The sequence below is a fragment of the Gossypium arboreum genome, chromosome 12 (assembly GCF_025698485.1).
Source record: "Gossypium arboreum isolate Shixiya-1 chromosome 12, ASM2569848v2, whole genome shotgun sequence".
NCBI lineage: Eukaryota > Viridiplantae > Streptophyta > Magnoliopsida > Malvales > Malvaceae > Gossypium > Gossypium arboreum.
In genome coordinates, this window is record NC_069081.1 from 55,057,120 (window position 1) to 55,201,298 (window position 144,179).

Genomic DNA, 144,179 nt, shown 5'->3' on the forward strand with positions numbered 1-144,179 from the left:
TCTTGCCTCTCCGGATGTCATTACGGTGCTTTCACTCTTTTCAATACTAATGTGATTGCTTTGATTGACCCCGGTTCTACTCAATCTTATATATGTGAAACCTTAGCATCCAAAGAAGACTTTGCCTATTGAGTCTCTCGAGTTTGTAATTCGGTGTCAAACCCTTGGGTCATTACGTGCTTGTCAACAAAGTGTGCAAGTGTTCGAGGTTCTTGTTTCCGTGGACTTGATGCTTTTGCCGTTCGATGAATTGACGTTATTCTTGGTTTGGATGGGTTGACCATGCACGATGCGGTCGTAAATTGCAAAAGCAAGACTATAGATTTGAGGTGCTTGTGAATAATGAGATAATTCGGGTTAAGTCTACGGACTTAAAGGGGTTGCCGGTATAATATCAGCAATGTTGGCCCGAAAATATGTAAGAAAAGAGTGCGAAGCGTACCTTGCGACGTGCTTTCGATGACAAGGAATCGAAAGAAACCCGAATCTGTGCGTGGTTTGTGAATACCGGATGTTTTCCACGAAGAATTGCGGGTTTACCACTGTTCGGAAATAGAATTTGGCATCGAATTGGTACCTGGTACCACTCAATTTCGATAGCTCCGTATCGTATGGCACCAACGGAATTAAAGGAGTTGGAAGCTCGATTGCAAGAATTGGTGGATAGAGGTTTTGCTCGCCTTGAGTTTTTCGCCTTAGGGTGCGCCGGTGTTGTTAGTGAAAAGAAGGATGGAACCATGCGGTTGTGCATCGATTATCGTCGACAATAAAGCGACAATAAAGAACAAATATCCGTTGCCACGTATCGATGACTTGTTCGATCAACTAAAGGAGCCTCGGTGTTCTCGAAAATAGATTTGAGATCGGGCTATTATCAATTGCGAATCCGAGATTTGGACGTACCCAAGAGCGCCTTGAGCGAGATATGGTCACTATGAGTTCCTAGTGATGCCGTTTGGGCTCACTAATGCCCTCGCGGTATTTATGGATTTAATGAATCGGATCTTTAGACCATATTTGGATCGATTCGTAGTCGTGTTCATTGATGACATCTTGGTCTATTCAAGAAATGAGACCGAACATCTTTGAACACTGCGGTTAGTGCTGCAAATTTTACGGGATAAGCAATTATATGCTAAGTTCAAGCAAGTGTGAGTTACGTTAAGAGAGGTTAGCTTCTTGGGTCATGTGGTATCTGCAGATCGGTATTCGAGTCGACCGAATAAAATTTCAGCCATACTTAATTGGAAGCCTCGAGAAATATTCTTGAGGTTCGAGCTTTTGGGGCTTTAGGTTATTACCGACGATTTGTAAAGGCTTCTCAACGATAGCCACGCCGATGACGGCTTACTCCAAAAGGATGTTAAGTTCGAATGGACGGAGAAATGCCAAAAAGTTTCGATCAATGAAAACTTATTTGGTGAAGCCCCAATTCTAGTGCAACCCGAGTCCGCAAAGAGTTTGTCATCTATAGCGACGCTCTCTACTTGGGTTAGGTTGCGTATTAATGCAAGGAGGTCGAGTTGTGGCCTATCGTCGAGGCAATTAAAGCCACATGAGAAAAATTATCCGACTCATGATCTCGAATTGGCCGCCATCGTATTCGCCTTAAAGATTTGGCGACATTACTTATTTGGTGAAAGGTGCCATGTATACTCGGATCACAAAAGTCTCAAATATTTGATGATCCAAAGAGACTTAAATCTGCGACAAAGACGTTGGCTCGAATGTTAAAGGATTACGAGCTGGTCATTAACTATCACGGGAAAGGCGAATGTGGTTGCGGATGCCTTGAGTCGTAAATCATTATTCGCTTACGAGCGATGAGCGTGCACTTGTCATTTGATCCGATAGTGTGTTAGTAGCTGATTTGAAAGCCAAACCACTATTGATACATCAAATTCGAGAAGCTCGGAAAGTCGACGACGAGTTGGTACGCAAAAGCGGGCTGAGTGTGTTCGAACAAGGATTCGAGTTTCAAATCGATGATAACGATTGTTTGAGGTTCAAAAGTCGTCTGTGTGTTCCAAAGAATTGAACTCATTTCGATAATTGAATGAAGCCCATTGTAGCCGAATGGCAATCCACCCGGAGTACGAAGATGTACAATGATTTGAAACATTGGTTTTGGTGGCATGGTATGAAGCGAGACATCTCCGACTTTGTTTGAGATGTTTAATATGTCAACAAGTGAAAGCGGAACATCGGTGCCTTTAGGATTACTTGACCAATCACGATACCCGAGTGGAAATGGGATCGAGTCACAATGGACTTTGTATCCGGACCGCCATTGTCGACAAGTAAGAAGGATGTGGTTTGGGTCGTGGTAGATCGATTGACTAAGTCGGCCCACTTTGTCCCCATACGTCTGAATTTTCAATGGACAAATTAATTTGAATTGTGCGTTTCTCAGATTGTGAGATTACACGGGTGCCTATTTCCATCGTGTCGGATAGAGATCCGAGATTTACCTTGCGATTTTGGAAAAAGTTGCAAGAAGCTTTGGGTACCAAGTTGCATTTCAAAGACCGCCTTTCACCCCAAACCGATGGTCAATCCGAGCGGATAATTCGGATACTTGAAGATATGTTAAGATGTTGCGTCCTCGAGTTTAGTGGTTCATGGGAGCGGTATTTGCCGTTGATTGAATTCGCTTACAACAACGACTTTCAATCAAGTATTAAGATGGCACCCCACGAGGCCTTGTACGGTCGTAAATGCCGTACACCATTGTTTTGACCGAGCTCGGTGAAAGCAAGATTTTCGAGGTGGATTTGATTAGGGATGCTGAAGCAGAAAGTGAAAGTAATCCGTGAAAGTCGAAGATAGCCTCCGATCGTCGGAAGTCGTCACGCGGACTTGAAGCGTAAGGATATCGAGTATCGTGGGTGATAAAGTGTTTCTCAAGGTATCGCCTTGGAAAAAGATACTCGATTCTACCGTAAGGGCAAGTTGAGCCCGAGGTTCGTTGGGCCATATGAGATATCCGGCGAAGTCGATCCGATGGCATATCGTTTGATTTTGCCCCCGAACTCGAAAAGGTTCACGATGTCTTTCACGTTTGATGCTTGACGCTATAGATCCGATCCATCGCACGTGATTAGTCCATCGAAATTGAAATTCAAGCTAATATGAGTTATGAGGAAGAAACGATTCGTATCCTATCACGAGAAGTGAAAGAGTTGTGAAACAAGCGGGTTCCGCTAGTAAAAGTGTTATGGCTCAAGCACGGGATAGAAGAAGCTACTTGGGAGATGGAGAACTCTATGAAAGAGCGATATCCAAACCTATTTACGGTAAGATTTTCGGGACGAAAATTTCTTAAGTGGGGAGAGTTGTGACAGCCCAAAATTGACCCTAGTCGGAAGGTGGTCTCGGGACCACAAAACCGAGGCATAAAAATAATTAAAATTTATTTTGATGCCTATAATATGTGTGTGCTCATGTATGACATTTTATGATGATTGATTTAGTGTTATAAGGGTGAATTCCACAAGAAAGGACTTAGTAATGAACTTTGAAAGTATGATAGGGAAATGTGTGATGACTAATTAAAGCATGCATGCAAAATAATGGACTTGCATGTCAAATTCCCCCTTTATAGGTGGTGGCGGCCATGACAAGGGAGGATGGGCTAAACATGTCATGAAACATGTTTTGTTGGTGCATTAGGGTGAAATAATAAACAAAGGTGTATGGGTGATAAAAAATGAAAAAAAATGTGTGTGAGTGTGGTAATCCCCCCATTGCCGTGAGTTGTAGAGAAGGAAAGAAAAAATTTTGTTCATCCTTTCTTTGAGCCAAAACTAAGGAAGAAGGAGGATTTTGCTTCATGCTTGGTTTGGAAGAGATCTAGAAGGAGATTTGGCTAAGTTTGCATCAAGATTAAGGTATGTATGAGGTTGTGTTAGGAGTTTCATGCATGTTTTGGTTGCTAACTTGATGTGCATGTTAGCCATGGCTCAAATCTTTGTTAAGCCATGGAAATGGTATTTGGCCAAAGTTGTTATGGTGATAAAGCCATTGCATGCTAAGTGTGAAGCTTGATGATGATGCATGCAATGATGGATTGTCTACTCTTGAGTAAGATTTTGAGCTTTCTTTTGTTTTATCATGATTGAAGTTGAAAAGGAGCATGATTGTCATATTCGGCCATGATGCATTCATGAGCATGGTTCATGCTTCTTGCATGTTAGTTAAAATTTGTGTTTTGGATGGCTATGGACACCTTGAAATTCGCCATGCTCATATATGTATATATATGTTTGCACATGATGTTTTGGTTATGAAGGAAGTGATGAATAAGTTTGTTTAAAGAAGAAGATGTTGAAGAATAATTGTGAAATTGTAAGCACATTGACCTAGCACACATATGAGTGCTTGATGCTATATTGTAAGTTTTGAGCTACAATATGCAAAGCATTAACTAGTAAAATGCATGCTGTTTTTGTGTGGTATTAAGTGCATAATTGGCCTCAACATGGACAAGTATATTCGGCCTTGGGTAGCCTATTGAAGGCCTTAGCTTTTCCTTGATGCTCGAATAAATTGTATTGAATTGCTTGATGTAGTATAAAATGTGCATGACCATTGTGTATTCAAGCTAAAGGGTGGCCATATGACCATTTAAATTCCTTGTCATATTCGCCATAAGCTAGCACAATGAGGTTTTGATAAATTGAATTTGTTTGAATTAGCTCAAGAGCTAAGAGGGCCACAATTGGACAAGGGAAGGAAAAGTGATCGAATAGCCGTAAAAGCCGTTCGACAACATCCGAGGTAAGTCCTCAAGAAGTGACCTTACTTGAATTATGTGGAATGAAATATGGATGTATTGATTATTGATTTATGTGTGTATGAGTATTGAATGATACCGGGCTAAGTCCCGAAGGCGATTATGTTAGTGATTATAATTGTGTTTGAGCCTTAGTAACGAAAATAAATATGTATGTCCAATGATTATTGATGTATGTGTGCATGAGAAATTGATTGATATCCGGGCTAAGCCCGAAGACAATTATGCTGGAAATTATAACCGGGTTAAGACCAAGGCAATTGTGCTAGTGGCTACATCCGGGCTAAGACCGAAGGCATTCGTGCGAGTCATTCTATCCGGGCTAAGACCGAAGGCATTTGTGCAAATCGTGATATCCGGGTTAAGTCCGTGAGGCCTTGGTGCGGGTTACCATAACCGGGCTATGTCCCGGCGATTGATCGAGTAGCGACATCCGGTTAAACTCGAAGGTATGTGATTTGAAAATTATAAGCTTGCTGGAAAATTTCAGCTAATGCACTTGTGAAATTTCCCAATGACAAGGTAAGTGCGGTGTGTGCTTTGCTGCGCTAGGAGTAAGCGTGTGAATATCCGCTCCTATGATGGAACGAGTTATCGGCCTTAATGAAGCCGTTATTTGTGTATGAACATAAGAGTTGGGATGGTGAAGTAAGTATGATTATGTGAATGTGCATTAATGAAGTGATGCATTTAACTATGTGAATGTATTGCTGTAATTAGAGTTGATTATATTCCTTGAGACTTACTAAGCATAAAAATGCTTACTCCGCTGCTTTGGCTCTCAGTTTTCTAGATTTCGCTCGATAGCAATCGGATTCGGGATCGTTGAAGTCGAAGTCATCCACACTATCAAGCCCCCATTTTGGTATAAATTCTTGGTTGAACTTGAAATGGCATGTATAGGACTACCCCTTGTTGGTTTAAATATGTTATGATGTATATGTATGCGGCCATGCGAAAATGGCTCGTAATAGTGAAGTATCAACTTAAACTATTTGCGGTTTGTATATATATATATGGTGTCATGATGTGACTATGAATTGGAAATGGGAATGTTGGTCACATGATCAGCCATTGGCATGGTTAAAATGATCATATGTGGACCTATGTAAGGCAAGACTAGTTGGTTCATGGAGACTACAAAATAGGTAAGACCTACCTTAAAACAGATGCTGCCAGCTGCAGTAACGTGAATGTGAAAAATCACCAAAATTTGTAAGAATGGTATTAAATAGTGAATCAGCTATGTAAATGAACATTGATGAGTCTATTTTCATATGGAAGAAACGAAATGGTCATAGGAGTTACATGTTAAGAGATATTAAAGCTATTGTGAGACAGGGCCAGAACGGTTTCTGGGTTCCCTGTCGCAACTTTAAAAATTTACTATAAATTATCCAGAAATAATTAGGAGACATACCTTATATGTACAGATTCCATTTTGAGTCTAGTTTCATTAGAAACAAACGGCACCAAGCATTAAAGCCCTGTACAGAGAGATATTCAAGTTATACCGCGCGAAGGTCAGAGCAGTCGATCCCTGTAACATGGGTGACTTTAACTAATAAACTGTACCAATTGGCCCGACCAAAATTCTAGAAATAAATCCATGGATGGATATATGAGTCTAAATTCAGGAAAATTTACGAAACCAGTTTCCGAGTTTTGAAACTCGAGATATGATTTTAAGGCGACAGTGACGCAGTTTTTCCAGCCTGACTGGAAATGTCCAATGAATGGGCAAAACAAGTGAACTTGGCTTGCTAACCTCGTGTCCGACACGGCGATGGTCTCGGGTTCGGGTGTTACAATTTTATTGGTATCGAGCCACGGTTTAGTCAATTCTAGGACTACCGTGAGGTGTTTGGGGTCTAGCTATACATGCCATTAAATGATGAATCGATAGTGTGGTGATTTCGACAATTTGACTTTGAGTTTATTTATAGCAATGGATCCCGATCCCAACCGAGCAATAGCTGATGATGTGGAGAGTGTGGCGCTGCTCCGCACAAGGGACAGCGCGGCGGACTCTCAACCTATGGCCAGCAATCCGAATGATGAGGCTAGGCAAGCCTTTTATAGTGTGATGAGCGAATGGTTTAATCAATACATTCGAACTAACACGGCTGTCCCACAACCTCCATTCCCGACAAATGCAACCCTGCACCTACAATACCTCGATAACCGACCAAATAAGGTCAAGTAAGCCCCATCGATAGGATTGAAAACATGGGGCCACTGAATTTAAAGCTACGGATGATGATGATGCGAACGAGCTGAATTTTGGTTGGACAACACTATCAAGGTGCTCGATGAGCTATCTTGTACACCGATGAGTGCTTAAAGTGTACCATCTCCTTGCTACGTGATTCCACCTACTATTGGTGGAGTACTCGACTTCTGTGGTACCTAGAGAGCAAGTGACTTGGGAATTCTTTCAAACCAAGTTCAGAAAAAAAAAAAAAGTATATCGATCGAGATTCATCGACCAAAAGCGAAGGAATTTCTTGATCTTAAGCAAGGTTCTATGTCGGTTACCGACTATGAGCGAAAATTTGTGAGGCTTAGTCGATACAGCGAGAATGCATTTCGTCCGAAGCTATTATGTGTAAACGCCGAGGATGGGCTGAATGATGATATAAGGATGTTCGTTGGCATTCTCGAAATCGAGAGATCGTAGTACTTGTTGAGCGAGCTTGTAAAGTCGAAGAGCTTAGAAAGGAGAAACAAAAACTGATGTGGGAACTGAAGAATTCGAAGAGGTCCTCGGAAAGTCTCTTCAACAGCAGAAGAGATTTCGAGATGATGTGAACCGGTCTAGAGGCGCTTTGGGCTTTTCTAGACGAGGACGCGATCGACCCCTGTGACCACACGAGTCACTTCGATCGCCATGATGGTGGAAATGATCGCCGAGAGAGGCGAGTGTCAACATTGTGGCAAATGGCATTCGGGAGCTGTTGGTTTCGTGATCGCTCCTGCTATAAGTGTGGATCGGCCGACCACTTTAGGAAGGATTGCCGAGGATGCTTGAGCAGAATGTGAGTCGAGTGGAAACTCGGGTGCTACCTTCGCCGAGGTAGGCCACCTAGAAATATGGGCAATGTCGATGGCGGTCGAGAGGATCTAGAGATGCTACCATCGGATCCGAGGCTCGTGCTCCTGCGAGGACTTATGCCATATCGCACTGTGAGGATCTTGCCTCTCCGGATGTCATTACGGTGCTTTCACTCTTTTCAATACTAATGTGATTGCTTTGATTGACCACGGTTCTACTCAATCTTATATATGTGAAACCTTAGCATCCAGTAAGACTTTGCCTATTGAGTCTCTTGAGTTTGTAATTCGGTGTCAAACCCTTGGGTCATTCGTGCTTGTCAACAAAGTGTGCAAGTGTTCCGAGGTTCTTGTTTCCCGGCGGACTTGATGCTTTTGCCGTTCGATGAATTCGACGTTATTCTTGGTTTGGATGGGTTGACCATGCACGATGCGGTCGTAAATTGCAAAAGCAAGACTATAGATTTGAGGTCTTGTGAATAATGAGATAATTCGGGTTAAGTCTACGGACTTAAAGGGGTTGCCATTGTAATATCGCAATGTTGGCCGAAAATATGTAAGAAAAGAGTGCGAAGCGTACCTTGCGTCGTGCTTTCGATGACAAGGAATCGAAAAGAAACCGAATCTGTGCCCGTGGTTTGTGAATACCGGATGTTTTCCTGAAGAATTGCGGGTTTACCACTGTTCGGAAATAGAATTTGGCATCGAATTGGTACCGGTACCACTCAATTTCGATAGCTCCGTATCGTATGGCACCAACGAATTAAAGGAGTTGGAAGCTCGGTTGCAAGAATTGGTGGATAGAGGTTTTGCTCGCTTGAGTTTTTCGCCTTAGGGTGCGCCGGTGTTGTTAGTGAAAAGAAGGATGGAACCATGCGGTGTGCATCGATTATCGTCGACTTAATAAAGCGACAATAAAGAACAAATATCCGTTGCCACGTATCGATGACTTGTTCGATCAACTAAAGGGAGCCTCGGTGTTCTCGAAAATAGATTTGAGATCGGGCTATTATCAATTGCGAATCCGAGATTGGACGTACCCAAGGCGCCTTGAGCGAGATATGGTCACTATGAGTTCCTAGTGATGCCGTTTGGGCTCACTAATGCCCTACGGTATTTATGGATTTAATGAATCGGATCTTTAGACCATATTTGGATCGATTAGTAGTCGTGTTCATTGATGACATCTTGGTCTATTCAAGAAATGAGACCGAACATCTTTGAACACTGCGGTTAGTTTGCAAATTTTACGGGATAAGCAATTATATGCTAAGTTCAAAGCAAGTGTGAGTTCGGTTAAGAGAGGTTAGCTTCTTGGGTCATGTGGTATTTGCATCGGGTATTCGAGTCGACCGAATAAAATTTCAGCCATACTTAATTGGAAGCCTCGAGAAATATTATCGAGGTTCGGAGCTTTTTGGGGCTTGCTTAGGTTATTACCGACGATTTGTAAAAGGCTTCTCAACGATAGCCACGCCGATGACGGCTTACTCCAAAAGGATGTTAAGTTGAATGGACGGAGAAATGCCAAAAAGTTTCGATCAATGAAAACTTATTTGGTGAAGCCCCAATTCTAGTGCAACCCGAGTCCAAGCAAAGAGTTTGTCATCTATAGCGACGCTCTCTACTTGGGTTAGGTTGCGTATTAATGCAAGGAGGTCGAGTTGTGGCCTATGCGTCGAGGCAATTAAAGCCACATGAGAAAAATTATCCGACTCATGATCTCGAATTGGCCGCCATCGTATTCGCCTTAAAGATTTGGCGACATTACTTATTTGGTGAAAGGTGCCATGTATACTCGGATCACAAAAGTCTCAAATATTTGATGATCCAAAGAGACTTAAATCTGCGACAAAGACGTTGGCTCGAGTACATTAAAGGATTACGAGCTGGTCATTAACTATCACCGGGAAAGGCGAATGTGGTTGCGGATGCCTTGAGTCGTAAATCATTATTCGCTTCTGAGCGATGAGCGTGCACTTGTCTGCTTGATCCGATAGTGTGTTAGTAGCTGATTTGAAAGCCAAACCACTATTGATACATCAAATTCGAGAAGCTCGTAAAGTCGACGACGAGTTGGCTATAAAACGGGCTGAGTGTGTTCCGAACAAGGATTCGAGTTTCAAATCGATGATAACGATTGTTTGAGGTTCAAAAGTCGTCTGTGTGTTCCAAAGAATTGAACTCATTTCGATAATTCGAATGAAGCCCATTGTAGCGAATGGCAATCCACCGGGAGTACGAAGATGTACAATGATTTGAAACATTGGTTTTGGTGGCATGGTATGAAGCGAGACATCTCCGACTTTGTTTGAGATGTTTAATATGTCAACAAGTGAAAGCGGAACATCAGGTGCCTTTAGGATTACTTGACCAATCACGATACCCGAGTGGAAATGGGATCGAGTCACAATGGACTTTGTATCCGGACTGCCATTGTCAGCAAGTAAGAAGGATGTGGTTTGGGTCGTGGTAGATCGATTGACTAAGTCGGCCCACTTTGTCCCCATACGTCTGAATTTTTCAATGGACAAATTATTTGAATTGTACGTTTCTCAGTTGTGAGATTACACGGGTGCCTATTTCCATCGTGTCGGATAGAGATCCGAGATTTACCTTGCGATTTTGGAAAAAGTTGCAAGAAGCTTTGGGTACCAAGTTGCATTTCAAAGACCGCCTTTCACCCCCAAACCGATGGTCAATCCGAGCGGATAATTGAGATACTTGAAGATATGTTAAGATGTTGCGTCCTCGAGTTTAGTGGTTCATGGGAGCGGTATTTGCCGTTGATTGAATTCGCTTACAACAACAAACTTTCAATCAAGTATTAAGATGGCACCCTACACGAGGCCTTGTACGATTCGTAAATGCCGTACACCATTGTTTTGGACCGAGCTCGGTGAAAGCAAGATTTTCGAGGTGGATTTGATTAGGGATGCTTTGAGCGAAAGTGAAAGTAATCCGTGAAAGTCGAAGATAGCCTCCGATCGTCGAAGTCGTGACGCGGACTTGAAGCGTAAGGATATCGAGTATCGTGGGTGATAAAGTGTTTCTCAAGGTATCGCCTTGGAAAAGATACTCGATTCGGCCGTAAGGGCAAGTTGAGCCCGAGGTTCGTTGGGCCATATGAGATATCCGGCGAGTCGATCCGGTGGCATATCGTTTGATTTTGCCCCGAACTCGAAAAGGTTCACGATGTCTTTCACGTTTCGATGCTTGACGCTATAGATCCGATCCATCGCACGTGATTAGTCCATCGAAATTGAAATTCAAGCTAATATGAGTTATGAGGAAGAAACGATTAGTATCCTATCACGAAGTGAAAGAGTTGTGAAACAAGCGGGTTCCGCTAGTAAAAGTGTTATGGCTCAAGCACGGGATAGAAGAAGCTACTTGGGAGATGGAGAACTCTATGAAAGAGCGATATCCAAACCTATTTACGGTAAGATTTTCGGGACGAAAATTTCTTAAGTGGGGAGAGTTGTGACACCCAAAATTGACCCTAGTCGGAAGGTGGTCTCGGGACCACAAAACCGAGGCATAAAAATAATTAAAAATTTATTTTGATGCCTATAATATGTGTGTGCTCATGTATGACATTTTATGATGATTGATTTAGTGTTATAAGGGTGAATTCCACAAGAAAGGACTTAGTAATGAACTTTGAAAGTATGATAGGAAATGTGTGATGACTAATTAAAGCATGCATGCAAAATAATGGACTTGCATGTCAAATTCCCCCTTTATAGGTGGTGGCCGGCCATGACAAGGGAGGATGGGCTAAACATGTCATGAAACATGTTTTGTTGGTGCATTAGGGTGAAATAATAAACAAAGGTGTATGGGTGATAAAAAATGAAAAAAATGTGTGTGAGTGTGGTAATCCCCCCATTGCCGTGAGTTGTAGAGAAGGAAAGAAAAAATTTTGTTCATCCTTTCTTTGAGCCAAAACTAAGGAAGAAGGAGGATTTTTGCTTCATGCTTGGTTTGGAAGAGATCTAGAAGGAGATTTGGCTAAGTTTGCATCAAGATTAAGGTATGTATGAGGTTGTGTTAGGAGTTTCATGCATGTTTTGGTTGCTAACTTGATGTGCATGTTAGCCATGGCTCAAATCTTTGTTAAGCCATGGAAATGGTATTTGGCCAAAGTTGTTATGGTGATAAAGCCATTGCATGCTAAGTGTGAAGCTTGATGATGATGCATGCAATGATGGATTGTCTACTCTTGAGTAAGATTTTGAGCTTTCTTTTGTTTTATCATGATTGAAGTTGAAAAGGAGCATGATTGTCATATTCGCCATGATGCATTCATGAGCATGGTTCATGCTTCTTGCATGTTAGTTAAAATTTGTGTTTTGGATGGCTATGGACACCTTGAAATTGGCCATGCTCATATATGTATATATATGTTTGCACATGATGTTTTGGTTATGAAGGAAGTGATGAATAAGTTTGTTTAAAGAAGAAGATGTTGAAGAATAATTGTGAAATTGTAAGCACATTCGCCTAGCACACATATGAGTGCTTGATGCTATATTGTAAGTTTTGAGCTACAATATGCAAAGCATTAACTAGTAAAATGCATGCTGTTTTTGTGTGGTATTAAGTGCATAATTGGCCTCAACATGGACAAGTATATTCGGCCTTGGGTAGCCTATTGAAGGCCTTAGCTTTTCCTTGATGCTCGAATAAATTGTATTGAATTGCTTGATGTAGTATAAAATGTGCATGACCATTGTGTATTCAAGCTAAAGGGTGGCCATATGACCATTTAAATTCCTTGTCATATTCGCCATAAGCTAGCACAATGAGGTTTTGATAAATTGAATTTGTTTGAATTAGCTCAAGAGCTAAGAGGGCCACAATTGGACAAGGGAAGGAAAAAGTGATCGAATAGCCGTAAAAGCCGTTCGACAACATCCGAGGTAAGTCCTCAAGAAGTGACCTTACTTGAATTATGTGGAATGAAATATGGATGTATTGATTATTGATTTATGTGTGTATGAGTATTGAATGATACCGGGCTAAGTCCCGAAGGCGATTATGTTAGTGATTATAATTGTGTTTGAGCCTTAGTAACGAAAATAAATATGTATGTCCAATGATTATTGATGTATGTGTGCATGAGAAATTGATTGATATCCGGCTAAGCCCGAAGACAATTATGCTGGAAATTATAACCGGGTTAAGACCAAGGCAATTGTGCTAGTGGCTACATCCGGGCTAAGACCGAAGGCATTCGTGCGAGTCATTCTATCCGGGCTAAGACCGAAGGCATTTGTGCAAATCGTGATATCCGGTTTAAGTCCCGTAGGCCTTGGTGCGGGTTACCATAACCGGGCTATGTCCCGGCGATTGATCGAGTAGCGACATCCGGTTAAACTCGAAGGTATGTGATTTGAAAATTATAAGCTTGCTGGAAAATTTCAGCTAATGCACTTGTGAAATTTCCCAATGACAAGGTAAGTGCGGTGTGTGCTTGCTGGCGCTAGGAGTAAGGCGTGTGAATATCCGCTCCTATGATGGAACGAGTTATCGGCCTTAATGAAGCCGTTATTTGTGTATGAACATAAGAGTTGGGATGGTGAAGTAAGTATGATTATGTGAATGTGCATTAATGAAGTGATGCATTTAACTATGTGAATGTATTGCTGTAATTAGAGTTGATTATATTCCTTGAGACTTACTAAGCATAAAAATGCTTACTCCGCTGCTTTGGCTCTCAGTTTTCTAGATTTCGCTCGATAGCAATCGGATTCAGGATCGTTGAAGTCGAAGTCATCCACACTATCAAGCCCCCATTTTGGTATAAATTCTTGGTTGAACTTGAAATGGCATGTATAGGACTACCCCTTGTTGGTTTAAATATGTTATGATGTATATGTGTACGGCCATGCGAAAGTGGCTCGTAATAGTGAAGTATCAACTTAAACTATTTGCGGTTTGTATATATATATATGTGACTATGAATTGGAAATGGGAATGTTGGTCACATGATCAGCCATTGGCATGGTTAAAATGATCATATGTGGACCTATGTAAGGCAAGACTAGTTGGTTCATGGAGACTACAAAATAGGTAAGACCTACCTTAAAAACAGATGCTGCCAGCTGCAGTAACGTGAATGTGAAAAATCACCAAAATTTGTAGGAATGGTATTAAATAGTGAATCAGCTATGTAAATGAACATTGATGAGTCTATTTTCATATGGAAGAAACGAAATGGTCATAGGAGTTACATGTTAAGAGATATTAAAGCTATTGTGAGACAGGGCCAGAACGGTTTCTGGGTTCCCTATCGCAACTTTAAAAATTTACTATAAATTATCCAGAAATAATTAGGAGACATACCTTATATGTACAGATTCCATTTTGAGTCTAGTTTCATTAGAAACAAACGGTACCAGCATTAAAGCCCTGTACAGAGAGATATTCAAGTTATACCGCACGAAGGTCAGAGCAGTCGATCCCTGTAACATGGGTGACTTTAACTAATAAACTGTACCAATTGGCCCGACCAAAAATTCTAGAAATAAATCCATGGATGGATATATGAGTCTAAATTCAGGGAAAATTTACGAAACCAGTTTCCGAATTTTGAAACTCGAGATATGATTTTTAAGGCGACAGTGACGCAGTTTTTCCAGCCTGACTGGAAATGTCCAATGAATGGGCAAAACAAGTGAACTTGGCTTGCTAACCCCTCGTGTCCGACACCGGCGATGGTCTCGGGTTCGGGGTGTTACATTATATATGTGGAGTATGAAGGGAAAGCCAATGAAGAGGTAGATGGAGTAGGTTTTCATGTATAGAGGAATGGGCGAATGGATAGAGAAATTGAATTTCAATTAGATTAATCAATCTGGTGTTGTTGGTTGCAAATTTGATGTGCGAAACTCCGGGCCATGCGGAAGGGGCACTACGGTGTTTGAGTATCAAGGTTAAAGGTGAGGCAGAATGATATCGAATAGCTCATTAAAATGAAACTGTGACTACGGTTTATAGGTTCCATAAAGCAACATCGTGACGACAGTCTGTAGGCTCTATCGGGCGACACTGTGACGATAGTATACAGGCTCTATGGAGCAACACCTCGAAGAGGTTTAAAGACTCTCGGAGTAAATAAACACGGGTTAGTCCGCCGGGATGATAAACATGAGAAAGTCCGCCAAGACAATAAACATAGGGTATAATGTGTAAGACCATAGCTCGACTATGGTAACACGAGAAGTCTCCCAGGACGTAAAACATGGAATACACTATTTGAGGTCATAGTTGGGCTATAGCATTAGATGAAGATCTCTAGGATGATAGACCAAGAAGCTCTCTGAGCAAGGAAAGAGGGAGATCATGGTAAGACTCATGCAAAGAGTAGTATGGTTGGACGAGTTAGGTGCGTCTGGGAACATGACTAATCGAGAGGGTAACAGAATCTGCCAAACTATGAATGGGAGGATAGCTGGTAAAAGTATCCAAAAATATGAGAAAGATTGCTAATAAGGGAATCACCAAATGGTGACGAAGAGAGAGTGATTTGGGTATATAAGTGATCTTATCGAAGTAGAGGGAATGGTACCTTAATCTAAGTAAGGGGGTATTATTCATATTAAGTTGGTGGTTAAGCGAGGAATGTAATATTGGTATAAAAGGTGAGTTAACAAGTAGTACCAAAGCTATACGAATGGTGCAGCGAGAGCACCAAGTAAGAGAGGGTGTTGATTCATTCAGCCAAATATCTTAATTCGTCCACAGATGAGGGAAACAGAAATAGACCCTATCCTAAAAAGGGGGATCAAGCATAATTCATATCAAGAGCTAACTTCTGTTGAAGCAGGGTAACAAACTGATATAGAAAACGGGATGAACCAAAGGTGTAACAGCCCGTTTTTAGTGAAATCAGAATAGTGGTTTCAAGACCAAAAATTTGACGAGTAAATTATTTTTTTATTATTATTTTAATGTCTATGGAATTTTATTAAGGTCGTATAAAAATTTCGTTAAGAAATTTCGACGTTTGTATGCTTAATTAAGTGAAAAGGATTAAATAGTAAAAGGTAAAAAAAACTAAATCGTAAAAGGTAAAAAAGTAGAGTTCTATTATTTAAAGGTATCAATTGGCTATGAAAATTAAATGTGAATGGATTTAAATGGTAATTAGACCATTTACAATGTTAGTGGACAAAGATGGACACAAGATTAAGTGATTTTAATGTTAATAGCCAAGGTTAATTTGGTAAATTAATAAATAATTTTACATAAAATAATACAAACAAAGATTTCATATTCTTTAGTTGATTTCTTCCACCAAAAATTGAATGAAAGAAAGCCATAGCTAGGGCTAGACATTCGGCCAAGCTCTTCCATTGCATGTGAGTGTAATTTTGTTTCGTTTTTAATGATTTCTATGTTTTGAAGTCGTTGTAGCTTAATCTAGCTAGCACGGGGTCAATTTGCAAAACTGTTAAAGATTTAGGGTTTTTCCATGAATGTTCTTTGCATGAATCTTGATGATTTATGAAAGATTATGAGTCCTTATTGACAAATAAACAGGTTTTGTAAAGAGATTTTTTATGAAAATATCATTTAGGGGCTTATTTGTAAAAATGATAAAAGCTCATGGTGAAATTGTGAAATAATGGTTTGTATGAATTGATATAGATCCCTAGAAAATTCAGCTAGCATGAAATGAGGATTAAAATGCTTAAATTTCAATTTACGAGTTTAAGGACTAAATTGTAAAAAGTTAAAATGTTAGGGGCAAAACTATAATTTTTCAAAAATATGAAATATGGACTGAATTGAATAATAAAAGTATTAAATGAATTGAATTTATCTATTTAGATCAACGTAGACCTTGTACGAATTTAGATCGAGAAAAAGAGAAAGCCTTAGATTAATCGACTACGTTTTTACACTTCGTTTGTCGAGGTAAGTTCGTATGATTAAATAACATTTTAATGTTATATTGATCTATATGTTAATGTGTTATTTTCCATGTAACCAAAAGATGTATTTCCAACAATGTCACAACGATTATCGAGCCCTTTTTGAACCTTAGGAATTTATAGGATACAATTGACATGTCATTAGGGTTTTCATGTTTCGAGTGCTGGTCTTGAATGTCCTACCGATGGCTGAGGTCATGTACTTTTTATGGATACTCCACAGTTCATGTCAGTAGCATCGTGTAGCTACATTCGGACCCACAGCTTATGTGAGCAATGATGTAAAAGAAAATGAAAGGTTACGGTTATATGTTTAGCACACTTTGTATGAGCTTTCCCGCGTATCCAATGTTATTCTAAATGGTTCAACGGGCATGAAAAAGAAAGGAATAGTAAGAGTTCAAATAAACTATATATTGAAATTATGAAAAGGATTGAAATGGAAAGTTTCAATGAAAGTATGTTATGTTTATGAAAATGATGCATTTAAAGGAAGCATGTTCATGTTCAAATAGCTTACCTTATGTTAATTCAAGTGAATTATATTTGAATGATCTAACATGTGATGTTGAAGATGCTTAGGCTTGTGTCACGCTTATGGTTGGATTATACTATACTTAATCTTATTGTTAAATAATGAGATGGTAAGTTATGTTTCATATTTTATGAATTTACTAAGCATTATATGCTTACATGGTTTTCTTTCTTATGTTTTATAGATAATTGGAAGCTTGATTGATTTGAAAGCTCGTCGGAGATCTATCACACTATCCAGTGATTATATTGGTAGTTTTTTATGTTTTGGCTGAGGTTATAATGGCATGTATAGGTTAACTTGTGTTTGAATATTAGTTGATAAGTTTGGCATGTATATATTATTTTGGATTGATGTACTTTTGGTTTCTTATTGGTATGTGTTAATATGGCTAAGTTTTGATACATGTTTTTAATGGCCAATATGGTATGCGATGGAATAGTTTCAAAATTGTCAAGATAGGTGATGTTTTAGAAAGGTATTAGATTTGATGTGCATGATTGAAATATGGTATGTATACATGTTTAGGTAAAATATGAATGAATGCATTTGAGGTGCCTTGTATGGCATATTGGTTGAATGGAATTAGCCTATGAATTGGTCATTTTATGCATGTTTTGATATGTTTTTAATGATTTGATCATGGGTGCAATTTGCTTTTAGGTACATGCTTGTTATGATGATGGAAATGGCTTGTTTTAGGCCAATTTCATATCCACACGACCTAAGACATTGGCATGTAAATCAGTCATGTGTAACACACGGCCATGCGACACAACCGTATGTCTCCTGTAGGTTTTAAGGTTTACAAGTCAGGCTGTTACACGGCCTAGCACATGGCCAACTTAGAGAGTTACATGTGCACGGACACGAGCTGGGACACGACTGTGTCTCCCTATTTCAATTGTTACACGACCTGAGACACGGGTGTGTGTCTCAGTCGTGTGAACCCTGCAGTTCAATTTTTCTAACTTTTTCTTAAATGTTCTAAATGTTTTCAATTTAGTCCCGAATTATTTTAAAGTGTTTTTAAGGCCTCGAACGAGTAATTTATCATAGTCATTTGTTGACAATAATCATATTAATCATTAAGAAAACACAATGGTGACAATGAGATAAAATAAGATTATTTGAGTGAACGGATTTAACTCAAAGGAATCAATGATATCATATGTGGGTAACACACACATAACGAGGTCATTGAACAAAACAGTTGGATGAATTATTTTTGTAAAGAATATACAATTAGGAGTTTTCAATCATGGTACTTCTTGTGAACTAACTTCATGATTAAGTAATTGTAAATTATCAGAACAATGCTTCTGGACATAATTGTAATTACTAGAGCTTAACTGTACATGTCTGATTGGTCCCTCTGCTAGCTCAACAAAAACTCGATCGAATTTCATCTAAATCAAAAGAAAATTCTACAACTTTGGAAATAATTTAATTGTGTTGATTTATTTGATGTGGAATTAAATTAGGTGGTCGTGAGAATTGTTTAACTAGAGAATTTGATTAAAGAATTTTCTTGGAAAACCTAAGTGATTTTTGGAAAAATTAATTTTGATCAAATAATATTAAATTAATGAAATTAATTAAAATTAATATGATATTTTTGGAAATTAATTTTCAAGTTATAAAATTAACCCAATGGGTAATTGAACTTGAAAATTAGACCTGAGATCGTAAATTGGGCCCGGGAGTCCAAAACTAAGACTAAGACCCAAAAACTGATCGAATCAAGCCAGGTATGTGAAACCGAGCGAACAGTCCAACCAGTGGGTAGACCGGACCGGTTGGGTCATCACTAACCTAGACCGAACCAACTCGGGATGCTGTAAAGGTGTCGCACCTACATCACCAAACACGACGGTGCTGGCAGATATGACGGCGACATTCTGGTGGCCGGCAGTTGTTGGTCTTCGATGGTTGAGCAGTGGAAGAGTTACACTCCTATTCCAAAATGAATATTATTTTAATAGGTCAATATTAAATTTAATATAATACTTATTTTAATAGTATTTTATTAATTTAATATTAAAGTGATTATCTTAATATTAAATTTAATTTAATGTTTATCTTGTAGATGGTCATTCTATCATTTTAATAAGATTTAATATTAAATTTAATCTAAGTGATTAAGTTTAATCACAGTTGAACTCTCTAAACTCTCCCTATATAAAGAGAGCCTTGGGTCATTATTTTACACACACTTGAATTCAAGAGAAAGTTGTAGAGAGAAAATTCTCTAAAGAGATTATTTCAGAAAATTTCTAGATATATTTTTTACAACTTGACCTAAAAGTTTAGAGAAATTACAAAATTACCCCATTGGTAATTTTTACAAAAACTTTTCTGATTTGAAGCGAGCCCACACTAGGCAGACGTGAGCTTGAGGATAGCGGAGAAGACTACTCAGTCGAAGTGCTCATCCTAGACAAATAAAAAATGTACAATTTTGATTATGTGTTTATTACTTTAGATATCACAACCAAGATCTTGTTTTGGAAAAAAAATTAAAATTCTATTTTCCCTAAATTTATTTTCCGCTACGTTTTCTAAACTCATTTTTTCCAATAGAATGTATGTCATGTGACTTGTTAGAATTGAGAAATAAGCCTGAATGCACAAAATGGTATGCTTGGTATTGAGCCAAAGTTGAAAATTGCAGGATAATAGGTTGTTTATGTAGAAACTGCAGGCGATGTTGCAATGATGTTCGAGCAACATTGCGATGAGGGATCAACGTTGGGACACCCTTTGTCACATCATCGTGACAAGAGGCCTCCTTTAGGGCACATCACGACGTGGTAAGTTGGATGGTTGCGACATGGCACAATGATCATTCATTAGTTATTTAGAAATCTTTGCAATTTAGTTCAACATATCATAAATGAAATTGGAATCCGAAAATACTATAAAATGCTTCAAAATTTTGCATATAAATATACAAATATTTTTTCCAAATGATTATTTTTTATATTATGTGATTGTTACAATTTAGTCCCTGAATCTTTTGTTTTAAAATTAGATAAGAAATGCTAGTCGAGTTAAACTAACTCTTTCAACAATATTTTTAATATAATTCTAGAATTAAAATGTATTTCTAAATTATTTTTTTAGTGTTTTTGTATGTTGAATGTAAAATGACAAATTTTCCCTTAGATATCGTTTGAATGTTTTTGTTAGTTAAATCATGCAATTAGGGTTTATTCATTTATCTTAATTGTTTGATTGTTTATTTTGCATGAATATGTTGTGATTTGTAGTGTAGTCACGTAAGTGACTAATGTGACTGTAAAGCTCGTTTTCAATGAAATTGGAACAGTGATTTTGGGACCACAAATCCGAGTCCGTAAGAAAAATTATTTTAATATTATTTCATGATCTGTACTATGATAGAAATATCTTATGAAAAATTCGTAAATAAATTTTACCAATTACACGTTTAATTTAATAGAAATGACCAAATTGCAGAAAATGCAAAAGTTGAGTTCTAGTAGCTATAAGAATCAAATAGCTATGGAATTCAAAATTTGAGGTCCTTATGTGGAAAATGGACCATTAAGAGGAGTTAGTATATAAGTGTAATGATTCATCAATGGAAATTTAAATAAAGAAAAGGACTAAATTGGAAAGATGAAATAATAAAAGATGATATTTTAATTAAATAAGAAATATCATCATATTTCCCAAATAAAAAGATGGAAACCCTAGCCATGATATTTGGGTTTTGAGCAAACTTATTTAGCTCAATTAAGTATGTTTTCTTGTCTCGTTTTTAATAATTTTCATATTTCCAATATCATATAGCTTAATCTAGCTATCTCGAGGATTAATTTGTAAAGTTATCAAAGTGTTAGGATTTTTCCATGGATGAATATAGTTGAATTATGAAACTTTATGGTAGAAAATGAAAGGTTGTTAATAAATAAACAACTTTTGTAAAGTGAATTTTGATAAAATTGTGATTTAGGGACTAAATTGTAAATATGTAAAATTCATAGAAAAATTCTAAAATTTATGAAATACTTGGGCTATTAATGTTACATGTAAAAATTGGCTAGGCTTGGAATAAGGATTAAATTGTATGAATTTCATTTTCCAAGCCTAGGGGCTAAATTGTAATTAATCAAAAGTATAAGGGCAAAATAGTAATTTTTCCTAAGATGTGAATTGGATTGAATTGAATATGAATTGTATTAAATTAAGCTAAATTTACTCGTATAGATCTGGATAGACCAAATACGGAATTGGATCGAGGAAAAGAAAAAGTATCGGATTAGTAGATTACAATTTGTGAACACTTGTCAAGGTAAATTCATGTAACTAAATTGTATAATTATATGTTTGAATTGAATATTATGTACGTGTGTTGTGTAATTGACATGTATGAGATTCAGTCACATATCTGAAAATGTCAGATAAATATTAAGTCCCGTTTGGATAAAAGAAATTCGATGGATACAGGTTTTCGAATTGGTTGTGGTCTAGTATATGTTGCAAACGCATCACAGCTCGAAAGAGCGTCCCGATATTAGCTCTCATGAGCATCCCAATATATGGCCCTCTCCAGCTTCCCGTTATATGGTTCTTGCAAGCTTCCTGTTAATAGCTCTTCGGAGCATCTTTATTGGTTGTGATTCTGCATGTGTTGTAAACACACCATAGCTCTTATGAGTGTCTCGATATATGGCTTTTTGTGAGCTTCCAAATTAAAGGTTCTTTGTGAGCTTTCTGATTAATGGATCTTCGGAGCTTCCCGATATGGCTCGCTATGGCTATCCGGAGCTTCCCAATTAATGGCTTTTGAGAGCTACCTGCTATTGGCTCACATGAGCTTCCTGATTATGGCTCTTATGAGTTGCCCGTTATATAGCCCGAATAAGCATCCCGTTACATGGCTCATATGAGTTTCCTGTTATATGGCTCGAGAGAGAGAGCTTTCTAATTATGTGCTCTAATGAGCATTCCTGTATATGAATTGATGAATGATACATGAATTGACGGATTACAATTTTGTACACTTATGTGTACTACCTGTGTATCTATCAAATAATGAATGGTTCAATTGGCAAAGTTCTGACATGGAATAATATGAATCTGAGATGAATTGTTACGAGTACATATACTTGAAATATAAGGATATGATTTGTATATGTTTCATGAATACTTGATGTGAAAAGTATAAGTATATGGAAATTGATTATTGATGAGCTCATATATGTTTCTTGATATTCATGTGAATTACATAACAACATGCTTAATGAGGATATGTGCATAGGCAATTGATCAATTGCTTTGGATGTATTTTATATGCTTATTTTAAATGTAAATAAATGGTAAGTTAATGTCCCATTATACGAACTTACTAAGCTTTAAAGCTTACTCTATTTTATTTCCTCTATTTTCTAGTAACTCAGAAGCTCATTAAGGTTGGAAGCTGGTCGAGACACATCACACTATCCATTGGCCCAATTCGGTATAAATAGTAAATTACTTTTAGTTATAATGGCATGTATAAGTTAACTAGCCAATGTTAATATGAAAATGATTTTGGCTGTAAATAGCCATTGGAATGGCTTGTGATGATCATATTTTGATATGTATGTAAATGGTCTTATCATGTTTAATGTGTGCTAGTATGGTTAAATGATAGATAATTTATAACCATGTTGATGATTGGTTTGAAATTGGTAAATTGGTAAGTAAAGATTCTTGAATGGATGTGGTAAGATGTTAAGTATAAAGTTTGATTTTGGCTGGATTTGAATGTCTCGTATTGGCTTGAGAACATATTTAAATGTTTATGTAGGTGGAAGGAAAAATTTGGGTGAGATATATGGCTTGGAAATGACCATATTTGTGACATATGGCCTAACACATGGGCATGTGTTTCGGCCGTGTGTCCTCTGCATCTTTAAAATTCAAAACAAAATGCTCAGGATTTTTCACACGGCCTAGCATTCGAGCGTGTGGCTTGGCTGTGTGACTCCTGCACCTAGTTAATGCAATTTTTTATGTTCACATAGCTTAGCACACGGGGGTGTGACTTGGCCGTAAGTGTAATATCCCAAATTAGGGCCTAATCAGAATAGTGGTTTCGTGATCACAAATCTGAGATAGAAATAATTATTTTATAATTATTTTGATGTTTATGATATGGTTGCATGATTGTGTGAAAATTTCGTGATGAAATCCTATGCCTAAAGTGCTTAAATTGAAATTAGGGACTAAATCAAATAATTTGCAAAACTTGCATTCTAGGAGTTTTTAGTATGAAATTGTTTTGGAATATTAATGAGGAGGTCTTAAATAGAAATTTGACCAATTTCTAATCTATGGACAAAAATTGGACATGGATGGAATTTTTGGAAAGTTTAGTAGTAAGGGCATTTTGGTCATTTAGTTATTAAAATGAATTAAAAACAAAATTAAAAGCCAATTTTTGTCCATCTTCTTCATTAGGCCGAAATTTCAAGGGTTCTCCATAGTTAGGGTTTGTTTCAAGCTTCCAAGCTCCATAGTAAGTGATTCCAAGCCCCGTTTTTAATGTTCTTTACGTTTTTGGAATCTCAGTAGCTCAATTAAACTTATGCTAGCAATAATTCAACCTAGGGTTCATATTTGGAAAAATACCCATAGGTGAAATTTGTGTATTTTGGTGTTTTATGATAGAATATGAGGTTTTAAATTATTTTAGACAACTTGTACTACTCGGTTTTAAGCGAAAACGAGTAAAAGGGCTTAATCGGTAAAAATACCTAATAGTCATAAGTACATGTTAGAGTGTGAATTTGATGTTGCCATAGAAGGGAAAAATGATCAGCACGTCCTAAAACATAAGAATAAGAGATGAAGTTTAATTTCCGAGCCTAGGGGAAAAAGTGTAATTATGCAAAAGTTTAGGGGCAAAAATGTAATTTTGCCAAAGTTCGTATTAAATGCTGTTTTGATGAATGTATGTATTAAATAAGATTAATTTGGCATTATAGATCAAGAGAAACGAGATTCAAGTCGCGATCGAGGGAAAAACAAAGTTTACGAAGAATAGGCTCGATTGCTAATAATTTTCTACCGAGGTAAGTTCATGTGTAAATGTAGTAACATAATTGTCATTTTAAGTAACTTAATTATATTTGTATGATATGATGATTATTATTATGAAATATTATGCTTTGTGGTTATTGTTGAGTAATATGCAAATTATGTTTATTACTTGTTAAATATGAATCGCTACCGAGTATCGGTTTCAATACTCCGTGGAAGACGGTAAAGATGTGTGATCGAGGAAAAAGCCCGTTTGAACCTTGGGAATAGATTAGAATACAAGTGACATGTCACTAGGATATTTGAGTTTCGAACTCGTTGAGTTGAGTTCGAGTTCATGAGATGTAACTAGGCATCCGAGCTCGTTGAGTTGAGTCCGAGTTCACTTATAGGTGGGTTACATGGTAGCTTGGCTACATAAGTTCCGCAGGCTATTGAGTTTGTCTAGCTGTGGGTATGAAACTTACGTTCATGACATCCGTGTATTCGAATTATATTCCAATGTGTTCAACAGGTGAATCTTACGTGAATAAGAAGAAGGCCTAAAACGAAGGTGACATGTTGGTAAGTGTGGTAAATGAGAAAATTTGACAGGTATGTGCTTAAACCCTTGGGTTGAAAACTTGGTATGATGAAATCGTAGAAAGATATTAAATGTAAATGAAACATGAATGTCTTGGTGTTGTTTATGCAAATGATGTTTTATGTGAGATTGTGTGATTATGTTACTTGCTATTTGCATGTGAACTTACTAAGCATTTGTGCTTACTCCCTCCTTTTCTTTCATTGTAGTTTTGACAAGCCGGCTTGAGAATCGGGATAGGTCAAAGACTCGTTCACACTATCCGAACGCTTAAATTGGTAAAATGGCTTGTGTATTTTGAATGTGGCATGTATGGCAAAACACTCACTTTGTCTAGATCCCCTATTTTGACTTTAAAAATTCATCATAAATTGTAAAAAAATAATTAGAAGTCATTCTTTATATGTACAAATTCCTTATTGAGTCTAGTTTTAAGAGAAACAAACTTCATAGTCATTGAAATTCTGTACAGAGTGATATCTGATTCGTAATATACAGAGGTCAGAGCAGTTGAACCCTAAAACAGGGGAGACTTTAACTAATAAACTGTACTAATTGGCTTGACCAAAAATTCTAGAAAAAATTATTAAATAGATATATGAGTCTAGTTTTAGGAAAAATTTACGGAATTGGATTTGAGTTTGAACTCGAGATATGAATTTTAAGTGATGTGACGTGTGATTGCTAGCTTGATTGGAAATATTAAAAATAAATTGTTTAAGCTGTTTAAGTAATGAATTAAGTCTGTTAACACCTCGTGTTCGACTCCGGCGATGGTCTTGGGTACGGGACATTACATTTGGTGGTATCAGAGTAGGTTTAGTCGATTCTTGGACTAATGTGTTGTATGTACGGGTTTTGCTATACATGTCATATATATATTGTGATAGTGTGACGACTTCTGACCTTTTAAATGATTTTTTTTATAGTAAATGGATCCCAATCCAGTTGCGGCTGATGATGTAGAGAGTAATACACCAGCTCCAGTTGAAGGGGTGGTGCCAACTGAAAATCCACCTCCTACTGTTGGTCAAGGAGGAGGAGAAGAGGCTCGGGAAGCCTTTCTCCAGATGATGAGTGCCTGGTATACTGAGTTCGTTCGTACGAACCCGAATGCACAACCTCCCCCACCTCCCCCGATTCCTCAACCTGTACCCCCGATGCCTTAAAGTGTAGATCTGATGAAATTTCACAGAACTCCAGTTGATAGAATCTGTAAACAAGAGGCCGAAGAATTCAGGGCAAATATTGATGACGATGCCGAGAAAGAAGAGTTTTGGCTCAAGAATTCTATTCGAGTATTTGATGAATTGTCTTGTACACCTGAGGAATGCTTGAAATGTGCTATATCATTGTTGAGGAATCCAGCTTATCATTGGTGGAAGACATTGATTTCAGTAGTATCGAAAGAGAAAGTAACTTGGGAGTTCTTTCAAGAAGAATTTCGGAAGAAATATATCGATGAAAGATTTATTGATCGAGCGTAAAGAGTTTCTTGAATTAAAGCGGGGAACATGACGATTCTTGAATCTGAAAGGAGTTTGTCGGAGTTGAGTAAGTATGCTAGAGAATATATTCCTATAGAAGCTAAAATGTGCAGACGATTTGAAGATGGACTCAATGAAGACATCAAAGTATTTGTTGGGATTCTTGAATTAAAAGAAATGGTAGTACTGGTTGATCGAGCTTGCAAGGCTGAAGAACTACTTAAAGAGAAGAAAAAGGTAGAGGCTAAGATTAGAAATTGGAAGAAAATACCGACGAGTAGTTCATTCTCATAGCAATCCAGAAAATCTAGAGATATGAATCCTCATTCACAGGTTTCGGCTGGACAATCATATGGAAATTCTAAGAAGCAAAATGTGGGTCCTAAATCTCAGACTACTTCTACGGCTAGTGTGGGAAATACGAGATTTGTTAAGCCTGAGTGCCAGCGGTGTGGCAGAAATCATTTTGGCCCATGTAGAGCGAATGAATGTTTTCGGTGTGGTTCTCGGATCATTTTATTAAAGACGCTTGAGAGAGTGAGAAAGAAAATTTTCGAATGTAAAAGCTAGTGGTGCAGACTCAAGGGAAGATATTCGAGAAAAGTGGAAATGAAGCAAGCGACAAAAATGTAGTCGAGATTCAAGACTAAATCTGAGCCGTGGCTCCAGCTAGAACTTATGCTATAAAGGCACGTGAAGATGCTTCATCACCCGATGTGATTACTGGTATATTTTCTCTTTATGATGTTAATGTTATTGCTTTGATTGATCCCGGTTTTACTCATTCATATGTATGTATGAAACTGGTGTCTAGTATGAATATACCTATTGAGAACACAGAATTTATGATTAGAGTGTCGAATCCGTTAGGCAAATGTGTGATAGTTGATAAAGTATACAAGAAATGCCCTTTAATGATTCGGGGTCATTACTTTCTAGCCGACTTGATGTTGTTGCCGTTTGATGAATTTGATGTTATTTTGGGTATGAATTGGTTGACATTGCATGATGCTATAATAAATTGCAAAGAAAAGGTTATAGAATTAAAATGTGAAAGTGGTGAAATTCTGCGGGTTGAACCAGACAAATCAGAGGCATTATCTAGTATGATTTCTTCGATGTCGGCTCAGAGATATTTGAGAAAGGGTTATGAAGCTTATTTGGCTTATGTAATTAATACAAAAGAAGTTGAAAAGAAAGTTGAATCAGTGTCGATTGTGTGTGAATTTACGGACGTATTTCTAGAAGAATTGCCGAGTTTGCCTCCAGTCAGGGAAGTAGAATTTGGTATTGATTTGATACCGGGAACAGCTCCGATCTCGATTACTCCATATAGAATGGCACCAGCAGAGTTGAAAGAATTAAAGTCACAGTTGCAAGAGTTGACTGATAAAGGCTTTGTAAGACTGAGTTTTTCACCTTGGGGTGCTCCCGTGTTATTTGTGAAAAAGAAGGATGGTTCTATGAGATTGTGTGTTGACTATCGGCAGTTAAACAAGGTGACAATCAAAAACAAGTATCCGTTGCCAAGGATTGATGATTTGTTTGATCAGCTAAAAGGAGCAACATGGTTTTCAAAGATTGACTTGAGATCTGGGTATTACCAGCTGCGAGTAAAAGTCGGATGTGCCTAAAACTGCTTTTAGAACAAGGCACGGTCATTATGAATTTTTAGTTATGCCATTCGGGTTGACAAATGCTCCTACTGTGTTTATGGATTTAATGAATCGCATATTTCGGCCATACTTGGACAAATTTGTTGTGGTGTTTATAGATGATATTTTAATTTATTCAAAAGATGAGACGAGCATCTTTGAGCATTTGAGGATAGTTTTGCAAACTTTGAAAGATAAGCAGCTGTATGTTAAGTTTAGTAAAAGTGAATTTTGGCTCCGGGAAGTTGGATTTTTGGGTCATATTGTTTCAGGTGATGGTATACGGGTTGATCCTAGTAAGATTTCAGCCATTGTTGATTGGAAACCACCGAAAAATGTAACAGAGGTTAGAAGTTTCTTAGGGCTAGCTGGGTATTATCGGCGGTTTGTAAATGGATTTTTTATAATTGCTGCTCCTATGACTAGACTACTCGAAAGAATGTTAAATTTGAATGGACGGAAGAATGTCAATGAGTTTTGAAGAATTGAAAAGTTATTAACTGAAGCACCAGTGTTGGTACAACCCGAATCAGGTAAAGAATTTGTGGTGTATAGTGATGGTTCTCGAAATGGCTTAGGATGTGTACTTATGCAAGAAGGAAAAGTGGTGGCTTATGCTTCGAGGCAGTTAAAATCTCAGGAAAAAAAATTATCTGACTCGTGATTTGGAATTGGTTGCTATAATGTTTGCTTTGAAGATTTTGCGACATTATTTGTATGGTGAAAAGTGTCGAGTATATACCGACCACAAAAGTCTTAAGTACTTGATGTCACAACAAGACTTGAATTTGAGACAACGAAGATGGTTGGAGTTATTGAAAGATTACGAGCTTGTTATTGATTACCATCCGGGAAAAGCGAATGTGGTTGCCGATGCTTTAAGCAGAAAATTGCTATTTGCTTTGAGAACTATGAACACTCTGTTAAAGATATCAAATGATGGTTCGATTCTAGCAGAGTTAAAAGCAAGACCGATGTTTTTACAAGAGATTCTGAAGCTCAGAAAAATGATCAAGATTTGCAAGCCAAGAGAAAGCAATGTGAAGCTAATACGGGATCAGATTTCAGAATTGGTTCTGATGGTTGCTTGATGTTTAAAAATCGGATTTGTGTACCGAAAAATGATGAGTTGATTCAAAAGATTTTGCATGAAGCACATAATGGTTGTTTGGCGGTTCATCCGGGCAGTACGAAAATGTATAATGACTTGAAGAAAATGTACTGGTGGAGTGGAATGAAAAGAGATATTTTCGAGTTTGTATCAAAGTGCTTAGTTTGTCAACAAGTGAAAGCTGAACACCAAGTACCTTCAGGATTACTCCAGCCTATCATGGTTCCTGAATGGAAATGGGATCGAATTACTATGGATTTTATATCAGGGTTGCCGTTAACTCCGGGGAAGAAAAATGCCATCTGGGTAATAGTTGACAGACTGACTAAATCGGCTCATTTTATTCTGGTACGTACGGATTATTCTCTTAATAAGTTGGCTGAATTTTATATCCGTGAGATTGTTAGTCTTTATGGAATACCTTTGTCAATCATTTGGGATAGAGATCCGAGATTTACTTCACGGATTTCGTAAAAGTTGTAAGAGGCATTAGGTACAAAGTTAAATTTCAGCACTGCCTTTCATCCACAAACTGATGGACAATCAGAGAGAGTAATTCAGATTCTTGAAGACATGCTCAGATGTTGCGTATTGGAATTTCAAGGTACTTGGGAAAGGTACTTACCGTTGGTAGAATTTGCTTATAATAATAGTTATCAGACGAGTTTGAAGATGGCACCTTATGAAGCATTGTATGGTCGTAAATGTCGGACGCCATTGTATAAAATAATTGAAAGTATTTTTGAAAGTGTCTCCATGGAAGAAAGTCCTTAAATTTGGACGGAAGGGCAAGTTAAGCCCGCGCTTTATTGGACCATATCAAATAATTGAAAAAGTTGGACTGGTAGCATATCGGCTAGCATTACCACCTGAATTAGAGAAGATTCATGATGTGTTCCACATATCTATGTTACATCGGTATTGTTCCGATCCTTTATATATAATTTCACTGACAGAAATTGAACTAAGACCGGATATGACTTACGAAGAAGAACCGATTAAGATTTTAGCTTGAGAAGTCAAACAATTAAGAAATAAAAGTGTCACTCTCGTGAAAGTATTGTGGCAAAAGCACAGGGTAGAAGAGACTACATGGGAACCTGAAGAAACTATGAGATACCAATACCCACACCTGTTTACCGGTAAGATTTTCGAGGACGAAAATTCTTAAAAGGGGGGAGAGTTGTAATATCCCGAATTAGGGCCTAATCGAAATAGTGGTTTCGTGACCATAAATCTGAGATAGAAATAATTATTTTATAATTATTTTGATGTTTATGATATGATTGCATGATTGTGTGAAAATTTCATGATGAAATCCTATGCCTAAAGTGCTTAAATTGAAATTAGGGACTAAATCGAATAATTTGCAAAACTTACATTCTAGGAGTATTTAGTATGAAATTGTTTTGGAATATTAATGAGGAGGTCTTAAATAGAAATTTGACCAATTTCTAAGTCTATGGACAAAAATTGGACATGGATGGAATTTTTGGAAAGTTTAGTAGTAAGGGCATTTTCGTCATTTAGTTATTAAAATGAATTAAAAACAAAATTAAAAGCCAATTTTTGTCCATCTTCTTCATTAGGCAAAAATTTCAAGGGTTCTCCATAGTTAGGGTTTGTTTCAAGCTTCCAGGCTCCATAGTAAGTGATTCCAAGCCCCGTTTTTAATGTTCTTTACGTTTTTAGAATCCTAGTAGCTCGATTAAGCTTATGCTAGCAATAATTCAACCTAGGGTTCATATTTGGAAAAATACCCATAGGTGAAATTTTTTTATTTTGGTGTTTTATGATAGAATATGAGGTTTTAAATTATGTTAGACAACTTGTACTACTCGGTTTTAAACGAAAACGAGTAAAAGGGCTTAATCGGTAAAAATACCTAATAGTCATAAATACATGTTAGAGTGTGAATTTGATGTTTCCATAGAAGGGGAAAATGATCAGCATGTCATAAAACATAAGAATAAGGGATGAAGTTTAATTCCCGAGCCTAGGGGCAAAAGTGTAATTATGCAAAGTTTAGGGCAAAATGTAATTTTTCCAAAGTTCATATTAAATGCTGTTTTGATGAATGTATGTATTAAATAAGATTAATTTGGCATTATAGATCAAGAGAAACGAGATTCAAGTCGCGATCGAGGGAAAAACAAAGTTTACGAAGAATAGGCTCGATTGCTAATAATTTTGTACTGAGGTAAGTTCATGTGTAAATGTAGTAACATAATTGTCATTTTAAGTAACTTAATGATATTTATATGATATGATTATTATTATTATGAAATATTATGCTTTGTGGTTATTGTTAAGTAATATGCAAATTATGTTTATTACGGTAAAGATGTGTGATCGAGGAAAAAGCCCGTTTGAACCTTGGGAATAGATTAGAATACAAGTGACATGTCACTAGGATATTTGAGTTCCGAACTCGTTGAGTTGAGTCCGAGTTCATGAGATGTAACTAGGCATCCGAGCTCGTTGAGTTGAGTCCGAGTTCACTTATGGATGCGAGCGCCCGAGCTCGTTGAGTTGAGTCCGAGTTCACTTATGGGAAGGTTACATGGTAGCTTGGCTACATAAGTTCTGCAGGCTATTGAGTTTGTCTAGCTGCGAGTATGACACTTACGTTCATGAAATTCGTATATTCGAATTATATTCCGATGTGTTCAACGGGTGAATCTTACGTGAATAAGAAGAAGGCCTAAAACGAAGGTGACATGTTGGTAAGTGTGGTAAATGAGAAAATTTGACAGGTATGTGCTTAAACCCTCGGGTTGAAAACTTGGTATGATGAAATCGTAGAAAGATATTAAATGTAAATGAAACATGAATGTCTTGGTGTTGTTTATGCAAATGATGTTTTATGTGAGATTGTGTGATTATGTTACTTGCTATTTGCATGTGAACTTACTAAGCATTTGTGTAACGCCCCTACGCCCGAGACCATCGCTGGAGTCGAGCTTGAGGGGTTACCGAACATAATTTATCAAATTAAGAACTTCAAATAATTTGTTTCTACATTCATAGCTTTCTAGCTACCTGCGTCATAGTCACAAGAAAAATCATATCTCGAGTTACGAAACTCGAAATCAAGATTCGTAAATTTTACCTGAGTCTAGACTCATATATCTATTTACTAATTGTTTTCTAGAATTTTTGGTTGGGCCAATTAGTACAGTTTATTAATTAAATTCTCCCCTATTTCAGGGTTCGACCGCTCTGACCTCTGTGTATTACGAATTAGATATCTCTCTATCAAAAATTTCAATGACTATGAGATTTGTTTCTATTACAACTAGACTCAATAAAGAATCTGTACTTATAAAGAAAAACTTCTAATTATTTTTGTAAATTTTATTATGAATTTTTAAAGTCAGAATAGGGGATCCAGAAATCACTCTGGCCCTGTTTCACAAAAGTTTAAATATCTCATAAAATATAATTTATATGCCTGTTTTGTTCAATCCACATGAAAATAGACTCATTAGGCTTCAATTTCATAACTTACTCATCATTTATTTCCACTTATACTATTTTTAGTGATTTTTCAAATTCATGTCATTGCTGCAGCAATATTCTGTTTTAAGGCAAGTTTCATCTTTCCATGAATTTTTATGAACTAGATAACCTATTAAACTTCCATGATATCAAACATGATCTAAATTAGCCATCACCATGACTTATCAATATCAAACATTTTCTCAACCAAACATGATCATATCATAAAATTATTTACACAAAATAGGTATATTGCTATACATGCCATACTTAAGTAGTTGTACAAGCCATTTACCAAGATAAAAGTCCTTTGGATAGTGTGATCGAACTTTCGACCTGTCCCGATTCCTGAGCCGGCTTGTTCAAAACTACAGTGAATGAAAAGGAAGGAGTAAGCATAAATGCTTAGTAAGTTCATATGCAAATAACAAGTAACATAACAATACAATCATACCAAACAACCTTAACATGGTATCACCAAAACATTTATCACACTTCTAAATATCATTCATCATCTTACGATCTTATTGTTGTTGTATCTATTTCCAACCCGAGGGTTAAGAACATACCTGTCCAAGGTGTCCATTTCACAACACTTACCCAAAACGTCACTTGTATCTTAAGTACTCTTCCATTAAACTAGAAATTTCACCCGTTGAACACATCGGAATATAACTCAGATACATGGATAATTTGCACATAAGTGCCACATATGTAATCAAGAAATCATGTAACCCGCCCCTAAGTGAACTCGGACTCAACTCAACGAGCTCGGGCGTTCGCATCCATAAATGAACTCGGACTCAACTCAACGAGTTCGGATGCCTAGTTACATCTCTCGAACTCGGACTCAACTCAACGAGCTCGGACATTTGCATCCATAAGTGAACTCGGACTCAACTCAACGAGTTCGGATGCTCAACCATCCTAGTGACATGTCACTTGTATCCTAATCTACTCCTAAGGTTCAAACGGGCTTTTTCCCTCGATCTCACATTTGCCGTCTTCCATGGAATATCGGAACCGGTACTCGGTAGTAATTCATATTTATTAAGTAGTAAACATAATTTGCATATTACTCAACATTAACCACAAAGCATAATATTTCACGATTAAAAATCAGCATATCATATAATTAACATCAATAACTTAAAAATAACAATTATGCTACATTATTTACACATGAACTTACCTTGGTACCAAAATATAAAGATTTTGCAATTTAGTCCACAATCTTTTCTTTTCCTCGATCGCGACTTGAATCTCGTTTCTCTTGATCTATAATACCAAATTAATCTTATTTAATACATACATTCATCAAAACAGCATTTAATACGAACTTTGGAAAATTACACTTTTGCCCTTAAACTTTTGCATAATTACACTTTTGCCCCTAGGCTCGGGAATTAAACTTTATTCCTTATTCTTATGTTTTATAACATTCTGATCACTTTTCCCTTCTATGGCAACATCAAATTCTCACTCTAACATATACTTGTGACTATTAGGTATTTTTGCCGATTAAGCCCTTTTACTCGTTTTCACTCAAAACCGAGTAGCACAAGTTGTCTAACATAATTTAAAACCCCATATTCTATCATAAAACATCAAAATACACAAATTTCACCTATGGGGATTTTTCCAAATATAAACCCTAGGTTGAATTATTGCTAGCATAAGCTTAATCGAGCTTAAGGATTCCAAAAGCGTAAAGAAGATTAAAAGCGGGCTTGGAATCACTTACTATGGAGCTTGAAAGTTGAAGAAACCCTAGCTATGGAGAGAGGGAGAATTCGGCAGCAACTAAGGAGGATGATGACCAATTTTGTGTTATTTTTACCATTTTATTTCATTTAATATCCAAATGACCAAAATGCCCCTCCTTACTAAACTTTCAAAAATTCCTTCCATGTCCTACTATTTAAGACCTCCTAATTAATATTTCAATGCAATTTCATACTAAAAACTTCTAGAATGCAAATTTTACAACTTATTCGATTTAGTCCCTACTTTCAATTTAGACACTTTAGGCATAGAATTTCATCACGAAATTTTCACACAATCATGCAATCATATCATAATCATCAAAATAATTATAAAATAATTATTTCTATCTCAGATTTGTGGTCACGAAACCACTATTCCGATTAAGCCCTAATTCAGGATATTACAATTTGTGCTTACTCCCTCCTTTTCTTTCATTGTAGTTTTGACAAGCCGGCTTGAGAATCGGGATAGGTCGAAGACTCGTTCACACTATCCGAAGGCTTAAATTGGTAAAATGGCTTGTGTATTTTGAATGTGGCATGTATGGCAAAACACTCACTTTGTATAATTGATCTTATGATATGGCTATGGTTTGGTAAGAAAAGGGTTTGTAAATGATTAGCCATTGGAATGGCCAATATAAGTCATATTTGATATTATGTATGCTGAAAATGCTATTTAGTCCATGAAAATCCTTAGTAAAGTGAAATTTGCCATAAAACAGAATCTGACAGCAGCAGTGATGTAAATTTGAAAAATCACTAAAAATAGTAGCAACGGAATTAAATGATGAGTAAGTTATGAAATTGAAGATTAATTAGTCTATTTTCATATGGATTGAACAAAACAGGTATATAAATTATATTTTATGAGATATTTGAATTTTTGTGAAACCGGGCCAGAGTGATTTCTGGATCCCCTGTTCTGACTTTAAAAATTCATCATAAATTTTAAAAAAATAATTATAAGTCATTATTTATATGTACAGATTCCTTATTGAGTATAGTTTTAAGAGAAACAAATTCATAGTCATTGAAATTCTGTACAGAGAGATATCTGATTCGTAATATACAAAGGTCAGAGCAGTCGAACCCTGAATCAGGGGAGACTTTAACTAATAAACTGTACTAATTGGCTTGACTAAAAATTCTAGGAAAAAATTATTAAATAGATATATGAGTCTAGTTTCAGGGAAAATTTACGGAATTGGATTTCGAGTTTTGGAACTCGAGATATGAATTTTTAAACGACTGTGACACAGATTGCTAGCTTGACTGGAAATTTTAAAAATAAATTGTTTGAGCTGTTTAAGTAATGAATTAAGTCTGTTAACACCTCGTGTTCGAATCCGACGACGGTCTCGGGTATGGGACGTTACAGTGTGACCTAAGTCATAGAGTTACACGGGTTGGGACACGGCCATGTGTCCTATTTCGTCCACACGGCCTGAAACACAAGCGTGTCTCTTGGTCGTATGAACCACACGGCCTGGCCACACGGGCGTGTGTCCCCTGCACCTAGGAAAAAATTTAGAAATTTTGCAAAAAATTCTTTGAGTACCTAATGTAGTTTTAACTTGTTTCTAATATGCATTATAGGCCTCGAGAGCTGATACAAAAGTCAATATATATGATCGATTTATGGTGTGAATGTTAAATAACATGAAATATCTGCATTTGATTTGTAAATTTCGGTAATGCTCCGTAACCATGTTTCGGCGATAGATATGGTTAGGGGTGTTAAAATGACATTTCGGATTCGTATCAGATCATTCTGATCGGGTTTAGCGTGCCACAAGAATGGCAAGGATATTTCAGTTGCTTTGCTTTCATTTGTTGGTGAAGGTTGACATCATTTTCTTCTTCCCAGATTTCTTGTGAACACAAACATCGCCATGGCAAATATATTTAGATTATGAAGATTCTGTAAAGTAATCGAAGATATTCTGCAACAAAGCCATAGAAGCTCAAAGTTCATGCTTTGAAGAAGAATATATATTATCATTGATCATTCATGGTTTTAGTCAACAAAATTATAAAGGGTTGATGGCATGGCATATGACATTTTATTTAGGGCAATGGTCAATGTTGGTTGGCAAAAATTAGTATACTTTTATTTTCAATGATGAGTGATGGGGTTCTAGGTCATTAGTTGAGCAGTGGAGAGAGGGAATCTAGGGGAGGAGGGAGGGAAGGGCGGGGAGAGAGATGAGGTGGGGTTGGGCGGGGTGATTTGGGTTAATTTTTTTTAATTATTATATGAAATGAAAATGATGTGTATAGAAAATAAATTTTAAGGAAAGACAAGTAATTAACTTAACAGTTACGTTAGTATTTAGCAGTTTTGGACTTTAAAAAAATAAAAAGGCAAGTTAGGTGACTATTTTATAACTTTTTTAAGTCAAGTGACATTACAAGAAAGTTTCTAATAATTGAGTAACAATTTATGTAGTTTACCATAAAAATAATATAAAATAAATAATGAGACGTATGGTTTGAGATAAATATATTTATTAAAATTTCATATAAAACTAAAAATTGCTTTAGTTCAAATGGTAAAGAAAAAGTTTTATGTATTGTGTTTTGGTTCAATTTTTATTATGATATTTTTTATAAAAATATAAAAAGTCAAAAATACCCACAAAACCATACAACTTACTTTGCAAATAAACTGTTTTTTTTTTGTTCCATATTCTCTATTGAGTTAGGACTGATTGATTGGTGACACTAACTCAATAAAAGGCTTTATAGATAGTATAAATATATACAACTAATGGTGATAATAAATTGTACATATTAAAATAAAAATATATAAAATAAATCAAAATGAAGCTTTAATTGAGTGATAAACTTAAGGTTTTACCACTCAACCAATGTTTTAGTTTAACATTTTTTTACATTATAAATTTATTATGTATATTTTATTACCTCCATAAATTGTATATCTATACTTACTATTTATAAAATCTTTTACTAAGTTGGAGTCACCCATCAACCGGTTCCCAACTCAACTAGGAAAATTAGTTTCATGTCCATTCACATTTAAAATAAATTATATTATTTGAGGATATTTTAGTCTTTTATTTAAAAACAAATAAAAATACATATGATAGAATTGAACTTGTGCCAATTGGGTTAGCAAAACCTTTAATTTACCACTCAACCAAAAATTTTATTTTAATACTTTAATATATTTTAATTTTATTATGCTCTTTATTACATCTATTAATTATATATTTATACTATTTATAAAACGTTTTCTTGAGTTGGTGTCACCTATTAACCGAGTTTCAGTTTAGTAAGGAAAATTACTTTAATATTCATTCATATTTAAAATAAGTTATATTATTTGAGAGTACTTTCTTCTTTTTATTTTTTAAAAAACTTATAAAAATATGCATATGATGGGAATTGAACTCATATAATTGGGGTAGCAAAACCTTAAATTTACCACTCAATTAAAGTTTTATTTTAATATCTTTTCATTTTAATTTTATTATATTACCTTTATGAATTGTATATCTATACTATTTACAAAGCCCTTTACCGAGTTGGTAAAATTTGTCCATAATGAGATTTGAACTAAGGATACCATGCATATAAAAATTTTAAACTAAAGCATTTTTTTTGTTTTTATATGAAACTTAGCACCAATATTCCAAGACTGATGGCAATATTATAATAAACAATTGTATTCATTTAGTATTTTTAATCTAATGTAATTTTGTGTTTAAGTTTTGTTTTGCTCACAATTTAATTTATTTTTCATTTTAATATTGTGCATATTTCATTTATTATTAATTATTTCCAAACTATCGTTTTATTATTTATTATATGTTATTATAAGCATGCATATGTGTTCTAAATTGTGGTTTTCATACACATACACGTGTGATAGGATTCCTAGTATAATTTGTTTTAATTATGAAAGGTATTTTTGTAATTTTCCTAATTGAGCTGGTACTCGATTGACTCGTGATGTTAATTCAATTAGGAGCTTAAATAATAGTATAGATAGTATTTTTAAAAATATAAATTGTGAATATTAAAATAAAATTATTAATTAAGTGGTAAATTTAATATTTTACTGAATCCAATTAGTGTGTACAAGTTTTACAGTATGCATTTTTTATTAAAATAAAATATTCTCTAATAATATAATTTATTTTAATTATAAAATTATATTTTATATTTTATTAATTTTGATGATACAAAAGTGATACCAATTCAATAAATGACTTAAATAATAAATACAAATTATTTTAATATTTTCTGAAAATAACGTCATTGTTATACAGTTTCACGATCTTAATGCTAAACATGTCGTAACAAAATGAAGAAAAAATAAACATAACCATAAAGTTGAAAGGCGAAGCCAAAAATAAATGAAAAGCAGGAAAAACTGGAGGATAGAATGGTCATTACAAGGCAAGGGAATTAGAGAGTTCTGGAGGCTGCGGTACAGAGGCAGAGCTGAGTACACCACTGCGACTCTTACTTTGGTCTTTTTTTTTTTCTTTTGTTTACTCTGACTCGACCCTACTCTGCTACTCTATATTGATTAATTTTCCAACTTTAAATGGATTCTTTAAAACACATAAAAAGAAACTAACAAATATACACATACCCAAATCCCATACTAAAATAACGTAACAAAGCAAATACTTCTTTACCAGTGTTACAGCCAATACTGCCGCCTGCCTGCATGCATGCTCCGCCCTTTGCTTTTTTCACTTACAACTATTAACCTCCTGTTCCTGTAGTAACTATATTTAAAAATATATGTTATATACATATATATTCTCTATCAGTATCCAACAGGTTTGCTTTCATGCATGTCCACATCTCCATACTCCATGGACCATGCATGCATCACTCTCTTTCCCATAAATTTTTTACCTTTTTACTAATCAAATACATCTGAATTTCACTAGTCATTGCATTTGCATGCTCCACAAATTTATTATTGTTATTTATAGGTAAAAAGAAAACTGTGTTATCGAATATAAAGAAAAAATAAAGAATTGTGATACATGAACTTTTTTTCACCTGACTTGTAATTTATTACTAGTTTCTTTTACTTATATATGCATTACTTTTGTTCATTGTCATCAATATTTCCCACGTGTATATTTATAGGACCGAAACACAATAAATTTGATGTTAAATTATTGTACTATAACAAGCATTTTCCTCTAAATTTAAGAAACTAATTTTTACTGATAAATAAATGATTAAGAGCTAACTGCAATGGCGTATTTACTATGTGCTTCATATTTTTTTTCAACACCTTCCGATTGGAAATAATGTATTATTTATAGATATTAGCTATAAGAAGGATTATATGAAACTGTGATTCCACATCATCTTTATTCTTTTTTAATGGGAGAATAATAAATCAGATTTTTTCTCTTGATTTTCAGCATTTTTAGTTAAATTTGAATTTTTCAAGAGAAAAAGTTTAATTTATCATTCTCTCGTTGAAAAGGAACAAAGATAACATGAAAGTATAATTTCATATAATTCTTTCTCTATTAGCTACAGTTGTATGTTTTATTCATTGGGTTTTTTTTTACATCAAATGTCGAAAATTGTATCTTAATTATTAAAAGGAAAAATAAAACATAGTAGTTAAGACAACTAGTAGAAGAGAAAAAACAAATGCCAACAAAATACTGGTTAAGATAATATTTTTATCGTTCATATAAGGGAAAAAGTACGTAAATATCGAGTTTTGATGTTATTAATTAATTCTTTTAACTACAAATATTCATTTAATAATAAATTTTTAATTCAAAATAATATGTAAATGAAAATTTTCTTCAAATTTATTCGATACAATCGGTACATACACCGTGTTTAAAGGTTGGGGTAAATTATATTCAATATCACTAAGTTATTAATAAGTCTATGCTTTGGTTCCTTAATTTTAAAAAAATTACAAAATGGTTATTGAACTATTCGAAAATATTCATTTAAAGCACTAAACTATTTGAAAGTTTTTAAGTCACTGGATTATTAAGTTTTTTCTTAAAAAAAGTTCAGCTAGCAAGTTCCAATCAATAGTTTAATGATCAATATAATGGAATAATACCCATTAACAAGTAGAAAAATATATCATAGATATAAGTCAACTTGATGGCCATGGAGATTAGAGAAGAAAACGTTTGAATTTTGGTTCATAAATTTTGGCATTCAAAGCAGCTTTATGAAAAATAAGAGATTTCGATTGGTATAGACAGTGCGAATATAGAAGAGCATACAACATTAATTTAAACAGTCTTATAACTTAAATAAAAACTTTCAAACAATTCAACAACTTTTTAAAATTTAGCTCATGATTAATCATTATATGATCATTTGTAAATTATGATTGAATAATCCTTAATTGATCAACCGGACTATAACTAAAAAAATACCTTGCTTGATTGCAATAAATGAAGGTTCTGAATTGAAATATTGAGAAGAATAAAATTGCTAATATATTAGTGGAACCATTAATTATGTTTTCTCTAATTTGGACAATTTATCGTACCCTCAAGGAAATGGCCGACAGGTAAGAAGAGTAAACTTTGACACAATGTTAGATACAATTAAATTGTAGCTACCGAGTACTCATATAAAAATAAAATAAAACATGTTATTTAAAACAAATAATTTGAGACTAACATAAATATAAATGATTTTTATATAAAATTATCTAAATTTTATTTCAATAATTTCATTATAAGTTCTAATTATATCTACTCTTTTTAATACAAATCCTTAAACTACTTATAAATAGTAGGATAATGCGCTTTAGCGCACTCAAACTCACGTACTCCTACATTAGTAACAATCCTCATGTCAATCAAGTTAAAACTCAATCCCATTGATAATGAGAATTCTAAATGAAAATAATGAGAATTAAAATGATTTTAACCATTACGTCCAAATAAATAGTTCTATGGAAAGCAATGTATTAGGGTTATTAAGATTTTCAATTTCCTTCAAAAAATTATTCAAATTGGTTTCACACCTAATAAGCAAATTAATTAATCTTAATAACTCTAATCCATTTCTTTTCATTCTAGTTTTATTTTCTAAAAAATAATTAAATATGAAAGTAAAGATTATCCAAATTATTTTCACACTTAGACTTCAATTACATACTCAAAAGAAAAAGGAAGGGAAAGATTGAGTGTTGCTTGTTTTATTTTAATAAGGTAAGATAAATACAAAATTTAAGATTTAGAATAATTTATTTTTATCTAATGACTAAGATAATTTCTATTCTCATTTTAAAAATTTTGATCTACAAAAGGTCACTCATTATCTCATATTTATCACCATTATTATAATCTATTATATTAAAACATTTGAAAATGATTCCTAATAGATTTGACTATAGCCTTGTACAAACAAATCACATATATATATATACCAGAATATAACTAACAATCAAAAGTAAAAAAAAAAAAGCACACATTTTTTCAAAGAGAAGGACAAAATAAAAATAAGGAGAAAAATATAAACAAAATAAAACCACAAAAGTGTAAACAAAACTAAAATAATATAAGCTGGAATTAAAAACTGAATAAAAATAAAGAAAAGAAGTTGAAAAATCGTGATCAACAATTAATCCGAAAGTCGATATTATCGTTGACGATGTAAAATTTTAATTTAAAAGTTGAGCCACTAATTTATTTTATTAAAAGAAGAAAATGTTTGGATTGATTCTAAATTGTATCTATTTAAATCCAAAACCTAATTTGAAGAGACAAATCATTTAGAAGTACAACAGCTCTGGTTAGTTAACAAAATTTCCAATATTCAGTTTTAAAAATAAAAAGGAGTGAAAGAAAATTCTGGTTGCAGATTCTGTTATTAGAAATATAGCAGTATTGTAAAAAGAGAGCAGTTAAATAAATAAAAATTGAATATATCCCAAATTTGTTTGGTTTGGATCTTACAAAACGTTTTTATCTCTCTCATCTCTGCCTAGCCAGAAGCAGTTTCAGATGATATGCTTGATTTGTCCAGTTGTTATTCTAGTGAGATCTAGCCTTCCACCCCCCGCCCGCGTCTTTTCTTCTCTCTCTCTCTCTCTCGTCTTTCATGTCTAACTTTATTTATTCCAATTTCCACCAGATCTAACCTCAAACTAAACCCCCTTCTTTGATGAATATCACAAGACCCCATCTCCCTCCCTCCTTCTATCTGTCTGTATCCATTCCATGCATGAACCCCATCAATTGACCATCTTTGCCTTTGCGCAAAGAAACTGAATAATAAACACCACCACCACCACAACAAACCAACCCCACTGTTTCCATTATGTCTCCTGATAATCCCAGTGTAAAACCAGCTGCTAAAGACGAAAACCAAAGCAGTGGCAACCGGAAAACGGGTTCAACTAGGGCGGCGCAGGATCAACAAGCAGCCCTCAAGTGTCCACGATGCGACTCCCCCAACACCAAATTCTGCTACTACAACAACTACAGCCTCACTCAACCTAGGCATTTTTGCAAGACCTGTAGGAGGTACTGGACTAAAGGTGGGGCTTTGCGTAACGTACCAATCGGTGGAGGTTGCCGTAAGAACAAGAAGTTAAAACCATCTTCCAGGCTCTCTAGTGACTCAAAGGATTCCATCTCATCTTCAGAGATGGGTGGTGGGTTGAAGTTCTTTCATGGCCTTTCTCCTGCCATGGATTTTCAGCTCGGTGGGTTGTCGCTTCCTAGGCTTAAACCTTCACCACCTGCTATTTATAACCAGTTTGCTTCATTTGGAGATACTGATACTCCTCCTCCTACTAGTTTCACTCTTGATCCATCTGGTAGCTCTACTTCTTTGATGGGGTTCAACAATTATCCATTATCTTCACTTACCCCTGGCCTTAGTGGTGCAATTCAGGAGATGGGTTCGTTGAATGTTAGTAGTGGTCTTGCTTCTTCAATTGAGTCCTTAAGTTCAATAAACCAAGATTTACATTGGAAGTTGCAGCAGCAAAGATTGGCTATGCTTTTCGGTGGAGGGGGAGAGAACCAAAAGGAAAACACCATCACCACCACTGCTTGTTCAGTTCCAGTTGAGAACCAACCCCAAAAGCTACAACCTATTTTGTTCCACAATCTAGAGATATCAAAGCCTGAAATTTCATCTGTTGAGAATCCAAGAAAAGCCACCACCAATGAAACCGCCACGGAATGGTTCTTTGGGAATTCATATGCACCAGTAACTCCAACTCCAACCACTAGCAGCAATGGCAATGATAACACTACAACAAGCAACTGGAATGGGGTTCAAGCATGGAATGATTTGCATCATTACAACACGTTGCCCTAAAAAGAGAAGGATCAAACAAAAGGTAGACCTTAAAAGGGAAAAAAAAAAGTAATATATTCTCCAAAAAGAAAAAACCATGTAGCTAATTGTCTGTTTAAAATGTTTTATTGAGTACTTGAGATATATATTGATCAACATGTAAACGTATGAACAAAAAAAAAAAAAAATAGTGTTTCTTTCTTTCTTTCTTTCCTTCTCTTTTTCTATTATTTATTTTAATAAATTGTTGAGCATTACCATTATTCACTTTTATAAATCCTGCTGTCAATGGAAAGGCCTAAAATTTAGATGAAAGTGAAAGCAGTAGTTGGCTTCACCTCCACTATTACTATAAACTCAACCTCTCAATATAGACAATGGGTTGTTTTTAGGTTGGGAACTGCTTGTTTTGAACACAATCTGTTTGGGATCAGTGAGTATTTTAGGGGCAGAGATCTTTGATTTGTTTTATGTAAAGTCAGTAATTGTCATTCAATCACTCCCTAGCAGGAGACACAGTCTGAGGCTACTGAATAGTGTCATCGTATGCATATATGAATGGAACACAACGGCTGTAGGAGTCCTTCCCTTGCCTAGGTCTAGGTGCCTTTGCAGTGTTAAGGGTTTTCACAGGAGGCCATAAGGGCTGTTGGTAATAATTAGTTGCAGTGCGGTGGTGTCTGATAAAGTATTGGATGAAAAAGAAACTGTCCAACATTTTGAATTGAGAGAAAAAAAGAAGGCATCTAAAGCTTAGGGTTCCTTTCTTTTGTGTGAAATGTTTTTTTGTATAGTTCTCTATTTTCCTTCTTGGGGGATGAGCCATTTCTAATTGCTACTGATGATCAACAATCACAAAGTGATTGTGTTTTCTTTTTTCCCTTCATTGCTTTTGCCCAATTTTTGTTCTTTACTTTTTCTTATTATTTTATGTGCATACACTTGTACGTACACTTAAATGTTCCAATTAATTTGATGTCTTTATTTTATAATTAACTGTTCAAAATATTTTACAATAAACAAATATTTAAATATTTTTAATTTATTTAAAATTTGATAACATTGTTTATGTGAAAATTATGAAATACTTCTATTAGATTAATTATCATAAAAATCTGAACATAAGATAAATTTAATTTTACACTAACATCAACATTAGGTTGTTGTTGCAAAATCAAATAGGATAATATAATATAGTACAGTAGGGAAAACCCTTAAAAGAATTCACTCTCGTTTTTTTTCTTTTTTCTACACAAAAATTCAAGATCCCCTCTCAAATCTCAATCAAACCCCCCACCAACGGACCTTGGCCCCTTAGCGGCTAGCAATCGCTAACCACCCCCTTTAGCCGACTCATCCCTCCCCTTTCCCTCCTTTCCCCCGTTTCCTCCCTCCCCTTGCCGTTGCCAGCAGTTGACCAACTGAGCGATGGCCATTAGCTACCCCAACACTAGCCTCTTTCCTCGGAGTGGTGGTTCGGGTCAGACATTTTCCTAGTATGACATGACCTTCAATCAAGCCGTCATATTGTTTTCTATTATATGCATTACTTTTAGCTTTATGTTCCTTTGTTTATTTATTTATAATTCAGGTTTAGGATTTATGGTTATTTTTCTCAATAATGTCATTCTCAAATTTAAATTTGTGTCTATATTTAGAAATGCAATGTACTTTACCATTGCACCAAACTCTTGTTGATTATAGCTTCTTTTTTTATTATAGAAGTTTTAAATATTAATGAAATCTCTATTTTGAACAAAAAAGGTAAAATTTTGCTATTTGCCCCAATATTATGTGTAAATTAACAATTTAATCATTGTATTCTAAATTGGTCAATTTTAGTTCTTACACTTTTAAATTTTAAAATTTCATTCTTGACCCAAATGGTATCATATAATTACATTAGGTCAAAGTTTAATGTTAGTACTATGCATAAGTTGTGCATTTTTAGTCAATGTTCTCCAATTTAATAATTTTTAGTTCCTATATTTTTCAAAATTTAAAAATTTGGTCTTGATTTAAAACGATGGCCATTAAATTCATTAACTAAATATTGTAACTTTTTTTGTAAGTATTGTTGGAAATAGTGAGCTAAAATGGCATCACTATGGAATAATATGTTTGTTGCATAAGATTTAAAATTTTAAAATTCAATAAGTACAAGAATTAAATAACCAAATTAAAGTATAATGATTAAATTCAGAAACTTACATATAACATAAACACATAAAATCTAACAAAAAAATCAAATAGGATGATATATATATATATATATGTATTTTATTGTATTCTTTTTTTTTTCACTCAATTAATATAAATTTATTAATAAGAAAAAGACGTTAATAAATGCCAACCTCTTTCATAAACAAAGAGATTACAAAAATTTCCAAAATAATCGTTCAATTTGAAGCACTCCCACCCTAAAACATCTAACTCCTACACAAACAAACAGACAAAACTTAACCCTCACCTCTCAAAATAGCAAATACATAACATCATGTAAAGTATAGTTATACATATATTTCATTTGATATCTCAATAAATTGAGTATAAATGGTAACATCATGTTGGCATATTTATCTTATATCATATTTTAATATTTCTCTCCAACGTCTTAATATTTTATAATAGTTGTGTGGTGTATGAGATTACCAGATCTAAATATACGATATTAGCCTTAAGCCTCCGCTTTTGTAAGTTTATACGGATGTCCAGTAGCAAAGTTAAATTGTGTATTTTTATGATAATAAAATGTAATTTTTTATTTTAATAGTCTATATCTTTATAATTTTAAAGGATTAGATCAAATTTTTATTATTTTTGAGAATCAAAATGTAATTTATTATTACTAATTTAAAATTTTATAAATTATAAAAGATCTAAATAAAAATTTTCCATTTTAAAGTAGTAATAAACCTCATTCACAAGAGATGTCAAATAGTTTTATTTTTATTTTTATTAAACTATTTTTATCTTTATTTATCAAGTCTTGTATGGAAAGATTTGGATCCATTGCATTTTCATGATGTATGCAATGGCTAACTTGTTATATTTATATTGCTATAAAAATTGTGGCCACAACTAATAAACAAATAAGGTGAAAATTTTTATACTAGAAAATTGTTAAATGTAATTTAGAGTTAACCTTTGTCTTTAGAATATTTGTTTAGAGAATCAATTTATTAAAGTTAACTTCGAAACAATAATTTAAGTCCAACTCTTTAATTTTTAAGTTGCAGCTTACATTTATCTTAAGTATGATTCTCATTACCTATGATTTCAATCAATTAGTAAGTATTGTTTAAGTCATTTGACACACAAATCAATAATGTTAGGTGTAATGATAAAGTACATTACACTCTTAAAATAAAAATAAAAATTGAATACTAGAAACAATATTACTAAAAAAAAAATAACCGTGAATCCTAAATATTAATCGTCAAATGAACATGAAAAATATTTTAAAAATGACATAAAAAATAATTCCTCACCTCAAAAAATATTAAATCAATCACCCTACAAAACTAACTACTTAAGTCACTAAAGTAAATGTTTTAATATTGAATTTAAATAAATAATATTTTAAAATTATTTATAAAGTATAAATATTATAACAGTATATTGTGTGAAATTGTATTTTTAAATATAGTTTTAAATTAACTTTAATTATTAATTAATGAATGTAAATTGTTTGTTAAATTTAAATATTGTGACTAGCTAGTAAATAATTTATTGTAATATTATTTATATTTTTGAATATCTATTTCAATCTTAATAGTATATTTATTTTGTAAAAACAGCAATAAATTTAAAAAGACTTTTTAAAAAAATTAAAATTACAATGACTTATGTAAAATTGTAAGTAAAATAATTGAATATAAATAAATTAGAAAGATTTATTATGAAAATATAATTTAAATGCCTTCAAAAATAATATAAAAAATTAGAAAAACATATGTTACAAATTTTCCCTCTATAAATGCACAGTATGAGCACGTTAAAAACTTGATTAATTTCGTTTTTGGTGGAATGGTGTCCCACATTAGAGTGAAGAATTAATATTAGAACATATGGTGCAACTTTGTTGTACAAATAATTAATGGAACTCATAGCTTTTAAATTAATTACTTCTCTCCCCTATCCATAGCTTCAACATTATTCTTCTACTTGAAACATACAGATCGTACAACAACAATTATTGAATCATTCTCTTTAACAATTCCACTGCATTATTGTCGGTTAAATACTGAAAATTTACGGCTTAATTTGAAGAAAAGCCACCATTTTGTCTCTTTATTTTCACTCCCTTCTTTTAATCTTTTGGGCTACATCACCGCAAAAAAGAGCCGCTTCATCACACCTGCCCGCCTCTTTTATTTTCCTTCTTTTAAACAACAAAATTAAATCCATCAGTTTTCAACATTAATATTTAAAAGTTTAAAGGTATTTGTCTTAACAAATAATACTAAAGTGTTTTATTCTCTTTTAATACTAGATATTGGAAATTTTATCTCTAAAAATCATGTATTTATAATATATCTATGTGTTTAGGAATAATATATAGTAAATAATGTAATATAATGTGTTTAACTAATAATAATATTGTGAGTGGAACAATTGGAATGTATAAAAAATATGTACAATTCAAACCTTAACATATGCAAATTTTATATTGGTTAAAATTTTTAAAAAGATAAAAATATCTTTATAAGTATATAACTTATTTTAAATATATAATAGTAGTTTAATAATTTTTAACTAAGTTGGTGTTTGCTTGACTCGTGACATTAATTTAGTCAAATATTTAAATAATAATATAGATGAAGATATCATTAAAATCTGATTTTGATATTGAATAGAAGAATCGCTGTTATAAAAGAGAAATATGATTTTTGACTTTTTTATTTCTTTGCACTTGTAAGATATTGAGGGTGATAAATTGAGTCAACATTCATTACAGGATAGAAAATTTAAATGGTTGATTAGATAGATTAACCAATCATATATAGTATAATAAGTGGGGGGGTTGGGTAAAGAAGAAAAGCGATGAAGAACGTGAAGCATCGTGATTAACGTGATAGGGTGATCTCACAGGGATCCATTAGAAAAAAAAAAAAAAACCTACTTTAGTAGAGAGTTGTAAGTGAATTTGGGGTATGTATGTATGTCCTTAGTGTCTCTTAACTGTCGTTTTATACAGCTTAGCTTAGGAAGATGCAAGAAGCTCATGAATGAGTAAGTCATAGAAACGGCAGATTGTCATCCATCTTCACGCAAGTTCGTTAGTTGCCTCCCCCCATTCCATTCACCTACCCTTCTACTGTCTCTTAAAAAGTCGAGATCCAATGGTACTGAACATCATACCAACTGTTTTTTATTGAATAGGTAAGGTTTAGGAACTTGAAATTACTTCAAACTATGTAAGGTGTTTTAGTAAAGGTGTGGGAAGTGATGTAATTAGAGGGGCCCCCGGGGGGGGGGGGGAATGTGTAGGAAATGTAATAGTAACATAGAGTCAGCATCATTCATGAACATGTAACGTTTTCTTTTATCTCTACCAAAACAAACAGTTGTTTTTGTTATTGTTTTGTTTGGTTTTGGAAGGAATGTGGGGCCTGCAGATGAGGCCCCCACTGAAACGAGAAAACTGTTGGGGTGTTTTGGCATTTAGCCAGTCATAGAGGGCTCAAAAACAATCTCATGCCTTCCCATCAGGCATTTAGCCAGTCATAGAGGGCTCAAAAACAATCTCATGCCTTCCCATCACGCCCTTGTTGTCATCATGTCATTTATACTTTCGTCTCTCTAAATTTATACCTATGCTTCTACTTTAACCTCTTCATAGATCGTGTCAAGTTTCCACTTTTTTTTTTTTTACCCAATTCCATATAAATTGAATTCATCATCAGCTTTTCTTTTATAAAATTCCTAATACAATATATAACCCAAACTTTTAATAGGAATAAAAATAATATGTGTCTACTTACGTTCAAACTCGCAAGCTTTTAATTGTTGTAATAATAATGTGAATTATATTGTGATTGTTTTATTGAAAATAATTTTAGAAAATAATTTTTATAAAAATTGATACTTTTGATTTTTTGAATGATTCTTCATAGAATATTTTTATTATTTGACAATTTTTGTAAAATAATTTTTAATAGTTTTTCTTAGTCAAACAAGCACAACATAAATATATTTGTTTCAAAATATTATAGTATTTTTCTCATTGACAATCAAAATTTATTTTATAATAAGATAATATTTTAATTAATAATTAATATTGTTTTAAAAATATGGAATTGGTAATTGAGTGTTAAGGGCACTCCTTTACCGCTGGAGTTGTTTGAGACAGTTTCCATATTTGAGATACTGAGAATTATGTGGTGATATCTAACACATTATTGAAGATAGTATCAATTGAAGAAACATATTTTAGAGATTTGATCGTATCAGATCACCCTATCTGATCCCTTCAATCATGGATATTTGATTGGATTGAAACATTGCATCCTTAGCTGCCAAGAATCCATGTGTCGAAACCTCTTGGAAATCGACTTTTTATTTTAAAATGAAAATGGAGTTACCACCAATCCTTTTTATTTAGGTGTGATTGGATCACCTCAAAACTTGGTCATTTTAATAAATGTTAGATTTATTAAAACAATAATTTTCAGTTTACAAAATCCAGGAAATGGGTTCGGGAGTCAGTTACGTATGAGGAAGGGCTAGCAGCCTCATAACGCCCAAAATTGGTACCTAATTGATTACTTGATGTCTTAGTGTCGAGAATTGAAAATTCAAAGAAAATTTAAGATACGATTCTCTTCTTGCATGATTGCAAATTGAATTGAATTTTATGGAAAGAACAATCTTATTTCGAGTCAATAGAGAAAATGATCATGTCCCGTAAGTTAGGGCACGATATCTTGAATCCTCAAAAATAAGGTTCTCGTTATTTTATTATTACCTAAGTCTTTTATATTTTGAATTTTAAAAGGATGCTCGTTTATCTTGGTTCAAGGAGAAAGTCGTACCCTGTAAGTTAGGGTATTATTTCTCGAATCCCTAAACAAAGAGCATTGCCTCGATTTTAAAAAAATTCCTTTTTTATGCATCGAGTAAAAATGAATATAACATTTAATGCAATCTGAGATTATTTTATTCAAATGGTGGTGCAAAAATAAACGAGTATTTAAACATGTTGCATAATATGGAAATGACAAAAATGATAACAAAATGATAACAAGTGGTAGTTGGAACAATTTTAACCAATTAATAATACTATTTAATAATGACAATAATAGTAAAATAATGAGTGGAAAATTAGTAATGACAAAAATGGTAAAATAATAAAAAGTATGATAATGCTATGATCATGGTTGTGTAATATTAATGATGACAAAATTAAAAATTAATTAGCAAAAATAATCATTTAACAATAACATCAACATTAAAAAATTAAAAACAAAAATGAACTAAAATGAGATGATTAAGAAACTTAAGGATAGAAATGCAAGTTATGTAAATTAAAGGATAAAATATAAATAAGGAATTAAAAATGCTGAAAATTAAATAAATAAAAAGGGCAAGATTAAACAAAAAAGATTAAATTGAAACCATAATAAAATTTTAAGGGATAAAATAATAAAAATAGTAAATAAAGAGGTAGAATTAAATAAATGAGGATTAAATTGAAATTTAAACAGAACTTAAAGCATAAATCATGAAATAAATAAGAAAAAGGGAAGTAAGGGACTAAATTGAAAATATAACAAAATTTAGCTCCTAAATTACAACGAAACAAAATATAAAATATTAAATTAAAATGAAATATAAAAGTTTGGGGCTCAGAGAGCAATTAATCCAATCCATGTCATTTCCTTAGGTTGACAGTAGGTCAAAGGATCAAATCGCAAAGGAATCAAAATAACGGGGTAAAAATGAAATAAAATAAAAATGCGCAGGATTAATTTTAAAACATGCTAAAAAGTGGAAGGGCCAACATGGAAAATAACCCATTCCTTCAAAAACACGCAGATCTAAAGGAGTTTGGGTCGAGTTGTCGAGCTAAGCGTCAAAATGACGCCGTTTTGGACGTTTGAAGGTCAAGCCCAAAACGATGTCATACAGGGCTCTTATAAATAAAAAAATCAGAACAAAAAAACATTTTAAATCCTATTTAAAAAAATTCTTTTCTATTTTTTTTCTCTCAAAGCCACCCTTATGTCCGGCCATGGGACGGTGAGTCTTCGCCGTGGCCACCGATCCTCAATGATAGAGACCACCGCTTCGGTGGCTGGAGTTCCTTAAAATAGGCCTTTTTGATCTCTTTTTTAAGTAGATTATGGATCTAGGGTTAGATCCTCCGAAATCTAGTCGAAACTCGACTAGAAATTAAGAAACCTTTCGGCTCCTCTTCTCCGATGAAGTCGTCGATGGTGGTGGAAGATGAACAGGTAAAAAATTTAAACTTCTTTTATTTTTCTTTTATATTTCGAAACAAGAAGAAAAAAAAATAGGACTACCTTCGTATTTTCTTTTTAACTTTGTTGTTCTTTTTTCTTTTGTATTCGATTTCTTCTGTCAAAATGTTACATGTGATGGCTGTGGCTTTTATAGCCAAACTATAATATTTATTTTTTGTTTCTTTGCTTTGTTTTCTATTTTCTTTTTCTTTTTTTTTTTGCAGAGGTGGTGGCAAAGACTTTCCAATCAACCATGATAAGGAGATGTGCCTCTGCCATTTCAGTGAAACGATGGTAGGGCCAAACCTTGAGCGACGTGCCTGCTGATGTAGAGAGGAGCGACGGTGGCTAGTGAAGTCTTAGAGGTGGCTAGGGTTCCTTGTTTAGTTTTTAGGTTTTAGGCTTTGGGCTTTTAGGGTTTTTAGGTTAGCAAATTGGGTATTTAGGGTTTTGAGCTTGTAAATAGACTTTTTGTTAATGGAATTTTATTGTTTTTCTTTGTTTGTTTTTGTCTGTTTTTGTCTAGGCGGGACAAATTTGGGTCATTACAGCTGCCCCTCTTTGCTCGTTGTCGTAACAAGAATAGAGCAAAGATTTTAAGAAGGGTCAATTTTGTATGGCCTTGTCGAATCTTGACTTCTTTGGTTCTCCTCTTTTTAAAGTAGCTTGTTCTTTCAATCCATTGGTTACTGTACTTCACTGTATCTGCTTCACTATAACTTTAGGAAGGCAGGATTTAGCATTATAGTTTCATCTTGCTCCATTGCAACTTCAAGGAGATAAGATTTGTTATTGTAGTTTCAATCTAATCTACTGCAACTTCAAGGGTATAAGATTTGTAGGTTTAATTTGCTCCATTGCAACTTCAAGGAGATAAGGTTTGCTATAGTAGAATCAATTTGACCCACTGCAACTTCAGATGTATAAGATTTGTAATTTCAATCTGCTCTACTACAATTTCAGGGAGATAAGATTTGCTATAGTAGATTTAATCCAACCTACTGCAACTTCAGGGGTATAAGATTTGTAGCTTCAATCTGCTCCACTACAACTTCAAAGAGATAAGATTTGCTATGGTAGATTCAATCTGACTCACTACAACTTCAGGGGTATAGGATTTGTAGCTTCATCTTACTTTACTACAACTTTAGGGAGATAAGATTTGCTATCGTAGTTTTATTCCAACCCACTGTAACTTTAGGGGTATAAGATTTGTAGCTTCATCTTGCTCCACTGCAACATCAGGGAAATAAGATTTACCCTCATAGTTTCATTCTGACCCACTGCAACTTCAGGGGTATATGAATTGTAGCTTCAATCTGATCCACTACAATTTCAGGGATATAAGATTTGTAGCTTTATCTTGCTCCACTGAAACTTCAAGGAGATAAGATTCGCCATAGTAGGTTCAATCCGACCCACTGCAACTTCAAGGGTATAGGATTTGTTTCACTGATCCGTTACACCACTCTTTGAGGAACAAGACTTGTAGAATCTATTTTATAGGCCTATATTTTATGCCAAGCGATTAGGATGTTATGATCAGAATGAATCAAATGCTTCTAATTAGATGCATATGAATGATATTTGTATGAATGCAGAATGTTATTTTCCAGGATGATCCTCTTTTTAGTGCTTAGTTTGACATTGCTCGTTGTTCGTCGAGGTTCTATCACTGATGTGTTACCATACCTTCTTGTTCAGATCTAGTATTTTGATAGGGAACCCGAAAAGGTAATGACATCTGGACTATTCGTTCTAAGATCTTTCCAACCTTCAAATTTGGTTAGTTCTAATTAGTGGTCCTGTTTCAGGTCACTGTATTTTTTAGAAGTTTTTCAGAGTGATATGCAGAAATCCTTTTAACTCAGCTCGTAATTCATCATCATTTTTTTGAGCTTCAGAAATCTGCTACAAAAACGTCGGTCTAGCTTTTAACTCAGCTATGATTGAACCATCATCAGACAATGACAATTGGGTGTTCATTGCTCGCAAAATAAACAGGGATTTTCTGCTTAGAGCATCTGCAACCACATTGGCTTTTCCTGGATGATAATCAATAACCAAATCATAATCTTTTATTAATTCTAGCCACCTGCACTGTCTCAGGTTCAATTCTTTCTGTGACATCAGATACTTTAAACTTTTATGATCAGTGAATATATGGTATTTTTCACCAAACAAATAGTGTTGCTAAATTTTCAAAGCAAATACAATGGCTGCCAGTTCTAAATCATGTATCGGGTAATTCTTTTCGTGTAGTTTTAACTGTTTAGAAGTATAGGCTATTACTTTACCTTATTGCATCAAGATATAGCCTAAACCATTTAATAACGCATCGCTGTAAATTTCAAAATCCTTACCTGATTCAGGCTGAACTAGTACAGGTGGCTTTTAGTCTGTCAAAACTCTGCTGACATTTATTAGACCACTCAAATTTTACATCTTTCTGTAACAAGCATGTCATTGGGGAGGCTATCATTGAGAACCTTTTTACAAATCTCCTATAAGATTCGACTAATCCCAAAAAACTTTTAACTTCAGACACATTTTTCGGTGGCTTCCAATTAACAATAACTGAAATTTTATTCAGATTTACTCTGATACTTTCTGCAGATGCTATATGTTCAAGGAAACCAACTTCCCAAAGCTAGAATTCACATTTACTGAATTTGGCATACAGTTGTTTCTCATGTAGGGTTTGTAGTACTGTTCTCAAATGATCAGCATGTTCATTTTCATCCTGAGAATATACCAGAATGCCATCAATACATACTACCACAAATCTATCTAGATATGGTCTGAAAATTCTATTCATTAGATCCCTAAATACTGCAAGTGCATTAGTTAAGCCGAACGGCATTACAAGAAATTCATAGTGTAACACCCCTAACCCGTATCCATCGCTGACTAGGGTAAAGGAGCATTACTGAACATATCTAAACATTTAGCATTCTTTACACATTCATCATAACACCATAGATCATACATCAATATCAAGTCCCTTATATTAGGTTAACGATACCTTAAACATGCTTTAGAAAGGGGTCGGGACTAAACCGAGTTCATACAAAATTTTGCAAAAACTTAATCATTTTTCAAAGTTATACAGGTCACACGCCCGTGTGAGCAGGCTGTGTGCCTTACACGGTATTAGACACGGCCGTGTGTCTGAGCTGTGGAGAAATAGGGCATATATATTGACTTCACCACATGGGCACAAGACACGCTCGTGTGCCTTGGCCGTGGTCGAAACTAACTTGGGTCACACGGCTGACCACATGCCCATGTGTTTAGCCCGTGTGCCCTTCGAAATGGCAACACACACCCATATACCAAGACCATGTGCCTCACACGGCCACTAGACACGCCCGTGCGTCTAGGCCGTGCTTGAGACTGACTTGAATAGCTAAATTACAACAGACACATGGTCAAGACACATGCTCATGTGCTCAACCTTGTGGGGTGAAATTAGGCTTGGTTTAAGCTACATTTCCCACCTATATCAAGCATTCCAAAACCACAACATTTTTAGCATTATTTGCATACATTCATAGGCAACCAAATCAACCAATTTATATATATTTATGCATTATTAAAGCATTAAAACATAACTATAACATCGTTTATCAAGTAAGAACTTACCTCGTACTCGGAATTGACGATTCGGATCGTTTACTCGATAATCTTTGATTTTCCTCAATCTAAATTAGAATTCCTCTTTTCTTGATCTATATCTATTCAAAATTAACCCTTTTAATCACCAACTCATTCAATTTAATACACAAACACATCTTTGGGCATTTTTGCACTTTAGCCCTTAAAATTACACATTTTGACATTTTAGTCCTTTTATTAAATTGAGCTTACGAACAATTAAATTTTTACACAAAACTTTCACATATATTAATTCACATATTATAAGCACGAAAAATAATATTAAAATATTTTTTTGACCTCAAATTTATGGTCTTGAAACCACTATTTTGACTAGGGTCTAAACCGGGCTATTACAACTCTCCCACTTAGGGATTTTCATCCCCGAAAATCTTACCAGTGAATAGGTTTTGATATTGTTTTCTCATAGCATCTTCGGGTTTCCACGTGGCTTCATCAACCCCGTGCCGATGCCACCATACTTTCACTAATGCAGTTTTCTTATTTCTTAACTCTTTGATCTCACGAGCTAAAATACGGATCGATTTTTCTTCGTAGGTCATATCAGACTGAATCTCTGTAATATCCTGATTTTGGGCCTAGTCGGAATAGTGGTTTCGTGACCACAAAATCTGAGATAGAAATAATTATTTTATGATTATTTTAAAGTCTATGATATGATTGCATGATTGTGTGAAAATTTCGTGAAGAAATTTTATGCATAAAGTGCTTAATTTGAAATTTGGGACTAAATTGAATAAATTGCAAAACTTGTGTTCTAGAAGTATTTTGCATAAAATTGAATTAGATTATTAATTAGAGGTCCTTAAAGAGTAATTTTACCAATTTCTAAGTCTATGGACAAAAATTGGACATGGATGGAATTTTGGAAAGTTTAGTAGTAAGGGCATTTTGGTCATTTAGGGGTAAAATGAATTAAAATACAAAATTAAAAGCCAATTTTGCTCATCTTCAACCCCATGGCCGAATATAGCAAGGAGAAACCATGGCTAGGGTTTTCAAGCTTCCAAGCTCGATTGTAAGTTCGTTCTAGCCTCGTTTTTAATGATTTTACGTTTTTGGAGTCCGGTTGCTCGATTTAGCTTATGCTAGCAATAATTTAACCTAGGGTTTATATTTGGAAAAATACCCATAGGTGAAATTTGTGTATTTTGGTGTTTTATGATAGAATATGAGGTTTTAAATTATGTTAGACAACTTGTGCTACTCGGTTTTAAGTGAAAACGAGCAAAAGGGCTTAATCGGTAAAAATACCTAATAGTCATAAGTACATGTTAGAGTGAGAATTTGATGTTGCCATAGAAGGGAAAAATGATCAGCATGTCATAAAACATAAGAAAATAGGCTGAATTTTAATTTACGAGCTTTGGGGCAAAAGTGTAAATATGCAAAAGTTTAGGGGCAAAATTGTAATTTTTCCAAAATATGATTTTGGGTCAATTTGAATAATGTGAGTCCTAATTAGACTATATTTTAAATGATAGAGCAAGGAAAACTGAAATTCGGGCTAAAATGGGGAAAATACCAAGTTGTGGACGAAATGGTAAAAATAGCCATTTTCGCATACGAGGTAAGTTCATATGTAAATGTTGGTAACATAGTTATTATTTTAAATGTCTTAATGTTTTTTAAATGATATGATAATTATTATGAAATATTATACTTGTGATAATTGTTTGATAATATGTCAAATTATGTTATATACTTGGAAAATGTGAAATACTACCGAGTATCGGTATCGGCATTCCGTAGAAGATGGTTGAGACACATGATTGGGAAAAAGGTCCCGTTGAACCTCAGGAATGGATTAGGATACAAGTGACATGTCTTTGGGATATTTGGGCATCCGAACTCGTTGAGTTGAGTCCGAGTTCACTTATGGATGCGAATGTCCGAACTCGTTGAGTTGAGTTCGAGTTCGTGAGATGTAACTAGGCATCCGAACTCGTTGAGTTGAGTCCGAGTTCACTTATGGATGCGAACGCTTGAGCTCGTTGAGTTGAGTCCGAGTTCACTTATGGGCGGGTTACATGGTAGCTTGGCTACATATGTGGCACTTATGTGCAAACTTTCCATGTATCCGAATTATATTAGATGTGTTCAGCGGGTAAAGTTCTACTCAAATGGAGGAATACTCAAGATGAAAGGGACGTATTGGTAAGTGTTGTGAAATGGATACTTTGAACAGGTATGTACTTAACCCTCGGGTTGAAAACTCGATATAACAACAATATGGTAAGATGATAAATGAAAAGGTGATATGAATGTCTTGGTGATGATTATGCAAATGATGTTTTATGTTTGCTTATATGGTTATGTTACTTGCTATTTGCATGTGAGCTTACTAAGCATTTATGCTTACTCCTCCTTTTCATTCCTTGTAGTGTTGACAAGCCAGCTCGGAAATCGGAAGCGGTCGGAGGCACGCTCACACTATCCGTATACCATCTTGGCATAATGGCTTGTATATTTTGAGTATGGCATGTATAGCATTATAATCATTTTATATGTATGGTCTTATGATATGGTTATTGAGTGGTATGGAAATAGAAATGCTTGGTAATGATTAGCCATTGGAATGGCTAATCATGATCATATTTGGTATTATGTATGTCAAATTGCTAGCTAATCCATGGAAACCATGAAATAGGTAAAATTTACCATAAAATAGATTCAGACAACAGCAGTGACGTGAGTTTGAAAAATCACTAAAAATAGTATAAATGGAATTAAATAATGAATAAGTTATGGAATCGAAGCTTGATGAGTCTATTTTCATATGGAATAAGCAAAACAGGTATATGAGCTATATTTTATGAGATGTTTAAATTTTTGTGAAACAGGGCCAGAGCGATTTCTGGATCCCCTGTTCTGACTTTGGAAATTCACCATAAATTTTACAAAGATAATTAGAAGTCACGATTTATATGTACAGATTCCTTATTGAGTCTAGTTTTATTAGAGATAAACGGAATAGTCATTGAAGCTCTGTACAGGGAGATATCTGATTCATAATACACAGAGGTCAGAGTAGTTGAACCTTGAAATAGGGGAGACTTTAACTAATAAACTGTACTAATTGGCACAACCAAAAATTCTAGAAAAAAATTAGTAGATATATATATGAGTCTAGTTTTAGGAAAAATTTACGGAATTGGATTTCGAGTTTCGTAACTCGAGATATGATTTTTAAAGCGACTGTGATGCAGTTAGCCAGCTTGTCTGGAAATTTTAAAATGAATTGTATGAGCTGTTTAATTAATGAATTAAGTCCGTTAACACCTCGTGTTCGACTCCGGAAACGGTCTCGGGTACGGGGTGTTACAATCTCAATGTCAGACGGAGAAATCACATGTGATAGATCAGATCGATATCGTCGAAGCATCGATACATGAAATACATTGTGGATCTTTTTTAACTCAGATGGTAATAACAATCGATAAGCAACTGGCCCGATACGCTTAATAATCTCATACTGCTCGATGAACCTCGAACTCGCTTGCCTTTTCTGCCAAATCGAAGTACTTTCTTCCACGGTGAGATTTTCAAAAATACTTTGTCATCGATCTGAAACTCTATATATTTTCTTTTTAAATCTGCATGCGATTTTTGATGATCCGCAGCTGCTTTCAGACTATCTCGTATTACTTTCACTTTTTCTTTTGTTTTTCTGATCAAATCAACCCCGTGGATCTTATTCTCACTAAGTTCTATCCAGTTCAATAGTGTTTGACATTTTCGACCGTATAAAGCTTCATTATAAGCTATTTTGATACTCGATTAAAAGCTATTATTATATGGAAATTCAATAAATGGCAAGTATCGTTCCCACATACCTTCAAACTCAAGGAAACAACGTCTCAGCATATCCTCAAGTATTTAAATAATCCGTTCAGATTGAGCATCAGTCCGTGGGTGAAAAGCAGTGCTAAAGTGTAGTTTCGTACCTAATGCCTCTTGCAGTCTCTTCCAAAAGCGTGATGTGAACCTCGGATCTCTATCTGAAACAATAGAAATAGGTACTCCATGCAATCTCACAATATGAGAAATGTACAACTCAGCAAGCTTATCAAGTGAATAATCTGTATGAATTGGAATGAAATGAACCGATTTAGTCAATCTATCAACAACAACTCAGATTGTATCTTTCTTACTCGGTGACAGAGGTAATCCCTATACAAAATCCATCGTGATTCTGTCTCATTTCCACTCCAGAATCATAAACAATTGTAACAAACCAGATGAAACTTGATGTTCAACTTTAACTTGCTGATAGATTAAACATTTCGAAACAAAATCAGAGATATCTCTTTTCATTCCAGACCACCAATAATGATGTTTCAAATCGTTATATATTTTTGTACTACTCGGATGTACAGATAAACGACTGTTTTGAGCTTCATTTAAAATCATTTGAATCAACTTTGAATTTCTCATAACACAAATTCGATCTCGAAATCTCAAGCAATCATTATTATCAACTCAGAATTTAGAATCAGAATTCAAATCACACTGAGCTCGTTATGCTATTACCTCATTATCAACTTTTTGAGCATCAGTAATCTGTTGTAAAAACAACGGTTTCATTTTCAATTCTGATAAAACCAAACCATCATCAGACAAAGCTAAATGAGTATTCATGGCACGTAATGCAAATAATGATTTTTGACTTAAAGCATCAGCAACAACATTTGCTTTTCTCGGATGATAATCGATAGCAAGCTCATAGTTTTTTAGCAGTTCTAGCCATCTTCTCTGTCGTAGATTCAAATCTTTCTAAGTCATTAGATATTTTAAGTTTTTGTGATTGGAATATATGTGGCATTTCTCACCAAACAGATAATGATGCCAAATTTTCAAAACGAACACAATCGCAGCTAACACAAGGTCGTGCGTTGGATAGTTCTTTTCATGCGGCTTTAACTGTCTCGAGGCATAAGCTATGACTTTGCCTTCTTGTATCAAAACACAACCTAAACCGTTCAACGAAACATCACTGTAAATTACAAATTCTTTACCCAAATCTGGCTGTACTAACACCAGAGCTTCAGTCAATAGAACTTTCAACTGATCAAAACTTTTCTGACACTTTTCAGACCATTCAAATTTCACATCTTTCTGAAGTAGTTTCATCAACGGAGTCGCAGTTATTGAAAAGCCTTTTACAAATCTTCGATAATAACCAGCAAGTCCAAGAAAATTGCAAACTTTAGAAACATTTCTCGAAGGCTTCCAATCCAAAATGGCTAAAATCTTGCTCGGATCAACTCGAATGCCAGATGTTGATACAATATGACCCAAAAAACCAACTTTGCGTAACCAAAATTCACATTTGCTAAACTTCGCATACAATTTGCTTAACTCGCAAAGTCTGTAGCACTATTCTCAGATGTTCATCACGCGAATAAATCAAAATATCATCAATGAATACAACAAAAAATCGATCTAAATATGGTCTGAAAATTCTGTTCATCAAATCCATAAAAATAGCAGGTGCATTTGTTAATTCGAAAGACATAACTAGAAACTCATAGTGGCCGTACCTCGTTCAGAAAGTAGTTTTTGGAATATCTGAATCTTTTACTCTCAACTGATAGAATCCCGATCTAAGATCTATCTTTGAAAACACGATAGCTCCTTTCAACTGATCAAACAAATCTTCAATTCAGGGCAGTGGATATTTGTTCTTGATACTCACTTTGTTCAACTGAAGATAATCAATGCACATTCTCATCGTGCCATCTTTCTTTTTCACAAATAGAACATGAGCACCCCAAGGTAAGAAACTCGGTTTTGCAAATCCTCTATCGATCAACTCTTGCAATTGAGACTTTAATTCTTTTAAATCTGTTGGAGCCATTCTGTACGGAGCTAATTATATAGGCGTTGTACCTGGTATTAACTCAATGCCAAACTCAACCTCTCGGATCGGTGGTAAACCCAGTAACTTATTAGGAAACACATCTGGATATTCACAAACAATTGGCACTGGTTCAATCTTCTTTTCAATCACTTTCGTGTCAAGCACATAAGCTAAATAAGCTTCGCAACCTTTTCTCACATATTTTTGAGCTGACATCATTGCAATCACTACTGGCAGTCCATTCAAATCTTTTGATTCAATTCGGATAATCTCGTTACTCTGACATCTCAAATAAATCATCTTTCGTTTACAATTCAAGACCGCATCATGCAAAGTTAGCCAATCCATACCTAGAATTATGTCAAACTCATCAAATGGTAGCAACATCAAATCGGCCAGAAAACAATTACCCCGAATCATCAATGGACAATTCTTGCACACTTTATCAATCAAAACACACTTGCCTATGGGGTTCGATACTCTAATTACAAATTCAGTAGACTCTACAGGTAAAGTCTTACTGTTCACTAAATCCATGCATATATATGAATGCGTTGATCCATGATCTATCAATCCAATCACTGAAGTATCATAGAGAGTAAAAGTACTGGTAATAATATCTGGAGATGACGCTTCTTCACGTGCTCGAATAGCGTAGGCTCGTGCAGGTGCTCTAGCATTAGATCTAGCTATAGTGTCTCGCATCACACTCTGACCACCACTTGCATTTCTTGTGTTTCTCGGTAGTCTACCTTTAGCTGTAGTGTTACTCGGCCTCGTGTTCTGAGCATTATCTTTTTCAACTAGCTCTGGGCAATTTTTTATAAAGTGATCTCGTGAACCACAACTATAACAAGCTCTATTATTCCTTTCCCCCCAGCAATCTCCAAAATGTCGTCTTCTACATTGTTGAAACTTAAGCTTAACATCTTTTACATTGCCAACACTAGATACAGATGTGGCTTGAGCTTTAGGATTGGTATATTGCTTCCCACGATCTCTATTCTGATATCTCACAGAAGTTGTCGATCGGTTAAAGTAATCTCTTGATTTCTTCGACAAGGAATGATAAGATTTATTCATCGATCTCTTCCTTGGATCTCTCGCTTCTGCATTAACTTTTCTCTTTTCTTTGCTGACGTCCTCGGCTTTACAAGCCATTTCAACCAGTACTACAAATTCTTTCAACTCAAGTATCTTGACTAATAGCTTTATATCTTCATTCAATCCATCAACAAATCTTTCACACATGATATCTTCAGTAGACACGTATTCTCGAGCATACTTGCTCAAACGTACAAATTCTCTTTCGTATTTTGTTACAGTCATCTGATCCTGTTTCAACTTCAGAAACTCTTTATTTTTTTGATTGAGGAATATCTGACTTATGTACTTCTTCCGGAACTCAGTCTGAAAGAATTCCTAGGTAACTCATTCCCTAAGAACCACCAATGTCAACGTTTTTCACCAGTGATATGCATTATCTCTAAGCAAGGATACTACACATTTAATACATTCGTCTGGAGTACATGACAACTCATCGAATCCTCGGATAGTGTTCTCAAGCCAGAACTTAGCCCTCTCAGTATTATCATCAACCGTAGCCTGAAACTCTTTAGCCCCGTGTTTACGAATTTTATCAACATGTGGCTTACTCAATCGAATCGGATCTATTACTTGTGGCACTACCGGGACTTCTTGAGGAATAGGTGGGGGTGGAGGTTGTTGAGCAGCCGAATTCGTTTGTATGAATTTCGTGAACCACTCAGTCATCATTTGGAAGAAGGCTTGCTTAGCCTCTCCTCCCTAACTACTAGATATCGGCCTAGATTCAATCGGCGTTGCCCTTTGAGCAGGAGTGGGTGCATTGCTCTCAATATTATCAGCTATCACTCGTTCAGGATCCATTTACACATTTTAATCGCAATTTATATATATGGCATGTATAGCTAAACTCTCACACGTTACATTAGTCCTAGAATCGACTAAACCGTAGCTCTGATACCAACCAAATATAACACCCCTAACCCATACCCATCGTCGGAATAAGGTAAAGGAGCATTACCGAACATATCTAAACATCTAGCATTCATTACACAATCATCATAACACTATAGATCATACATCAAATCAAATCCCTTATATTTGGTCAACGAGACCTTAAATATGCTTTAGAAAGGGGTCGGGACTAAACTGAGTTCATACAAAATTTTTCAAAAACTTAATCATTTTTCAAAATTATACAGGTCATATGCCCAAGTGAGCAGGCTGTGTGCCTCACACGGCATTAGACACGCCTATGTGTCTAAGCCGGGCAAAACAGGGCATATATACTGACTTCACCACATGCGCACAAGACACGCTCGTGTGTCTTGGCCATGGTTGAAACTGACTTGGGTCATACAGCCGACCACATGCCCATGTGTTTAGCCCGTGTACCCTTTGAAATGGCTACACACGCCTATGTACGAGGACTATGTGCCTCACACGGCCACCAGACACGCCCGTGTGTCTCGACTGTGCTCGAGACTGACTTGAATAGCGAAATTAAAATAGACATACGGTCGAGACACACGCCCGTGTGCTCAACCGTGTGGGGTGAAATTAGGGTTGGTTTAAGCCACATTTCCCACTATATCAAGCATTCCAAAACCAAAACATTTTTATCATTATTTGCATACATTCATAGGCAACCAAATCAACCAATTTATATATATTTATGCATTATTAAAGCATTAAAACATAACTATAACATCATTTATCACATACGAACCTAACTCGTACTCAGAATTGACAATTCGGATCGTTTAGTCGATAATCTTCGATTTTCCTCGATTTAAATCTGAATTCCTTTTTTCTTGATCTAAATGTATTTAAAATTAACCCTTTTAATCACCAACACATTCAATTTAATACACAAACACATCTTTGGGTATTTTTTCACTTTATCCCCTAAAATTACACATTTTGACATTTTAGTCCTTTTATCAAATTGAGCACACAAACAATTAAATTTTCATACAAAACTTTCGCAGATATCAATTCATATATTATAAACACGGAAAATAATATTAAAATATTTTTTTGACCTCAAATTTTTGGTCCTGAAACCACTGTTCTGACTAGGGTCTAAACCGAGCTATTACACATAGTGTCCGTACCTAGTTCTGAAGGTTGTATTCGATACATTTGAGTTTTTTACTCGTAACTGATAATAGCCAAGACGGAGATCAAGCTTTGAAAACACAGTGGCACGTTTTAATTGATCAAACAAGTCATCAATACGGGAAGTGGATACTTATTCTTTATTGTAACTTTGTTGAGCTGTTTGTAATCAATACATAACCTCAACGATCCATATTTATTTTTAACAAATAAAACCGGTGCACCTCAAGGTGATGAGCTAGGTCGAGCAAAACCTCTATCACCCAATTCTTTCAACTGAACTTTCAACTCCTTTAATTCAGTAGGATCCATTCTATAAGGTGCTATCGATATCGGTGTTGTTCCAAGAACAATATCGATGGAAAATTCCACCTCTTTGTCCGGTAATCCGAGTAACTCTTTCGAAAACACGTTAGGAAATTCACAAAAAACCGACACTGACTTAATCTTCAACTCAGATAATTTACTGTCCAACACATATGCAAGATAGGCATCATACCCTTTTCTGATATATTTCTATGCTGATATAACTGAGATTAGATTTGACAACCCATCTAGCTTATTAGATTCAATACGAAGCAATTTACCATTTTGACATTTTAACATAATGTACTTTTGTTTACAATTTACCATTGCATCATGCTGAGTTAACCAGTTCATACCCAAAATTACGTCAAATGTAACACCCCTTACCCGTACCCGAGACCGGGAAAAGTACGAGGCATTACCAGACATATACTTGGACATTTTTGAAAAATACAGGTTATAAAATTTCATTCTAATTTAAAACCGACTAAACAACATCATAGTGTCCCGATTATTGACCTACAAGGTTCAAAACATACATTAAAAGCAATCCGGGTCTAAATCGAGAATTATAGAAAACTTTAGAAAAATTACTAGGGTTATGCCTCACACGACCATGTGAAGGTAAAGCACACGCCTGTGTTGTAACATCCTTCACCCGTATCCGGTGCAGGGATAGGGTTCAAGGCGTTACCAGAACTTTTTATTTAAAAAGTCACTGAATCAACTCACCTCACTGAATCAACTGACCAGGTTTAGCTCAGAAATGAGACTTACAAGCATTCGCATCACAACCTTTAAATAGACCTTCAAGGCTCTAGATATACATAGGGATAATTCGGGATAAGACTGGGAACATCCCATAACTTTAGAAAATTTTCCTTATTTAGGAGTATCACACGCCTGTGTATGTGGGCCGTGTGGACTCACACGCTCGTGTATCTTAGGGCACGCCCATGCCCTTCAACCATGGGTAACACTGACTTTTAGACACGAGCAAGTCACACGCCCGTGGTCTAACCCTGTGTCCAAAACTTGAGCATTCTGTTAAATTAACACGGCCTAGGCACACGCCCGTGTGACCTATCCGTGTACTAATTTGACTTAAAGTTTTAGGTGCAGGGGACACAAGATCACAACACACGCCCATGGGAGGGAACCGTGTGTTACAGACGGCCTGAACACACGTCCGTGTGTCTAACCATGTGGACTCTGTTAGGCTATTTTCCAAGCCTAAGGTCACCCTTTCCTACCTCTTATGCTTAGAAAATTTCCAAGTTTGCTAGAAAACATGACTTTAAACTTGTAATTAATTTTAATAAGACTCATTGTATGGAAACCTCATATCATTGGTTTCACACAAAAAGGTTATTTCCTATTTAGTATTCATGGGTTCTTACGTTATTGTATTACGTTCAAAATTTGGCTCGTTTTTTAAACTCATTGCCACTTGTAGCAACCCAACATAATGGAGCATAAACATGCATATAAAGGCAAGTCATAGCCTAATTTCAAATATGTCATTTTCCATGGCCTTATACAAAAAGATGAATGCATCTTTACATGCCTTCTTTTGGGCAATTCAAATGACACATATGACAAAATACTCAAAGCCCTATACATGCCATTAACAAAATAGAAGTGTCTTTATACCAAAGCTTGACTAGTTGATAGTGTGTTGGCTCTCCAATCGTCTTCCAATCCTTATGAGTCCTCGAGCTTTGTAAAATAGGGAAAAGAGAGGGGGTAAGCATTTTCATGGTTAGTAAGCTCGAATAACCGGAAAGTAAACTTACCGGGTAATTAGCATACATCCATACTTAATTCATGAAATCATCCATTATGAAATGATTTCCTATCACATGCACTCAATCAATGAGTTAGTCACATAATCATGTATCATGTAATTTAACTAGATGAGCTCATCATTCAACATTTGATTCATAGATGTATTCCGCGTTAATCTCGTTGAGTTTTTAGGAAATCTCAATGGAATACCCATTATCCGTCAATTCTCACGACTGATCATTTTACATATATGCACTCCCGTGAACCTCACATTTCATGGTGCAATTACCAGTCCAGGCTAAATTCCCCATATCATGAACTTGTAAGGTGATGTCGGGATTACCAGTCCAGGCTAAATCCCTTATAGTGACAAACACCCTTAATAAGCTCGGATCTGAATTACCAGTCCAGGCTAAATTCAGACCCTAATTCGATTACCCGTCTGGGCTAAATCCATATTGCACACATATTCTTCGGGAGGCTTGTTTATTCAAGGAACACCTGTCCGGGCTAGATTCCTTTTCAGACTTGAGATCATGGATTACCCGTCCGGGCTAAATCCTTACTGCAACACATGCAGGATCTCAGTTCACATGTCAATGATAGGTTATCCATCGATTTCCCTTTTTGACCTCAACCGATACGGTTATCAACAATTCATTATCAAAGAAGCATTTTCATGCCATATATAAATGCAATTATCATGCATACATAAATCATGCAATTATACATATTAGGGGTTTACTTTAAGTTATCCGAACTTACCTGGTATTCTTTTCGGGATTATGTTTCGGTTATTCTGAAACTTTGCGTTTACCATGATCGACTTCCGGAATTTGTTCCTCGGGGTCTATAACAGAAAAATTAACTCATTAATACCCCACATTATACATTTCAGGTTTAATATCTACCCCTAGTCCAAATGATCGTTTTGTCCCTAACCTTTGACATTTTTACAATTTAGTCCCTAGGTTCATATAATGAAACACATGCAATTTCTATCTTACCCAAGCCTAATAGAACATTTTTCTCTCTTATGGAAACCCACATTTTCCATTATTTTGCTCATCTCTACCACACATTTACATCTTTTGCAAAATGGTCCCTATAAGGGTTTCTCATGACAACCAACTTGGAAAAGATGTTTAACACACATTTATCTTTCATATTCTTCCATAATCCATCAAAATACCAATAACTCATGCATGGGTAAATTTTTGAACATGAACCCTAGCATGAAATATGAGTAGAAATGAAGAGAGCAAGCTACCGAGATTTCAAAAATACAAAGAACATGAAAAACGGGGCTTGGGAGCACTTACTATTTAGCTTGGAAAGCTTGAAAACCCTAGCTATGGTGACCCTTGAAATTCGGCTGCATGAAGGAGAAAATGAGCTGATTTTGGTTCATTTTTCCCATTTTATGTCATTAGAAAGCGTAATGACCAAAATGCCCTTATGCCATTTCTTTAAAATTTCATCCATGCAAGCCCATTTTTGTCCAAAAATTTAAAATTTGGGTAAATTGCTCTCCAAGATCTTCTAATTCATAATCTAAAGCAATTTCATACGGATTGCTTCTAGAAACCAAGTTTTATAATTTATTCAATTTAGTCCCTGATTTCCAATTGGACACCTTATACTTAAAATTTCTTCATGAAACTTTAACACATGCATATACTCATATTCTAGGCTTCATAATAATCATAAAATAAATATTTTGATTTCGAATTTGTGGTCCCGAAACCACTATTCCGACTAGGCCCTATTTCAGGATGTTATATTTCTCCCCCTTAGAGACTTTCATCCTCGAAAGTCTTACCAGAAAACAGATTCGAATATTGGTTTCTCATGGTTTCTTCCGGCTCCCATGTAGCTTCTTCAATGCTATGTCGATGCCATAAAACTTTTACAAGAGCCACAGCTTTATTTCTTAACTCTTTAACTTCGCGAGCCAATATCTTAACCAGTTCCTCTCCATAGGTCATGTCCGGTCGAATTTCAATCTCAGTCTGTGAAATTACATGAGAGGGATCTGATCAGTATCTTCTTAACATGGATACATGGAAAACGTCATGAATCTTTTCCAGTTCAGTTGGCAATGCCAAACGATAGGCTAACGGTCCAATTCTTTCGGTAATCTCGTACGGTCCGATAAATCGTGGACTCAGTTTACCTTTTCAACCAAATCTCAATACTTTTCTCCATGGAGATACTTTCAAGAATACTATATCTCCAACTTGAAACTCAATTTCTTTTCTTTTCAGGTCAACATAAGACTTTTTGCCTATCTGATGCCGCTTTTAAACAATCCCGTATCACTTTAACTCTTTCTTCAGTTTCTTTAATCAGATCAACTCCGTGAATCTGATTTTCCTTAAGTTATGTCCAGTGCAATGGAGTTCGACACTTCTTACCATACAAGGCCTCATAAGGCGCCATCTTCAAACTTGTTTGGAAACTATGATTGTAGGCAAATTCTACCAATAACAGGTATTTTTCCCAATTACCCTGAAATTCGAGGATGCAACAACGCAACATGTCATCGAGAATCTGAATCATCCGCTCAAACTGACCATTGGTCTGAGTGTGAAAAGCTGTGCTAAAACTCAACTTTGTACCTAAGGCTTCTTGTAATTTCTTCCAAAATCTCGAAGTAAACCTCGGGTCTCTGTCCGAAATAATCGACAGTGGTACTCCGTGCAATCTTACTATATCAGAAATGTACAAATCAGCCAATCTATAAAGAGAATAATCCGTCCCTACTGGAATGAAATGTGACAGCCCAAAATAGACCCTAGCCGGAATGTGGTTTCGGGACCACAAAACCGAGGCATAACAATAATTTAAAATTTATTTCGATGCCTATAATATGTGTGCATTCATGTATGACATTTTTTGATGATTGATTTAGTGTTATAAAGGTGAATTCCACTAGAAAGGACTTAGTAGTGAACTTTGAAAATACGATAGGGAAAGGGGTGATGACTAATTAAAGCATGCATGCAAAATAATGGACTTGCATGTCAAATTCCCCCTTTTTACAAGTAATGGCCGGCCATGACAAAGAGATATGGGTTAAACATGTCATGAAACATGTTTTGTTGGGCATTAGGGAGAAATAGTAAACAAATAAGCATGGGTAAGAAAAGAATGAAAAAAAAATGTGTGTGAGAGAGTAGCATACCCCATTGCCGTGCAACCAAGAAGAGAAAAACAAAAAAATTTGTTCATGCTTGCTCTCTCCCTTTTTGGCCGAAAATACTAAGAGGAAGAAGGGATTTTTGCTTCATTTCCTTTGTTTAGAAGAGATCTAGAAGGTGATTTGGCTAAATTTGCATCAAGATTAAGGTATGTATGAGGTTGTGTTGGGAGTTTCATGCATGTTTTGGTTGCTAACTTGATGTGCATGTTAGCCATGGCTCAAATCTTTGTTATGCCATGGAAATGGTATTTGGCCAAAGTTGTTATAGTGATAAAGCCATTGCATGCTAAGTGTGAAGCTTGATGATGATGCATGCAAAGATGGATTGCCTACTCTTGAGTAAGACTTTGAGTTTTCTCTTTGTTTTATCATGATTGAAGTTGAAAAGGAGCATGATTGTCATATTCGCCATGATGCATTCTTGAGCATGATTCATGCTTCTTGCATGTTAGTTAAAATTTGTGTTTTGGATGGCTATGGACACCTTGAAAATTCGGCCATGCTCATATATGCATATATATGATTGCACATTATGTTTGGTTATGAACTAAGTGATGAATATATTGGTTTAAAGAAGAAAATGTGGAAGAATGCTTGTGAAATTGCAAGCACAATTCGGCCTAGCACACATATAAGTGCTTGATGCTATATTATAAGTTTTGGGCCACAATGTGCAAAGCATTAATTAGTAAATTGCATGCTGTTTTTGTGAGGTATTAAGTGCAAAATTGACCTCAACATGTACATGAATATTCGGCCTTGGGTAGCCTATTGAAGGCCTTAGCATTTCCTTGATGCTCAAATAAATTGTATTGAATTGCTTGATGTAGTATAAAATGTGCATGACCATTGTGTATTCAAGCTAAAGAGTGGCCATATGACCATTTAAAATCCTTGTCATATTCGCCATAAGCAAGCACAATGAGGTTTTAATAAATTGAATTTGTTTGAATTAGCTCAAGAGCTAAGAGGGCCACAATTGGACAAGGGAAGGAAAAGGTGATCGAATAGCCGAAAAAGCCGTTCGACAACATCCGAGGTAAGTCCTCAAGAAGTGACCTTGAATTATGTGAGATGAAATATGGATGTGTATGATTATTGATTATGTGTGTATGAGTATTTGAATTCCACCCGGGCTAAGTCCCGAAGGCGAATATGCTAATGATTATAATTGTGTTTGAGCCTTAATGTGAAAATGAAATATGTATGTCCAATGATTATTGATGTATGTGTGCATGAGAAATTGAATGATATCCGGGCTAAGCCCAAGACAATTATGCTGGAAATTATATCCGGTTAAGACCGAAGGCAATTGTGCTAGTGGCTATATCCGGGCTAAGACCGAAGGCATTCGTATGCGAGTTATTCTATCCGGGCTAAGACCGAAGGCATTTGTGCACGTGATTATATCCGGTTATATTCGAAGAATCTTGGGCTGGAGGTGAGTGTTGGTTGCTGTAATGAATTCAATCAGTACACTCGAAAAGCCCAAAGGATAAGGTACGTTATATGTGCATTGGAAAGTCGACATGTTTGAGCAACATTCGCTCAATCGACTAATGAATTTCAGTTATTGAATTGATTGATACTTTGTGAAATTATATAATGATGAAGTGTGAAGTAAGAATGTGTATAAATGAAATGATGCATTTGGCTATGTGAATGTATTGCTGTAATTAGAGTTGATTGTATTCCTTGAGACTTACTAAGCATAAAATGCTTACCCGTTGCTTTGGCTCTCGGTTTTTTAGATTTCGCTCAAGCAATCGGATTTGGGATCGTTGAAGTCGAAGTCATCCACACTATCAAGCCTCCATTTTGGTATAAATTTTGGTTGAACTTGAGATGGCATGTATAGGACTACCTCTTGTTTGTTAAATATGTTGTAATGTAAGTATGTACGGCCATGCGAAAATGGCTCGAAAAGGAAGCATGAACTTAGACTAATTGTGGTTTGTATATATATATTTGGTGTCATGATGTGGCTATGGCTTGGAAATGGGAATGTTGGTCATATGATCAGCCATTGGCATGGTTAAAATGATCATATATGAACCTATGTATGGCAAGACTAGTTGATTCATGGAGACTACCAAATAGGTAAGCCCTACCTTAAAACAGATGCTGCCAGCTGCAGTGTCGTGAATGTGAAAAATCACCAAAATTCATAGGAATGGAATTAAATAGTGAATAAGCTATGTAAATGAACCTTGATGAGTCTATTTTCTTATGGAAGAAACGAAATGGTCATAGGAGTTACAGGTTAAGAGATATTAAAGCTATTGTGAGACAGGGCCAGAATGGTTTCTGGGTTCCCTGTCGCAACTTTAAAAATTCACTATAAATTATCCAAAAAGAATTAGGAGACATACCTTATATTTAAAGATTCCATTTTGAGTTTAGTTTCATTAGAAACAAACAGAACCAGCATTAAAGCCCTGTACAGAGAGATATTCAAGTTATACCGCGCGAAGGTCAGAGCAGTCGATCCCTGTAACATGGGTGACTTTAACTAATAAACTGTACCAATTGGCCCGACCAAAAATTCTAGAAATAAATCCATGGATGGATATATTAGTCTAAATTCAGGGAAAATTTACGAAACCAGTTTCCAAGTTTTGAAACTCGAGATATGATTTTTAAGGCGACAGTGACGCAGTTTTTCCATTTGATTGGAAATGTCCAATGGATGGGCAAAACAAGTGAACTTGGCTTGCTAACCCCTCGTGTCCGACACCGGCGATGGTCTCGGGTTCGGGGTGTTACATGAAATGAGCCGACTTTGTCAATTTGTCCACTATAACCCAAATGACATCTTTCTTTTTTGGATTCATAGGTAGTCCTGTCACAAAATCCATAGTAACTCTGTCCCACTTCCATTTGGGGACCATTATAGGTTGTAACAAACCTGAAGGTATTTGATGTTCAGCTTTAATTTGCTAACACACCAGGCATTTCGATACAAATTCAGAAACATATCTTTTCATACCGTTCCACCAGTACATCTTCTTTAAATCGTTGTACATTTTGGTACTTCTCGGGTGAACTGAAAAACAACTATTATGTGCTTCTTGCAAAATCTTCCGAATAAGTTCATTATCTTTGGGTACATAAACCCTATCTCTAAACATTAAACATCCACCAGGACTAATTTGGAAATCTGACTCAACCCCAGACTTACAATGAGCTCTTTTTGCTTGCAAGTCATCATCATTAAATTGAGCATGATGAATTTCCTGCAGAAAGGTTGGCCTAGCCTCTAGCTCGGTCAGAATTGAACCATCATCAAGCAATGTCAAACGAGCATCCATAGCTCTTAAGGCATACAAGGATTTTCTACTCAATGCATCAGCGACCACATTCACCTTTCCCGGGTGATAGTCGATAATCAAATCATAATCTTTAATTAATTCTAACCATCTCCGCTGTCTCAGATTTAATTCTTTCTGAGTCACCAAGTATTTCAAACTCTTGTGGTCCATGAACATACGGCAAGTCTCGCCATACAAATAATGCCTCCAAATTTTCAAGGCAAAAACAATAGCAGCAAGCTTTAGGTCATGGGTTGGATAATTCTTCTCATGGGGCTTCAATTTCCGTGAAGCATATGCTATCACCTTGCCATCTTGTATAAGCACACAACCCAATCCACTTAAGGATGCATCATTGTAGACCACAAATTCTCTTCCCGGTTCAGGTAACACTAAAACAGGAGCTTTGATCAGCAATGTATTTAACCTTTCAAAACTTTATTGACACTTCTCTATCCATGCAAACTTAATGCCTTTCTGTAGTAGCTTCGTCATTAGAGTCACGATTATGGAAAATCCTTTTACAAACCTTCGATAGTAACCAGTTAAGCCCAAAAAGCTTCTAACCTCGGTTACATTCTTAGGTAATTTCCATTCGACAATTGCAGAAATCTTACTTGGATCAACTCGGATGCCTTCACCCGAAACTATATGACCCAAAAATCCAACTTCCTGGAGCCAAAACTCACTATTGCTAAACTTAGCATACAGTTGCTTTTCCCGCAAGGTTTGCAGTACAATTCTTAGATGCTTTGCATGCTCTATCTCATCTTTAGAGTAGATCAAAATGTCGTCAATAAAAACAACGACAAATTTATCCAAGTATGGCCGAAAGATCCTATTCATTAGATCCATAAACACGGTCGGTGCATTCATTAGCTCAAACGGCATGACAAGAAACTCATAATGGCCATACCTCATTCTAAAAGCTATCTTGGCTACATCCAAGTCTTTAACTCGCAACTGATAACAGCCAGACCTCAAGTCTATCTTGGAGAATACGGTGGCTCCTCTCAACTAGTCAAACAAATCATCGATCCTTGGTAAAGGATACTTATTCTTAATAGTCACCTTGTTCAGTTGTCGATAATGGATACATAGCCGCATCGAACCATCTTTCTTCTTTACAAACAACACGGGGGCACTCCAAGGTGAAAAACTTAGCCTTGCGAATCCTTTATCCGTCAACTCTTGCAACTGTGCTTTTAACTCCTTCAGCTCGGTAGGTGCCATTCTGTGCGGAGCAATAGAAATAGAAGTCGTCCCTGGCACCAACTCAACACCAAACTCTATCTCCCTTTCAGGAGGTAATCCGGGTAAGTCTTCCGGAAACACATATGGGTATTCATGTACTATCGGCACGGACTCAATCTTTAGCTTTGTTTCCTTAGTGTTTAGTACAATTGCAAGGTAAGCTGCATATCATTTTCTCATATATCTCTGGGCAACCATTGCTATGATTACAACCGGTGGCGAACCCAGTTCTCTTGATTGACCCGTAGAATCTTACCATTCGGACATTTCAACTTAATATACTTACTACCACAATTCACAATTACATCATGAAGGGCTAACTAATCCATACCAAGTATTACATCAAATTCATCAAATGGTAACAACATAAGGTTAGCCGGAAAATAATGACCTTGAATCATCAAAGGACAATTCTTATAGACTTTATCAACTAGGATTGATCTACCTAGTGGGTTTGACACTTTAATGATGAATTTTGTAGGTTCAACAGATATGTTCATACTAGATGCCAATCTCATACAGATATATGAATATGTCGACCCCAGGTCAATTAAAGACAGATATATGAATATGTCAACCCCAGGTCAATTAAAGCAACAACACTCGTATTAAAAAGAGAGAAAGTACCCGTAATAACATCAGGAGCAGAGGATCCCTCTTGAGCACGTATCGCATACGTTCTTGCCGGGGCTCAAACTTCTGATTTTGCAGCGTCTTTAGTTACGACTCGACTGCCATTAACACTCCCTGGGTATCTCGGAGGTCTAACCCGTGGAATAGGAGTACTTGATTTCAGGGTTACATCCACTTCTTTTTCAACTCGTTCTGGGCAGTCTCTGAGGAAGTGATCAAAAGAACCACATCTGAAACATGTACCGCTCTTCATTCGCCACTCTTCGAAGTGAAATTTGTTACAGCTCTTACACATCGATTTTTGATCATCTACACTCCCCACTCTAGTCTCCATCGGGGAGGAAGACTTTTGACCTCATCGTTTAGAGCTTCTTGATCTACCCGAATATCCCACTAACGAAGTGGAGTGTTCATGCAGGCTCCTAGCTTTCTTCATGGAGAACGAGAGTGTTTTACCGCTAGACCTCTTACTCGCAACTCGAGCCTCTCTCTTAGCTTTTTTTTTCTTTCATTATTAAGTTCCTCAGCCTTCTTGGCTTGATCGGCTAGTGCGGCAACTCCCGTATTTCTAAGATTCCAATTAACAACTTGATGTCCTCATTCAGACCTTCCTTGAAGCGTTTACACATTTTCAGTTCAGTTTGGACCCATTCAGTTGCGTATTGACTTAGTCGTACGAACTCTCTCTCGTATTCCACTACATTCTTATTCCCTTGTTTGAGTTCCAGAAACTCCTTCCGCTTCGAGTCCAAAAACCGTTGGCTAATGTATTTCTTCCTAAACTCAACTTGGAAGAAATCCCAAGTGATATTTTCTTTCGGCACTACCGAGGATACTGTCTTTCACCAATTGTAGGCAGTGTCCTTCAAAAGGGACACAACACATTTCAAACATTCCTCGGGTGTGCATGACAAATCATCTAGCACCCTCGTAGTGTTCTCAAGCCAGAAATCAGCTCTTTCAGCGTCATTATCAACTTTCGCTCTGAATTCCTCAACCCCATACTTTCTAAGCTTTTTTACAGGGGCTTTACCGATTCTCACCGGTGCCATTCCTCAAGGCACATCCTCATCAGGTTGGTTAGGGGGCGGGGGGTCTCGGTATATTGGGGCAATTTCTTAGATAATCCCCAAACCATTCATCCATCATATCAAAGATGGCGGCTTGGGCCTCTTTTCAGCCTTCTGAAATCAGCCTCCTACTACTACTAGATACAGCTCGTTGTACTGAAGCTGGAGCATGGCTATCTGCTCCCTCGGACTCATCTTGTGCTTGGTTGGAAGATATTTACTATATTCAAAACAATTTAAACAATTAGGAGACGTCACACTATCAACATTCGAGTAATGACATGTATAGCAAACCTTTAACATCCTCTACGATAGCCCTAAAACCGAGTAAATCGTAGCTCTAATACCAATAAATGTAACACCCTTCACCTGTATCCAGTGCCGGGATAGGGTTCAAGGCATTATCGAAACTTTTTATTTAAAAAGTCATTGAATCAACTCAACAGGTTTAGCTCAGAACTGAGACTTACAAGCATTCGCATCACAACCCTTAAATAAAACTTCAAGACTCTAGATATACATAGGGATGATTCGGGATAAGACCGGGAACATCCCATAACTTTAGAAAATTTTCCTTATTTAGGAGTACCACACGCCCGTGTATATGGGCCGTGTGGGCTCACACGCTCGTGTATCTTAGGGCATGCCTATGCCCTTCAACCATGGGTAACACTGGCTTTTAGACATGGCCAAGTCACACGCCCGTGGTCTCACCCCGTGTCCAAATATTGAGCATTCTGTTAAATTAACACGGCCTAGGCACACGCCCGTGTGACCTACCAGTGTACTAATTTGACTTAAAGTTTTAGGTGCAGGGGACACACGGTTACAACACACGCCCGTGGGAGGGAACCGTGTGTCACACACGGCCTAGACACACACCCGTGTGTCTAACCATGTGGACTCTGTTAGGCTATTTTCCAAGCCTAAGGTCACCTTTTCCTACCTCTTATGCTTAGAAAATTTCCAAGTTTGCGAGAAAACATGACTTTACACTTGTAATTAATCTTAATAAGACTCATTGTACGGAAACCTCATATCATTGGTTTCACACAAAAAGGTTATTTCCCATTTAGTATTCATGGGTTCTTACGTTATTGTATTATATTCAAAACTTGGCTCGTTTTTTAAACTCATTGCCACTTGTAGCAACCCAACATAATGGAGCATAAACATGCATATAAAGGCAAGTCATAGCCTACTTTCAAATATGCCATTTTCCATGACCTTATACAAAAAGATGAATGCATCTTTACATGCCTTCTTTTAGGCAATTCAAATGACACATATGACAAAATACTCAAAGCCCTATACATGCCATTAACAAAATAGAAGTGTCTTTATACCAAAGCTTAACTAGTTGATAGTGTGTTGGCTCTCCAATCGTCTTCCAATCCTTATGAGTCCTCGAGCTCTGTAAAATAGGGAAAAGAGAGGGGGTAAACATTTTCATGGTTAGTAAGCTAGAATAACCGAAAAGTAAACTTACAGGGTAATCACCATACATCCATACTTAATTCATGAAATCATCTATTATGAAATGATTTCCTATCACATGCACACAATCAATGAGTTAGTCACATAATCACGTATCATGTAATTTAACTAGATGAGCTTATCATTCAACATTTCATTCATAGATGTATTCTGCGTTAATCTCATTGAGTTTTAAGGAAATCTCGATGGAATACCCATTATCCGTCAATTCTCACGAATGATCATTTTACATATATGCACTCCCGTGAACTTCACATTTCACGGCGGAATTACCAGTCCAGGCCAATTTCCCCATATCATGAACTCGTAAGGTGATGTCGGGATTACCAGTCTAGGCTAAATTCCTTATAGTTACAAACACCCTTAATGAGCTCGGATCTGAATTACCATTCCAGGCTAAATTCAGACCCTAATCGGATTACCCGTCCGGGCTAAATCCATATTGCACAGATATTCTTCGGGAGGCTTGTTCATTCAAGGAACGCCCGTCCGAGCTAGATTCCTTTTCATACTTGAGATCATGGATTACCTGTCTGGGCTAAATCCTTACTGCAACACATGCAGGATCTCAGTTCACATGTCAATGAGGGGTTATCCATCGATTTCCCTTTTTAACCTCAACCGATACGGTTATCAACAATTCATTATCAAAGAAGCATTTTCATGCCATATATAAATGCAATTATCATGCATACATAAATCATGCAATTATACATTTTAGGGGTTTACTTTAAGTTATCCGAACTTGGTATTCTTTTCGGGATTGTGTTTTGGTTATTTCGAAACTTTGCGTTTACCACGATCGACCTCCGAAATTTGTTCCTCGGGGTCTATAACAGCAAAATTAACTCATTAATACCCCACATTATACATTTTAGGTTTAATATCTACCCCCGGTCCAAATGACTGTTTTGCCCCTAACCTTTGACATTTTTACGATTTAGTCCCTAGGTTCGTATAATGAAATACATGCAATTTCTATCTTACCCAAGCCTAATCGAACATTTTTCTCTCTTATGACAACCCACATTTTCCATTATTTTCCTCATCTCTACCACATATTTACATCTTTTGCAAAATGGTCCCTATAAGGGTTTCTCATGAAAACCAACTTGGAAAAGATATTTAAAACACATTTATCTTTCATATTCTTCCGTAATCCATCAAAATACCAATAACTCATGCATGGGTAAATTTTTTAACATGAACCCTAGCATGAAATATGGGTAGAAATGAAGAAAGCAAGCTACCAGGATTTTAAAAATACAAAGAACATGAAAAATAGGGCTTGGGAGCACTTAGTATTTAGCTTGGAAAGCTTGAAAACCCTAGTTATGGTGACCCTTGAAATTCTGCTAGATGAAGGAGAAAATGAGTTGATTTTGGTTCATTTTTCCCATTTTATGTCATTAAACAGCCTAATGACCAAAATGCCCTTATGCCATTTCTTTAAAATTTCATTCATGCAAGCCCATTTTTGTCGAAAAATTTAGAATTTGGGCAAATTGCTCTCCAAGACCTTCTAATTCATAATCTAAAGCAATTTCATACTGATTGTTCTAGAAACCAAGTTTTACAATTTATTCAATTTAGTCCCTGATTTCTAATTGGACACCTTATACTTAAAATTTCTTCATAAAACTTTAACACATGCATATACTCATATTCTAGGCCTCATAGTAATCATAAAATAAATATTTTGATGTCGGATTTGTCATTCTGAAACCACTATTCTAACTAGCCCTATTTCAGGATGTCACATGTATGCTTAGGGATACGCCAGTGTCCCTCACCCGTGTTGAATTATTTGGATTTCTTTTTTTTTTTTTCAATTCAAACCTACAAGGGTTTTCACACGGCCAAACACACACCCCTGTTCCTGGCCCGTGTCTCTCACACGGCCTGGGCACCCCCATGTCATCACTCGTGTCAAAAAACCCAAACATTCTGTTTATGACGTCACTATTCATTTTGAGGCACACGCCTGTGTGCTAGGCCGTGTCCTCCACACGGTTGAGACACACGGCCGTGTCTCTACCCGTGAGTTTTATACCTTGCAAACTGACTGAAAATTTTTAAGTGCAGGGGACACACGGTCAGGCAACATGCCCATAGGGTTGACCGTGTGTCACACATAGCCTAGACACATACCCGTGTGTCTACTCGTGTGGACCTTTTTAAGGCTATTTCCCAAGCCTTTAGTCACCCTCTATTATCCATACACACTTAGAGACTTCAATTGTATTTAACATGGCTTATTTACACTCTTAAACAACTTTCACATGACTTATTGCATGTTAACCTCATCTCATTGGTTTAGTACATGCTAAATTATCCTTTTCGTATTAGGCATTAACATAGCACATTTTACTTTTTACACTTAGGCCATATTATAACCATATACCATTATATGCTATGTCCACTATCAAATTATTAGGTTCTATTTCAATCATCTAGTCATGATAAACCTCATAATCATATCTCATGAAACATTTAAACATAGACGTGCATCATTGGTAGGTTTACTACCTACATCAATATAAGCCATATCTCATGGCCATATACAAAAGAATAAGTATACCATTTAGGCCATTACGTTGGCTAACCAAATGACACATATAACAAAATAACCAAAAGTCTTATAAATGCCATTAAACAAAATGGAAGTATTTATATACTAAAGTAGGACATGTCGATAGTGTGTTGATTCTCCAACCGTCTTCCAATCTTCACGAGTCCACGAGCTCCGTAAGGCAGGGAAAAGAGAAGGGGCTAAGTATTTATATGCTTAGTAAGTCCGGATAACTGGAAAGTAAACTTACCGGTTAATTAGCATTCAACCATATTAGGCACTAATTCCAACTAGCATGAAATAGTTTCCCTATCACATGCACTCAATCATCAAGTTAGTCTAATAACAATACATCATGTCATTAGTCTTAGATGAGCTCATCAATTCAATATTTCCATTTCTATTTCTCCTGTAAATCCCGTTGAATTTATCAGAAATCTCGATGGATAGCCCAATTACCATCACGTTATACAAGTGATCATCTCTAGTACGCACTCCCGTGAACCTTATATCTTACGTCAGGATTACCAGTCCAAGCTAAATCCCCCATAATATTAACTCATAGAGCAATGTCAGGATTACCAGTCCAGGCTAAATCCCTTTCTACAACAATTTCTCTCATAAGCTCGGATCTAAATTGCCAGTCCAGGCTAAATTCAGTCCTCAATCGGATTACCCGTTCGGGCTAAATCCTTAATGTACCCATATTTTTTAGGAGGCTCGATCACTCAAGAAACACCCTTCCGACCTAAATCCTTTCTACTTTTAGATCGTCGGATTACCCGTCCCGGCTAAATCCTTTTCTGCAACACATGCAGGATCTCATGTCATGTAAGCCATAATTTATCCATCGGTTTTCCTTTTCTATTTCAACTGGGACATTTATCATTTTTCCTTTACACAAGCACATTCATAAATTATCATACAATGAATATCTAAATTTTCATAAATTCAAAAACACACATGTTTAAGTATATTAAGAGTTTACTTCGAGTTATACGAACTTACCTGGTAATGGCTTTGGTTTTGTATTTTGGTTATTCCAAAACCATTCGTTTTCCATGGTCGACCTCTGAAATTGTTTCCTCGGGGTCTATATTAATAAAATTAGATTATTAATACATCACATTATTTGTTTTAGGCCTAAAACTCACCCCGAGCAAAATGACCATTTTACCCCTAACCTTTTACAATATTTACAATTTAGTTCTAAGTCTCGTATAATGAAATGAATGTAATTCCTTGGCTACCAAGCCTAGCTGAATGTATTATAAGCTCATACTAGCCCACATTTTCCTCTATTTCACATTTCTACTCCACATTTTATACATTTTTCATTTAGGTCCCTAGCAAAAGTTATTTATCTAACATCTAACTGTCATAACCCTCCATAAGTCATCAAAGAACAACCATTTCATGCATGGGACAAATTTCTAACATGAACCCTAGCTTGAAATATGGGTAGAAATGGATAGAGCATGTTACATGTTACGAAGGTTTTAAAAATACGAAGAACATTAAAAACGGGGCTAGGGAACACTTACTATTGAGCTTGAAATGTTGGAAAACCCTAGCTATGGAGACTCCTTCAAATTCGACAGCACGAAGAAGAAAATGGGTGAATTTTTGCATGGTTTTCCCTTTTTATTTCATTAATTAACCAAATGACCAAAATGCCCTTCCTTACTAACCTTTCCAAATTTTCCATGCATGCCCATTTTTGTCCAAAAACTTAGAAATTGGGAAAATTACTCTTTATGGACCTCTAATTGATATTCCAAAGTTATTTCATACAAATTGCTTCTAGAATCCAAGTTTTTCAATTTATTCAATTTGGTCCTTAATTTTTAATTGGACACCTTACACATAGAATTTCTTCATGAAACTTTAAAACATGCTTATTTTCATATCCTAGACCTTATAATGATTATAGAATAATTATTTTAACATCAAATTTGTGGTCCCGAAACCACTATTCCCATTAGGCTCTAATTCAAGATGTTACATAAAATTCATCAAATAGCAACAACATGAAATCAACAGAGAAACAATAACCCCGTACCATTAACAGATAATTTGTACAAACTTTATCCACCATCACATACTAGCCCAGGGGTTTTGAAACTTTAACCATGAATTCAGTGGACTCAACAGATAAATTTTTTTACAAATATCAGTATCAATAAGAGAAAAAGGACAAGTGATGACATCTTGTGCAGAAGTATCCTCTCTTGCACGAATAACATATGTCATTGCTGGTGCTCGTGCTTTAGATTTGGCTGTTGAATCTTTAGTCGCACCTCGGCTACCACTAACATTGCTAGGGTGACAAGGTGGTCTACCTCTAGAGGCGGGGTTGCTCGGTTTTGAAGTCTGAACTGTATCTTTTTTAGCTCTTTCCAGGCAATCTCTAAGATAGTGGTCAAAAGAACCACACCTAAAGAAAGCTTTGTTTCTTATACGACATTCACCGAAATACAATTTATTGCAATGTTTGCATCTTTGCTTAGGACTTCTAACACTTCTTACATTTGTTACAGATGGAGACGGAGATCTCAGATTTAAATGTTGAATACTTTAATCCTTACCAGAATACCCCATAGATGTGACAGAATGATCATGATATTTCTTTGATTTTTTTAAGGCTAATGATTGTGACTTGCCCATTAATCTTTTACTTGAAATTCTGCTTGTCTCTTTTCTTTATTTAGTTCATCAGCTTTATGTGCTCGATCGGTCAGTACAACAAATTCTTTTAATTCTAAAATCCCAACTAACAACTTAACGTGTTCATTTAATCCCTCTTCAAACCATTTATACATGGCAACTTCGGTCGGGATACACTCTCTAACATATTTACTTAACCAAACAAAGTCTCGTTCATACTTAGACATAATCATTTTTCCCCATTTAAGTTCTAAAAATTCCTTCTTTTTCTGATCAAGGAATCTCTAGCTAATGTACTTCTTTTTGGATTCTGTTTGAAAAAATTCTCATGTAACATTTTCCCTCGGTACAACAGAAATTAAGGTATTCCATCACTAGTAGGCTGAGTCTTTTAGTAGAGATACAATACATTCCAAACATTCTTCAGGTGTGCAAGACAATTCATCCAAAATCCTAATTGTATTTTCTAGCCAAAATTCAGCCCTTTCTAGATCATCATCGGTAGTAGCCTTAATTTTTCTGCCCCATATTTTCGAATTTTATCTACTAGAGGTTTACAAATTCTAACAGATTCAATACTTTGTGGCATATCGGGAACCGATTGAGGAGCAAGAGGGGGAGGTTGTATAGCAGGATTGGTTCTCAGATATTCAGTAAACCATTCATTCATTATTTTGAAAGAAGGCTTCTTTTGCCTCTTCACCTCGGCCCTCATATTCGGGCCTTCTACTACTACTAGATGCAGCTCTTTGAACTGAAGCTGGAGCATTGCTCTCAGCTTCCTCGGATTCAACTCTAGCTCAGTTGGACGACATTACTATATGAAAAACATGTTTAAAATGGTCAAGAGATATCACACTACCACAAATTATATAATGGCATATATAGCTAAACTCGTACTTGTTACGTTAGTTTGAAAATTAGCTAAACTGTATCTCAGTTTAGCTCTAATACCAATAAATGTAACACCCTTAATCCGAATCCATTGCTAGAACAACATTACAGAGCATTACCAGAAATTGTAGATCAAATAATAGATATTCCACTTCATACAGTATTCATATCAGAAATCAATCATAAAGTCCCTTATATGAACCCTCGAGGTCCAAAACATGCATTAGAAACGAGTCGGGACTAAACCAGATACTCAGAGAATTTTTCACGAAATGTCAAAATTTTTTTGAAATACAGGTGTCACACACCCGTGTGGATCACATGGCCAAGTGACACACCTGTGTCCCAAGTCGTGTGGGCATTCAATGTGAGGCACACAGCCGTGTCCCAGCCCGTGTCCATGCCCGTGTAACTCTATGAGTTGGGTCACACGGCTAGTCACACGTCCATGTGGACAATTTAATTTTCAAAAATTAAGTGCAGATTTTACACAGCCAAGACACATGCTCATGTCTCTGCCCATGTGATCAATTCTGAGCATTCTGCTTCTCAAATTTTAAGATGCAGAGGACACATGACCAAACCACATACCTGTGCGCATGGCCGTGTCTCTGCCCGTGTGGAAAAAAATAAGGTTATTTCCAAGCCTTATTGTAACACCCCCAATACGTACCCGTCGTCGGACTAGGGTTATGAGGCATTACCGGACATATTGGAACATTTTATAATCAATTCACGAATATCATCCACACATCATAGCATCATAGTCAAACATCATGTTAAAGTCCCTTTCTTAGGTCATCGACACCTTAAACATGCTTTAAGAAGGGGTCGGGACTAAACTGAGTACATACAAAATTTCTCAAAAACATAACAAATTTTCAAAGTTACAAAGGTCACACGCCCGTGTGATCAGGCCGTGTATGTCACACGGCATTAGACACGCCCGTGTGTCTAAGCCGTGGGTAAACAGGGCATACATACTAACTTGTACCACACGACCAGGGACATGCCCGTGTGCATTGGCCATGGTCAAAATTGACTTGGGTCACATGGCTAACCACACGCCTGTGTGTCAGCCCGTGTACCCTTCGAAATGGCCACACACGCCCATGTGCCAAGGTTGTGTGCCTCATACGGCCACCATACACGCTCGTGTGTCTAGGCCGTGCTCGAAACTGACTTTAAATTGTAGGAATACCGCAGAGGACACACGGTGTAACACCCTACATCCGTACCCTATGCCGGTACGAAATATAAAGTGTTACCTAACTCGGTCACATACTAACACACGTTTCTTAGTCATCAAAATTTAGTCAAATTTAAAACTTTTTCGATTCTTTATCGGGAACTTCATAGCAAAGGCCTACGAGGATCCATCCGTCATTTAAAACCATTCAGGAATGATTCAGATCTTTCCACAAATTCTGAAAAATATTACTAGATATAGGGCACACGTCAGTGTGGGAGGGGCAACACGCCCGTGTGACCAATTCGACATGGTTATGCTGTTGGCCCGTGTTGCTCACACGGCATAGGCAATGAAGGAACATGCCCGTGTCCTCCACCCATGTGGAAATAATTTTAAATGCACACCTACAGGGGTTTTCACACGGCCTGGCACACATCTGTGTCCTTGGCCCATGTCCTTCACACGGCCATGACACGCCCGTGTCCTAGCCCGTGTGCAAAAACACGGACATTCTGTTTCTGACATGAACATTTCCAAAATGTCACATGGCGAAGGCACACGCTCGTGTGCTAGGTCGTGTCCTTCACATGGCTGAGACGCATGGCCGTGTCTCTGCCCGTGTGTTTACTACCATGCATACTGACTTGAAAATTTTATGTGCAAGGGACACACGGCGGGACCACATGCCCATAGGGCAGACCATGTGTCACACACGGCCTAGACACATGCCCGTGTGTCTACCCGTATGGACAATATAAGGCTATTTACCAAGCCTCTTTGCCACCCTTACTTACACAACCTACACATTAGCAACCAAAACCAATACAAGGCTATCTCATGCAACCTAATCAGCCACAATAAACAACATTCGATGTGTGCATTTTACTCATCTATGAAGATAACATCCTTGTATCTAAATCAAAATGGATATTAGCCATAATTCGAGGCTTAATACAAAATGAGAGATTTATCCCAAGCTAACACATTTGGCCAAATTGATAATGACACAAAACACAATTCTAGTTCCCTATACATGCCATATTCAAAAATATAAATCAAACTATACTGAAAGCTTCGATTGATAGTGTGATCAATATCTCTAACTTCCGTTGGTCCTTGAGCTAGATAGGCGACACTATAAGAAAATGGAAAAGGAGAGGGAGTAAGCATAAAGCCTAGTAAGTTGCACATAAATGAATATACAACATAACTTTACCATTCACCAACAAGCTCATAACATACAATTGGGCATAAGCAAAATCTTACTCATCAATATTCAGTACACATTGTATATCATAAAATGAGCTCATATTCTATATATACCAAACAAGTACCTGTACCACTCACAACACAGTTATACTTTTCTCGTTAACTTGAAATCATAACTTTCACCATTGAACCATTTAGAACACTATCAGATATTCATTAAGCCTCAAACATGGGGTAAGGTGCCGATGCCATATCCCAGACATGGTCTTACATAATATCTAGCATATCTGTGCCGATGCCGTGTCCCAAACATGGTCTTACATTGAGACATCTCATAGCCGATGCATGTCCTAGACATATCTTACACTGACTTACGTCTCGAGGCCGATGCATGTTCCAAACATGTCTTACACTAGCACTCGTCTCAATGTTGATGCCATGTCCCAGACATGGTCTTACACTGGCTCTTATAATGTGGCCGATGCATGTCCTAGACATGTCTTACACTAGCTCACAATAACCCATATGTTACGGCATGAATATCCGATTTATTTCCTAGGTTCAAACGGGAGCTCTACTATCTCTATTACCATCATGCTTTCTTAATTCCACAATCAAGTAATTCATGCTATATTAAATTCAAGTACAATTAAACACATACAATAACATTTTAGTTGTATTATTTACAAACAACTTACCTCGGATTACAAAATGTGGCGACTAGTCGATTTAATAGATTTGCTTGGCTTTCCCCTGGTTTAAGTTCGGATTTGGTGATTCTTGATTTGGGAAGGCTTAAAGTTGCTAAAATTTCAAGCTCTTAAAACCCCATTTGTTTGCTAAAAATTTTGGTCAAAAGAAAGGATGGAGAACAGAAAATAATAGCTAGGCTTTTTGGCATCATTATAGTACACCTTATGTCATCAACATTACCTAATGTTGACTTTACCACACTTTTATGTCTCATGGCCAGCCAAGCTACTACAATAGGGTCTAATTGCCCTTTAAAGATCCTAATCTTTATTCTCTAGCTATTTGACACTTTTAGCTATCAATTTAGGACTTTTGCATTTTATGCAATTTAGTCTTTTTTCTCAATTGAGCTCACGAACGTCAAAATTAACTCACCAAATTTTTGATACACTAATATAAACATGCAATGACTCCAAAATAATTATAAAATAATTTATTCGACTCCAGATTTGTGGTCCCGAGACAACCATTCTAACTAGGCCCTAAATCAGGCTATTACACACAGCCATATAACATGACCGTGTGTCCACACAGCTGAGACACACACCTGTGTCTCTGCCGTGTGGACAAAAATAGGCCATTTGCAAAACAAATGTTACCACCCTTAATGGTAATCCCTACAAGTTCAAAACCAAATCATTTCCAACCAAATTTGCAACCAGTTCATAACCAAAACATAAGTTTTATAACTTCAATTTAATTCATTCAATCTCATGCTAAAATCTTACCAACTTCCCAAACAGGCACATACCAAAATCACATACCAAGCTCATTATTTCATACATGTCATTATCCAGAATTTTCGCATTCATTCTCATATCAAAATCATACCATTTCCATAACTAATTCACATAGCTAACGTTCCAAATTGACCATTTCTTACTAGGCCGATTATGCACTTCAAAACATACCATTTCTTAACACAAGTTATATACCAAAAACCAAACCAAATAGCAACTTTAATCTAGCCATATCACATGGCATGATATACACTTCACAAATCATATTCAAATACTTCTAGCCTATAATTCACATTTTCAAAAGGTACCAAAATAGTGTTCGTTAGTGTGGTGATGATCCTCGACGATCCCCGAGCTTCCGATAGCTTCGATAATCTATAAAACAATTGAAAAACATGCAAAGTAAGCTTTCAAAAGCTTAGTAAGCCATATACAAATAAACTTATCACATAACACAATTCTAAACCAATTCATTCATGTAGCTCATGGCAAAATACAATCACATATCCATATGTCTCATATAGCTCATTTGATCATAATTCACTTATAACACATTTCATTCTCATAATAATTCATACATATATCATATGTCCGCAAATGTACATATACTTACCTTTCATTCTCAAACATGATATACATTTCAAACGTATCTGAATTGGATACACATTCACATAGTCATTCATTTTCGGAATGCCCGTTAAACCGTATGGAATCAAATAGGATACATAGATAGCTTGGAAAACTCATACAACGCCAACGTCCTTGACCTGGTCTTACATGTAATCAAATATCGATGCCACTGTCCCAGACAGGGTCTTACACGAAATTAAATACGATGCCGATATCCCAGACATGGTCTTACACTTAAATCTCAAATTGATGCCAATGTCCCAGACATGGTCTTACATGAAATTGCATATCGGAATCCTATGTCATGACATTTGTATCCTAACTATTCCTATGGTTCGTATGAGTTTTCGGACGTCGTCATATTATCGAAACTTTCTCAGATTTCTCATATTCAACTCAAATAGCCATTCACCACTATTAAATAGCATATAAGCAATAATAATTCAATTCAAAACACATTTATTTGTATATCGACTTACTTCGTATAGGAATGAACGGAAATGAACAGCTATTCAACTACTTTCAACTTTCCCCAATCTAATTCTGTTTTCTTTGGTTCTTGATCTATACACATTCAAATTTAACTGTTTTATTCAACAAAACATTCAATTCAATCCATATGCACATATTTAGGGTATTTTACAAATTAGCCCTCACATTTTCTCTTTTTAACACTTTAGTCCCTAATTCATAAAATCACAAAATACACATAATTTCATATTACATATGCTAGGCCAAATTTCCTCTAGCCCATATAAGCCAATATATTTCATTTATTTCTCATTTTAACCCCTCAATTTCTCATTTTCTCAAATTAATCCCAAATACTCAAATTCACCAAAAATTCAAATACAAAACCTATTAACCCAACACATATCTTTCATTTTCCATCAACTAAAATCACAAAGCTTACAATTTCATCAATGGCTCAACTCAAAATCTTCCCTAATTTCTTAAATTTAAGCATGGGCTAGCTAGAACACATAACAATGATCATAAAAACATAGAAATCATCAAAAACTGAACAAAATTCATACCTTAATTGAGAAAAATGAATTTCGAACCCTAGCTTGGTCTTTTTCTTTTCTTTTCTTTTGATTTTCAGTTGATGAATGAAGAAAATGATGAATTTAATTTGTTTGTTTTATTTAATAAACCATAATACATTAATTACTATTTTACCCTTGGCTTAGTAACTTATAATTCATCTATTTTAAGGTTATTTATGACCAATCCCACTATCCATAGTCCAATTACACAATAAGAACCTGACACTTCACAAAGCATAGGATTTAAGCACTTTTAACTATTGGCAGGTCACTTTTTCACTTTACGCGATTAAGTCCTTTTATCAAAATTAGGCATACAAACGATCAAATTTTTATACGAAACTTTCACACAAATTAATTCAAATATTATAAACACAGAAAATAATATTAAAATCTTTTTTTGACTCAGATTTTTTTCCCAAGACCACTATTCCTTCTAAGGTCTTAACCGGGCTGTTACAACTCTCCCCCCTTAGGGATTTTCGTCCCCAAAAATTTTACCGTTGAACAGATTCGGATATTGCTGTCTCATAGCATCTTCGGGCTCCTACGTAGCTCCTTCAACATGGTGTAGATGCCACATTACTTTTACTAACCAAATTTTCTTATTTCGCAGTTCTTTAACCTCACGAGCTAAGATACAGATCGGTTCTTCTTCATAAGTCATATCAGACTGAATTTCTATTTCAGATGGAGTAATTACATGCGATGGGTCGGATCTGTATCATCGAAGCATCAATACATGAAATACATTGTGGATTTTTTCCAGGTCAGGTGGCAATAGCAATCTATACGCAACTGGCCTGAAACGCTCTATAATTTCATACGATTTGATGAACCTCGGACTCAATTTACCTTTTCTACCGAATCAAAATACTTTCTTCCATGGAGATACTTTCAGAAACACTTTGTCGCCGATCTCAAATTCAATATCTTTTCGTTTCAAATCTGTATATGATTTTTGACGATCAAAAGCTGCTTTTAGACTGTCTTGGATTGTTTTTACCTTCTGTTTAGTCTTTTTAATCAAATCAACCTCGTGAATCTTATTCTCACTGAGCTTAGTCCAATACAAAGGTGTTCGACATTTTTGACCATACAATGCTTCAACCATTTTAATGCTCGATTGAAAACTAATATTATAAGAAAATTCAATCAATGGCAAATACTGTTCCCATGAACCTTCAAACTCAAAAACGCAACATCTCAACATATCCTTGAGTATCTGAATGATCCGCTCGGATTGACCATCCGTCTGCAGGTGAAAAGCAGTACTGAAATATAATTTCGTACCTAAAGCATCTTGTAGTTTCTTTCAAGACTTAAAGTGAATCTCAGATCTCTATCTAACACAAGAGACAGTGGCACCCCGTGTAACCTCACAATATCGGAAATGTATAATTCAACTAATTTATCAAGCGAGTAGTCAAATCGTATCGGAATAAAATGAATTGATTTTGTCAATCGGTCAACTACAATCCAAATAACATCTTTCTTTCTTGGAGATAGGGGAAAACCCAAAACAAAATCAATCGTTATTCTATCCCATTTCCACTCGAGAATCATAATCGATTGTAACAAACCGGATGGTACCTAATGTTCAGTTTTAACTTGCTGACAGATCAAACATTTCGAAACAAAGTCAGAAATATCTCTTTTCATTCCAGGCCACCAGTATAGCTGTTTTAAATCATTATACATTTTCATACTTCCTGGATGAACAGATAAAAGATTGTTGTGAGCTTCGTTCAAAATCATCTAAATCAACTCTGGATTTCTCGGAACACAAATATGATCTCGAAATTTCAAAAAATCATCATTATCAATTCGATATTTAGAATCAGAATCCAAATCACACTGAGGTCATTTTGCTATAATCTCATTATCAACCTTCTGAGCTTCGCAAATCTGCTGAATAAATAAGTGTAATGCAAACAATGATTTCCGACTCAAAGTATCAGCAACAACATTTGCTTTTCTCGGATGATAATCAATAACAAGCTCGTAGTCTTTTAATAGTTCTAGCCATCTTCTCTGTTATAGATTCAAATATTTCTGAGTCATCAGATATTTCAGGCTTTTATGATCTAAAAACACCTGACATTTCTCACCAAATAGATAGTGACACCAAATCTTTAAAGCGAACACAATCGCAGCTAATTCAAGGTCGTGTGTCAGATAATTCTTTTTATGCGGCTTTAATTATCTTGAGGCATAGGCTATAACTTTGCCTTCCTACATCAAAACACAACCTAGACCGTGCAACGATGCATCACTATAAATCACAAATTCTTTACCCAATTTTGGTTGTACTAACATTGGAGCTTTAGTCAATAGGGCTTTTAACTGATCAAAGCTTTTCTAACACTTTTCAGACTATTCAAATTTCACATCTTTCTGAAGCAATTTCGTCAATGGAGTCACGATCATAGAAAAGCCTTTTACGAACCGTTGGTAATAACCTACAAGTCCCAAAAAACTGTGGACTTCAAAAATATTTCTTGGAAGCTTCCAATCCAAAATAGCTGAAATCTTGCTCGGATCAACTTGGATACTAAATGCTGACACAACATGTCCCAGAAAACTGACTTCTAGTAACCAGAATTCACATTTGCTAAACTTTGCATACAACTGCTTATCACGCAAAGTCTGTAGCACTATTCTCAGATGTTCGGCATGCTCGGATTCATTACGAGAATATATCAAGATGTCATCTATAAACACAACTACAAATCGATCGAAATATTTTCTAAAGATCCGATTTATTAGGCCCATAAAAACAGCAGGTACATTTGTCAGTTCGAAATGCATAACTAAAAATTCATAATGTCTATACCTCGTTCAAAAAGCAGTCTTTGGCACGTTAGAGTCTTTAACTCGTAATTGATAGTAACCTGATCTCAAATCTATCTTTGGAAACACAGTAGCTCCTTTCAACTGATCAAAAAAATTGTCAATTCTGGGCAGAGGATATTTGTTCTTGATAGTCACTTTATTTAATTGACGATAATCTATACACATTCTTATCGTGCCATCTTTCTTTTTCACAAACAAAACGGGAGCACCCCAATGTAAAAAACTCGGTCTTGCGAATCCTCTATCGGTCAACTCTTGCAACTGAGACTTTAATTCTTTTAACTCAGTCGGAGCCATTCTATATGGAGCTATTGATATCGGAGTAATTCTCGACACTAACTCAATACTAAACTCCACTTCTCGTTCTGGAGGTAATCCGGATAATTCTTCAGGAAACACGATAGGAAACTCACAAACAACAGGCACTGACTCAATTTTCTTTTCGATTACTTTAGTGTTGAGCACATAAGTAAAATAAGCTTCACACCCCTTTCTCACATATTTCTGAGCTAACATCGAAGAAATCAATGCCGGAAAACCACTCAAATCATTAGACTCAATCCGAATTACCTCATTATTCTGACATATCAGATCAATCGTCTTTCGTTTATAGTTCACTATCGCATCATGCAGTGTTAACCAATCCATACCCAAAATTATATCAAATTTGTCAAATGGTAACAACATCAAATCAGCCAGAAAGCAATTATCTTGAATCATCAACAGACAGTTCTTGCATACTTTATCAACTAGAACACATCTGCCTAAGGGGTTCGATACTCTAATCACAAATTTAGTGGACTCTACAGGCAAAATCTTACTGGACACTAAAGTCTCACATACATAAGAATGATTTGATCCAGGATCAATCAATGCAACAACACTAATATCATAGAGAGTGAAAGTACCAGCAATAACATCTGGAGACGAAGCTTCCTCGCAAGTGTGAATAGCATAAGCTCTAGCAAGTGCTCGAGCCTTAGATCTAACAGCGGTGTCTTTAGTTATTCTCTGTGTGTCACTCACATTATCCATGTTTTTGGGTGGTTTATCTTGAGCTGTATTGCCACTCGGCCTTGGATTTTACACAATCTCTCGCTCTACAGATACAGGACATTCGCGGATAAAGTGATATAATGATCCACATTTAAAGCAAGCTCGGTCATTCAATCTACAACTTCCTGGATGTCTTTTACCACAGTGTCTACACTCGGTTCGATCAGATCGAACATTTCCAACACTTGTAATAGAAGTAGTTGGAGTTCTGAAGCTCGAATGTGATCTAGTACGATCTTTACTCGAATGTCCCACATTAGCCTTTGAACGGCTATAATCATCTCAGAATTTCTTTGATGCTGACTGAAATGACTTATTGAATGATCTTTTTCGCACCTCTCTAGCTTCTAAATTGGCTTTTCTTTTCTCTTTCCGAGTTCTTCAGCTTTACATGGTCGTTCAAAAAGCACAACAAACTCTTTTATTTCAAAAATCCTGACTAACAATTTGATTTCTTCATTCAAGCCATTCTCGAATCTCTTGCACATAATTGCTTCAGTTGAGACACATTCTCGTTCATACTGGCTCAATCTCATGAATTCTCACTCATATTCCATAATAGACATACGACACTGTTTCAACTCAAGAAACTCTTTGCATTTGTGATCGATGAATCTTTGACTGATGTACTTCTTTCTAAACTCAGTCTAAAAGAATTCCCAAGTGACTCGTTCTTTTGAAACCACTAATATTAATGTTTTCCAACAATGGTATGCCGTATCTCTCAAAAGTGAAATGGTATATTTAAACATTCATCAAGAGTACATGACAATTCATCAAACACTCGTGTTGTATTCTCGAGCCAAAACTCAACTTTCTCAGCATCATTGTAACACCCCGTACCCGAGTCCGTTACCGGAGTCGAACACAAGGTGCACACAGACTTAACTTAATTATTTTCACAGTCCATTAAAAAAAATTTCCAGACAAGCTGGTTACTGCATCACTGTCGCCTTAAAAATCATATCTTGAGTTTCAAAGCTCGAAAATCAGTTTCGTAATTTTTCCCTGAAACTAGACTCATATGTACATCTACATATTTTTTCTAGAATTTTTGGTCGGGCCAATTAGTACAGTTTATTAGTTAAAGTCTTCCCTGTTATAGGGATCGACTACATCGACCTTCGCCCATTACGACTTGGATATCTCCTGCATACAGGCTTAAATATCGATTCCGTTTGTTTCTATAGAAACTAGACTCAAAGAAGAATACGATATGGTATGACTCCTAATTATCTCGGTTAATTTATAATGAATTTCCAAAGTCGGAACAGGATTCCGAAACCGTTCGCCCTATTCCACTAAAAACGTAAATATCTCTTAACATATAACTCATATGACCGCTTCGTTTCTTCCATATGAAAGTAGATTCATCAAGGTTCATTTACATAATTTATTCACTATTTAATTCCATCCCTACTATTTTTAGTGATTTTCACATCTACATCATCTTCTTTGTCAAGATCCGCCTTTGAGGTAGACTTTACCTATTTCATAATTTCCATAATTCAATTAGCCCTTTTTGCATACATGGCACAAAGTATGATCATGATTAACTATTCCAATGGCTAATCATTTCCAAACATTTCCATACCTCTTAATGATCAACATACAAAACGATTATGGTACTATGCTAAAACGTATATAAGCCATTTTCGCATGGCTATCCAAATTTACACAAAATCCATGGGTACATGACCAACAACAAAAGGGTAGTCCTATACATGCCATTTCAAAGTTCAACCAAAATTGTACCAAAAAGGGGGCTTTGATAGTGTGGGAGACTTCGACTTCCAAAAATCCCGAGTCCGATGGTGACGAGCCAAAATCTATAAAACAGAGAACAAAGAAACGGAGTAAGCAATTTATGCTTAGTAAGTTTTGAGCAAGGGATTCCAGACAACAAAAGCATAGCATTCATATAGCTAAACGGATAATTTCATATGCACACATTCTCAATATCATACTTACTTCACATTACCAACCCTTATGTTCATACACAAAAGATCAACTTAGCTAAAGGTAGGTAGCTCGTTTATCAACCGGCGAATACTTATTTGTAAGGGCTCAACTAATTCAAAGCACATACGAACATACCTCATTGCTGGAATTTTTGCAAGCGTATTAACTGAAATTTTACAGCAAGATTGCTCATTCCCGAATCACGTACCTTGAATTTAACCGGATATAGCAACTCGCCGATTTTCTTGGGACATAGCCCGGTTATAGTAATTCGCACAATTGCCTTGAATTAGCCCGATTTAGTAACTCGCACAAATGCCTTGGGACTTAACCCGGTTTTGGTAACTCGCACAAATGCCTTGGGACTTAACCCGGTTTTAGTCACTTAGCACAAAAGCCTTGGGACTTAGCCCGGATACCATTGAATAACCAAGCACATATATCAACAAATCATAACACATCCTTATTACATTCTCATTACCAAAGCTCAAACACAAGACACTTATCATATTTACAATTACGGCTCAATAGCCACATACAAGGGCATGATTTTGATTTGTTTATTACATAATCTAATTAGATCATAATCTAAGTTCCATTACTCGAAAACTTACCTCGGATGTTGTCGAAGCGATTTCGATGGCTATTCGACCACTTTTTCCTTCCCTTTATCGGATTTAGATCCCCTTTGCTCTTGAGCTTAATTAAATAAATAAATCGATTTAATCATTTGAGCATCGAAAAGAGGAACACAAGGCACTTAGCCCACATTTATACATTAGACATTAAAGTCACATACATGTGCAATCATGCGTAAACTCAAGATATTAACCCACACTCCCTTTTTAGCCGATTGTCCTAACCAAGATAAAGGCATCAATATGCTTGCCTCTAACCGAATGCATGCACACCAATCCATCTCATGTGGCTGAATATGCATGTTGATGTTGAGGCCAATTACATATTTAATACCACACATAAATGGCATACATTTTACTAACTAATGCATTACATATTGTAGCTCAATACGCATCTATCATTTACTTCATAACCGAAACATCATCATAAGTAAATATATACCTTGAGATAGCATATATGTCATACTAATACATCATGTGCAAACATATATACATATAGGTGCAAGGGCCGAATCTCAAGTTGATTATAACTAAACATGAACATAACTCCAAAACACAAATCTTACCTACCATGCAATAAGCATAAATCATACTTATGGGTATACCATGGCCGAATACATCACAACACCATACCATTTCAATTTTGGTCATGGTTAAACAAAGAACTTAATGTCTCACTCAAAAAAAATGCTAAAAAGAAAATCCAAGAGTCCTCAATCCACCATCACATGTATCATTATCAAGCTTCATATTTAGCATGCAATGGCATTAACACAAAATCCACCTTGGCCGAATATCATCCCCATGACATAGCAAAGATTTGAACCATGGGCTAATTAGAACTCAAGCTAGCAACTAAAATCATGCATGAATCTCATGGCACAACCTCAAACATACCTTAATCTAGACACAAGTATGGCCAAACCTCCTCCTAATCCTCTTCCAAACCAAGCATGAAGCAAGAACTCCTTCCTTCTTCCTTAGAATTTTCGGCTCAAAGAAATGAAAAAGGATGAACAACAATTTTTTTTTCTTTTTTCTTCAACTCACGGCAAAATGGGGGGTAACACTCACACATCCTTTCTTTTTTTTTTTCTTTTCCATTTCTTTATTACCCATACTCATTAATTTATTTTTTTCCTCCATGATGCACCAACATAACATGTCTATGACATGTTTTGCCCATAATCCTTTGTCATGGCCACTACCAATTAGGGGGGGAAATTTGACATGCAAGTCCCCCTTTGATTACATGCACTATTAGGTCCTTATAGATTAGCCTATCACATTTCAAAAGTGTCACACAAGTCCTACTAACTGAATTCACATGCAATCGACTAAATCGAAGCTTGAAATTTTCACACATTCATAATTACATATTCTAGACAATAAATATTACGTTCAAACATTTCGGTGACTCAGTTTAGCGGTCCCGAAACCACTTCCCGACTAGGGTCAATTTTGGGCTTTCACAATCATCATTTGTAGTAGTACGAAACTCTTCAGCTCCATATTTTCTAATTTTATCAACTGAAGGCTTATTCAACTTAATCGGATTAACATGTGGCATGACAAGGACTTGTGGAGGATTAGACAGGGTGAAGGTTGTGGAGCAGACGGATTAGTTCTCATATACTGAGTGAACCAATCATGTATTACTCTCAACATCGGGAGCTATTGCTCGTTACTATATAAAAACACATTTTGAACTGTCAGGATTCATCACACTATTGTTGTTTATAAATATGGCATGTATAGCTAGACTAACATGCCCTACGTTAGTCCTAGAATCGACTAAACCGTAGCTCTAATACCAACCAAATGTAACACCCCTAACACGTATCCATCGCCGGACTAGAGTTATGAGGCATTATGGGACATATCAGAACATTTTATAATCAATTCAAAAATATCATCCTCACATCATAGCATCATAGTCAAACATCGTTTCAAAGTCTCTTTCTTAGGTCATCGAGACCTCAAACATGCTATAGGAAGGGGTCGAGACTAAACCGAGCTTATACAAAATTTCTCAAATACTTAACAAATTTTCAAAGTTACAGAGGTCACACGCCTGTGTGATCAGGCCATGTACCTCACACGACGTTAGACACGATCGTGTGTCTAAGCCGTGGCTAAACAGGGCATACATACTAACTTGTACTACACGGTCAGAGACATGCCCGTGTTCTTTGGTCGCGGTCAAAACTGACTTAGGTCACACGGCTAACCACACGCCCGTGTGTCTAGCACATGTACCCTTCAAAATGGCCACACAAGCCCATGTGCCAAGGCTGTGTGCCTCACACGGCCACCAGACACGCTCATATGTCTAGGCCGTACTCCAGATTGACTTTAAATTAGATGACTATCCCAAAGGACATACAGCTGTGTAACATGACCGTGTGTCATACACGGCTAAGACATACGCCCGTTTCTCTGCCAATGTGAACAAAAACAGGCCATTTGCAAAGTAAATTTTGCGACCCTTAATGGTCATCCCTACAAGTTCAAAGCCAAATCATTTCCTACCAAATTTGCAACCAATTTAAAATCTTACCAATTTCCCAAATAGGCACATACAAAATCACATACCAAACTCATTCATTCATACATGTCATTATCCAAAACTTTCACATTCATTCTCATATCAAAATCATACCATTTCCATAACTAATTCACATAGCTAACTTACCAAATTGACCATTTCTTACTAGGACAATTATACACTTCAAAACATACCATTTCTTAACACAACTTGTATAACAAAAACCAAACCAAATAGCAACTTTAATCTAGCCATATCACATGGCATGATATACACTTCACAAATCATATTCAAATACTTCTAGCCTATACATGCCATACTTCAATATTCACATTTTCAAAAGGTACCAAAATAGAATCCGATAGTGTGGTGATGATCCTCGACGATCCCCGAGCTTCCGGTAGCTTCGATAATCTATAAAACAATTGAAAAACATGCAAAGTAAGATTTCAAAAGCTTAGTAAGCCATATACAAATAAACTTATCACATAACACAATTATAAACCAATTCATTCATGTATCTCTGGAAAAATACAATCACATATCCATATATCTCATATAGCTCATTTGATCATAATTCACTTACATATAACACATTTCATTCTCATAATAATTCATACATATATCATATGTCCAAAAATGTACATATACTTACCTTTCAGTCTCAAACATGATATACATTTCAAACGTACCTGAATTAGATACACATTCACATAGTCACTTCGTTTTTCAGAATGCCTGTTAAACTGTACAGAATCAAATAGGATACGTGGATAGCTCGAAAACTCATACAATGCCAACATCCCAGACGTGGTCTTACATGTAATCAAAAATCAATGCCATTATCCCAGACAAGGCCTTACACGAAATTAAATACGATGCCGATGTCCCAGACATGGTCTTACACGTAAATCTCAAATCGATGCCAACGTCCTAGATGTGGTCTTACATGAAATTGCATCTCGGAATCCTATGTCACGAAATATGTATCCTAACTATTCCTATGGTTCGTACAGGACTTTTCGGACGTTGTCATATTGTCGAAACTTTCTCAGATTTCTCATATTCAACTTAAATAGCCATTCATCACTATTCAATAGCATATAAGCAATAATAATTCAATTCAAAACACATTATTTGTATATCGACTTACCTCGTACAAGAATGAATAGAAACGAGCAACTATTCAACTACTTTCGACTTTCCCCGTTCTTATTCCGTTTTCTTTGGTTCTTGATCTATACAATTTCAAATTTAACTCTCTTATTCAACAAATCATTCAATTCAATCATATACACATATTTAGGGCATTTAACAAATTAGCCCTCACATTTTCACTTTTTAACACTTTAGTCCCTAATTCATAAAATCACAAAATACACAAAATTTCATATTACACATGCTAGGCAGAATTTTCATCTAGCCCATATAAGCCCATATATTTCATTTATTTCACATTTTAACCCCTTAATTTCTCATTTTCACAAATTAATCCAAAATACTCAAATTCATCAAAAATTCAAATACAAAGCGTATTAACCCAACACATATCTTTCATTTTCCATCAACTAACATCACAAAGCTTACAATTTCATCAATGGCTCAAATCAAAATCTTCGTCAATTTCTTAAATTTAAGTATGGGCTAGCTAGAACACATAACAACAATCACAAAAACATAGAAATCATAAAAAATAAAACAAAATTCATACCTTAATTGAGTAAAATGAATGTCGAACCCGAGCTTGGTCTTTTTCTTTTTCTTTTGTTTTGATTTTCAATTGATGAATAAAGAAAATGATGAATTTAATTTGTTTGTTTTATTTAATAAACCTTAATACATCAATTACTATTTTACCCTTGGCTTAATAACTTATAATTCATCCATTTTATTTATGACCAATCCCACTATCTACGGTCCAATTACACAGTAAGGACCTGACATTTCACAAAGCATAGGATTTAAGCACTTTTAACTATTAGCAGGTCACTTTTGCACTTTACGCGATTAAGTCCTTTTATCAAAATTAGGCAAACAAACGATCAAATTTTTATACGAAACGTTCACACATATTAATTCACATATTATAAGCACAGAAAATAATATCAAAATATTTTTTAACTCGGATTTATGGTTCCAAAACCACTATTCCGACTAGGGTCTAAACTAGGCTATTACACTTATTTCTCTCCCAACCTGAAATCAACATATCCAGCCAGTTTTTGTACCACTACAAGTTACAATAAAACATTAAATTCAAGTCAATTTAAACTTCAATACATACCATAAGATCCCATTGAACCAAATATTTGATCTTACCTAATTGACCATATAAATATATGAGTATACTTTACCCATTCATGCAACCATTAATATATTTATGTCTCTTCCATCATTCAACCATTTCAGTACACACATCAAGCATGACGAGGCCTTATATAACTACATCAAAATATGATTAACACTAGCCATTCCAATGGCTAGTTACAATCAAAACATCTTATCATTATGCCTACTTAGCTTATACATGCTATTATGTCAATACCAAAAATTTTCTTGTTTTATATACCGAGAAGTCTGAGGGATATTGTGATGTGTCTCCAACCAAATTCCAACTTCACGAGCTTTCGAGCACTATAAAATAGAGGAAGTAAAATAGAGTAAGCATATTATGCTTAGTAAGTTTGTATAGCAAGAATTTAACTTACCAATCATATTCATTTAAAGTAAGCATATAAACATGCATCCAAACAATTGTGGCCAATTGCCTAAACACATGCTCTCATGAAACAAGTTAGTCATGAAATTTACATGAATATAAAGAAAAACAGAGATGAGCTTATCATACAGCCATTTCCAAGTATTTCAGTGATATTCAAGATATAATTCATTTCATTATCATATTTTCTCATATCAGGAGTTTTGTCCGTTGAATCATTGAAATATCTATGGATACCCGGGTAGTACACAAGAGGTGCACATATCAATGATCCATCAATTCATTTACGGGGTGCTCATTAGAGCACATAATCGAGAAGCCTTCTCTTGAGCCATATAACAGGAAGCTCACAAAGTGCCATATCAGAAAGCGTATCTGGGCTACACAACAGGAAACTCATACGAGCCATAGTCAAGAAGTTCACAAAGAACCATATCAGGAAGCTCACAAAGAGCCATATAACGGGAGCTCCGGATAGCCATACATTGGGAAGTTCAAGCGCGTACTATCAGGAGCTCACGAAGAGCCTATAATTTGGATGCTTATAAGAGCTAAGGTGTGTCCACAAAAAAATGTAGGATCACAACCTATCGAGACGCTCCAAAGAGCTATAGCGAGAAGCTCTCAATAACCATATAACAAGAAGCTCGAGAGGGCCAATAATTGGGATGTTCTTTTGAACTATGGTGCATCGGAACATATGCAAGACTACAATCAATACGGGAAATTTGTATCTATCGATTTTCATTTGTTCAAACGAAATTAAACACTTATCAGTCATTATTGGATATTCAATTAATTTCACATATTCATGACATTAACATTGACAATTACTGTAACACCCATAACCCGTAACTGTCGCTGGAATAAGTTAAGAGGCGTTACCGGACTTATAACTCAATTTAGAACAATCATTTATCCAATAACATCATATTTCAGTCAATATCACTCATTCACATTCAATATATGGGACTAAATCGGTAACATAATAAAAATTTAGAAACTTAAAAAAAATTTCAAAATTTCAAGTGTCACATGCCCGTGTGAACAAGCCGTGTGCCTCATAAAACTAGTAGAAACGCCCGTGTCTTAGACTGTGTGGAAACAGGGCAAACATAATGACTTGTGTTACACGACTGAGGATACCCCGTGTGCCAGGCCGTGTGAAAACTAGAGAGGATACTGAATTGGGTCACACGGCCAATCACACGCCCATGTGTCTAGTTTATGTGCCCTTCGAAATGGCTACACATGCCCGTGTATCAGACCATGCCAAAACTGTAGGGTATACTGACTTATCAACATGGCTAAGTCACACGCCTGTGTGCTAGGCTTGTGCCATCTAGGGGGTATACTGACTTATACCACACAGCCAATCACACGCCCGTGTGTGAGGCCGTGTGGAGAATACTGACTTTAATTCCATTTCAACACCAGGGAACACACGGCCGTATAACATGAGCATGTGTCACACATGGCTGAAACACACACCCGTGTCCCTGCCTGTGTGGACAAAAATAGGCTATTTACAAAACCATTTTTGCCATCCTATATACACAAGCATTTACAAGGATAAATGACCACATTTTTACAACTCAATAAGCAGCCAAAATAACCATTTCAATACACATTATTTGCTATATCAAACCTAACATTTACATACCTAATTACCTAATCAACATCATGCATAATCTATTCATATACCAAATACATATCAAAACATCATTTGCACATTTCATTCCATCATTACCGTGCCAAAACATACTATAATTGAAAACTTAATTCAACCAAAACATAGTACCAAAATAAGCCAAATCACATGGCTTAACTTATACAAATAAACATACCAAATAACATAATTAACATATTTTAAACTAGCCTATACATGCCATATTTACATATATCCATAAGATCAAAAGTACCAATCAAAAATTGGATAGTGTGATGTGCAACTCCGACTTGTTCGACACGAGTGAGCTAACGAGCCTCTAAAAAACATAGAAAAAGAAACAAAGTAAGCTTTATAACTTATTAAGCCCGTATAAATCAGAATTAAACTTACCATTATACATAATCAAAGCAATACTTAAAGTGCAACCAATTCAATTAACAAACACCTAATCACAAGTATTCATCACATGTCAGTCAATGTAAAAATACATGAAACCATCCATTAATACAATACTTTGGATAATTCTAAATTTATATATCATATATAACATTAGTAACATTTATAAACCGTAACTCATCCGTATAAACAGTATTTATGCTCGTTGAACCTATTAAAACTTCAAAGGATACTTGAGTGAATATTATCAGTAATTTGTCAATTCATTATCATTTATGCTCTTTCAAGCCATGATCGGTAAGCTCCTCCTAAGCTGATGACCAGTAAGCTCATACAAGCTGAAAAGATAAGCTCTATCGAGCTAAACACAGTAAGCTCTTACGAGTTGATACATTAGTAAGCTCATATGAGCTATGGTGAGTCTGCAACATATGCAGGAGCTCGAACAAAATGGTAACCCAATAACATGTCACTCGTATCCTATGAATTCATACAGTTCACACACTGCTCAGTAACAAATAAATTACATCAATAAGGCATTCATAGTTCAAGTATTTCCATTATACACATTCATTTCAATAATTACAAGTATATAAAAGTTCGATTCTAATTATACGAACTTACCTTGTATCCTCGGATAAAACTATCGACTATTTGTGCACTTTTTGTTTTCCCTGATCGAGTTTCGGTATTTACTTATCTTGATCTATATAATATCAAATTAACTCATTCAAACTTTCATTCAATTCAATTCAGCCTAAAACATTTATTTTGTCTAAATTACAATTTTACCCCTAAACTTTTGACCACTTTTTAATTTAGTCCTTAACACATAAAAATGCAAAATTACACAATTAGGACATAACCCATAGTAGCCTAATTTTAATGGGGTCACTATTAGCCCATATTTTGCATTCATTTCACATTTCATCTGTGAATTTTGCACATTTCTCAATTTAATCCCTTTTTGACATTTTTGTCAAAAATCACTTTACAAAACTAGTTTAACTATCATCAAACTTCCATAATCTATCATTAAACATGAAAGAACTCAAGTATTCAAAAATGACACTTTTCAAAATCATGAACAAGTTCAAAGTTTAAGGTATGGGCTAGCTAGAATACAAAGCAACGATCTCAAAAATGTAGAAATCATTAAAAATCGAGCTCAAAACACTTACCTATTTAACCATGACAGTGCCGAATGTTAAAACCCTATAATAGCTTTCTCTTCTCTTCAAATTTGGAAAGAGATGAATGAAAATAACTTGATTTTGGTTTTCTTTTATTATTGTTGTTAACTTAATACAGAAATTACTATATTAACCTTATAAATATAACTTATAAATCACTTAAATCATGGACATAAATGTCCAATAACCTTAATAATGGTATAATAACATTATAAGGACCTTTGATTTACTAAATCATAATAACTTAACACCTTTAACAATTAGAATTCAACTTTTACGTGTTACGTGATTTAGTCCTTTTTACCGAATTAAGCATGTAAACGGTAAAGTTTCTTAATGAAATTTTTACACAGTAATTCTATCATGTTGTAAACCTTAAAAAATAATAAAATAATATTTTAAATTTATATTTGTGGTCCCGAAACCACTGTTCTGATTTGACTCAAAAATGGGCTGTTACAACTCTCTCCCCTTAGGGATTTTCATCCCCGAAGATCTTACCAGTAAGTAGGTTGGGGTACTATTTTCACATAGCTTCCTCAGGTTCCCACGTAGCTTCTTTTATCCCGTGTTTATACCAAAGAACTTTTACCAAGGCTATGCATTTATTTCTCAACTCTTTAATTTGATGAGCCAAAATCCTGATTGGTTCTTCATAATACGACATATCGGGTTGAATTTCAACATCTATCGGAGAAATCACATGTCACGGATTGGATCTGTAACGACATAGCATAGAAACATGAAAAACATTATGGATCTTTTCAAGTTATGATGGTACAGCTAGTTGATATGCTACAGGTCCTATTCTCTCAATAATCTCATACAGCCTGATGAATTGCAGACTTAACTTTCCTTTATGCCCGAAACAAAGAATCTTCTTCCATGGTGGCACCTTTAAAAACACTCGGTCCCTGACTTGAAATTCAGTTTCTCTGTATTTCAAATCTACTTATGATTTCTGTCGATCTGAAGCTGCTTCTAAACTATCCCGAATTGTTTTCACTTTTTCTTCAGTTTCTCTGATTCATTCAACCCCGTGAATCTTTTTCTCACTCAATTCAGTCCAGTATAGTGGAGTTCGACATTTGCGGCCATATAAAGCTTCATACCGTGCCATCTTTATACTCGTTTGGAAACTGTTGTTATACGCAAATTCAATCAACAATAAGTATTTTTCCCAACTACCCTCAAACTGTAAAATACAACATCTCAACATGTCTTCAAGAATCTAAATAACTCTCTTGGTCTGACCGTTAGTCTGAGGATGAATAGCAGTATTGAAATTCAACTTTGTTCCCAGAGCCTCTTGCAAGTTCTTCCAAAATCGCAACGTAAATCTCGAATCTCTATATGAAATAATAGATAGTGGCACTCCATGTAATCGAACAATCTTAGAAATGCACAATTCTACTAATCTATCAAGTGAGTATCTGTACGTACCGGTATGAAATGAGCAGATTTTGTTAGCCTATCTACGACAATCTAGATAGCATCTTTCCTTTTCAGAGTTTGAGCCAATCCCGACACAAAATCCATTGAAACGCTATCCCATTTCCATTCGGGACTCATTACAGGCTGTAGTAAACCCGATGGCACTTGATGTTCAGCTTTTAATTGTTGACAAACTAGACATTTTGATAAAAACTCTAATATATCTCATTTTATACCCGACCACTAGTGCAGTAGTTTCAAATTGTTATACATCTTGGTACTACCTGGATGAACAGAAAAAAAGACTATTGTGTGCTTCACGCAGAATTTTTTTAATAAGCTCTGTCTTTTTCGGTATACAAATTCTATTTTGAAACATCAAACAATCATCAGTTCCAATATGAAATTCTGAATCAGAACCAGACTCACATTGAATTCGTTTGGCTTGCAATTCACAGTCATCTTTTTGAGTTTCATAGATTTGTTGAAGAAATATCGGTTTAGCTTTTAATTCGGCTAAAATAGACCCATCATCACAAATCATCAACTGGGTGTTCATTGCTCGTAATGAAAATAAATATTTTTGACTCAGAGCATCAGCAACAACATTAGCTTTTCCGGGATGATAATCAATAACAAAGTCATAATCTTTCAATAACTCGAGCCGTTTTCGTTGTCATAAATTCAAATCTTTCTGTGTAATCATATATTTCAAGCTCTTGTGATTCATATAAGTGTGGCATATTTCATCGTATAAGTAGTGTCTCCAAATCTTCAATGTAAATACAATCGCAGCTAGCTCTAAATCATGCGTCGGATTGTAACACCCCGAATTTGGGCCTAAAAGTATTAGGTCTTAAGTATGGGTCTGTAAGAAGGTTGTATATAAGTAATTAATTGTGCAAGGAAATGATACAATTAAATTTCTGCTAAGTGGTTAAGGGTCTTGAGAGGAGTTGGAAAAGTCTTGGGTTCAAACTTGGGCTTTAGCAAAAATTTTGGTTTTAAGTGAATAAAACCCTGGGTACTTGGAAGTAGGCCTTTTAAGTAATTGTGCTAAATAAATGACACAAGGAAGCATGTGGTCTAGTGGTTGGGGCGTCGTTAAGGTTGTAAGGAAGCCTGGGTTCAAGTCTTGGCTCTTGCAATTTATTTTGGTTTTTCTTTTGGAGGAACTTGGATTTTGGCCTGTAGGCCTTTTAATTAATTGGGGATAAAATATGACACAGAAAGAGCCTGTGGTGGAGTGGCAAGGTGGCGTGTTATGTAACTGTGAGGTCTGAGGTTTAAGTCTTGGGATGCACAGTGGAGTATTTATTTTATTGTTTGAGCTGTGTAGGAGGAGGAGTTGGACTGGAACTCTTTAGTTGAAGTGTTCATAAAAAAATAAAGAATTTTCCTAATGGTTGAAAGTAATCCCACATCGAAAAGCTAACATGAGAATTAGCGAGAAGCTGGCTTTAAATAGAGCGAACAAGATGAGTTGGTGATCATTGGTTTTAGGAGGGATCATTTCATACCTGCTTAACCAAGGTTGGTTATCGTGGACTTTGGGAGTTCTTATAAACAGGTGTGTATTCAAGCCCTTCTTTGTTGAAGTCGGCAAAAGCCAAAAAGCTAAAACTTTGACATTTAAGGCCTCACGAGTGTGCTATTGTTCGTGGGGTAAACCAAGCCCACGAAACATGGGCGTACATCGAGGAAGGCCACCATGAACGATCTCATGGGAATGGGTCGTATGGGCCCAGTGGGCCCGCGTGGGTAAACTTAACTGTTAAGTGGGATGTAGGTAGACTTATCATGTCACGCACACGACTTAGGTAGTTCTGGGGCACGTTGGGCCTAGATGGGTCGTGTGGGCCCAATGGGTTCCTAGGCCTCACCGAATTAAATTTGCAATTTGTGATAATTATTGGACTGGGCTATGTAGGCCACATAGCCGTATCTAAATTTGGGCTAAATGGGCCACACAAGGGTGCGGGCCCACTTGGGCCGAGTAATGGGCCTTAGGCCCATTTGCATCGTTATGACTGTTTAGGTTACTTAAGTCGCTCGAGGTGATGATGGACCTTCTGTTGGGTCGTTAAGACCCTGGTTTGTAAAATCACCGAAATACCCTTGTAGTGAAAAATGACCGCAATACCCTTGTATGGTAGAATGATGATTATGCCCTTATGTTCCGTATGACTGATGTGCCTCTGATTTACATATATGATTGTACTGAGTATGACTTTGCATGCACGTAATATTTATGACATGAGATATTACATGGGGTTAGGTTATTATGGATGGAGGAAGTGTACGACCTGTAGCCGTTCTGTACAAAGCTTTCAGCCTTTTTGTAATACTTATGGCTTATAGCCGTTCTGTTAACTGGCAACGTTGCTGCGATATTTACAAGCTTTAGCCATTCTATCTACGGCGTTGAGCCCTTTTATTGACTTAGTCCTGCAACCGGTGTTAAGCTTGGTGTGTTGGCTGGTGGGTCAATTTTATCCCCACATAGTGTGTTGGTTGGTATGGGTGGTGTGTTGGTTAGACTGGGCTGGGAATCTGTCTGCATATCTACATCTACTACTGATTCTGTATTGGGCTTAGGCCGACCTGATTCTGTTATTGGGCTAAGGCTGTTAGAATTAAGTTACCCGAATCCTTATTTAAATAAAATACAATGGTAAAATAAATAAAAGAATAATCCATATAAAATTACACTTATTTTATTTTATTTTAGAATAAGATTTTTTAAACCTTATTAAATTCCATGTAATTGATATTGATTAGAATAAGGTGTTTCAGTCTTACTAGAATATGGCTTTACAAGCCTATAAATAGACATAGTCTATTCCTCTTGTATTTATTTGAATCCGACATAGTGAATTTTCTTCTCCTCTACCCGTGGTTTTTTCCCATAAATGTTTCCACATAAAATCTGTGTGTTTTTTAATTTTTTATTTTATTTTATTTTTCAAAAATTGGTATCAGAGCTTTCGAGTTGTTCATCTCAATCACGGTAATAAATTCTTTGGAGTATGAAATTCTTGCGAAGATGGATCTGGAGGATGCCCTGCTAGGGATAGATAAGATGCCTTCGACATTAACAGATGAAGAAAAGAAACGTAAGGATCGAAAGGAATTAACACAATTATATCTGCATTTGTCCAACGAAATTTTACAAGATGTAATGAAAGAGAAGACCGTCGCTGCATTATGGAAGAGCCTAGAACAAATATGTATGTCAAAAACTCTAACAAGCAAGTTGCATATGAAGCAACGTCTTTATGCTCATCATTTGGAGAAAGGTGCGTCTGTATACGAACACTTAATAGTGTTTAAAGAAATTCTCTCAAACTTGGAGGCCATGGAGATTCAGTATGATAAGGAAGATCTAGGGTTGATTCTACTTTGTTCGTTGCCCCCGTCTTATTGAACCTTTAGAGACACGATTTTATATAACCGTGAGTCTCTCACAGTTGACGAGGTTTATGATTCTTTGACCTCGTATGATAAGATGAAGCATCTTGTGGTTAAACCCAACTCTCAGGGAGAGGGTCTCATTATTTGTGGGAGACAAGATCAGAATGCTGATGATGATCGTAGAAGGACACAAAAATGGAATCCTCGTGGTAAATCTAAGGGTAGATCAAATTCTTCAAATAGAGGTAAAACTTGCAACTTTTGCAAGAAGAAATGACACATTAAATCTGAGTGCTATAAGCTATAGAATAAGATTAAAAGGGAGGCTGCGAATCAAAAGGGAAAACAACCAAAAAATTCTGGTGAAGCTGATGTTGTAGAAGACTACAGCGATGGTGAACTTCTAGTCGCTTCTATCAATGATTCTAAAGTAAACGAGGAGTGGATACTTGATTCAGGCTGCACCTTCCAAATGAGTTCCAATCGGGATTTGTTTACAACTTACGAAACAGTGTTTGAATGTGTTGTTTTGATGGGAAATAATGCTTTATATAAAATCACAGGTGTTGAAATAATTAAAGTTAAGATGTTTGATGGAGTTGTCAGAACACTTAGTGATGTGCGACATGTTCTAGAATTGAAAAGAAATTTAATTTTGTTGAGTACTCTTGATTCAAAAGGGTACAGACACACAGCTGAAGTGGGGTTTTAAAGATTTCCAAAGGTTCCCTTGTTGTGATGAAAGGGCAGAGAAAGACTACCAAGTTATATGTTTTGCAGGGTTCTACTATTACTGGTGGTGCAGCTATCGCTTTCTCTTCCTTGTCAGATGATGATATTACTAAAATTTGGCATATGCGCCTAGGGCGTATGAGTGAGAATGGCATGACAGAATTGAGCAAAAGATAACTTCTTAATGGGCAAGGAATTTGCAAACTGAATTTTTGTGAGCACTGTGTTTTTGGGAAGCAAAAAAGAGTTCAATTCACTAAAGGAATCCATAACACAAAGGGAACATTGGAGTATATTCATTTTGATCTGTGGGGGCCATCCAGAGTGGCTTCGAGAGGTGGAGCTAATTATATGCTAACCTTTATTGATGATTTTTCCAGAAAAGTTTGGGCGTTCTTCTTGAAGCAGAAAAGCGATGTGTTTTTTTACATTTACGTCTTGGAAAATTATGATTGAAAAACAGACGAGAAAACAAATAAAATACCTCCGCACAGACAATGGCTTAGAGTTCTATTCTGATGAGTTTAATAGATTGTGATAGTCAGAAGGGATCTTGAGACACTTGACAGTTCGCCATACTCCATAGCAAAATAGCGTTGTAGAACGAATGAATAGAATGATCATGGAGAAGGTTCAATGTATGTTGTCAAATTCCAACTTACCAAAGTCGTTTTGGGCCGAAACGGCATCTATTGCATGTTTTTTGATCAACCGATCCCCATCCGTTGCCATTGAGAAAAAGACTCTACAAGAGGTATGGTCTGATAATTCTGCTAATTTTTCTGATTTAAATATTTTTGGGTGTCCTGCGTATGCTCATGTTGATAATGGAAAATTGGAACCGAGATCTATTAAATGTATTTTTCTTGGTTATAAAGCTGGTGTAAAAGGGTATAAGTTATGGTGTCCTGAAAATAGAAAAGTTGTGTTTAGCAGAGATGTTATGGTGTCCTAACTTATCTCTTAAAGACTCTTCCAATAAAGAAAATCAAAAGCAGGTGGAGCATCAAATTAATACAGAGTCGACTCCTCAAGCTAGTACAAAAATTGAGAATAGAGTTGCTTCTTCACCGCAATACTCTATTGCCAAAAACAGAACTAGAAGAGAAATTAAACCTCCAAAGAAGTATGCTGAGGCTGATCTAGTTGCTTATGCTTTAAATGGGGTTGAAGATATAGATGCGAATCAAGAGCCATCTAGTTATTTTGAGGCGATTAGCTGTGAAGACTTAGAAAAATGGATGTTTGCTATGTAAGAGGAGATGGAATCACTCCACAAAAACAAAACTTGGGATATTGTAAAACTTCCTAAAGGTAAGAAGACTGGTCGTTGTAAATGGGTGTTTAAAAAGAAAGAAGGGATTCCAAGAGTTGAAGAATCCAAATATAAGGCAAGGCTTGTTGCAAAGGGCGATAGTCAAATTCCAGGAGTGGACTTCACAGATGTGTTCTCCCCAGTTGTTAAGCATAGTTTGATTCGAGCTTTGCTTGGTATTGTGGCCATGCATGATTTGGAGCTTGAGCAGTTAGATGTAAAAATTGTATTTTTCCATGGAGAACTTGAGGAGGATATTTACATGCAACAACCAAAGGGTTTTACAGTCTCAGAAAAAGAGGACTATATTTGCTTGCTGAAAAAGTCCCTTTACGATTTGAAACAGTCACTAAGACAGTGGTACAAGAGGTTTGATTCCTTTATGACTTCTCATGATTTCAAAAGAAGTAGTTTTAACAGTTGTGTTTACTTTAAGAATAACAGTGATGGTTCTTTTATATATATACTTCTTTATGTTAATGACATGTTGATAGCAGCAAAAGATAAAGGAGAGATAAGAAAGGTCAGAGCCCAACTAAGTGAAGAATTTGAGATGAAAGATTTAGGACCAGCAAAGAAGATACTTGGTATGGAGATTCTCAAAGATAGAAAAGCAAGTAAATTGTACCTAAGTCAGAAGGGGTATATTGAGAAAGTTCTTTGTAGGTTCAATATGCAGAGTGTTAAGCCTGTTAGTACTCCTTTAGTAGCCCATTTTAGACTTTCATCGGCATTGTCTCCACAATCAGATGATGAGATTGAGTACATGTCACATGTTTCATACTCTAGTCAAGTGGGATCTCTCATGTATGCTATGGTTTGTTCACATCCAGATTTATCATATGCAGTCAGTGCAATTAGCAGATACATGGCAAATCCCGGTAAAGAACACTGGAAAGCAGTTCAGTGGATGTTAAGATACTTACGAGGTACTACTGATATTTGCTTACAGTTTGGAAGAACTAGAGATGGAGTCATTGGGTATGTTGATGCTGATTTTGCTGGAGACCTTGATAGAAGAAGATCTCTCACATATTATGTCTTTACAATCGGAGGCTGTGCAATCAGTTGGAAAGCCACTTTGCAAACTACAGTCGCTTTGTCTACCACTGAAGCTGAGTACATGGCAATTATTGAGGCTTGTAAAGAAGCTACCTGGTTGAAGGGACTCTTTGGTGAATTCAATGAAGACCTTCAAATCAGTACAGTATTTTGTGACAGTTAGAGTGCAATCTTCATTACAAAAGATCAAATGTTTCATGAGAGAACAGAACACATTGATGTTCGGTATCATTTTGTTCGTGATATTATTGGTCGTGGAGATATTGTTGTGAGAAAAATTAGTACTCATGAAAATCCTGCAGATATGATGACTAAGTCACTTCCTATAACCAAGTTTGAGCATTGCTTAGACAGAGTTGGTGTTTATTGGTGAAGTTAAACCCTTAAGGGGTTTTATGGAAGAGGTAGAGAACTTGTTCGTTGAGAATTCCTGTCAAGGTGGAGATTGTTAGAATTAAGTGACCCAAATCCTTATTTAAATAAAATACAGTGGTAAAATAAAATAAAAGAAGAATCCATATAGAATTACACTTCTTTTATTTTATTTTAGAATAAGGTTTTTTAAACCTTATTAAATTCCATCTATTTGATATTGATTAGAATAAGGTGTTTCAGTCTTATTAGAATATGGCTTTACAAGCCTATAAGTAGACATAGTCTATTCCTTTTGTATTCATTTGAATCCGACATAGTAAATTTTCTTCTCCCCTGCCCGTGGTTTTTTCCTGAAAGGGTTTCCACGTAAAATCTGTGTTTATTTTATTTTATTTTATTTTTCAAAAAGGCCCACCTGATACTGCTTCTGTGATGGGCTCAGGCCCAGTCTGTTTCTGCATATCGTATATCTGACTGTTTATTTTTTTAGAGATTACACACTGAGTTTTTGCAAACTCACCCTTTATGCCTAACTGTGCAGGTAATACCCAAACTTAGATGATTTGGAGCCGCGAGGGACTCGGAGGTGGCCACACGATTGCAGTGAATTTGCAACTTGACTTTATTTATTTTAAATTTCATATTGGGTTTTGGATTATGTAAAAAGGTCATAGTGGGTTTAAGTTTTAAGTGGGTTTTTGATTTCTTATATTAAACTGCTAGTTTAAGAAAACTTGAGTTTTCAAAATATTAACAGTTTTCAAAATGCTTCCGTGATTTATGTTGAATTAATATTCCAGAGACAAATATTTTGGAAAACGTTTGTGACGAGATGATTTGCTAAGCCCGTACAAAAGGTTTTAATTTTTGAAATAAACTTTTAAAGTCAACTCGATTCTTGAACGACGCTTTGATGCAACACGCTAGATTTGACCATAACGTCTAGGCCGGGTTTGGGGTGTTACATTTAGTGGTATCAGAGCTGAGTTGCAAAACTCGACTGTGGAATAAGTTTTTAAAATTTTTTATTTCATGAGGTTGTTTCCAAATATGTAAAGTGTTTTGTGGTATTTTTTGAAAAGTGTGGCACACCGAGTCTCTGACCCCAAATCTGTAAGTTTTCTGACTCTGTTTACTATAATAGACAGAAATGTTATATTGAGAAACTACTATAGATAGTAGCACTACACTGAAACTCCATAGATAGAGTAAACTGAAAAACTGTAGTGAGCTTGCGAATGCGAGGACATTTGCTTAATTACTGAAATTGTAGCTAAATTGCATAAAATTTATAAAATAGATAATATGCATAGTGTAGATGAGCATTAGAAGGGGTGCAATAGGCCGCGGTAGAGGCCGTGGAGCTGCTAGAGTTGGATCATCGGCTTCAGGGCACATGCAGATGTTGAGGCGAGAGAAGCATCGACTTCACCAGTGGCTGAGACAGGGTCGTTTCATCGAGCGGCTGGGGACGACGCATTGTCCCAAGCAATGTTAAGGATTCTAGAAAGGGTTACAGGTACTGTTGGATCGAATACCGTTACTGTGGGCCGTGGGTCGGTTACAGAATAACTCCAGTCAAATGGAGTAGAGATATTTAGGGGAGTTTCTGGGGTGGCCCCGAGTGTAGCAGAATACTCGTTGGAGGCCATCGAAAGAATTATGGATGACCTCGACTGTACATTAGAATAAAAGTTGAAGGGTGCTGTGTCCTTGCTAAGAGATAAAGCCTATCAGTGGTGGCTTACGGTAAAAGAGGGTACCTCATCTGATCGATTGACCTAGGAGTTCTTTAAGTCCATGCTTCAGGGAAAATATGTGGGCGACAGCTATGTGGACACCCGTAGAAAGGAATTTCTGAATTTGGTTCAAGGTGACAGATCTGTGGTGGAGTATGAGGCAAAATTTTTGCGACTTAATCGGTATGCCTCAGGAATAGTAACAACAGAATATGAGCACTGTGTTCGGTTTGAAGTGGACCTCAGAGACAGCCTCCGAGTGTTGAGAGCTCTACAGAGGGAGCGGGACTTTGCCGTGTTAGTGGAGAAAGCTAAGATTGTTAAGGAGGTAAAGCGCATTGAGCGTCAGAATCGGAAAAAGGAAAGGAGCAGGGATAAGAGGGATTTAGAAGCCTCCAACTCAAATCGGAAGCCTAAGAAAAATGCTAGATTGGAAGGGAAAATTTGGGTTAGGGCCCCTGTTGCTGTTACTAGATTACAGCCTTGTATGGATTGTGGGAATTATCATTAGGGTGAATGTCGAGAAAGAAATGGGACATGCTTCAGGCGCGAATTAGTGGGGCACTTTGTAAGAGATTGTACACAAAAGCCTAAATAGATGCAAGCTGCAGGGCAGGGTGTTGCTCAGCCAGCGAGAGGTGGCCAGCAGCTGCCAAGAGGCCATGGTCAGCCCAGGGGTGGAAATAGAGTGGGCCGTGGAGCACCAAGCAGAGGTGCTGGTCAATCTGAGGTGAGGCAACCAGCTTTGGTCTATGCAGCACGTCACCGAGAGGTCAGAGACGTTCCAGATACGGATATTGGTACGTACTTAAACCATAGTGTACTACATTTAGTTTGGAACTAGAGTGCGCAGCGGAAGTGTAGTAGTGTAGATTGAGCTAAGCGCTTGTCCAGACAGTTGGAAATTTCGAGGACGAAATTTCTTTAAGGGGATAGAATTGTAACGCCCTGACTTTGGGCCTAGAAGTTTTGGGCCTTGAGTATGGGTCCGTAAGGAGGTTGTATATAAGTATTTAATTGTGTAAGGAAATGACACAATTAAATGTCTGCTCAAGTGGTTAAGAGTCCTGAGAGGAGTTGGAAAAGTCTTGGGTTTAAACCTGGGCTTTAGCAAAAATTTTGGTTTTAAGTGAATAAAACCCTGGATGCTTGGAAGTAGGCCTTTTAAGTTATTGTGTTAAATAAATGACACGAGGAAGCATGTGGTCTAGTGGTTGGGGCGTCATTAAGGTTGTAAGGAAGCCTGGGTTTAGTTCTTGGCTCTTGTAGTTTATTTTGGAGGAACTTAGATTTTGGCCTGTAGACCTTTTAATTAATTGGGGATAAAATATGACACAAAAAAAGCTTGTAGTGGAGTGGCAAGGTGGTGTGTTGTGTAACTTTGAGGTCTGAGGTTCAAGTCTTGGGATGTGCAGTGGAGTATTTATTTTGCTGTTTGAGCTGTGTAGGAGGTGGAGTTGGACTGGAACTCTGTGGTTGAAGTGGTCATAAAAAAATAAGGAATTTTCCTAATGGTTGAAAGTAATCCCACATCGGGAAGCTAACATGAGAATTGGCGAGAAACTGGCTTTAAATAGAGCGAACAAGATGAGTTGGTGATCATTGGTTTTAGGAGGGGATTATTTCATACCTAGTTGACCAAGGTTGGTGATCGTGGACTTCGGCGTGTTCTCATAAACAGGTGTGTATTCACACCCTTCTTTGTTGGAAGTCGGCAAAAGCCGAAAAGCCTAAACTTCGGCATTTGAGGCCTCACAAGCGTGCGATCGCTCGTGGGGTAAATCGAGCCTACGAAACGTGGGCGTACATCGAGGAAGGCCACCATGAGTGATCTCATAGGCCGTATGGGCCCAATAGGCCTGTGGGCTCGCCTGGGTAAACTTCATTGTTAAGTGGGACGTAGGTAGATTTTTCATGTCGCACACAAGACTTAGGTAGTTCTGGGCCACGTTGGGCCTAGATGGGTCGTGTGGGCCCAATGGGCTCATAGACCCAGCACGGATTAAATCTGCAATTTGTGATAATTATTGGACTGGGCTATGTAGGTCACATAGCCGTATCTAAATTTGGGCTAAATGGGCCACATGAGGGTGTGGGCCCACTTGGGTCAAGTAATGGGCATTAGGCCCATTTACATCATTATGACTGTTTAGGTTACTTAAGTGGCTCAAGGTGACGGTGGACCTTCTGTTGGGTCAATAAGACCTCGATTTGTAAAATAACCGAAATACCCTTGTAGTGTAAAATGACCGTAATACCCTTGTATAGTAGAATAACGATTATGCCCTTATGTTACGTATGACTGATGTGCCTATGATTTACATATATGATTGTACTGAGTATGACTTTGCATGCACATAATATTTATGACATGACATATTGCATGGGGTTGGGTTATTATGGACAGAGGAAGTGTACGGGCTGTAGCCGTTCTGTACAAGGCTTTTATCTTTACTGTGATAGTTATGGCTTATAACTGTTCTGTTAACTGGCAATGTTGCTGCGATATTTACAGCCTTTAGCCATTCTGTCTACGATATTGAGCCATTTTGTTGACTGAGTGTCGCAACCAGTGCTAAGCTTGGTGTGTTGGTTAGGTGGGTCGATTTTATCCTTACATAGTGTGTTGGTTGGTACAGGTGGTGTGTTGGTTAGACTGGTGGGAATGCATCGCATCTCGATCTCGACATCGATTTCATTATTGGGCTAAGGCCCACCTGATACTGTTTCTATGATGGTCTCAGGCCCAGTCTATTTCTGCATACTGTATATCTAACTGTTTGTTCTTTTAGGGATTACACATTGATTTTTCGCAAACTCACCCTTTCTACCTAATTGTGCAGGTAATACCCAGATTTAGACGATTTGGAGCCGTGAGGGACTCGGAGGTGGCCACACGATTGCAGTGGATCTGTAACTTGACTTTATTTATTTTAAATTTCATATTGGCTTTTGGATTATGTAATAAGGCCATAGTGGGTTTAAGTTTTAAGTGGGATTTTGATTTCTTATATTAAACTGCTAGTTTAGGAAAACTTGAGTTTTCAAAATATTCACAGTTTTCAAAATGCTTCCATGATTTAAGTTAAATTAATATTCCAGAGATAAATATTTTGGCAAATGTTTGTAACGAGATGATTTGCTAACCCCGTTCAAAAGGTATTAAGTTTAGAAATAAACTTTTAACGGCAACTCGATTCTTGAACGATGCTTTGATACAGCACGCCAGATTCGGCCATAACGTCTAGGCCAGGTTTAGGGTGTTACACGGATAATTCTTTTCATACGGTTTCAACTGTCGAAAAGTATAAGCTATAAATTTTCCTTCTTGCATCAGAATGCATCCCAGACTGTTTAATGAAGCTTCACTATCAATCACAAATTCTTTCCCTGATTTCAGTTGAACCAATACTGGTGCTTCATTTATCAGTACTTTCAACTGTTCAAAACTCTACTTTTATTTTTTTGACCAATCGAACTTCACGTCTTTTTGTAACAGTCGTGTCATCGATGTTGCAATCATCGAGAATCCTTTCACGAATCTTCAGTAATAGCCCGCTAAGCCCAGACAACTACGGACTTCAGATACATTTCTCGGAGGTTTTCAATTAAAAATCTTGCTCAGATCAACTCTAATACCATCAGCTGCAACAGTGTGCCCTAAGAAATCCAACCTCTTTGAGCCAAAACTCACATTTATTAAACTTTGCAAATAACTTCTTATCACGTAGAGTTTGCAACACAATTATCAAGTGTTCGGTATGTTCAGATTCATCTCATGAATAAGTCAGAATGCCGTTAATGAATACAACAACAAATGTATCTAAATACAGTTTGAATACCCGGTTCATCAAGTCCATAAAAATCGGAGGAGCATTAGTTAAACCGAAAGGCATAACAAGGAATTCATAATGTCCATACCTCATTTCGAACATGATTTTAGGCATATTTGATTCTTTAACTCGTAACTGATAATAACTCGATCTCAGATTAATCTTTGAAAATACTGTAGCCCCTTTCAACTGATCAAATAAATTGTCAATCCGTGGTAAAGGGTATTTGTTCTTTATAGTTAGTCACTTTTTTCAACTGTCTGTAGTCGATACACATTCTCATCGTGCCATATTTCTTTTTCACAAATAGTACCGGTGTACCCAAGGGAAATAACTCGGTTGTATAAAACATCTATCTATCAATTCTTGCAACTGAGCTTTCAACTCTCTTAGAGCCATTCTGTATGGAGCTATCGATATCGGTGTTGTTCTGGATACTAATTTAATACCAAATTCAACTTCTTTGATCAGAGGCAAATCCGGTAATTCTTCTGGAAATAATCCAAAAACTCACAAACAATAGGTACAGGTTCAATCTTTGATTCAGACACTTTTGTATCCAATATATATGTGAGATATACATCATAACCCTTTTTCAAATATTTCTAAGCTAACATAGACAATATCACAATAGGTAATTCATTCGAATCATCATACTTAATCTGAAGAATCTCACCATTTTGACATTTCAATTCGATAGTCTTTTGTCTACAATTCACAACCGCATCATGCATAGTTAGCCAGTCAATACCTACAATCACATCAAACTCATCAAATAGTAGAAGCATCAAGTCAGCCCGAAAACAGAAACTCCGAGTTATTAGAGGACAATTCTTATAAATTTTATCAACTAAAATAGATTTGCCTAAAGGGTTCGATACTTTAATTACAAATTCTGTAGACTTGACATATAAACTTTTTTTAAACACTAAATTCATACAGATATAAGAATAGGTTGATCCAGTATCTATCAATGCAACTATAATAGTATAAAAAAGAGAAAAAGTACCATTAATAAAGTCTGGCTATAATGCTTCCTCTCGTGCACAAATAGTATAAGCTCTGGCAGGTGCTCGTGCCTAAGATCTCACAGTCCAATCTCTTGTAGCACCTCAGTTACCACTCATATTTCATGTACTTCGGGGTGGTCTCCCTTTAGAAGCCATGTTACTCGCTTTCACTGGTTGATCTCTATCAGCTGTAAAATTTTCTTGACAGTCTCGGAGATAATGATCAAGTGATCCACATTTAAAACAAGCTCCACTCACTAATCTATATTCACCATAATGCTTCTTATTGTAATGTTTATGTAATATCCTAAATTAGGGCTTAATCGGAATAGTGGTTTCGTGACCACAAATCCGAGATAGAAATAATTATTTTACAATGATTTTGATGTTTATGATATGATTGCATGATTGTGTGAAAATTTCGTGATGAAATTCTATGCCTAAAGTGCTTAAATTGAAAGTAGGGACTAAATCGAATAAGTTGCAAAACTTGCATTCTAGAAGTTTTTAGTATGAAATTGTTTTGGAATATTAATGAGGAGGTCTTAAATAGCAATTTGACCAATTTTAAGTTCATGGACAAAATTAGGACATGGAAGGAATTTTTGGAAAGTTTAGTAGTAAGGGTATTTTGGTCATTTAGTTATTAAAATGAATTAAAACAAAATTAAAAGCCAATTTTGTCCATCTTCTTCATTAGGCCGAAATTTCAAGGGTTCTCCATAGCTAGGGTTTGTTTCAAGCTTCCAAGCTCCATAGTAAGTGATTCCAAGCCCGCTTTTAATGATTTTACGTTTTGAGATCCCGTAACTCGATAAAGCTTATGTTAGCAATAATTTAACCTAGGGTTTATATTTGGAAAAATATCCATAGGTGAAATTTTGTATTTTGATGTTTTATGATAGAATATGAAGTTTTAAATTATGTTAGACAACTTGTACTACTCGATTTTAAGCAAAAACGAGTAAAGGGCTTAATCGGTAAAAATACCTAATAGTCACAAGTACATGTTAGAGTGAGAATTTGATGTTGCCATAGAAGAGAAAAGTGATCAGCATGTTGTAAAACATAAGAATAAGGAATAAAGTTTAATCCCGAGCCTAGGGGCAAAAATGTAAATATGCAAAAGTTTAGGGGTAAAATTGTAATTTTGCCAAAATTTGAGTTAAGGATTAATTTGATAATGTGAGTATTAAATAAGCTAAATGTGTTATTTTAGATCAAGAAAGATGTGGAATCGACCTCAATCGAGGAAAAGAAAAGATTGTGGACTAAATTGCAAAATCTTTGTATTTTGGTACCAAGGTAAGTTCATGTGTAAATAATGTAGCATAATGGTTATTTTTAAGTTATTGATGTTAATTATATGTTATGCTGAATTTTATTATGAAATGTATGCTTTGTGGTTAATTTCAAATAATATGTAAATTATGTGAACTACTTGTTAAATATAATTGTTACCGAGTATTGATTTCGGCATTCTACGGAAGACGGCAAGGATAAGTGTTCGAGAAAAATCCCGTTTGAACCTTAGGAATAGATTAGGATACAAGTGACATGTCACTAGAATGGTTGAGCATCCGAACTCGTTGAGTTGAGTCCGAGTTCACTTATGGATGCGAATGTCCGAACTCGTTGAGTTGAGTCCGAGTTCGTAACTAGGCATCCGAACTCGTTGAGTTGAGTCCGAGTTCACTTATGGATGCGAACGCCCGAGCTCGTTGAGTTGAGTCCGAGTTCGCTTATGGGCGGGTTACATGATTGCTTGATTGAATATGTGGCACTTATGTGCAAGTTATCCATGTATCCGAATTATATTCCGATGTGTTCAACGGGTAAAGTTCTACTCAAATGGAGGAAAATTTCGAGATGTAAAGAGACGTATTGGTAAGTGATATGAAATGGATATTTTGGACAGGTATGTATTTAACCCTCGGGTTGAGTATTGATACAACCACGATAAGGTAATAAGATGATGAAGAATGATTAAAATGCGATATGTGTTTTAGTGATGTATGCTAATGTTGGTGGTATAACTCGCTTGTTATGTTACTTATTATTTGCATATGAACTTACTAAGCATTTATGCTTACTCCTCCTTCTTACTCATTGTAGTTTTGGACAAGCCACTCAGAGTCGGGATAGGTCGAAGGCTCACCACACTATCCGAAGATTTTTGGTAAATGGCTTGTAAATTTAAGTATGGCATGTATAGCAATATACCCATTTTGTGTAAATGATCTTATGGTATGGTTGTGAAATGGTTGAGGAAATGCTTGATAATGATAAATTATGAAAATGGTTAGTTTAGATTATGTTTGATGTTAAGGAAAACTATTAAGATACTTAGTGCATAAAAACTCATAAAAAGGATGAAATTTACCATAAACAGAATACCGCAGCAACACTAATGCGAGTTTGAAAATTTACTAAAAATCATAGAAATTTAATTTGGTGGTGAAATACATATCAAATTGAAGCTTATTATGTCTACTTTCACATGAAACAAATGAAACAAGTAAAGGAAGTATATGTTAGAAGATATTTTAATTTTAGTGAAACAGAGTCATAGCAGTTTCTGAATCCCCTGTTCCTACTTTAGAAATTCACCATAAATTGTAAAGATATAATTAGGTGGTGTATTTTATATCCTCAGAATCCTTATTGAGGCTAGTTTTATTATAAACAAACCTAATAGTCATATGAATTTTTAACAGAGAGAAATGTGGTTCGTAGTAAACAGAGGTCAGACCAGTCGAGTCCTGAAACAGGGGTAAATTTAACTAATAAACTGTACTAATTGGCCCAACCAAAAATTCTAGAAAAAAATTATTAGATAGTTTTATGAGTGTAGATTCAGGGAAAATTTACGGATTTTAATTTCGAGTTTCGTAACTCGAGATATGATTTTTCTTGTAACTGTGACGCAAGTAGCTTAAAAGCTGTGAATGTAGAAACAAATAATTCAAAGTTCTAAAAATGTTAAACTAAGCTTAGTAACACCTCATACTCGACTCCGGTGACGGTCTCGGGTGTGGGGGCGTTACATTTAGTGGTATCATAGCAGGTTTAGTTGGTTCTCGGACTACGTGTTGTATGTACGGATTTTGCTATACATGCCATATGTATGAATTGTGATAGTGTGACGACTTCTGACCTTTTAAATGAAATTTTTTATATAGTAAATGGATCCCGATCCAGTTGTGGCGAGATGAAGTCTGAGAGTGCGCCAGCTCCGGCTGATGGAGCAATAGCGATCTGAAACCCACCCCTCATCGTTAGTCGGGGAGGAGGGAAAGGGATCGGAAGCCTTTCTCCAAATGATGAGTGCATGGTACACTTGAGTTCGTTCAGACGAACCCAAATGTACGACCTCCCCACCTCCCCAATTCCTCAACCTATGCCTCCAATGTCTCAAGGAGTGGATATGATAAAATTTCACAGAACCCCGTTGATAGAATTAAGTAAACAAGGGGCTAAAGAATTTAGAGCAAATATTGATGATGATGCGAGAAAGCAGAGTTCGCTTGAAAATTCTATCCGGTATTTGATGAATTATCTTGTACACGAAGAATGTTTGAAATGTGCTACATCTTTGTTGAGAGATTCAGCCTATAATTGGTGGAAGACTTTGATTTGGTGGTACCGAAAGAGAGGGTAACTGGGAATTCTTTCAAGAAGAGTTTGGAAGAAATATATTAGTGAAAGATTTATTGATCGAAATGTAAAGAGTTTCTTGAGTGAAGCAAGGTAATATGACAGTCTCTCGAATATGAAAGAGAGTTTGTTCGATTAAGTAAGTATGCGGGGAATATGTTCCTCTGAAGCCAAGATGTGCCGACGATTTGAAGACGGGCTTAACGAAGACATTAAGGTATTTGTTGGGATCCTTGAACTAAAAGAAATGGTGGTACTTGTCGATCGAGCTTGCAAGGTGAAGAATTATCAAGGAAAAGAAAAGGTAGAATCAAACACGAAATTGGAAGAAAAGACCAATGAGTAATGCACCTCACAAACAAATCGAAAAGTCAAGAAATATGAATCCTCGTTCCCAAGTTTCATTTGGGCAATCATATGGAAATTTTAAGAAGAGAAATGTGGGTCCTAAATCTCGGACTACTTCTGGCTAGTGTGGGAAATACGAGATTTGTTAAACCCGAAAGTGCCAACGGTGTGGTAGAAATCATTTTGGTCCATGCGAGCAAATGAATGTTTTCGATGTGGTTCTCCGGATCATTTTATTAGAGACGCCTTGAGAGAGAGCCGAGAAAGAAAATTTCAGAATGTAAAAGCTAGTGGTGCGGACTCGAGGGAAGGTATCGAGAAAAGTTGGAAGTGAAACAAGCGGTAAGAATGTAGCTGAGGATGCACCGGTTAGACACGAAGGAAGGGCTCCGGCTAGAACTTATGCTATTAAAGCGCATGAAGATGCTTCCTCACCGATGTGATTACCGGTACATTTCTCTCTATAATGTTAATGTTATTGCTTTGATTGATCCGGTTCTACTCATTCATATGTGTGCATGAAATTGGTGTCTAGTATGAATATACTGTTGAGAATCTGTAATTTATGATTAGAGTGTCGAATCCGTTAGGCAAATGTGTATTTATTGATAAAGTATGTAAGAAATGTCCTTTAATGATTCGGGATCATTACTTTCCGGCCGACTTGATGTTGTTGCCGTTTGATGAATTTGATGTTATTTTGGGTATGGATTGGTTGACATTGCATGATGCTATAGTAAATTGCAAAAGAAAAGGTTATAGAATTAAAGTGTGGAAATGGTGAAACTCTCGGGTTGAATCGGATAAATCGAGGCATTGCCTAGTGTGATTTCTTCAATATCGGCTCAAAGATATCTCGAGAAAGGGTTATGAAGCTTATTTGGCGTATGTAATTAATACAAAAGAAGTTGAAAAGAAAGTTGAACCGGTCTTGGGTTGTGTGTGAATTTGCGGACGATATTTCGGAAGAATTGCGGGTTTGCCTCCGGTCGGGAAGTAGAATTTGGTATTGATTTGATAACGAACACTCGATATCGATTGCTCCATATAGAATGGCACCAACAGAGTTGAAAGAATTAAAGTCGCATTGCAAGAGTTGGTGATAAAGGCTTTGTGAGACCGAGTTTTTCACCTTGGGGTGCTCCGTGTTATTTGTGAAAAGAAGGATGGTTCTATGAGATTATGTGTTGATTATCGGCGGTTAAACAAGGTGACAATCAAAACAAGTATCCGTTGCCGAGAATTGATGATTTGTTTGATCAGCTAAAAGGAGCGACATGGTTTTCAAAGATTGACTTGAGATCGGGTATTACCAAGCTGCGGGTAAAGGAGTCGGATGTACCTAAAGCGCTTTTAGAACAAGGTATGGTCATTATGAATTTTTAGTTATGCCATTCGGATTGACAAATGCTCCTGCTTTGTGTTTATGGATTTAATGAATCGCATATTTCGCCATACTTGGACAAATTTGTTGTGGTGTTTATAGATGATATTTTAATTTATTCAAAAGATGAGACAGAGCATCTTGAGCATTTGAGGATAGTTTTGCAAACTTTGAGAGATAAGCATTTGTATGCTAAGTTTAGTAAAAGTGAATTTTGGCTCCGGAAGTTGGATTTTTGGGTCATATTGTTTGGTGATGGTATACGGGTTGATCCTAGTAAAATTTCAGCCATTGTTGATTGAAACCACCAAAAACGAATCGAAGTTAGAAGTTTCTTGGGGCTATGGGTATTATCGGCGGTTTGTAAATGGATTTTCTATAATTGCTGCTCCTATAACTAGATTACTCGAAAGGATGTTAAATTTGAATGGACGGAAGAATGTCAATGAGTTTTGAAGAATTGAAAAAGTTATTAACAGAGGCACCGGTGTTAGTACAGCCCGAATCGTAAAGAATTTGTGGTGTATAGTGATGCTTCTCTAAATGGTTTAGGGTGTGTGCTCATGCAAGAAGGAAAAGTGGTGGCATATGCTTGAGGCGCTTAAAACCTCATGAGAGGAATTATCCTACTCACGATTTGGAATTGTCTGCGGTGGTGTTTGCTTTGAAAATTTGGCGACATTATTTGTATGGTGAAAAATGTCGGGTATATACCGACCACAAAAGTCTTAAGTACTTGATGTCACAAAAAGACTTGAATTTGAGTTGAAAGATTACGAGCTTGTTATTGATTATCATCCGGGAAAAGCGAATGTGGTTGCTGATGCTTTGAGCGAAAGTTGTTGTTTGCTTTGAGAGTTATGAACACTCGGTTGAAAGTGTCGGATGATGGTTCGATTCTAGCGAGTTAAGAGCAAAACCAATGTTTTACAAGAGATTTCAAACTCGGAAAAATGATCAAGATTTGCTAGCCAAAAGAAAATGTGAAGGCGACACGGATCGATTTCTAATTGGTTCGATGGGTGCTTAATGTTTAAAGATCGGTTGTGTAAAATCAAGAATGAGGAATTGATTCAAAAGATCCTACAGGAAGCACATAGTGGTTATTTCTCGATTCATCCGGGTAGTACGAAAATGTATAATGACTTGAAGAAAATGTATTGGTGGAATGGAATGAAAAGAGATATATCGAGTTTGTGTCCAAATGCTTAATTTGTCAACGGTGAAAGTGAACACCAAGTACCTTGAGGATTACTCCACCTATTATGGTTCTGAATGGAAATGGGATCGGATTACTATGGATTTTGTTTCAGATTGCCATTGACTCCGGAAAGAAAGATGCCATCCGGGTAATAGTTGATGATTAACTAAGTCGGCTCATTTTATCCGACGCGTTTAATTATTCTCTTAACAAGTTGGCTGAATCGTATATTAAAGAAATTGTTAGATTACGGAATACCATTATCGATTATTTCAGATAGAGATCCAAGGTTTACCTCGCGGTTTTGGCAAAAGTTGCAAGACGCGTTAGGTCTGAGTTAAATTTCGAGATCGCTTTTCATCCACAAACCGATGGACAATCGAGAGAGTAATTGATTCTTGAAGACATGCTCGATGTTGTGTATTGGAATTTCAAGGAAGTTGGGAAAGATATTTGCCGTTGGTAGAATTTGCTTACAACAATAGCTATCAAACGAGCTTGAAAATGGCACCTTATGAAGCATTGTATGGTCGCAAGTGTCGAACGCCTTTGTATTGGACTGAACTCAAGGAAAATCAGATTTATGGAGTTGCTTTAATAAAAGAAATCGAAGAAAAGTGAAGATAATTCGAGATTGTTTGAAAGTCGCTTCAGATAGATGTAAATCTTATGCGGACCTAAAGCGAAAGGACATTGAGTTTCAAGTTGGTGATAAGGTATTTTTGAAAGTGTCGCATGGAAGAAAGTCCTTAGATTTGGACGAAAGGGCAAGTTAAGTCCGCGTTTTATTGGACCGTATGAAAAATTGAAAAAGTTGGACGGTAGCATATCGGCTAGCGTTACCACCAATTAGAAAAGATTCATGATGTGTTTCACGTATCTATGTTACGTCGGTATCGTTCGGATCCTTCACATATAATTTCACCGATAGAAATTGAACTGCTGACGGATATGACTTATGAAGAAGAACCGATTAAGATTTTAGCTCGAAAAGTCAAACAACTAAGAAATAAAAGTGTTGCACTTGTGAAAGTGTTGTGGCAAAAGCATGGGGTAGAAGAGACTACATGGGAAACTGAAGAAACTATGAGAAACCAATACCCACACTGTTTTCTGGGTAAGATTTTCGAGGACGAAAATCTTTAAAAGGGGGGGAGAGTTGTAATATCCTAAATTAGGGCTTAATCGGAATAGTGGTTTCGTGACCACAAATCCGAGATAGAAATAATTATTTTACAATGATTTTGATGTTTATGATATGATTTCATGATTGTGTGAAAATTTCGTGATGAAATTCTATGCCTAAAGTGCTTAAATTGAAAATAGGGACTAAATCGAATAAGTTGCAAAACTTGCATTCTAGAAGTTTTTAGTATGAAATTGTTCTGGAATATTAATGAGGAGGTCTTAAATAGCAATTTGACCAATTTTAAGTTCATGGACAAAATTAGGACATGGAAGGAATTTTGGAAAGTTTAGTAGTAAGGGTATTTTGGTCATTTAGTTATTAAAATGAATTAAAAACAAAATTAAAAGCCAATTTTGTCCATCTTCTTCATTAGGCCGAAATTTCAAGGGTTCTCCATAGCTAGGGTTTGTTTCAAGCTTCCAAGCTCCATAGTAAGTGATTCCAAGCCCGCTTTTAATGATTTTACGCTTTTGAGATCCGGTAACTTCGATAAAGCTTATGTTAGCAATAATTTAACCTAGGGTTTATATTTGGAAAAATACCCATAGGTGAAATTTGTGTATTTTGATGTTTTATGATAGAATATGAAGTTTTAAATTATGTTAGACAACTTGTACTACTCGATTTTAAGCAAAAACGAGTAAAGGGCTTAATCGGTAAAAATACCTAATAGTCACAAGTACATGTTAGAGTGAGAATTTGATGTTGCCATAGAAGAGAAAAGTGATCAGCATGTTGTAAAACATAAGAATAAGGAATAAAGTTTAATCCCGAGCCTAGGGGCAAAAATGTAAATATGCAAAAGTTTAGGGGTAAAATTGTAATTTTGCCAAAATTTGAGTTAAGGATTAATTTGATAATGTGAGTATTAAATAAGCTAAATGTGTTATTTTAGATCAAGAAAGACGTGGAATCGACCTCAATCGAGGAAAAGAAAAGATTGTGGACTAAATTGCAAAATCTTTGTATTTTGGTACCAAGGTAAGTTCATGTGTAAATAATGTAGCATAATGGTTATTTTTAAGTTATTGATGTTAATTATATGTTATGCTGAATTTTATTATGAAATGTATGCTTTGTGGTTAATTTCAAATAATATGTAAATTATGTGAACTACTTGTTAAATATAATTGTTACCGAGTATTGATTTCGGCATTCTACGAAAAGACGGCAAGGATAAGTGTTCGAGAAAATCCGTTTGAACCTTAGGAATAGATTAGGATACAAGTGACATGTCACTAGAATGGTTGAGCATCCGAACTCGTTGAGTTGAGTCCGAGTTCACTTATGGATGCGAATGTCCGAACTCGTTGAGTTGAGTCCGAGTTCGTAACTAGGCATCCGAACTCGTTGAGTTGAGTCCGAGTTCACTTATGGATGCGAACGCCCGAGCTCGTTGAGTTGAGTCCGAGTTTGCTTATGGGCGGGTTACATGATTGCTTGATTGAATATGTGGCACTTATGTGCAAGTTATCCATGTATCCGAATTATATTCGATGTGTTCAACGGGTAAAGTTCTACTCAAATGGAGGAAAATTTGAGATGTAAAGAGACGATTGGTAAGTGATATGAAATGGATATTTTGGACAGGTATGTATTTAACCCTCGGGTTGAGTATTGATACAACCACGATAAGGTAATAAGATGATGAAGAATGATTAAAAATGCGATATGTGTTTTAGTGATGTATGCTAATGTTGGTGGTATAACGCTTGTTATGTTACTTATTATTTGCATATGAACTTACTAAGCATTTATGCTTACTCCTCCTTCTTACTCATTGTAGTTTTGGACAAGCCACTCAGAGTCGGGATAGGTCGAAGGCTCACCACACTATCCGAAGATTTTTGGTAAATGGCTTGTAAATTTAAGTATGGCATGTATAGCAATATACCCATTTTGTGTAAATGATCTTATGGTATGGTTGTGAAATGGTTGAGGAAATGCTTGATAATGATAAATTATGAAAATGGTTAGTTTAGATTATGTTTGATGTTAAGGAAAACTATTAAGATACTTAGTGCATAAAAACTCATAAAAGGATGAAATTTACCATAAACAGAATACATGCAGCAACACTAACGCGAGTTTGAAAATTTACTAAAAATCATAGAAATTTAATTTGGTGGTGAAATACATATCAAATTGAAGCTTATTATGTCTACTTTCACATGAAACAAATGAAACAAGTAAAGGAAGTATATGTTAGAAGATATTTTAATTTTAGTGAAACAGAGTCATAGCAGTTTCTGAATCCCCTGTTCCTACTTTAGAAATTCACCATAAATTGTAAAGATATAATTAGGTGGTGTATTTTATATCCTCAGAATCCTTATTGAGTATAGTTTTATTATAAACAGACCTCATAGTCATATGAATTTTTTACAGAGAGAAATGTGGTTCGTAGTAAACAGAGGTCAGACCAGTCGAGTCCTAAAACAGGGGTAACTTTAACTAATAAACTGTACTAATTGGCCCAACCAAAAATTCTAGAAAAAAATTAGTAGATAGTTTTATGAGTCTAGACTCAGGGAAAATTTATGGATCTTAATTTCGAGTTTCGTAACTCGAGATATGATTTTTCTTGTAACTGTGACGCAAGTAGCTTAAAAGCTGTGAATGTAGAAACAAATAATTCAAAGTTCTAAAAATGTTAAACTAAGCTTAGTAACACCTCATACTCGACTCCGGCGACGGTCTCGGGTGTGGGGGCGTTACAGTTTACATTCAGGTCCAACATTTCTAACTCTTCCCACACTGGCAACTAATGTCGTCTGACGTTGAGAACTGAAATGTCTCACATCTCTGTCTCTAAGAAGCCATAGAACGAGGATGATATTCTCTAAATTTTTTTGATGCTGACTGATGTGATTTGCCAACAAATCTCTTTCTAGAATCTCTAGCCACAGAATCAACTTTTCTTTTCTCTTTGTAAAGCTTTTCGGCTTTACAAGCTCGATCAAACAAAACAACAAACTCTTTCAGCTCAAGAATTTCGACTAACACTCTAATTTCTTTATTCAATCCGTCCTCGAATCTTTTACACATAATAGCTTCAGAAGAGACCCATTCACGAGCATATTTGCTGAGTCATACAAACTCTCTTTAATATTCTGTGACTGACATATGAACTTGCTTTAATTTAAGGAATTCTTTTCTTTTCTGGTCAATGAATCTTTGACAGATGTATTTCTTTCGAAATTCAACTTGAAAGAAATCCCAAGTGACTCTTTCTTGCAGAACTACGGACATCAAGTTATTCCACCACTGATAGCAGTGTCTCTCAATGGTGATACTACACATTTTAAGAATTCTTCAGGTGTGCAGGATAATTCATCGAATACCCAAATTATGTTCTCAAGACAAAACTCGGCTCTCTTAGGTCATCACTTGTAGTGGATCTGAATTCCTCAACTCCATGTTTTCGTATCTTATCAACAGGTGGTTTATTTAATCACAGAAGATCAATACCTTGAGGAACTACAGTGACCGGTTGGGGAACAGGTGGGAGTGGATGTTGCTAAGGAGCTGGGCTCGTACGAATGTATTGTGTCAACCACTCGTTCAATATCTGAAAGAATACTTCTTTAGCCTTACCCTCGTGACTACTTGTCACGGGTTTAGATTCAGGAGGCACTGTCCTTTGAGCGGGAGCTGGCACGTTACTTTCTACGTCATCTGGTACAGCTCGTTTGGGATCTATTACTAAATAAAAACACATTTGAAAACATCAGAAGTCATCACACTATCACAGTTTTATATATGGCATGTATAGCTAGACTCACATACGCTATGTTAGTCCTAAAATCGACTAAACCGTAGCTCTGATACCAACAAATGTAACAAACCTAACCCGTAACCGTCACCGAAATAGGTTAAGAGGCGTTACCAGACTTATAACTCAATTCAGAACAATCATTTATCTAATAACATCATATTTTAGTCAATATCATTCGTTCAGATTCAATATATGCTTAAATCGAGCATACAAAACGTAAATCATGCATTCGGGACTAAATCGATAACATAATAAAATTTTGAAAACTTAAAAAAATTTCAACAATTCAAGTGTCACACTCCCGTGTGAACAGGCCGTGTGCCTCACACAGCTAGTAGACACGTCCGTGTCTTAGACCCTGTGGCAACAGGGCATACATACTGACTTGTGTCACACGGCCAAAGACACGCCCGTGTGCCAGGCAGTGTGAAAACTGGAGAGGGTACTGACTTGGGTCACCCGGCCAACCACACCTCCGTGTGTCTAGTTCATGTGCCCTTCGAATTTTCCACAAACGCCTGTGTATCAGACCATGCCAAAACTGTAGGGTATACTAACTTATCAACACGGCCAAGTTACACGCCCGTGTGCTAGGCAGTATGCCATCTAGGGGGTACACTAACTTATACCACACGGCCAGTCACATGTCCGTGTATGAGGCCGTGTGGAGCATACTGACTTCAATTCCATTTCAATACCAGGGACACACGGCCGTGTAACATGAGCATGTGTCACACATGGCTGAGACACACGCCCGTGTCCCTGCCTGTGTGGACAAAAATAGGCTATTTACAAAGCCATTTTTGCCACCCTATATACAAAGCATTCACAAGCATAAATGATCACATTTTTACAACTCAATAGGCAGCCAAAATAACCATTTCAATACACATTATTTGTTATAGCAAACCTAACATTTACATACCCAATTAACTAATTAACATCATGCATAATCCATTCATATACCAAATACATATCCAAATATCATTTGCGCATTTCATTCCATCATTACCTTGCCAAAACATACTATAATTGAACACTTAATTCAACCGAAACATAGCACCAAAATAAGCCAAATCACATGGCTTAACTTATACACATAAACATACAAAATTCATGAGATCAAATAACATAACTAACATCTTTTAAACTAGCCTATACATGTCATATTTACATATATCCACAAGATCAAAAGTACCAATCAGAAATTGGATAGTGTGATGTGCAACTCTGACTTGTTCAAAACGAGCGAGTTAACGAGCCTCTATAAAACATAGAAGAAGAAACAGAGTAAGCTTTATAGCTTAGTAAGCCCGTATAAATCAGAATTAAACTTACCATTATACATAATCAAAGCAATACTTAAAGTGCAACCAATTCAATTAACAAACACCTAATCATAAGTATTCATCACATGTCAGTCAATGTAAAAATACATGAAACCATCCATTAATATAATACTTTGCATCATTCCAAATTCATATATCATATATAACATTAGTAACATTTATAAACCGTAACTCATCCGTATAAATAGTATTTCTACCCATTGAACCTATTAGAACTTCGAAGGATACTCGGGTGAATTTATCAGTAATCCGTCAATTCATTATCATTTATGCTCTTTCGGGCCATGATCGGTAAGCTCCTCCTGAGTTGATGAATAGTAAGTTCGTACGAGTTGAAATGGTAAGCTCTATCGAGTTAATAGTAAGCTCAGACAAGCTGAAACGATAAGCTCCAATGAGCTAAAAACAGTAAGCTCTTACGAACTGATATATCGGTAAGCTCATACGAGCTATGGTGAGTCCGTAAAAAATGCAGAAGCTCGACCAAAACGGTAACCCTAGAAATATGTCACTCGTATCCTATGAATTCATATAGTTCAAACACTGCTCAGTAACAAATAAATTACATCAATAAGGCATTCATACTTCAAGTATTTCCATAATACACATTCATTTCAATAATTACAAGTATATAAAAGTTCGATTCTATTTATACGAACTTACCTCGTATCCTCGGATAAAACTATCGGCTATTCGTCCACTTTCTATTTTCCCCGATCTAGTTTCGGTATTTGCTTATCTTGATCTATATAATATCAAATTAACTCATTCAAACTTTCATTCAATTCAATTTAGCCTAAAATATTTATTTTGGCTAAATTACAATTTTACCCCTAGACTTTTGACTACTTTGCAATTTAGTTCTTAACACATAAAAATGAAAAATTACATAATTAAGATATAACCCATAGTAGCCGAATTTTAATGTGGTCCCTATTAGCCCTTATTTTGCATTTATTTCACATTTCATCCATGAATTTTACCCATTTCTCAATTTAATCCCTTTTTGACATTTTTGTCAAAAATCACTTTACAGAACTAGTTTAACTATCATCAAACTTCCATAATCTATCATTAAACATAAAAGAACTCAAGTATTCAACAATGGCACATTTCAAAATCAAGAACAAATTCAAAATTTAAGGCATGGGCTAGCTAGAATACAAAGCAATGATATAAAAAACGTAGAAATCATTAAAAACTGAGCTCAAAACACTTACCTATTCAACCATGAAAGTGTCGAATGTTAAAACCTTATAATAGCTTTCTGTTCTCTTCAATTTTAGAAAGAGATGAATGGAAATAACATGATTTTGGTTTTGTTTTATTATTATTAACTTAATACATAAATTACTATCTTAACCTTATAAATATAACTTATAAATCACTTAAATCATGGACATAAATGTCCACTAACCTTAATCATGGTATAATAACATTATAAGGACCTTTGATTTACTAAATCATAGCAATTAAACACCTTTAACAATTAGAATTCAACTTTTACGTGTTACGCGATTTAGTCCTTTTTACTGAATTAAGCATTTTAAACGGTAAGATTTCTTAATGAAATTTTTACATAGTAATTCTATCATGCTATAAACCTTAATAAAATAATAAAATAATATTTTAACTTAGGAGTTTTGGTCCCAAAACCACTATTCTTGTAACACCCCTTACCTGAGTCCGAGGCCGGAACTGGGCATGAGGCATTACCTGACTTAATCGCATGCATACAGTCATTTTCAAGTTATGAAAACTAGGTCAAAATTTAAAACTTTTCTCTTTTAATCTAAATTCTCTTAATATGGGCCTATGAGGCCCAATTCACGTTTTGGAAATAACCTGAGATTAATCCCAACATCTCTGAAAACTGAAAAATGCCACTTGAAGCAGGGAACACGCCCATGTGGAAGGGCAACACGCCCGTGTGGCCATCATGACATGACCATGCTAAAGGCTTGTGTGGTTCTCATGACCTAAGCACAAGTGGACACATCCATGCCCCGAGCTCGTGTGAATTAAATTCTTATTTTGAACGTACAGGGGTTTTCACATGGCCTGACACACGCCCATGTCCATGGCCTATGTCCCTTACACGGCCATGACACGCCTGTGTCCTAGTCTGTGTTTAAAAACCTTGACATTCTATTTCTGACGTCAACAACAATTTAGGGGGTACACGGAAAAGCCATACATCTGTGGCCAGAGGCCGTGTCCTCCACACGGCTGAGACACACAGCATGTCTCTGCCTGTGTGTTTACTACCATGTATACTAACTTGTAATTTCGAGATGTAGGGGACACACAATCGAACAACACGCCCATGGGGCTGACCGTGTGTCACACACGGCCTAGACACACACCCGTGTGTCTGCCCTTCTAGACGATATAAGGATATCTATCAAGCCCCTTACCACCCTGAAACATAATCTATCATACCCAAGTCTATCACAACATGATTTCTCAACCAAGTAACAATAATTAAGGCTTATATACATTTCATACATGTACGACCATGCCAACCATTTTCACATTCATGGAAAAAATTTCTTGCATTCATAAAAAAAATTTTAATATTAGCCATTATTCATGGCCTTATACAAAATGAGTCAAGTATTAAATTAAGTCAACACATTTGGCCCCCAAAACAATATGACACTTCAACAAAGTCAAAGGATCCTATACATGCCATAATCAAAATAAAAGAACTAAGTATACCAAGTGCTTCAAAATGATAGTATGACTGGCTTCTCCGATGTAGGCGATGGTCCACGAGCTACCTTGGCGGCACTATAAGAAAATGGAAAATAAATGGGGTAAGCTTAAAGCTTAGTAAGTTGCATGAAAATAAACATCACTAATTATCATACAACAATATGCTCCTAACATTTCATAGCTTGTCCATGAATACAATGAATAGACATAAGTGCAACTTACTCATCACCATTCAATACAATTTATATGGCATATATTAAGCCCACATCTCATACATTTCAAGTAGGTGCCTATACCACTCACCACATGGTCATAACTTTTCTCATTTCGATAAAAATCATAAATCTTTCATTGAATCATTTGGAATATTACCGTATACTCAATAAACCCGAACATGGGATAAAATGCCGACGTCATTCCCAGACATGGTCTTACACTGGCTAGCACATTAAAGTCGATGTCATGTCCCATACAAGTCTTACACTAACTTTCATATATCGAGGCCGAAGCCGTGTTTGAGATAGGTCTTACACTGGCTCTCATCTATCAGTGCCGATACCATGTCCCAGATAGGTCTTACACTAGCTTGTATATCCCGAGGCTGATGCATATCCTAGACATGTCTTACACTAGCTCTCGTCTCAATACCGATGCATATCCCAGACATGTCTTACACTAGCACTCATGATGTGGCCGATGCATGTCCCAGACATGTCTTACACTAGCTCACCTACCACCCAATGTCATGGTACAAATATCCAAGTCTATTCCAAATGTTCAACCGGAAGTCTTTACTACAATAATTCCTCGACATGCATTCTCATAATCACAATTCAGCAATTCATGCAATATCAATTCAATCGTACATCTTTGCAATTTAGTTGCATTATTAACATACAACTTACCTCGGTATACAAAACGTGAGTGACTGTTTTGACTTAGTCCGTTAACTTGGCTTTTCCCTGGTCTATGCTCGGATTTTGTAATTCTTGATTTTCAAAGGTGATAAGTTAATGAAATTTCAATCTTCCAAAAACCCCATTTTTGTTGAAAATTTTGGTGGAGGAGAAAGGAAAATGAAAAAGAGATGGCTAGTCACTAGGGTTATATTTTATTATACATTAAGTCACCTACCCCATTGACCATTTGATTTTATTGTCCCTTATGGCTGGCCATCAACTTATAAAGGGTTTATTTTCCCTTGAAAGACCTCTACAATATGATTCGTAGTCAATTTACACCTTTAGCTAATAAAACGGGACTTTTGCACTTCATGCGATTTAGTCTTTTTTCACAATTAAGCATGCAATCGCTAAAATTAATTCACCAAAATTTTCATGCACTTACATAATCATTTTATGACACTAAAATAATGATAAAAAATAATTTCTCAGCCTCGAGTTTGTGGTTCCAAAACCACTGTTCCGACTAAGCCCAAAATTGGACTGTTACAATTCTCCCTTTTAGGGATTTTCGTCCCCGAAAATCTTATCGGTGAATAAGTTCGGATATTGATCTCTCATGATCTCCTTGGGTTCCTGTAACAGTTCAGTTTTAACCCTAGTCAGAATAGTGGTTTTGGGACCACATATCCGAGTCAGAAAAATATTTTAAATTTATTTTTGTGACTTTGATAAGTAAATTGATATGTACGGAAGTCTCGTGCGAAAAATTAACTGTTTGTGTGCTTAATTTGCAAGAAGGATCAAATCGCATAAAATGTAAAAGTTGTGTGCCAGATGTTAAAGTACCTGTTTGAGCTGGCTTTCTAAAGTAAAGGTCCTTATGTGATGATTTGACCATTGGAAATTTGAATGGACATAAAAGCGCATGTGCTAGGTGAAATTATAATGATTTAATAAAGGTTATAATGGTCAAATGTTTAATAAGTTAATATATGTGATAAAAAAACATGAAAATAAGAATAATATGCTTTGTTTGTGCCTAAAATTGAAGAACAAAAAGAAAAGATAAACAGTTTTAGGGTTCGAATAGTTGGAAGCTTAATTCGGGTATGTTTTTACTTCGATTCTTGATAATTTCTACGTTGTTATGATCATTGCTAAGTGTACTATAAATCCCATGCTTCAATCTCTGATTTTGTTGATGATTTGAAAATGTGCCATGGATGAATTCGTGAGTTTTATGTTGTTAAATGGTGAAATGTGAAAGCTTGATGTTAGGTCTACATGTTTTGTCTTTGGATTTTAGATGAATTTGAGCAAATTGGGCTAATTTGTGAAAATGTTATTTTGAGGGACTAAAATGTGAAATAAATGAAATGCATGGGCTTGTTTGAGAGCTAGGATAATTCGGTTAAGCTTGTATATATGCAAATTATGTGTATTTTGTGATTTGGTGAAATAGGGACTAAAGTGTAGAAATGTAAAAATGTGAGGGTTAGTTTGCAAATTGCCCTAAATATGTGTTTATGGATTGAATTAAATTAATTGGTGAATAAAAGGATTAATTTTGAATACTTATTTATCAAGAAAAGAGGAATTCGGATTTAGATTGAGGGACGTCGAAGATTATAGAATAAATGTTCGAGTCGACACCTTCGAGTATGAGGTAAGTTCGTACGTAATAAATATTGTTAAAGATAAGTTTCATTTTGATCGTAATGTATAAATTGTATATATATCTGATTACGTTTTGAGTATAATGATATTCGACTATGATTGGCACTAAGTGTGCGGTTTAATATAGCTTCGGTTATAAATGACACTAAGTGTACGAGTTGGCATAGCTTTGGCTATAGAGGGCACTAAGTGTGCGGTACCGACTTAGTTTCGGTTAATTGAGATAGCACTAAGTGTCCGGGATGGTGCAAGCGATGACTAACCTTTAAGCACTAAGTGTGCACATGCCTAAAATAGTGGAAATCTTGGTAAGTGATAAAGTAATCAAACAAGAGGTAAGATTGGAAAGGAATGAATATGAAAATGTTCAGGTAAGTATAATACCTATATGGTAGATGACATTATGTTGGTAAGAACTCATAGATTTAGTTGGTATATATTGGATAGTTGAATTGAGAAATTTATAAATACTCATGTATTGATGTTTTATATTTCTTATTGTTAATGTTTTGGGGGCTTACTAAGCTTTTGAAAGCTTACTTTATATGTGTTTACATTGTTTTATAGAGTTCATAGCTGCTACAAGCTTGGGGATCGTCAAGGATCGTCGCCACACTATCGAACCTCATTTTGGTACTTTTGAAAATGTATATATATGAAGTATGGCATGTATAGGCTAGTAATTGAGGAAGTATGTTTTGTGATGTGTATATATTTAGCCATGTGATTTGGCTAGTTTGTGTTTAAGTTCAAAGTTGAGAATGGTTTATAGTATGTGATGTTAATATGCTATTATGGTATGTTTTAGTTGGACAAAAGAAATGGTAAATGTTGGTAAGTTTTGGTAATTTTAGTTTGGGTTTGATGATGAATAGAAGGAAATGTTTTGGTATATATACCTTGTGGTTAGCATGAATTGGATGGTACATATATGATTGTTTCTTTACTTGTAGGAATGACCAAAAAGGGGTGGCAAATTTGCTTAAATCAAGCCTGCATTGTGCCAGACGGTCAGGGAACATGGGTGTGCCTTGTGGCCGTGTATACAAAGCAGTAATATCTTAAAACCACACGGTTAAGACACATGGGCATGTCATGTGGCCGTGGGCTTAAGTCAGTAGCTAGCTAAGTATCACACGGCCATAGGACACGGGCGTGTCTATTGGCCGTGGGGAAAAGTCAGTATGCATGCCCTATTTTGCCATGGCTTTGACACACGGGTGTGTTTAGGCCGTGTGAGGCACACGACCTGTTCACACGGGCGTGTGACCTTTTTAAAAAAATGGAAAATCTCTTATAAGTTTAGAAACTCTCGTATTTTATTAATTTAATCCTAATGCATGTTTTAGCTTTGTATATTTGATTTTATATGAGTATTGAATGTGAAGTAATGATTTTATTATTAATAAGATGATATTTAATGTATGATTGTTCAGATTTGAGTTATAAGTTCAGTAATGCCTCTTAACCTATTCTGGTGACGGTTACGGGTTAGGGTGTTACATTTTATTGGAATCAGAGCCATGGTTTAATCGGTTCTAGGACTACCATAGCGTATGTGAATCTAGCTATATATGCCATATATCTAAAACTGCGATAGTGTGATGAATCATGACATTGAAATGTGCTTTTGTATAGCAATGGATCCCGATAGAGCTATAGCTGATGATGTAGAAAGTGATACGCCTGCTCCTGCGCAAGGGACAGTGCAAGTTGATTCTCGATTGGCTACAAGTAGCTGTGATGGTGAGGCTAAGCAAGCCTTCTATCAGATGATGAACGATTGGTTCACTCAGTACATTAGAACCAATCTAGCTGTACAAAAACCTCCACCCCCGGTTGATCTTCCTCAAACTCCTATTATGCCACGAGTAAATCCAGTACAGTTGAGTAGACCACCAGTTGACAAGATTAGAAAATATGGAGCTAAAGAATTCCAAGCTACAACAAATGATGATGCAGAAAAAGCTGAGTTCTAGTTAGAGAACACAATAAGAGTGTTTGATGAGTTATCTTTAAGTCCAGAAGAATGTATAAAATGTGCCATTTCACTGTTGAGAGATGGTATGCGATATTCGCGACAGGTTTTAAAAATTTATAATTAATTGTTCTTGAAACTAACTATTATCACGATGAAGGCAAGTGTACCTATCGAACAGTAGTATAGCTTTAGCAAGACCGGATTGTCGAACCCAAAGAAACCAAGAGTACTAGTAATTACTTTCTTTTTATTATCTAGCCTAAAAATTTAGGGATTTATTTATCTAAACTAATTAACTAAACTAAGAGTGCACAGAGAGAAAATTGGGAAAAAGCTTTTGGGAAAACTCGATTCTTTAAGACATACCCAAGGAAAAATCCACCAAGACTTCACTTGTTATTTGACTCTGAACCAGACAATTTATTCATTTGACTTGATCCGTAGAAATCCCTAAGTTATATCATTATCTCTCTCGAGACTAATAACGTCTAACCCTAGGTTAATTAATTGAAATCTCTTTCTAATGAACGCCCTAGTGTTGTATTAACCCGATCTATGGATCCCCTTATTAGGTTTCACCCTAATCTGGCAAAATCTTATCACCCTGTCTCTAGGCGTGCAATCAACTCCGCTTAATTATGACAAATTTACTCTTAGACAGGGTCTCTTTCTCCACTGAATAAGATCATTAACTTGAATCAATATCCTAGAATATTAAAACAAGAATTAAGAACACATAATTAAGAACAAGTCAAATATTTATCATACAATTTAGATAATAATAACAAGATCCGTCTTAGGTTTTATTCCCCTTAGGTATTTAGGGGGTTTAGTTCATAATTATAAAAGAAAACATCTCAGAAGAATAATGAATACAAAACATAAAGAAAACCCAAAATCGCTGAATGGAAATTGAAGGGAGATCTTCAGTCTTGATGATGAATCTGACTTCTGAGATGGACCAATCGGCTTCCCTTGAGTAATTCCTTGCCTCCTACTCCGTGTCTCTCTTCTAAGTGCCTCCTCAGGTGTTTAAATAGGCTTTATAATGCCTAAGAGCCCTCAAAATTGGCTTTTTTTCAAGTAGGGCTATCCTTGGGCTCGGCAGGGACATGCCCGTGTGCGATTACTCCAGCCCGTGGTCAAGGCTATTGAATAGGCACGGGCGTGTAGTCTACCCGTGTAAGTCGTGCTTCGATCCTACCAAAGAGACACGGCCGTGTGACACGCCCGTGTGAGGAAGTCCTGGCCGTATTGATTTCCTATGTGGGTCTATTTTCTCCGTTTTCAGCCTGTTTTTTGCTCTTTTTACTCTCTTATGCTCACCTAAGTATAAAACATGAAATTAAAGGATTAGGAGCATCAAATTCACCAAATTTAAGGAGAAACCATCCATAAATGTACTAAGCATGGGATAAAAATATGTATAAATTACGGATTATCAAGAGACACGGCGTATCATTGGTGGAAAACTTTGACATTTGTGGTTCCGAGTGAACGAGTTACGTGGGATTTCTTCGAAGCTGAATTCCGAAAGAAATATATCAACCAAAGATTCATTAATCAGAAATGCAAAGAGTTTCTCGAGCTTAAACAAGGCCGTATGTCAGTCACAGAATATGAGTGAGAATTTGTAAGGTTGAGTCAATATGCTCGTGAATGTGTATCTTCGGAAGCAATAATGTACAAGAGATATGAAGACGATTTGCATGAGGATATTCGTCTACTAGTTGGTATTCTAGAAATCAAATAATTCGTATTGCTTATTGAACGAGCATGTAAAGTGGAAGATCTTGGGAAAGAGAAAAGAAAGGCTGATTTTGAAGCTAGAGAGGTACGAAAGAGATCATCCGGTAAATCATTTCAGTCTGGATCCAAAAATTTTAGGGATGATAACAGTAGGTCAAAGGCTAGTGGGGGATATCTAAACAAAGATAGTGTTAGATTGCAATCGAATTACAAATCTTCAGCAACGTCTATTGCTAGTGTTGATAATACAAAGAATGAAAGGCCTGAATGTGATCAATGTGGAAGACGACACTTTGGTGAATGTTGGGGAAAGAGTAATAATTAAGCTTGTTATAGTTATGGTTCAAGAAACCATTTTATTAAAGACTGCCCAAATCTAAATGAAAAAGATAATGTTCAGAATCTGAGACAGAATGGTAATGTTTCTCATGGTAGACCTCTCAGAAATTCGGGAAATGTAAGTGGTAGTTAAAGAGGAACGAAAGATACAACTATTAGATTTGAGGCTCGTGCACTTGCAATAGTGCATGCTATCTAAGCTTGAGAGGAAGCTTCATCGCTAGATGTGATTACAGGTGCATTTACTCTCTATGATACTCCTGTGATTGCTTTGATAAATCCTGAATTGACACATTTATATATATGCATGAACTTAGTGAACAGTAAGAATTTGCTTGCAGAGTCTACTGAATTTGTGATTAGAGTTTCGAACCCCTTAGGCAGATGTGTTCTAGTTGATAAAGTCTACAAGAATTGTCCGTTATTGTTTTGAGACAATTATTTTCCGGCTAATCTGATGTTATTACTTTTTGACGAGTTTGATATAATTTTGGGTATGGATTGGTTAACCTTGCATGATGCTGTGGTGAATTGTAAACGGAAAACTATTGATTTGAGATGCAAGAATGATGAAATAGTTAGAATTGAATCTAGTGATTTGAATGGATTGCCTATTGTAATATCTTTGATGAAAGTTTTGAGTATTGTGAGAAAGGGTTGTGAAGCCTACTTTGCATATGTGATTGATTCGAAAGTGTCAGAAAAGAAAGTTGAATCTGTACCTGTAGTCTGTGAGTTCCCTGATGTGTTTCCTGAAGAACTTCCGGGATTACCTCCAGTTAGAGAAGTAGAATTTGGCATAGAATTGGTACCTAGTACTACTCTGATTTCGATAGCTCCGTATAGAATGGCTCCGACTGAGTTAAAAGAATTAAAGTCTCAGTTGTAAGAATTGACCGATCGAGGATTTGCTGGATCGAGTTCCTCACCTTGGGATGCTCCGGTTCTATTTGTGAAAAAGAAAGACGGTATGATGAGAATGTGTATAGATTATCGTCAGTTGAATAAAGTGACTGTCAAGAATAAGTATCCCCTGCCCCGAATTGTTTGATCAGTTGAAAGAAGCTACTGTGTTTTTGAAAATAGATTTGAGATCGGGCTACTATCAGCTACAAGTGAAAGATTCAAATATTCTGAAGACTGCTTTTAAAACGAGGTACGACCATTATGAATTTTTAGTTATGCCTTTCGGATTGACAAATGCGCCTGCTATCTTTATGGATTTGATGAATAAAATTTTCAGACCGTATTTAGATCAATTTGTTGCAGTCTTCATTGATTACATATTGATTTATTCACGTGATGAATCTGAGCATGCCGAACATTTGAGAATAGTGTTACAAACTTTGTGAGATAAACAGTTGTATGCGAAATTCAACAAGTGTGAGTTCTGGTTGCGAGAAGTTGGTTTATTGGGTCATATCGTATCAGCCTCTGGTATTTGAGTTGATCCGAGTAAAATTTTATCTATTTTGGATTAGAAACCTCTGAAAAATGTTTCTGAAGTCCGTAGTTTTCTAGGACTTGCTGGTTATTATAGGAGATTCGTAAAAGGTTTCTCGATGATTGCGATTCCGTTGACAAAATTGCTCCAGAAAGATATGAAGTTTGAATGGTCTGAAAAGTGTCAGAACAACTTTGACCAGTTGAAAGCTTTATTGACTGAAGCTCCAGTTTTAGTACAACCTGAATCAGGTAAATAATTTGTGATTTATAGTGATGCTTCGTTAATTGGTTTGGGATGTGTTTTAATGCGAGAAGGAAAAGTTGTTGCTTATGCTTCAAGATAGTTGAAGCCACATAAAAAGAACTATTCGACACATGATCTGGAGTTAGCTGTGATTGTGTTTGCTCTAAAGATTTGGCCCCATTATTTGTTTGGTGAAAAGTGTCACATTTATTCAGATCATAAGAGTTTGAAGTATTTGATGACGCAAAAAGATTTAAATCTATGACAAAGAAGATGGTTAGAACTATTAAAAGACTACGAACTTGTGATTGATTATCATCCGGGAAAAGAAAATGTTGTCACTGATGCCTTAAGTCAGAAAACATTGTTTGCTTTGAGTGCAATGAATGCTCATTTGGTTTTGTCTGATGATGGTTCAGTTTTAGTTGAATTAAAAACAAGACCCTTGTTCTTACAATAGATTATCGAAGCTCAGAAGATTGATAATGAGATTTTAGCAAAACGAGTTCAGTGTGATGTAGAGAT

The 144,179-nt window shown here is 35.9% G+C and overlaps 1 protein-coding gene across 1 annotated transcript; it reads left to right on the plus strand.

Annotated features, from left to right (window-relative positions):
• Nucleotides 1-42,526: 42,526 nt before the first annotated feature.
• LOC108478451 (dof zinc finger protein DOF5.7) lies at nucleotides 42,527-44,027 on the plus strand. Its single transcript, XM_017780910.2, has one exon. The coding sequence runs from the start codon at nucleotides 42,802-42,804 to the stop codon at nucleotides 43,810-43,812; it is 1,011 nt and encodes a 336-aa protein (XP_017636399.1). The 5' UTR covers nucleotides 42,527-42,801; the 3' UTR covers nucleotides 43,813-44,027.
• The last annotated feature ends 100,152 nt before the right edge of the window (nucleotides 44,028-144,179 follow it).

Bases quoted from the DNA above. Each gene is read 5' to 3' on its own strand.
- LOC108478451 (XM_017780910.2), top strand. From the start codon at position 42,802: ATGTCTCCTGATAATCCCAGTGTAAAACCAGCTGCTAAAGACGAAAAC.